This window comes from Loxodonta africana, chromosome 5 (assembly GCF_030014295.1).
Source record: "Loxodonta africana isolate mLoxAfr1 chromosome 5, mLoxAfr1.hap2, whole genome shotgun sequence".
In the NCBI taxonomy this organism is placed as follows: Eukaryota; Metazoa; Chordata; class Mammalia; order Proboscidea; family Elephantidae; genus Loxodonta; species Loxodonta africana.
In genome coordinates this window covers 127,954,742-128,098,920 of record NC_087346.1, presented here as the reverse complement: position 1 = coordinate 128,098,920, position 144,179 = coordinate 127,954,742, and positions in this window count along the sequence as shown.

Sequence of the window (144,179 nt, the reverse complement as noted above, 5' to 3'; positions counted from 1 at the left end):
CCACAGGCATAGAGGCTAGGATTTACAACACATACTTTTGGGGGACATAATTCAATCCATAACAGTCAGGAAAGATGTATATTATCAGTCCATGGATGATTTAAGAAATACAGAGGACATTTCAGAACACTACCATATTGGAAATGTTGCTTCAAGGCTATGAACGTTATTGACAAAAAAGGTTGAGCAATTCAGTCCTTATTCAAAGCAATTCATCCTCCGATGAGTCATCTTTGTTTTTGGTAACACTTGAGCTATGCTCCTTTATGTCATTTACTGGGATGCATAGAGAGATGTTTAGTATCCTGCCTGTTGACTTTTTTCCTTAAATTGCCTGGAATACTCCAGACTCATTTTTAAAAATATTTTTCTCCATCTTTTATTAGATGAAAACAAATAGTATAACAGGTGATTTGATTTTTCTCCCTGCTTAGGGTTTATATGCGCTTCACTGCCAGTATTTTGTTATCCTCAGGTTTAAAGGCTCTAAGTCATCAGAGAAATACTCCCACTTGACTATAAATGTAAGTCAGGTGATTATAATGACAGTCACAGGTGGAAAAATAATCTTCACTATTGTAATCAGCCCCAACTAACACTGACAAATAATCACACATTGCTTTGGTATTTCAACTGAGATGAAGGCATCAATTTATACCTTTAACTCTTCAAGAATGGCAGGAAGATATGTGAACAGAAGAATATATTCTGAAGTAATTTCAATCTGAGTTACAAATATAAGATATTATTCAGGAGAGTGGACTGGAACCAAATTACGTAAAATTATTTTGGAAATAGCATTTGCATTGCTTGTTTTCATCAGGACTCATTAAAAAAAAGGCCTGGTTCCCCCACCGCACCACAGCAAAGAATTCCCACGGTATCACCCTTCCCAAGCAGATTTGAAATAACCAGCATGGAGGCATCGGGTGTAACATACATATTTCAGTCCCGCTGTGGTCAGCTTCTAACTAGGAATGTCTAGATGTCCCCATTAACTCCAAGTTTATTTTTTAGCTGTAATTTTATTCAACGTTAACCACTATGTATGCCTTGCTTATGAATGTGTGAGGCACAGCATAATTTCTAGGCTAAGATTCAAATCAGAAAGCGTATTTCAATAAGCAACATCTTCTCAAGGATGTGATGCCACCTTTCAGTCTTCTCCAACTGTGCAGGAAAACATCTCTCTGTAGAAGTCATCTGTTAAAATGGCCATTGCCATTTTGGCTTTCAAGGTTGTTTTTCTTCATTTTTGAATCCATAAAAATAATTTAATTCAGAACAAAACTTCTGAAAATTATTCACATCCTTACAGGAATAGTGCTCATATAATTTTATTTTTCCCCCAAACTTTTAAGTGTGTGCAGTTATTCCAGGAAATGTTGATGTAATTTATTTATATCAAACACAATGCTGGATATTTGGGCTACAATGGTGAACAAGATATACATGCTCCCTTCTCTCAAAGAGCTACAATCTAAGTGGGCAATAGCCAGAGAAAAACATTGAAACTGATAAGAACCACTCAGCACTCAGTGCTTGGTATGCACAATGATGGGAAAATTAAAGCTGCTAACTAAGAGGTCATCAGCTCAAATCCACCAGGCACTCCTTGGAAACTCTATGGGGCAGTTCTCCTCTGCCCTACAGGGTCGCTATGAGTCAGAGTCGACTCGACGGGAGTGGGTTTGGTTTGGTTTTAGAAGGAGTGGCACCTAGCTTAACTTTTGCAGTAGAAATAGTCACCCAGAGGAAGAGAAGTTCAAGATGAGGAATGAAGGACAGATAAACAGGAATGAGGTATGAAGATTTTTAGGCAAAGACAACTGTGTATAAAGACCAGAGAGTCTGAGAGAGCACAAAGAGTAGAAGAAATGAAAGAAGAATCGAAATTCAGAGCAGGGCAATGTTAGAGATGGAGTGGTGTTTTGAGAGTGGAGGGTGAGGAGGTAGGGTGGAATGTAGTGGGGATAATTTTAAGAAGGGGATGATTCCCCAAAAGTTAAGCCTGCCTTCCTTTCTGGAAAAACAACCTATTTATTTTATAATCATTGTTTATTTAGTGTTTCAGGGAACTGAGACATTCTCAATTTGTCTCAGTGGTGTGAGATATAAGAATGTTCAGGATCTATTGCAGCAACTGACGAGCCATTCCTCAAGGAACTGGGTGGTTATTCATATGCCTGCTGTTGTAGCCAATAGTGTACTTTTTAGACATGTTCTGATTGTGTTGTTAAGAGCTCAGCTGCTAACAAAAATGGTTTGCAGTTCAAACCCACCAGCTGCTTCTTGGGAACCCTATGGGACAGTTCTACTCTATCCTATAGAGTTGCTATGAGTTGGAATTGACTCAACAGCAACATGTGTTTTTCTAACCAATATGATAAACACTAGCCACATGGGACTATTTGTGCAGTAAGGAACAGTAAGAATTTAATCCCCAAAATGTGGAGATTGATCTAGTCTTCCCATTCCTACTACTCCATCCTTGTTGCCAGCTACCCCTGGGGCACTTTCCCTGTTCCTAATCCTAACCAGCTGGAGCTCCATCAGAGATCACAAGTTAAAAGAATACCTTCCTTCAAACTGCCAAATAGGCAGACATAAGCCACAGGGTGAGGAGACCATATGATACCCCAACTTTTTGACCTCCTGGCCACACACACATTAAGGGCCATTTCCCACTTTCCCTATAGGAGGCCAGCAACAAGCTCGGGAGTCTACAAGACATTCTTAACTTTCTGACCTATTGGCTGCTACTACCCCTTTGGGTTTGATAATTAGCTGGAAGAACTCATAAAATTCACAGAGAATATATGGTACTTATGACTACAGAATTATTATAGATAGAAAGGATATAAGCCAAGAAACACATAGGGTGAGGTCTGGGGGGGTTCCCAACACTGAACTTCCATGTCTCAAGGGACTTGCTACCTTTCCAAGAGAGGAGGTTCTTGTCAATTAGAAAGCTTTCTGAGCCTCCTTGTTCAGGGCTTTTATTGACCAGTCTTACAGGATAGGCTAAATCATGCTTCTTGAGTCTTATCTGGTTCTAGTCACCTGCTCACTAGCCCAAATTCTTAGGTGTGGCCTGGAAGTCCCGGAGCAAGGTACCCCAAATATTGCAAGGTTCATTTCTCTGGAGTCAGGGCCAAAGCCACCTTACTTGGGGTGGGTTCTAGGTCATTGACCCCATACTATTTGAATTTAAGTCAATTAATATTCTTTTTTTTTTTTTTGTCACTACTCTGTTTGATAGGCCTGTTATATAGTCTTTCTGAGTTAGGTGAAATGACTGAGCTCATAGGTTGACGGTCACACCACTGGCTGTTTTTAGGACACAATGATACAGTTAATTAAATTTAGGGTGGGATAAAAAAAAATGTAGTGACCTAACAATGGGGAAATCTCTGTATCTATTGTTTTTACCAGAAGTATGCTATAGCCTCCCCATCCCCGTGTCTGTCAATTTGTCGTACTGTGGGGGCTTGTGTGTTGCTGAGATGCTGGAAGCTATGCCACCAGTATTCAGATACCAGCAGGGTCACCCATGGAGGACAGGTTTCAGCTGAGCTTCCAGACTAAGGTGGACTAGGAAGAAGGACCCAGCAGTCTACTTCTGAAAAGCATTAGCCAGTGAAAACCTTATTAATAGCAGCAGAACATTGTCTGATATAGTGCAGGAAGATGAGCCCCCCAGATTGGAAAGCACTCAAAAGATGACTGAGGAAGAGTTGCCTCCTCAAAGTAGAGTCGAACTTAATGACATGGATGGAGTAAAGCTTTTCAGACCTTCATTTGCTGATGTGGCACAACATAAAATGAGAAGAAACAGCTGCAAACATCCATTAATAACTGGAACCTGGAATGTAAAAAGTATGAATCTAGGAAAATTGGAAATTGTCAAAAATGAAATGGAATGCATAAACATCGATATCTTAGGCATTAGTGAGCTGAAATGGACTGGTATTGGGCATTTTGAATCAGACAATCGTACAGTCTACTATGCTGGGAATGACAGCTCGAAGAGGAATGGTGTTGCATTCATCGTCAAAAAGAACGTTTCAAGATCTATCCTGAAGTACAACGCTGTCAGTGATAAGATAATATCCATACGCTACAAGGAAGACCAGTTAATATGACCATTGTTCAAATTTATGCACCAACCACTAGGGCCAAAGATGAAGAAATAGAAGATTTTTATCAGCTGCTGCAGTCTGAAATTGATTGAACATTCAATCAAGATGCATTGATAATTACTGGAGATTGGAATGAGAAAGTTGGAAACAAAGAAGAGGGATCAGTAGTTGGAAAATATGGCCTTGGTGATAGAAACAATGCCGGAGATCGACTGATAGAATTTTGCAAGACCAACGACTTCTTCATTGCAAATACCTTCTTTCACAAACATGAACAGTGACTATACACATGGACCTCTCCAAATGGAGCACACAGAAATCAAATTGACTACATCTGTGGAAAGAGACAATGGAGAAGCTCAATATCATTAGTCAGAACAAGGCCAGGGGCCGACTGTGGAACAGACCATCAATTGCTCATATGCAAGTTCAAGCTGAAACTGAAGAAAATCAGAGCAAGTCCACAAAAGCCAAAATATGGCCTTGAGTATATCCCACCTGAATTTAGAGACCACCTGAAGAACAGATTTAACGCTTTGAATACTAGTGACTGAAGACCAGACGAGTTGTGAAATGACATCAAGGACATCATTCATGAAGAAAGCAAGAGGCCACTGAAAAGACAGAAAAGAAAGAACAGACCAAGATGGATGTCAGGGGAGACTCTGAAACTTGCTCTTGAGCGTAGAGCAGCTAGAGCTAAAGAAAGAATTGATGAAGTAAAAGAACTGAACAGAAGATTTCAAAGGGCATCTCAAGAAGACAAAGTAAAATATTAGAATGACATGTGCAAAGAGCTGGAAATGGAATACCAAAAGGGAAGAACACGCTCGGCATTTCTCAAGCTGAAAGAACTGAAGAAAAAATTCAAGCCATGAGTTGCGATAGTGAAGGATTCCACCGGGAAAATATTAAATGACACAGGAAGTATCAAAAGAAGATGGAAGGAATACACAGAGTCATTATACCAAAAAGAATTAGTTGATATTCAAGCATTTCAAGAATCGATGGTACTGAAGGAAGAAGTCCAAGCTGCTCTGAAGGCAATGGTGAAAAACAAGGCTCCAGGAATTGATGGAATATCAATTGAGATGTTTCAACAAACAGATGCAGTGCTGGAGGTGCCCACTCGTCTATGCCAAGAAATATGGAAGACAGCTTCCTGGCCAACTGACTGGAAGAGATACATATTTATGCCTATTCCCAAGAAAGGTGATCCAACCGAATGTGGAAATTATAGAACAATATCATTAATATCACACGCAAGCAAAATTTTGCTGAAGATCATTCAAAAATGGCTGCACCAGTACATCGACATGGAGCTGCCAGAAATTCAGGCCAGTTTCAGAAGAAGACATGGAACCAGGGATATCATTGCTGATGTCAGATGGATTCTGGCTGAAAGTAAAGAATACTAGTGGATGTTTACCTGTGTTTTATTGACTATGCAAAGGCATTCAACTGTGTGGATCGTAACAAATTATGGATAACACTATAAAGAATGGGAATTCCAGAACACTTAATTGTGCTCATGAGGAACTTTTACATAGATCAAGAGGCAGTTGTTCTGACAGAACAAGGGGATACTGATTGGTTTAAAGTCAGGAAAGGTGTGGGTCAGGGTTGTATTCTTTCACCATACCTATTTAATCTGTATGCTGAACAAATAATACGAGAAGCTGGACTATATGAAGAAGAATGGGGCATCAGGATTGGAGGAAGACTCATTAACAACCTGTGTTATGCAGATGACACAACCTTGCTTGCTGAAAGTGAAGAGGACTTGAAGCACTTACTAATGAATATCAAAGACCACAGTCTTCAGTATTGATTACACCTCAACAGAAAGAAAACCAAAATCCTCACAATTGGATCAAGGAGCAACATCATGGTAAACGGAGAAAAGATTGAAGTTGTCAAGGATTTCATTTCACTTGGATCCACAATCAACAGCCATGGAAGCAGCAGTCAAGAAATCAAAAGACACATTGCATTGGGCAAATCTGCTGCCAAAGGACCTCTTCAAAGTGTTGAAGAACAAAGATGTTACCTTGAAGACTAAGGTGCACCTGACCCAAGCCATGGTATTCTCAATTGCATTATAAGCATGTGAAAGCTGCACAATGAATAAGGAAGACCGAAGAAGAGTTGACGCCTTTGAATTGTGGTGTTGGTGAAGAATATTGACTATACCATGGACTGCTAAAAGAACGAACAAATCTGTCTTGGAAGAAGTGCGGCCAGAATGCTCCTTAGAGGCAAGGATAGGGAGACTGCGTCTTACATACTTTGGACATGTTGTCAGGAGGGATCAGTCCCTGGAGAAGGACACAGTGGCTGCAACAATGAGCTCAAGCACAACAATGATAGTAAGGATGGCGCAGGACCAGGCAGTGTTTTGTTCTGTTGTGCACAGTGTCACTATGAGTCGGAACCGACTCGACGGCACGTAACAACAACAACAACATGCTGTAGGCACAGATGTCACTGAACAGCATTGATCCTGTAAAAGAAAAAAAAATAAAACAACAAAACCCCCAAAAATATGCTGCAGCAAATATTTATGAGCATGCTCAATGCTGAGGATCCAAAGTTGAATATGACATACTCCCTGAATTTAAGAAACTTGTTAGTTGGAACATCAGTAATATGAAATAAAATCATAAATGCTGCAGTAAAGAAATATACATAATAGTTTTTTTAACATGAAAAAAAAATAATGAGTAGCTCTGGCTGGGGCATCTGGGGAGGTTTGCTAAAAAAAACATTATTTAAAAGTTAGTAAGGAAAAACTAAGGAGAATTAAACAGAAAATAAGAGAAGATAAACATCCCGAGCATAGGGAACAGCAATGCTAAAGATAAAACGTGAGAAAGCAGAAGTAGTGAATTCAAGTGTTCAGCATTCCTAGAGCACAGTAAGGACACATGAAAGAGAGGTTCAGGAGTCCTCCTTGTTGATGTGGGCCATCAAGTGAATTCCAACTCATAGTGACCCTATACGAAAGGGTAGAATTGTCCCATAGGGTTTCCTAGGCTGTAATCTTTACAGGAGGATATCTTTTCTCCTGTGGACTGGCTGGTGGGCTTAAACCACCAACCTTTTGGTAGGAACCAAGTGCTTAACCATTGTGCCATCAGGGCTCCTTTCTATCCCATAATACAGCAGTCTCGTGAATAGGTGCCCTGCGTCTTAGCTCCATTTTTTACCTCCACACTGTACGTTATTTAATCTTTAAGCTTTGATATGTGATGGACATCCATTCTTTTCATGAACTTATCATTCCTTCTGCCGCCTTTTGATACAATTACCTCAGTCATCCTTTGATAGCCGGGTGCAGTTAAGGGTCTCCATTTTCCCCCGGGCAAAGGGTAGATAGGTAACTCAAGTTGAGCCAATTTGATCCTCTCTCCAGTTTAGAGAAGGACATAGGAACAGAAAATGGTTGGAACTGATTCAATCACAAACATGAAAATACAGCACAGAAATCAACTGCATCATCTCAGCATCGTTCATATTGTTTTCTTTATCTTCTTACCTTTCCAGTTGTATCTGTCCCAGCCTCCACATGGCCACTCTGTGCTCTACTCAGGTACATTCCCTCACTCCTTGTGAACTTCTCTTGTGTCATTCAGTCTCTGGGTCATTATTTACATTATAGTTCCATTCCAAAACATGTGCTTCCCCAAACCCTCTCCAAACCTTACGTGTATTTTAAGACTTGAATTAAGCCTAGATTCCTTGGGACCCTCTCTGATCAACCCAGCTCAGAATCATCTTTTATTCCTTAAAACTTTGTTTTGTGGGAGAAATATCATTTATTAATTTCTCATCTTCCATAGGAGAGATTTCATAAAACATTCCTGGCTTCTTGCCCCACACCCTACTCTTCCTCGGAACAGAACGAATTACTTTATGAATCAGTCATAGACATTAACTCTCCCCCCCCCGCCACTTCTTTTATTTTAATCGAGAGCATTTTTTTCCCTCTGTGCAAACCAGAGCAATTTTCTCTCTCTGTCTTTTTCTGTCAATCTCTCCTTCACCTTTCTTGGTGGGATATTTGCTTCTTGCACTTACATCCCCATCACATAGATCTTATTAGATGGATAGGTGATGATAGATAGATAGATAGATGATAGATAGATAGATAGATAGATAGATAGATAGATAGATAGATAGATAGATAGATAGATAGATAGATAGATAGATGATTGATAGATGGATAGATAGAGACTGAGATAGAGATGGAAATGGTAAGAGTGGTAGAGAATTTACCAGGCCTTCTTCCACAAATGCTAGTGAGAGACATGAAAAGAGAGAGTAGAGGGAGGGAGCGGGCTGTCTCATTACAGGGAGAGCAATTGGGAGTGTGCAGCAAGGTGTATATAAGTTTTTGTGTGAGAAACTGACTTGATTTGTAAACTTTCATTTAAAGCACAACAAAAATTTAAAAAAAAATGCTATTGAGAGAATATTGCCACCTAAGATTCTGGTTGATAAAATAGTTACCATAATATGTTGTCTTTCCTTTTGAGGCCTCTTTTTAATAAGGAATATTGTGCCCCAATAGTAGAAGATTCCTAGAGTGACATTACCTGCAGCTATGGAATAATACCCATGCAATAAGTGAGCACATTTTCTGCTAAATCATTCAGCATATTCTTACAGGCTCAACATTCAGTAATGCACTAATGTTGAGTGACTGACTGTTAATTAATAGGTGTCTTTATTCATTGTTCATAAAAAGATACTGTGGTTTATAGTAGTACAGAGAACCAAAAAAAAAAATGAGGGGCCATAACATCCTTCTTTGAGACTAACTTCACTCTACAATATCCTTTGACATAACTTTGGGTATGAGTTCAGAATATGTAATTTATGAAAAATAATACCCATTCACAGTGTTGCTTTAATAATAATATAAACTGATACATACAAAAATTGTCTTTGCTTTAAACTTCTTTAGAAATCATTGTTAATTACTAAGGTCTGTGTTTTATATACAGTAAACCCTGCTAAAGCTGGTACCTGTGTTAGGAGGAAACCTGTAAGAGAAGGAAAATTCAAATATTTTCCACTACAATTTTTTTTTGCAAATAATGTGCACTTTATATATTTTTTGCCAACCGTGCAACCTCCCCCATGCATTATTTTCATAAGTGTACTATGCCAATTCATTTTACATATGGCTGACTTCAATTGACACTAAGAAGACATAATTAAACTCTGAAGTAAGCAGGCCTAACATAACCTAATGGTTTCACTTGAGATGATCTGATAAGGTTTTCTAATTCGAGTGTTGAGATAATGTACTATAATTATCAACTTACATTAATAGAAACAAATGTACAGTTTCAATTGCTTATTCTCTGATTACTGGGAAACTACCAAACTTGATCCATGGCTTCTTGTTCATGGCTTATACCTTTATTATACAGCTATGATCAGAGGTAACTATTTTTATAAACATAAGCAGGAAATTAACGAAAATGAACACAATACGATTTACTTGTAATATGGAAGGACAAGCGAATGAGGCTGAAATTCACTCCTGGAAATGTCATGAGACATTCGTGATATATGCATGAGCACACTATGCCAGAACTTAATTTCATCATTTCCACATGTTATATGTGTGATTGTGTTATTTGCAAAACATACAGTAACAGAAAGTGACAACAAAGTGGTCAGACCGCACCTTGTCAAAGGTGGAAAACTTATGAGATCCAGAAAACCAAGGCAGCCCTGTGGACTTCCAGCTTTGACAGGTTTCACTGCATAATAAGCAATTAATACATGTACACACACACACACACCCCCTATACCTTCTCTTTTTACTGTTACACAACATCTCAATTTCTACTCATATATGCAATGGCATTAATATCGTCGTTAATTGTTCAACTGAAGATGAAGAGCCACCTTCATGCTCAGCTATAAAATTTTCTAAACTTGGGATGTGAAGAAAGGGAGGAAGGAAGGAAGGGAGGGAGGGAGGGTGGGAGGGAGGGAGGAAGGAAGGAAGGAACCAAACCAGTTGCCCTTAAGTAGTACTGTGCTCCCTGGGGTTTTCAAGACCACAACCTTTTAGAAGCAGATTGCCAAGCCTTTCTTCCCAGGCACCCCTGGATGGATTTGAATCACCAACACTTTAGGTAGCAGTCAAGAGCTTAATGGTTTGTGCCACCCAGGGGCTGAATAAAGAATAATAATAAATAAGACTGTTCCCTGGTGAAATAAAACCAAAACCAAACCCATTGCCATCAAGTAAATTCTGACTCATAGCAACCCTACAGGATGGAGTAGAACCGCTCCATAAAGTTTCCACTGTAATTGTTCAAAGAACGAGAAAAGAGTAAGAGGATGGCGTGTCTTGTGCTTGTGATGACAATAAGTTTACTTAGAATTCCTTTTCATAAGCTGCAATATAAGTGATGTGACTTTTAGTTAGTTAACTTGTGGGGATGTGAGGGAAACTTTGGCGGCACAGTGGTTAAGTGCTATGGCTGCTAACCAAAAGGCTCACAGTTCAAATCCACCAGGTGCTCCTTGGAAACTCCATGGGGCAGTTCTACTCTCTCCTATAGGGTTGCAATGAGTTGGAATCCACTCAGTGGCAACAGGTTTGGTTTTTTTGGTTTGGGGTATAAGGGTAATCGGTAGAAGGCCAATAATTTCCTTTTTGTAATTAACTTTCTGCTTTCAGAATAATAACAATTGTAACAACAATAATAATAGATGCTACGATTATTTACAAAGCAACCCTGTCCCAGAATCTGAATTTTACATCATCTCATCATTATCTCTAAATAAATGTATAAATGAGCTTTTATTATCTGTTTTTAGAAGTGGAGACTGAGGCTTACCCAAGTCAAATAAATTCTCAGCTATTAACTAAAAGATCTGGGAGTCCCAAACCATATCAGGATGACTTCAAGGTCCATAATCCCACGGGCTTAAACACTTACCCCAACGTCTTCCAATGTAAACTTCCAAATCTAAATCGATGACTGTGCTGGAGGCAGAGCATCCGCTTGAATTAACTGAGCACAGACTGAATGGATAGGACAAGAATTTCTAAAACAAGGTTTCTCAGCAGTGACACTATTAACATTTTGCTGTAGATAGTTCTTTGTTGTCAGGAACTGTCATGGATTGAATTTTGCCCTCCAAAACCAGGTGTTGTAAATTTTAACCCCTGGAGGGGCAAGAATTAAGCACTGGGCTGCTAACTAAAAGACTGAAGGTTCAAACCCAACCAGCAGCTCCGTGGAAGAAAGACCTGGCACTCTGCTCTGTAGAGATTAAAAACCCACCACTCATTGCCATCATAATGACAGTTCTCAAAGTAGAACTGCCCCACAGGTTTCCTAAGATTATAATCTGTACAGAAGCAGAATGCCAAGTCTTTCTCCCTTGGAGCCGCTGGTGGGTTTTAACCTCTGACCTTTTGGTTAGCAGCCAACCAAGTAACTACTGTGCCACCTGAGCTCCTTCTCCTAAAGATTATATCCTAGGAAAACCTATGGGACAGTTCTACTCTGTCACACGAAGTAGCTATGAGTTGCAATCTACTCAAAGGCACCTAACAGCAACAGCATACCTGTGATTGTAATCCCATTTGGGAACAAGGTTTTCTTTGTCATGGTGATAAGGCCATGTCAGTATGGGGTGTGTTTTAAACCAATCATTTTTGAGATATAAAAAGAGCAGATTAAGCACAGAAGCAGGAAGCACAAATGGAAAAAGGTTGATGCCTCTGTGGAGGTCATCAAGGAATTGAAGAGGAGGTGCTGAAAGAGATAAGGATCTTAACTCAGAGCAGACAGGGAGTGCCTTGTCATAGTGCCAGCACCCTGGATTTGGACTTCTAGCCTCCTGAACTGTGAGAAAATTTCTATTTGTTAAACCACCAGCTTGTTACCCAATGGAAACCCCAAGTTCTTACTCAGCATGATTCATATTGGCCAAAGAACAAAGGACCATGGTGGAAGAACAGGAAGGCACCCTTATGTTGTTGTACAAGGAAAAGGATTCAGTCAGAGCTGCTGTTGTCAAGACTGCTCCCCAAGAGCAGGCAGGCAAGTACTTTTAATGGGTTTACAAGTAGGGAGTTCATACAAGTTAGGTAAGCAGCATTCTTAATCATGCTACACAGGAGCAATGGGGTTTACATATAACCTCCAAGCAAAAGCAGGATTCAAATGCAAAGCTGGTGGGGAGGAAGCCCAGCAAAGGAAACAGGATTTTTAATACAACAGCATGGGGGAGGAAGCCAAGCAAAGAAAACATGATTTTTAATGTAGCACTCTGAGGGCTCTGTCTCAAGCTTATGATATTTCTGTTATAACAGCATTAGAAACTAAGACAGGAAACGTCCCATGCATTGTAGGGTGTCTAGTAGCATCCCTAACCTCTACTCACTAGATTCCAGTAACAACTGTTCCCTTGTCCTTACCATCACAGGTATCACAATAGGGAGTCCCAGACAAAGCAGTAGAAAAATGTAGAGCAATATGCAAATTCACACGCGCGCGTGTGCGCGCGCGCGCGCGCACACACACACAAGACCAGACATTCTGATCTAAGAGACTGGAGAAACCCTGAGAATATGGCCCTGGATTCCCTTTTAACTCAGAACTGAAGTCACTCCTGAGAGTCACCCCTCAGCCAAAGATTAGACAGGTGTATAGGACGAATAATAACACATGTGATGAACGTACTTCGTAGTCAATCATGTATACAAGACTAAATGGGCACACCAGCCTAAAAGCAAAGACACGGAGGCATGAAAGGACAGGAAAACTGGACAAATGGAAACAAGGAACAACGGGTGGAGAAGGGGAAAGTGTTGTCAGCAACCAATGTCACAAAACAATTTGTGTATTAATAATTTAATGAGAAACTAATTTGCTCTGTAAACTTTGACCCTAAAGCAGAAAAAAAAAAAAAAAAAAACCTCTATAGATATTGCCATGTTATCCCTTAGAGGGAAAGCTTGCCCTTGATTGAGAACGATAACTCCAGAGGTACACTTCTTCTTTAATCCAGTCACATCCCAGGCCATTAGTGTTAGATGTTGAAAAATAAGTGCCTTACGTTGTCTTGGAAACCCTGGAGGTATAGTGGTTAAGTGCTATGGCTGCTAGCCAAAGGATTGGCAGTTTGAATCTGCCAGGCGCTCCTTGGAAACTCTATGGGGCAGTTCTACTCTGTCCTGTAGGGTTGCTATGTGTCAGAATTGACTCGACAGCACTGGGTTTGGTTTGGTTTTATGATGTCTTACACAGTACACATTAATATGTATCTTTTTCCTAATGCATTATGCCATTCAAGAGCGAAGAGAATTTAGGACATTATTTAAATTCTGAGTTGTTGTTGTTAGGTTCCATGGAGTCAATTCCAACTCATAGTGACACTATGTACAACAGAACAAAACAATGCCCAGTCCTGTACCATCCTCACAGTCCTTGTTATGCTTGAGTCCATTGTTGTAGCTACTGTATCAACCCATCTTGCTAAGGGTCTTCCTCTTTTTCACTGACCCTCTACGTTACCAAGCATGAAGTCCTTCTCCAGGGACTGATACCTCCTGATAACATGTTTGAAGTATGTGAGACATAGTCTCACCATCCTCACTTCCAAGGAACACTCTGCCTGTACATCTTCCAAGACAAATGTGTTAGTTTTTCTGGCAGTCTACGATACATTCAATATTCTTTACCCACACCATAATTCAAAGGCCTCAATTCCTCTTCAGTCTTCATTATTCATTGTCCAGCTTTTGCATGCATGTGAGGTGATTGAAAATAGCATGGTTTGAGACAGGCACACATTAGTCCTCAAAGTGAAATCTTTGTTTTCAACACCTTAAAGAGGTAAACTTGTAGCAGATTTGCCCAATGAAATACACTGTTTGATTTCTTAATGGCTACTTCCATGAGTGTTGATTGTGGATCCATTGAAAATGATATCCTTGATAACTTCAATCATTTCTCCATTTATCATTATGTTGCTTATTGGTCCAGTTGTGAGGGCTTTTGTTTTCTTTATGTTGAGGTGTAATCCATACTGTAAGACTGTAGTCCTCAACCTTCTTCAGGAAGTGTTTCAAGTCCTCTTCACTTTCAGCAAGCAAGGTTGTGTCATCTACATAACACAGGTTGTTAATGAGCCTTCCTCCAATCCCGCTGCCCCATTCTTCTTTATATACTCCGGCTTCTCAGATTATTTGCTTAGCATACAAACTGAATAGGTATGGTGAAATGATACAACCCTGACGCACATCTTGCCTGACTTTAAACCATGTAGTTTCCTCTTGTTCTGTTTGAATGACTCCCTCTTGATCTATGTACAGGCTCCTCATGAGCACAATTAAGTGTTCTGAAATTCCCATTCTTCACAATGTTATCCATAATTTGTTATGATCTACACGGTCAAATGCCTTTGTATAGTCAATAAAATACAAGTAAGCATCTTTCTGGTATTCTCTGCTTTCAGCCAGGATCCATCTGACATCAACAATGATATCCTTGGTTCCATGTCCTCTTATGAATCTGGCTTGAATTTCTGGCAGTTCCATGTGGATATACTGGTACAGCTGCTTTTGAATGATCTTTACCAAATTTTACTTTGCATGTGATATTAATGATATCATTGAATAATTTCCGCATTCGATTGGATCACCTTTCTTGGGAATAATCACAATTATGGATCTCTTCCAGTCAGTTGGCCAGGTAGCTGTCTTCCGAATTTCTTGGCATAGATGAGTGACCACTTTCAGTGCTGCATCCATTTGTTGAAATATCTCAATTGGTACTCTGCCAATTCCTGCAGCCTTGTTTTTTGCCAGTGTCTTCAGTGCGGCTTGGACTTCTTCCTTCAGTACCATTGGTTCCTGACCATGTGCAACCTCCTGAAATTGCTGAACGTTGACTAATTCTTCTTGGTATAATGACTCTGTGTATTCCTTCGAACTGCTTTTGATGCTTCCTGTCATTTAATATTTTTCCCCTAGAACTCTTCAGTATTGCAACTGGAGGCTTGAATTTTTTTCTTCATGTCTTTCAGCTTGAGATATGCCGAGCTTGCGGGATACCTGGGTTCTAGTCCCAGCCAATGTGCCTCATGAGCAGCCACCACTAGTTTATCCGTGGAGGCTTTCTTGCTTCTCTGATACTGAATCAGTTTTAGTGGAGCTTCCAGATTAAGACAGCCTAGGACAGAAATCCTGGTGATCTACCTTGGAAAATCAGTCAATGAAAACACATGGATTATAATGTTGCAATCTGAAACTGATCATGCAGATGGTGGAATGGCACATGAACAGTGGGCATTGTTTGGTTCTGTTGTGCATGAGTCACCATGAGTCAAGGGTTGACTTGATGGCAGCTAACAACAACACCATATATATATATATATATATATATATATATATATATATATATATATATATAGGAAAAAGAAAGGGAAGAAATCATTCTCTTTCTCTCTCTGACATCCTTCCTCTCAGGCCCTTCCATACTCTTCCAAGACCTCATATCTCTAGTTTTTTGTGTTTTTTTTTTTCTTTCCCTGTCTCCCTACTTTCCACCTTCCTTATATTCTACCCTCTCCCCTTCATGTCTTTAATTATTCTTTCCCTTCCTCCCTCCCTCCTTCTCTCACTCCCTTCTTCTCTTCTTTGCTAAAAGAAGGGAGAAACATAGTCACTTTTCCATAATACACATTTTACTTTAATTTTTGAATGTTCCACTCACTTTACTTATTGAGAAAAAAAAGTATTTGAGAGACTATTTACATGAACATTTAGACTCAAGAATGGCTCATAGCCCAAGAGACAGAAAGGGCCACATAAACCAGAGGCTACATCAGCCTGAGACCAGAAGAACTAGATGGTGCCTGGCTACAACCAATGACTGCCCTGACAGGGAACACAACAGAGAACCCCTGAGGGAGCAGGAGAGCAGTGGGATGCAGACCCCAAATTCTTGTAAGAAGACCAGACTTAATGGTCTGATTGAGAGTAAAAGGACCCCTGTGGTCATGGCCCCCAGACCTTCTGTTAGCCCAGGACAGGAACCACTCCCAAAGCCACTTCTTCAGACAGGGATTGGACTGGACAATGGTATAGAAAAAGATGCTGGTGAAGAATGAGCTTCTTGGATCAAGTAGACACGAGACTATGTTGGCATCTCCTATCCAGAGGGGAGATGAGAGGGCAGAGGGGGTTAGAAGCTGGCAGAACGGACACTAAAAGAGAAAGTGGAGGGAAGGAGTGGGCTGTCTCATTAGGGGGAGAGCAATTAGGAGTATATAGCAATGTGTATATAAATTTTTGTATGAGAGACTGACCTGATATTTAACTTTCACTTAAAGCACAATAAAAATTAAAAAAAAGAATGATTCATATTGCATTTTCTACAGTTTTGAAAAAGTCTTTTAACAGTAATTTACATACTGCCATTGAGATTAAAATGAGCCAACTGCTACAAATTATGTTTGAATTTTAAAATCTATGTGTAGTTATCTTAATTTTGCATAGGTAACAGTTTCCCAATACTTTTACCCTTTTCACTAAGATAAAGTGCAATAGACAGTGCTAGGAAAAATAATTTAAATGACACTTATTTAACACAATAAACCAAGGACATCCAGAACTATTTACTACCTGTTTATAAAGGCATTTTCTTCATTTTGTAAACAACTTCTTGAAGTCAATGGGCTCTGCAAGATAATTATAATTAGAGAAACAGCACTTTCTTTCACATTTTTCTATCTTTTCTTATTCATGAAGACATTGAGTTTTTTTGTTTTATTTTTCTACTCCCACCCCTCCCCTCCCTCGTAAACATCAAAAATTATTTCTTTTTTGTGTGTAAACCTTTTCATGCGTTCTCATAGTAGTGGTCTTATACAATATTTGTCCTTTTGTGATCGACTCATTTCACTTAGCATAATGCCCTCCAGATTCATCCATGTTGTGAGATACTTTGTAGATTCATCATTGTTCTTTATTCATCATAGTACTCCATTGTGTGTATGTACCATAGTTTATATATCCGTTCATCTGCTGATGGGCACCTAGGTTATTTCCAGCTTTTTGTTATTGTGAACAATGCTGCAATGAACATTAGTGTGCATGAGCACTAACAGTTTTTAAACTAAAAGAGAGGAATCTAACTGCAGCAAATACAGGTAAATCAAAGGGCAGCAGGAGAAACTACTTCTGCAAAAAACATAACTACATTTAAAGTCAGAAGAGTATTTTGTTCTCTTTTGGTCACTTTCTGATAGCAAAAACTGATAGCAACCCTATGTACCACAGAATGAAACAGTGCCCGGTCCTGTGCCATCCTTAAAATCATTGTTATGCTTGAGCCCATTGTTGCAGCCACTGTGTCAATCCATCTTGTTGAGGGTCTTCTTCTTTTCTGCTGACCTTGTACTTTATTAAGCATGATGTCCTTCTCCAGGGACTGATCCCTCCTGACAATATGTCCAAAGTATGTAAGATGCAGTCTCGCCCTCCTTGCTTCTAAGAAGCATTCTGGTTGTACTTTTTCCAAGACATGTTTGTTCATTCTTTTGGCAGTCCATGGTATATTTAGTATTCTTCACCAACACCACAATTCAAAGGTATTAATTCTTCCTCAGTCTTCCTTACCCATTGTCCAGCTTTCACATGCATATGATGCAATTGAAAATACCATTGCTTGGGTCAGGCACACCTTAGTCTTCAAGGTGACGACTGCTTTTCAACACTTTAAAGAGGTCCTTTGCAGCAGATTTGTCCTATGCAACCTGTCTGTTGATTTCTTGACTGCTGCTTCCATGGCTGTTGATTGTGGATCCAAGTAAAATGAAATCCCTGACAACTTCAATCTTTTTTAGATTTATTGTGCTGTTTCTTCTTGGTCTAATTGTGAGGATATTTGTTTTCTTTATGTTGAGGCATAATCCATACTGAAGGCTGTAGTCTTTGATCTTCATCAGTAAATGCTTCAAGTTCTCTTCACTTTCAGCAAGCTCTTAAAGTTTAGGAAGCTCAGAATCTGAATTCAGGGTGCCAGCTCCAGGGAAAGTCTTTCTTTCAGTGTTGGCTCTGGGGGAAGGAGCTTATTATTAATCTTCCCTGTTTGAAGAGTTTCTCAGCACAGGGGCCCTGGGTCCAATGGGTGCACTATTTCCTGGCTCTTGTTTCTTGGTAGTATGAGTTCCCCCTGTTTCTCTGCTCACTTCTCTCTTTTATATCTCAAAAGAGATGGACTTAAGACACAACCTAATTTTGTAGGTTGAGTCCTGCCTCATTAGGATAACTGCCACTGATTCTATCTCATTAACATCCATAGAGGTAGGATTTGAAACACAGAGGAAAATCACATCAGATGACAAAATGATGGACAAACACAATACTGGGAATTACAGACTAGCCAATTTGACACAAATTTTCTTTTTTTTTTGGGGGGGGACACAATTCAATCCATAACAATGACTAAAGTACACCTAACCCAAGCTATCTATGGTCTTTTCAATCATTTCAGATGCATGTGAAAGCTGGACAGTGAAAAAGGAAGACAGCTGAAGAAGTAATACATTTGAATTGTGGTTTTGGCAAGAAATATTGAATATACTGTGGACTGCCAGAAGAATGAACAAATCCATCTTAGAATAAATACAACCAGAATGTTGCTTAGAAGAAAGAATGCTGAAACTTCATCTTGCTTACTTTCGGCTTGTCCTTAGGAAAGGCCAATCACTAGAAAAGGACCTCATGGTTGGTAAAGTAGGCAATCAGTGAAAATGAAAGAAACTCTTAATGAAAAGGATTGATAAAATAGCCACAACAATAATTCAAAATATACTAACAATCATGAAGATGGCACAGTCCTGGACAACTTTTCATTCTGTTTTACATTAGGTCACCATGATTCATAGCTGATTGAACAGCACCTAACAACAACAACATCTAGTAATGAAATTCATAAATATTTTCTAGTAAATGATACTAAACCAAACCAAAACCAAACCCAGTGCCGTCGAGTTGATTCCGACTCATAGCGACCCTATAGGACAGAGTAGAACTGGCCCATAGAGTTTCGAAGGAGCGTCTGGTGGATTCAAACTGCCGAACCTTTGGTTAGCAGCCATAGCACTTAATCACTACGCCACCAGGGTTTCCTAAATGATACTAAAAAATGATACTACTCCTTGAAAATAACTTGGAACTGTAGTTTGTTATTGAGGGAAGAAAAAAGCCAACATTGCTAACAAACATGCAAAGTGACCATATAGCTGTATTCTTTTTAAATCTTTTCTTCTGCTATATCTTTTACTGAATTTAGGTTTAGAAGTAATTTCACTTACGTGTCTGAGCTGGAAGACTCAAGAGGTGGCTTACTCTTCTGTACATTTCTTCCACTAATGACAAGACAGCTATCTGTGGTCTCTGTACTAAGGATGGATTTCAAGCTATGCTGCAAAGGCTGGTGGGCCTCTCTTGAAATTTGTGTCAGTTTTGCTTAGTTGATCCCTTGCTATAAGAGTGATCAGTAAGGTCATCACATTTATAAAAACTTCCTCCACTTAGAGCTTGGTTAGTTAAGAGATAGAATAATGCCACTGATCTGCATTTGGGAAAAACTGAACTGTACTGAATCAACAGAAGCTGTCAGATTCTCTTGCAGGGAGTAATGCACAGCAAACACTGACTTTTGTTGCCAGTACAGGTAAGTAATCTGCAAATGAGGGTTTTAAATGACTTTTCCACTGCAATTCCCATATGTTACTCTGTGCTATTTGCCCTTACCACTAACTTTCTTCTTCAGCTACGCTTACTTGATGTTCCCATTCATTTAGCAGGTACTTTTGTCTATAACAGAGCCCTAATGGAACAGTGGTTAAGGGCTTAGCTGGTAACCAAAAGATTGGCAGTTCGAATCCACAACTGATCATTGGAAACTGATTGCAGCGCAGTTCTGCTCTGTCCTATAGGATTATTATGAGTCAGAATTGACTCAAAGATGGATGGTTTTGGGTTTTTTTGGCTGTGTTTATAACAAAGGGGAAACCCGGGGGGCACAGTGGTTAAGTGTTACCACTGCTAACCCAAAAGTCAGCAGCTTCAATACACCTGGCGCTCCTTGGAAACTCTATGGGGCAGTTCTACTCTGTTCTATAGAGCCACTATGAGTCAGACTCTATGGCAATGGATTTGGTTGGTATAATGAAGGAGCCCTGGTGGTGTAGTGGTTAAGCGCTGAACTGCTAACTACAAGGTGAAAAGTTTGAACTCACTAGTCGCTCTGTGGGAGAAAAGGGTAGCAGTCAGGTTCCATAAAGATCACAGTTTTGGAAACACTACGGGCAGTTCTACTCTGTCTTATAATGTCACTATGAGTCGGAACCCACTAGATAACAATGGGTTTTGTTTTGGGTTTGGCATTTCTACCATGAGTCTGTCAGTTTGTCGTACTGTGGGGGTGTGCATGTTGCTGTGATGCTGGAAGCTATGCCACCAGTATTCAGATACCAGGAGGGCCACCCATGGAGGACAGGTTTCACCTAAGCTTCCAGACTAAGACAGACTAAGAAAAAGGACCTGGCAGTCTACTTCTGAAAAGCATTAGCCAGTGAAAACCTTATGAATAGCAGCAGAACATTGTCTGATATAGTGCAGGAAGATGAGCCACCCAGGTTGGAAGGCACTCAAAAGATGACTGAGGAAGAGCTGTCTCCTCAAAATAGAGTTGACCTTAATGATGTGGATGGAGTAAAGCTTTTGGGACCTTCATTTGCTGATGTGGCATGACATAAAATGAGAAGAAACAACTGCAAACATCCATTAATAATCAGAGCCTAGAATGTATGAAGTAGGAATCTACAAAAATTGGAAATAGTCAAAAATGAAATGGAACACATAAAAATTGATATGGCATTAGTGAGGTGAAATGGACTGGTACTGGCCATTTTAAATCAAATAAACATATAGTCTACTATGCGGAATGACAACTTGAAGAGGAATGGTGTTGCATTCATCATCAAAAAGAACATTTTGAGATCTATCCAGAAGTACAAGGCTGTCAATGATAGGATAATATCTATGCGCCTACAAGGAAGACCAGTTAATACGACTATTATTCAAATTTACGAACCAACCACTAGGGCCAAAGATGAAGAAATAGAAGATTTTTATCAGCTGCTGCAGTCTGAAATTGATTGAACATGCAATCAAGATGCATTGATAATTACTGGAGATTGGAATGCAAAAGTTGGAAACAAAGAAAAAGGATCAGTAGTTGGAAAATATGGCCTTGGTGATAGAAACAATGCCAGAGATGAAATGATAGAATTTTGCAAGACCAATGACTTCTTCATTGTAAATACCTTCTTTCACCAACATAAACGGCAACTATACACATGGACCTTGCCAGATGGAACACACAGAAATCAAATTGACTACGTCTGTGGAAAGAGACGATGGAAAAGCTCAATATCATCAGTCAGAACAAGGCCAGGGGCCGACTGTGGAACAGACCATCAATTGCTCATATGCAAGTTCAAGCTGAAAGTGAAGAAAATCAGAGCAAGTCCATGAAAGCCAAAATATGACCTTGAGCATATCCCACCTGAATTTAGAGACCATCTGAAGAATAGATTTGATGCATCGAACACTAGTGACTGAAGGCTAGAACAGTTGTAGAATGACATCAAGGACATCATCCATGAAGAAAGCAAGAGGTCATTGAAAACAGAGGAAAGAAAGAAAAGATCAAGATGGAAGTCTGAGGAGACCCTGAAACTTGCTCTCAAACGTTCAGCAGCTAAAGCAAAAGCAAGAACTGATGAAAAGAACTGAACAGAAGATTTCAAAGGGCATGTTGAGAAGACAAAGTAAAGTATTATAATGACATGTGCAAGGAGCTGGAGATGGAAAACCAAAAGGGAAGAACAGGCTTGACATTTCCCAAGCTGAAAGAACTGAAGAAAAATTCAAGGCTCGAGTTGCAATACTGAACGATTCTATGGGGAAAATATTAAACAAGGCAGGAAGCTTTATAAGAAGATGGAAGGAATACACAGAGTCATTATGCCAAAAAGAATTAGTCAATGTTAAACCATTTCAAGAGGTAGCATATGATCAGGAACCGGTGGTGCTGAAGGAAAAACTCCAAGCTGCTCTGAAGGCATTGGCAAAAAACAAGGCTCCAAGAATTGATGGAATATCAATTGAGATGTTTGAACAAACAGATGCAGCGCTGGAGGTGCTCACTCATCTATGCCAAGAAATATGGAAGACAGCTTCCTGGCCAACTGACTGGAAGAGATCCATGTTTATGCCTATTCCCAAGAAAGGTGATCCAACCGAATGTGGAAATTATAGAACAATATCATTAATATCACACGGAAGCAAAATTTTGCTGAAGATCATTCAAAAACAGCTGCAGCAGTATATCTACAGGGAACTGCCAGAAATTCAGGCTGGTTTCAGAAGAGGATGTGGAACCAGGGATATCATTGCTGATGTCAGATGGATCCTGGTTGAAAGAAGAGAATACCGGAAGGATGTTTACCTGTGTTTTATTGACTACGCAAAGGCATTCGGCTGTGCGGATCTTAACAAAGTATGAATAACGTTGCAAAGAATAGGATTTCCAGAACACTTAATTGTGCTCTTGAGGAACCTTTACATAGATCAAGAGGCAGTTGTTCAGAGAGAACAAGGGGATAGTGATTGGTTTAAAGTCCGGAAAGTTGTGGGTCAGGATTGTATTCTTTCACCATACCTATTCAATCTGTATGCTGAGCGAATAATGCCAGAAGCTGGACTATATGAAGAAGAACGGGGCATCAGGATTGAACAAAGACTCATTAAAAACCTGCATTATACAGATGACACAACCTTGTTTGCTGAAAGTAAAAAAGACTTGAAGCACTTACTAATGAAGATCAAAGACCCCAGCCTTCAGTATGGATTGCAGCTCAACATAAAGAAAACAAAAATCCTCACAACTGGACCAATGAGCAGCAACATGATAAACAGAGGAAAGATTGAAGTTGTCAAGGATTTCATTTTACTTAGATCCACAATCAACACCCATGGAAACAGCAGTCAAGAAATCAGGAGACACATTGCATTGGGTAAATCTGTTGCAAAGGACCTCTTTAAAGTGTTGAAGAGCAAAGACACCACCTTGAAGACTAAGGTGCGCCTCACCCAAGCCATGATATTTTCAATTGCATTATATGCATGTGAAAGCTGGACAGTGAATAAGGAAGACCAAAGAAGGATTGATGCCTTCGAATTGTGGTGTTGGCAAAGAATATTGAATATACCATGGACTGCCAAAAGAATGAACAAATCTGTCTTAGAAGAAGTACAACCAAAATGCTCCTTAGAAGCAAGGATGGTGAGACTGTGTCTTACATACTTTGGACATGTTGTCAGGACGGATCAGTCCCTGGAGAAGGACATCATGCTTGGCAGAGTACAGGGTCAGTGGGAACGGGAAAGACCCTCAACGGGGTAGATTGACACAGTGTCTGCAACAATGAGCTCAATAATAACAACGATCGTAAGGATGGTGCAGGACTGGATAGTGTTTCTTTCTGTTGTTCATAGGGTCCCTATGAGTCGGAACTGTCTCGACCGCACCTAACAAGAACTACAACATCATGAGTAGCCCTGGTGGCACAGTGATTAAGCACACGTTTGCTAACTGAAAGGTGGGCTGTTTGAACCCACCAGTCACTCTGCAGGAGAATGATGGTGCACCCAACTTCCATGAACATTTCAAAAAAAGCCAAACCTGTGCCCGTTCTGGTGATTCCAACTCATAGCAACCCTATAGGACAAAGTAGAACTGCCCCATAGGGCTTCCAAGGAGCAGCTGGTGGATTCAAACCGCCGACCTTTTGATTAGCAGCTTAGCGATTAACCACTGTGCCACTAAGACTCCCCATAAAGATTTACAGTCTTGGAAACCCTATGGGTCAGTTCTACTCCATCCTATAGAGTCACTATGAGTCAGACTCAATGACAATGGGTTTGGTTTTTGGTTTTTTGGTACGTCTGTAATAAGAGAAAAGTGAGGTTCAGATGTGTGATTATTCCTGGGTCTCTCTGCAAAATCAAATGAAAACTAGTTTTCATATAGGACAAAGATAGACCCATTGCTGTCGAGTCAGTTCTGACTCATGGTGACTTCATGTGCTACAGAGTAGAAATGCTCCAGCCTTTTTTCTTGGCTATAATCTTCTGGGAAGCAGACCTCCAGTCCTGTCTTCTACAGTAGTGCTGGGTAGTTTGAACTGACAACCTTTAGGTTAGTAGTCGAGTGTAAATCTTTTTGCCCCTTAAGGACCTTTGAATATAGATATAAATAAAACACACTTAGCATACATATAGTATACACTTACACACTTAGTGTATATATAGTATACTTTTATATATATATCACTTACATGCGATATATATTTGTTTATATACACACACACACACGGCACTATTCTAAGCACTTCCAGCATCACAGCAGCATATAAGCCAACGTAGTATGACAAACTTACAGATGTGTGGTGGCTAAGTACTTTACAACTACTAAATGACTTAATCTTCAAAACAACCCTATGAGGAATTTAGTTACCTTCATCACATTTTTCAGGTGAGGAAACTGAGACAAAAAGATTTGGCAAGTTGCTCAAGATCACCCTACAAGGAATCATAAGTTTACCCCCAGGCCATCAGACTCCAGAGTCTGTGCCCTTCACCACTCTGCTCTACCACCTCCTTTACCTCATTTATGAAGAAAGCAAATGTACTTCAGCCCTTCAACACATAGTTGGCTATTTGTATGTACCTTCTTAGAAGTTGAGATAGAATTTCTAAAGCTCTGGATGAATATCTCCTTCAAACATGTTTTCTACAAATCAGATATATCTCACTATCTTGAATAATCTAGTGGAACTTCAGAGGCCAAGGGGAGCTGACTTCAGAGGTTGTCCCAGGTGAATAGGGTACACAGCTGTGTGGAAACACAGCTTTGCAAAGAATCTTAAATAATTCTGGGGATTCTATGAGCATGGCTTTCAGCCTCCTTGAAAATATTGGATTTTTGTGAATTTTAACTTCTATGTCTGTTTGTTTATAATTGATATAGCTCAGGCTTCAAAGCTGAGATTGATAAAAATTCAAAGTATAGGGTTTGCTCAAAAATAAACACAAGTCAGTCAATATGAGCACTCAAGTCTTAGAAATGTGCATCTGATAATGAACTTTGGAATTATAAGGATCTCATTTAATCATAAGCAAACCTGAAATAAGGTAAAGATAATTAAATGGTTGCTACACTCATTCACCAGGTGCTCCTTGGAAACTCTATGGGGCAGTTCTACTCTGTCCTATAGGGTCACTGTGAGTTGGAATCAACTTGACGGCACTGAAATAGTTTCATTTTTTCTAAATCTTAAAGAATTGAATTTGGTGGATGACCCATCTTTGAGATGATGTAGAAACGATTTCATGATTTATAAGTGGAGATGGGGTTGATAGTGGATTATACTAGCTTACTAACTAAAATGTTCACTATCTTGAAGAGGGAAGGTGTGATTTAGTTTTTATAGAATCCAAAATGGATCCAGTCAGTCATCAGGATAAACCAAATAGGTTTCTGAGCTATATTCTAAGTTCCATGGGGACAGGGAGCATGTCTACATTATTCTGCATTGCCTTCCTAGTTCTCCCCAGTTCATACACATAGTCGATGCACAATAATATGTGACAGAGGAAGAAAAGAAGGGAGAAATGAAGGGAGACAAGCCCTTTAACTTTCAGACAGTATCATTGAAATGTTTTTAACAGCATGTACTCTAAAGTCATTTTCTTCCAAAAGAATGTCTTTCGAATTTTCAATGTGATTTGGTTCAGAAATTTTAGCCTGTTTTAGGAAGTACTTGCAAAATTGCTGCTCCATTCCAAGTTTTACCTATTATCATGTAGACAATGTACTTTCCTCACAAACGTTTATACATGTCTATCATTTCCATAATTATTATTTCCCAGCCTATGTACCACATGTGCAGCCACCACCCATCTGTCAAGGCAGGCTTGCATGTTGCTATGGCGCTGAACAGGTTTCAGTGGAACTATCAGCCTAAGGAAGAAAGGCTGGACTAGGAAGAAAAACTTGGTGTTCTACTTCTGAAAATCAGCCAGCGAAAACTCTATGGATCGTAAGGGTCAGATCCACAACCGATCCTGGGGATGGCACAGGACCAGGCAACGTTTCCTTTTGTGGTGTGTGCATGGGGTTGCCATCAGTTGGGGGCCAACTGGATAGTAGCTTACTGCACCAACAACAAATAATTTCCATAACTGTACTAGTCGCAGTCGAGTTCATCCCGACTTATAGTGGCCCATGTGTTACAGAGTAGAGCTCCATAACGTTTTCTTGGCTATAAACTTTACAGAAGCAGATCACCAGGCCTTTCTTCTGAGGTGCCAGTCAGTGGATTTAAACCACCATCCTTTTGTTTAATAATCAAACACAAATGACTTGTGCCACCCAGGGACTATTAATTTTCATCCAACGACCAAACCAACCCATTGGTGTTGAGTCAATTGCAACTCATAGTGACCCTGCAGGACAGAGTAGAACTTCCCCCTAGGGTACCATTAAAAAAAAAAAAAAAAGGGTATCATAGGGGACATAAAATATGTATATATATATATATAAACACAATGCTTTCTCTCTTTTTGGCTGGCCTAAAATTGTAGATCTTAATATTAAAAAAACTGAGAGGATAAAACATGATTCTTATCTAAGGGTTTGTAAAACCAAGAAAAAAAAAAAAAAAAAAACTTTGATTTCTACTTCTAGCAACCCTATAGGATAGAGTAGAATACCTCTATAGGTTTCCAAAGCTGTAATCTTTGCAGGAGAAGACTGACTCACCTTTCTCCTGAAGAATGGCTGGTGGGTTTGAACTGTCGACTTTTTGGTTAGCAGTTAAGCACTGAACCACAGAACCACCAGGACCCCAGGGTTTGTAGGGACAATTAATATTATAGATTGCATCTTAATGGATTTTGATCTAAGCTTTAGGAAAGCTCTTGTCAAGAATTTTAAAGTCAAATTTTTCAGTATTCCTATCAGATTCCATTACCCTCTCTGATTCATTCAATGATTTAGGAAAGTTATGGCATGCCCCTGAGCCCCATCCAGTGTTTGTTTAAAATTTTTACACAAATAGTTTCCGTCTTCTAAAATAGAGGCTCTTTCTATGGTTAAAGACTTTTAAGCAACTAGAGAATAGGCAGGCTCTTTGGGTCCATTTTGCATTCAGGAGACCCGTCCAGTTTTTTTTTTTTTAAAAAAAAAACTCATCTTCTGATCCCAGCACGACTAATACATTCTGGGTTGTGGTCACAGCACTTGGGAAGGGGTGGGGCGGGGGTGGGAGGGAGAATTTCTTTGCTTTAGATGTTTGTTTTTATGCTGTGCCACCATTGGAGATCTTTTTAAAGCCTGATAAGGACAGGACTTGTTTTATACAATGTTTCCCTGTGAAAATGCAGTGGGTGGAGAAACTTGAAGGTTAATACATGAACGCCATTCAGTTGTTCTGCTTTTCCTTGTCTCCAGGCATTTGGTCTGAGTTATTTATAAATAGATGCATTAAATGTCTTGTTATTTTGAAGAATGGCTATTTTAATTAGGCAAGGTACATAAGCATTTTAATTAGATATCTAAATACACCATCTCAGATTTTTTTTCCTAAGAAAATAAAACTGGTTTTATTTCATCCACGTTATATATAGGGCAGTAAAATCTTATGAATAGATTTCGAGCTTAAGACATTGGGATCTTTTTGATGGAATGTAGTATATGCACAGGCTATTTCCTTTTAAATGTCTCTTAACTAATGAAGTGTATGAGAGTAATGAAGTTAAACCACAGCTTCTTAAGTGTAGTGTAGTATTCTAACGTGACAAAGAAAAAGAATTTCTAGGTTAATGTTGATGCTGGAATTAGAACCTACTTTGTTCTCTTGCTTTTTAACTTCAGTATAAGGAACCTGAACACGTGTGTGTGTGTTTCTATATGAGACAAAATGGAGATCAGCATTTCACCTTCTCACTGGGATATATCTGACTTTCTCTTTACTATCAATATGCATATGTTTAATTATAAAATTTGGGAATGAGGGCAAGAAAAAAGACCTTTAATCACTGTAATAGATTGAATTGTGTCCCCCCAAAATATGTGTAGGAGTCCTGACCCCTCCTCTTGTGGATGTAATCTTATTTGGAAATGGTGTTTTCTTTGTTATGGTAATAAGCCCATATTAGTGTAGGGTGTATCCTAAACCTAATCACTTTTGAGTGATATAAAGAACAGCATAGGGTCACTATAAGTTGGAGTTGACTTGACAATAGGTTTGGTTTTGGTTTCTAGATGCAGAGACAAGTGAGCAGAAAAGGAGGAAGCTAGACGGCACTGAAAATTGCCAAGGAACCAAGGACTGCCAGTTAGTAGAAGCTGAAATAGACAAAGAAAGATCTCCCCCTAGAGCCACACTCTGAATTTGTGCTTCTTGCTTCCTGAATTGTAAGAAAATAAATTTCTGCCCTTAAAGCCATTCACTTGTGGTATTTCTGCCACAGCAGCACTAAGAAGCTAAAGCAACAATCAAACACAGACATGGTGAAAAGAAATAAGAGGAGTCCAGACTGTAAAGGAAGAAGTAAAATGATCTCTATTTGTGGTGACATTACCCTATATAAAGAAAATCCCAAAGAGTCCTCAAGAAAACTTCTAAAGGTAATAGCAGAATTTAGCAAGGTTGCATGGTGTAAGATCACAAGACAAAAATCTGTTGGGTTTCTATACAAAAGCAATGAGAAAACTGAGAGGGAAATTAAGGAAAGGATTCCCTTTAAAATAGCATCTAAGAGAATAAAATACCTAGGAATAAATTTAGCCAGAAATGTGAAGGACTTATTCAGTGAAAATTATAAAATACTGCTGAAAAAGATTAAGGAAGACTAAAATAAATGGAAAGATCTTCCATGTTAATGGATTGGAACACTTAATATTGTTAATATGCCAGTACTACTCGAAGCAGTCTATAGATTCATCCCAATCCTGATCAAAATTCCAACAGCCTTCTTTACAGAAATGGAAAAACAAATCCTCAATTTTATATAGACTAGCAAGAGGCCCCAAATAGGTAAAGCAGTGTTGACAAAGAAGAACAAAGTAGGACGTCTCACACTTCCTGATTTTAAAACATAATATACAGCTATAGTAATCAAAACAGCCTGGTGCTGGTATAACAATTGACTCACAGAGCAATGGAATGGAATCGAGACTCCAGGAATAAACCTACACATCTATGGTCAACTGATTTTTGACAAGAGTGCTAAGTTCATTTGGTGGAGAAAAAGAATCTCCTCAAGAAATGCTGCTGGGAAAATTGGATTTCCATGTGTAGAAAAATGAAACAGGATCTATTACCAATCACCAATCTGATATAAAGAGTCCTTGTCTTTTCCCCAGTGAGAATACACTGAAAGACAAACTTTATCTTCAGCAAGATTTATTTTGCTTGAGTCAATGGATTATCTAACATATTATCTAACATAATAATAAAAGCACAAAGAGCAAAAGACAAAATAAATAAATGGGACCTTGTGTCAGTTATCTAGTGCTACCATAATAGAAATACCACAAGTGGATGGCTTTAATAAAGTGAAATTAATTTTCTCACAGTGTATTAGGTTATAGGTCCAAATTCAGGGCATCAGCTTCAGGGGAATGCTTTCTCTCTCTCTCAGATCTGAAGGAAGGTCTTTGTCCTCAGTCTTCCCCTGGTTAAGGAGCTTCTCAGGCACAGGGACCCCATGTCTAAAGCATGCGCTCTGCTCCTGGTGCTGCTTTCTTGGTGGTATGAGGTTCTCAACTCTCCGTTTGCTTCCCTTTCCTTTTACCTTGTGAGAGAGAAAAGGTGGTGCAGGCCATACCCCAGGGAAACTCCCTTTACACAGGATCAGGGAGGTGAACTGAGTAAGGGTAGTGTTAGGATCCCACCCTAATCCTCTTAACATAAAATTACAATCACAAAATGGAGGACAACCACAGAGTGCTGGGAATCATGGCCTAAGCGAGTTAACACATATATTTCTTGGGGTCACAATTCAATCCATGACAGACCTCATAAAAATTAAAAAACAAACTTTTTTCTTGAAAAGGCTTTACCAAAAAAGTGAAAAGAAACTACCAATTGGGAGAGTATCTTTGGAAACCATGTATCTGATAAAAGTCTAATAACCAAAATATATAGAAAACCTTGACAACTTAACAACAAAAAGACAAATAACCCAATAATAAAATGAGCAAAGGGCATATTTCACCACAGGGGACGTTCAGATGGCCACCAAACACTTGAAAAGATGCTCAAGATCACTAGCCATCAGAGAGACACAAATCAAAACCACAATGTGATACCACGTCACTCCCATTAAGATGGCCAAGATCAAAAAAAAAAAAAGAAAGAAAGAAAATAAATGTTGGCAACGGTGTGGGTAGATTAGAACCCTTATTCATTGCTGGTGGGAATGCAACAAGGTATAGCCATTGTGGAAAAGAGTGCAGCAGTTCCTCAAAAAACTAAAAATAGAACTACCATATAACCCAGCAAGTCCACCCTTAATTATATACCCAAAAGGCTTGAACACAGAGTCTCAAACAGGTAGTACACCAATGTTCATTGCGGCACTATTCAAGATAGTCAAAAGTGGAAACAGCCTAATTGCCAATCGACAAATTATTGGATAAACAAAATGTGGTTCATACATACAATGGAACATTACTCACCCAGTAAGAGAAATGAGGTCTTGATACATGTTACTATATGGATGGAGCTGGAATACCTTATGCTGAGTGAAATAATCACAAAAGGACGAATACTGTATGACCTTACTTACCTAAAAAGACAAGAATAGGCAATGTATGGAGACCAAATTTAGGGAGGCAGGAGGGTTATTTCTTATGGAGTACTGAGTTTGGGTTTATGGTGATGGAAATATCACATTGATTAAGGGTAGAGTTAAGTAGATGATTATTGCAATCGCTGTCAATAAGTTGTACAACTGTAAAAAGTTGAATCGGCCTAAGTTGTATGATAGGTATACTTACAACAATGACCAAAAAAAAAAAAAAAAAGAGTAGCTGCTGAGGCTGCTTGTGTATAACAAAACACCTCATGGAATTTGATTCCTTGATTTGGAGGGTTAGTATCTTGGTTTCATGGGATATCCCAGTTAACTGGCCTAATGACTTGTTTAGTGCCTCTGTTCTATCTCCTAGGTCATTGCATATTGCCTAAAGTCTTAAAAGCTAGCAAGTGGCCATCCAAAGCACAACAACTGGTCTCTATTTATCTGGAGCAACAAAGGAAGAAGGAGAGTCAGGAATAGAAGGAGGAAATGGATGGGTGACTAATTGCCTCAGTGAACAGTTGCCTCATCTGCCGTGAGACCAGAAGAACTGGATGCTGACCGGCTACCGTCACTGAACACTTTGATTAAAGATTCTGTAGAAGAATCTTGATCAAAAAGAGAAAATGCACAATAGACTTTCAAATTCTCATGGAATACAGATTTTCTGAAGCTATAAAAATAGAGGTTGTATAAACCCCAAAACTATTACCCTGAGATAATCTTTAAACCATAAACCAAAAATGTCCCCTGAAACCCTCTTAAAACCAAACAATAATTTAGCTTAACTAGTAAAGAAAGCCTGCCTTGAGCATTATGTTCTTTTAATATCTATCTATATGGGATCTAATTGACAAAAGGAACTTGAAAGATTAGATTGGAACCTTAGTGGGCAATGAGCTTATGTTAATGGAGAAGGAACAATTCAGGAAACGAGGATGAGAACAGCTGCGCAACTCGAAGAATGTAATCAATGCCACTGAAGTGTACATGTAGAAACTGTTGAATTGGTGAATGTTTTGCTGGGAATATTCTCAACAACAACAAAACAAAAGAAATTGTATATTAAAAAAAAAGATACTATGTGCCCTGAATTTTCCAGAATGTCTATAACATGTCCAAAAGCACGGTGTTTTCCACATATTGTCCTTTGCAATCAAACAACTAAAATTTTCTATAATACTACTCATAATTTGTTTTCTTAAATAGAAGTGAAGTCTTGAATGATATTGCTGCTATGGTAGATTCTGCCTTCAAGTGGGGGCGCTGGTGAATAGTGAGGAAACATAGTGTCAGCTACAGCTTTTCTACTGACTGGCTGGAAAATGAGACATGTTATTTAACCTATTGGAAACTCACTTTCTTAAATCCACAAGATAGATATTGTATCCACTTTGTAGTGGTTGTGTTACAAGAATGTAAAATGAGGTATCTGATATCAACTGAGCACTCATCAATTAATGGTTACTATCATTTGATCAGAAACCCTGGTGGTATAGTCGTTAAGTGCTATGGTTGCTAACCAAAAGGTTGGCAGTTTGAATCCGCCAGATGCTCCTTGGAAACTCTATGAGGCAGTTCTACTCTGTCCTATGGGTTACTATGAGTCGGAATCAACTCGACAACAGTGGGTTTTCTTTTTTATCGTTTGATTATCTTGGTTCTTCAACCATTTCTTCTCTTTTCCTTATTTCTCTTTTATTCCCATTGACTTGGCTTCCAACATAGACTGTCTCAACTCAAATCTTGCCAATCGTTGTTGTTGTTGTTAGGTGCTGTTGAATTAGCTCCGACTCACAGTGACCCTATGCACAACAAAATAAATACTGCCCCTGTCCTGAGCCATCCTTACAATCATTGTTATGCTTCAGCCCACTGTTGCAGCTACTCTGTCAATCCACCTCGTTGAAGGTCTACCTCTTTTCCGCTGACCCTGTACTCTGCCAAGCATGATGTCCTTCTCCAGGGAATGATCCCTTCTGACAACATGTCCAAAGTAGGTAGGTAAGATGCAGTCTCGCCATCCTAGCTTCTAAGGAGTATTCTGGTTGTACTTCTTCCAAGACAGGTTTATTCGTTCTTCTGGCAGTCCATGGTATATTCAATATTCTTTGCCAACACCACAATTCAAAGGCACCAATTCTTCTTCCATCATCCTTATTCATTGTCCAGCTTTCACATACATATGGTGCAATTGAAAATACCATGGCTTGGGTGAGGCGCACCTTAGTCTTCAAGGTGACATCTTTGCTCTTCAACACTTTAAAGAGGTCCTTTGCAGAAGATTTACCCAATGCAATGTGTCTTTTGATTTCTTGACTGCTGCTTCCATGGCTGTTGACTGTGGATCCAAGTAAAACAAAATCCTTGACAACTTCAATCTTTTCTCTGTTTATCGTGATGTTGCTCATTGGTCCAGTTGTGAGGATTTTGGTTTTCTTTATGTTGAGGTGTAATCCATGCTAAAGGCTGTGGTCTTTGATCTTCATTAATAAGTGCTTCAAGTCCTCTTCACTTTCAGCAAACAAGGTTGTGTCATCTGCATAACGCAGGTTGTTAATGAGTCTTCTTCCAATCCTGATGCCCCGTTCTTCTTCATATAGTCCAGCTTCTCAGATTATTTGTTCAGCATACAGATTGAACAGGTATGGTGAAAGAATACAATCCAGACACACACCTTTCCTAACTTTAAACCAATCAGTATCCCCTTGTTCTGTCAGAACAACTGCCTCTTGATCTATGTAAAGGTTCCTCATGAGCACAATTAAGTGTTCTGGAATTCCCATTCTTTATAGTGTTATCCATAACTTGTTATGATCCACACAGTTGAATGCCTTTGCATAGTCAATAAAACACAGGTAAACATCCTTCTGGTATTCTCTGCTTTCAGCCAGGATCCATCTGACATCAGCAGTGATATCGCTGGTTCCATGTCCTCTTCTGAAACCGGCCCGAATTTCCTGCAGCTCCCTGTCGATGTACTGGTGCAGCCATTTTTGAATGATCTTCAGCAAAATTTTGCTTGCGTGTCATATTAATGATATTGTTCTATAATTTCCACATTCGGTTGGATCACCTTTCTTGGGAATAGGCATAAACATGGATCTCTTCCAGTCAGTTGGCCAGGAAGCTGTCTTCCATATTTCTTGGCACAGATGAGTGAGCACCTCCAGCACTGCATCTGTTTGTTGAAACATCTCAATTGATATTCCATCAATTCCTGGAGCCTTGTTTTTCTCCAATGCCTTCAGAGCAGCTTGGACTTCTTCCTTCAGAACCACCAGTTCCTAATCATATGCTACCTCTTGAAATAATTTCCAAAATTATCTTTTTTACTCTTTTCAACAATAGTCGCTAAGAATCAACTTGAGTCATCTCAAACTGTTTACTTCCTTTCTTAGTAATGTGTTTATAATGTGGTTATTCTGAAATGCTTAACATAGATTGGGAGTTAAAACACCATCTTTAATAATTTTTGACATATATTTTTGGAAAATTTGAACTTCAGATTTATTGGTTAATGCAAACATTTCAGGCCCATGTTTTTGAAGGCACCCAACCAAATCACCTATATTAAGATCCATCATTTCGGATAATTTTATTGGATACATCTGAAAACTAGAATTATTTTTTATGAGTGACTTTGCGTGGTAATGATTTTCTTGTGTTATGTTAATGAGTTCATACCTAGTAGACTGGAGCCTCGACCTAATTCTTTTTTTTTTTTTTCATTAACTTTTATTGAGCTTCAAGTGAACGTTTACAAATCAAGTCAGTCTGTCACTTATAAATTTACATACATCTTACTCCATACTCCCACTTGCTCTCCCCCTAATGAGTCAGCCCTTCCAGTTTCTCCTTTCGTGACAATTTTGCCAGCTTCCCACTCTCTCTATCCTCCCATCCCCCCTCCAGACAGGAGATACCAACACAATCTCAAGTGTCCACCTGATATAATTAGCTCACTCTTCATCAGCATCTCTCTCCCACCCACTGTCCGGTTCCTTTCATGTCTGATGAGTTGTCTTCGGGGATGGTTCCTGTCCTGTGCCAACAGAAGGTCTGGGGACCATGACTGCCGGGATTCCTCTAGTCTCAGTCTGACCATTAAGTATGGTCTTTTTATGAGAATTTGGGGTCTGCATCCCACTGATCTCCTGCTCCCTCAGGGGTTCTCTGTTGTGCTCCCTGTCAGGGCAGTCATCGATTGTGGCCGGGCACCAACTAGTTCTTCTGGTCTCAGGATGATGTAGGTCTCTAGTTCATGTGGCCCTTTCTGTCTCTTGGGCTCTTAGTTGTCATGTGACCTTGGTGTTCTTCATTCTCCTTTGCTCCAGGTGGGTTGAGACCAATTGATGCATCTTAGATGGCCGCTTGTTAGCATTTAAGACCCCAGACGCCACATTTCAAAGTGGAATGCAGAATGTTTTCATAATAGAATTACTTTGCCAATTGACTTAGAAGTCCCCTTAAACCATGGTCCCCAAACACCCGCCCTTGCTCCGCTGACCTTTGAAGCATTCATTTTATCCTGGAAACTTCTTTGCTTTTGGTCCAGTCCAATTGACCTGACCCTCCATGTATTGAGTGTTGTCTTTCCCTTCACCTAAAGCAGTTCTTATCTACTAATTAATCAATAATAAACCCTCTCCCTCCCTCCCTCCCTCCCTCCCTCCCCCCTTTGTAACCACAAAAGTATATGTTCTTCTCAGTTTTTGCTATTTCTCAAGATCTCATAATAGTGGTCTTATACAATATTTGTCCTTTTGCCTCTGACTAATTTCGCTCAGCATACTGCCTTCCAGATTCCTCCATGTTATGAAATGTTTCAGAGATTCGTCACTGTTCTTTATCGATGCATAGTATTCCATTGTGTGAATATACCACAATTTATTTATCCATTCATCCGTTGATGGACATCTTGGTTGCTTCCAGCTTTTTGCTATTGTAAACAGAGCTGCAATAAACATGGGTGTGCATATATCTGTTTGTGTGAAGGCTCTTGTATCTCTAGGGTATATTCTGAGGAGTGGGATTTCTGGGTTGTATGGTAGTTCTATTTCTAACTGTTTAAGATAACGCCAGATAGATTTCCAAAGTGGTTGTACCATTTTACATTCCCACCAGCAGTGTATGAGAGTTCCAATCTCTCCACAGCCTCTCCAACATTTATTATTTTGTGTTTTTTGGATTAATGCCAGCCTTGTTGGAGTGAGATGGAATCTCATCGTAGTTTTAATTTGCATTTCTCTAATGGCTAACGATCGAGAGCATTTTCTCATGTATCTGTTAGCTGCCTGAATATCTTCTTTAGTGAAGTGTGTGTTCATATCCTTTGCCCACTTCTTGATTGGGTTGTTTGTCTTTCTGTGGTTGAGTTTTGACAGAATCATGTAGATTTTAGAGATCAGGCGCTGGTCTGAGATGTCATAGCTGAAAATTCTTTCCCAAACTGTAGGTGGTCTTTTTACTCTTTTGGTGAAGTCTTTAGATGAGCATAGGTGTTTGATTTTTAGGAGCTCCCAGTTATCGGGTTTCTCTTCGTCTTTTTTGATAATGTTTTGTATTCTGTTTATGCCTTGTATTAGGGCTCCTAGAGTTGTCCCTATTTTTTCTTCCATGATCTTTATCGTTTTAGTCTTTATGTTCAGGTCTTTGATCCACTTGGAGTTAGTTTTTGTGCATGGTGTGAGGTATGGGTCCTGTTTCATTTTTTTGCAAATGGATATCCAGTTATGCCAGCACCATTTGTTAAAAAGACTATCTTTTCCCCAATTAACTGACACTGGTCCTTTGTCAAGTATCAGCTGCTCATACATGGATGGATTTATATCTGGGTTCTCAATTCTGTTCCATTGGTCTATGTGCCTGTTGTTGTACCAGTACCAGGCTGTTTTGAGCACTGTGGCTGTATAATAGCTTCTGAAATCAGGTAGAGTGAGGCCTCCCACTTTCTTCTTCTTTTTCAGTAATGCTTTGCTTATCTGAGGCTTCTTTACCTTCCATATGAAATTGGTGATTTGTTTCTCTATCACCTTAAAAAATTACATTGGAATTTGGATCGGAAGTGCATTGTATGTATAGATGGCTTTTGGTAGAATAGACATTTTTACTATGTTAAGTCTTCCTATCCATGAGCAGGGTATGTTTTTCCACTTAAGTATGTCCTTTTGAATTTCTTGTAGTAGAGCTTTGTAGTTTTCTTTGTATAGGTCTTTTACATCCTTGGTAAGATTTATTCCTAAGTATTTTATCTTCTTGGGGGCTACTGTGAATGGTATTGATTTGGTGATTTCCTCTTCGGTGTTCTTTTTGTTGATGTAGAGGAATCCAAGTGATTTTTGTATGTTTATTTTATAACCTGAGACTCTGCCAAACTCTTCTATTAGTTTCAGTAGTTTTCTGGAGGATTCCTTAGGGTTTTCTGTGTATAAGATCATGTCATTTGCAAATAGAGATAATTTTACTTCCTCCTTGCCAATCCGGATGCCTTTTATTTCTTTGTCTAGCCTAATTGCCCTGGCTAGGACTTCTAGCACAATGTTGAATAAGAGCGGTGATAAAGGGCATCCTTGTCTGGTTCGCTTTCTCAAGGGAAATGCTTTCAGGTTCTCTCCATTTAGAGTGATATTGGCTGTTGGCTTTGCATAGATGCCCTTTATTATGTTGAGGAATTTTCCTTCAATTCCTATTTTCGTGAGAGTTTTTATCATAAATGGGTGTTGGACTTTGTCAAATGCCTTTTCTGCATCAATTGATAAGATCATGTGGTTTTTGTCTTTTGTTTTATTTATGTGATGGATTACATTAATGGTTTTTCTGATATTAAACCAGCCTTGCGTACCTGGTATAAATCCCACTTGATCGTGGTGAATTATTTTTTTTGATATGTTGTTGTATTCTATTGGCTAGAATTTTGTTGAGGATTTTTGCATCTATGTTCATGAGGGATATAGGTCTGTAATTTTCTTTTTTTGTAATGTCTTTACCTGGTTTTGGTATCAGGGAGATGGTGGCTTCATAGAATGAGTTGGGTAGTATTCCGTCGTTTTCTATGCTTTGAAATACCTTCAGTAGTAGTGGGGTTAAGTCTTCTCTGAAAGTTTGGTAGAACTCTGCAGTGAAGCCGTCCGGGCCAGGGCTTTTTTTTGTTGGGAGTTTTTTGATTACCGTTTCAATCTCTTTTTTTGTTATAGGTCTATTTAGTTGTTCTACTTCTGAATGTGTTAGTTTAGGTAGGTAGTGTTTTTCCAGGAATTCATCCATTTCTTCTAGGTTTGCAAATTCGTTAGAATACAACTTTTCGTAATAATCTGATATGATTCTTTTAATTTCAGTTGGTTCTGTTGTGATGTGGTCCTTTTCATTTCTTATTTGGGTTATTTGTTTCCTTTCCTGTATTTCTTTAGTCAGTCTAGCCAATGGTTTATCAATTTTGTTAATTTTTTCAAAGAACCAGCTTTTGGCTTTGTTAATTCTTTCAATTGTTTTTCTGTTCTCTAATTCATTTAGTTCAGCTCTAATTTTTATTATTTGTTTTCTTCTGGTGCCTGATGGATTCTTTTGTTGCTCACTTTCTATTTGTTCAAGTTGTCGGGACAGTTCTCTGATTTTGGCTCTTTCTTCTTTTTGTATGTGTGCATTTATCGCTATAAATTGGCCTCTGAGCACTGCTTTTGCTGTGTCCCAGAGGTTTTGATAGGAAGTATTTTCATTCTCGTTGCATTCTATGAATTTCCTTATTCCCTTCTTGATGTCTTCTATAACCCAGTCTTTTTTCAGGAGGGTATTGTTTATTTTCCAAGTATTTGATTTCTTTTCCCTAGTTTTTCTGTTATTGATTTCAAGTTTCATTGCCTTGTGGTCTGAGAAGATGCTTTGTAATATTTCGATGTTTTGGATTCTGCAAAGGTTTGTTTTATGACCTAATATGTGGTCCATTCTAGAGAATGTTCCATGTGCGCTAGAAAAAAAAGTATACTTTGCAGCAGTTGGGTGGAGAGTTCTGTATAAGTCAATGAGGTCAAGTTGGTTGATTGTTGTAATTAGGTCCTCCGTGTCTCTATTGAGCTTCTTACTGGATGTCCTGTCCTTCTCCGAAAGTGGTGTGTTGAAGTCTCCTACTATAATTGTGGAGGTGTGTATTTCACTTTTCAATTCTGTTAAAATTTGATTTATGTATCTTGCAGCCCTGTCATTGGGTGCATATATATTTAATATGGTTATGTCTTCCTGATCAATTGTCCCTTTTATCATTATGTAGTGTCCTTCTTTATCCCTTGTGGTGGATTTAAGTCTAAAGTGTATTTTGTCAGAAACTAATATTGCTACTCCTCTTCTTTTTTGCTTATTGTTTGCTTGATACATTTTTTTCCATCTTTTGACTTTTAGTTTGTTTGTGTCTCTAAGTCTAAGGTGTGTCTCTTTTAGGCAGCATATAGACGGATACTGTTTCTTTATCCAGTCCGAGACTCCCTGTCTCTTAATTGGTGCATTTAGTCCATTTACATTCAGCGTAATTATAGATAAATAAGTGTTTAGTGCTGTCATTTTGATGCCTTTTTATGTGTGTTGTTGACAATTTCATTTTTCCACATACTTTTTTGTGCTGAGATGTTTTTCTTATTAAATTGTGAGATCCTCATTTTTGTAGTGTTTGGCTTTATGTTTCTTGAGTCGTTACGTTTTTCTTGGCTTTTATCTTGAGTTATGGAGTTGTTATACCTCTTTGTGGTTACCTTATTATTTACCCCTATTTTTCTAAGTAAAAACCTAACTTGTATTGTTCTATATCGCCTTGTATCACTCTCCATATGGCAGTTCAATGCCTCCTGTATTTAGTCCCTCTTTTTGATTATTGTGATCTTTTACATATTGACTTCCGTGATTCCCTGTTATGAGTATTTTTTTTTTTTAATTAATCTTAATTTGTTTTTGTGATTTCCCTATTTGAGTTGATATCAGGATGTTCTGTTTTGTGACCTTGTGTTGTGCTGGTATCTGATATTATTGGTTTTCTGACCAAACAATATCCTTTAGTATTTCTTGTAGCTTTGGTTTGGTTTTTGCAAATTCTCTAAACTTGTGTTTATCTGTAAATATCTTAATTTCGCCTTCATATTTCAGAGAGAGTTTTGCTGGATATATGATCCTTGGTTGGCAGTTTTTGTCGTTCAGTGCTCTGTATATGTCGTCCCATTCCCTTCTTGCCTGCATGGTTTCTGCTGAGTAGTCTGAACTTATTCTTATTGATTCTCCCTTGAAGGAAACCTTTCTTTTCTCCCTGGCTGCTTTTAAAATTTTCTGTTTGTCTTTGGTTTTGGCAAGTTTAATGATAATATGTCTTGGTGTTTTTCTTTTTGGATCAATCTTAAATGGGGTTCGATGAGCATCTTGGATAGATATCCTTTCGTCTTTCATGATGTCAGGGAAGTTTTGTGTCAGGAGTTCTTCAACTATTTTCTCTGTGTTTTCTGTCCCCCCTCCCTGTTCTGGGACTCCAATCACACGCAAGTTATCCTTCTTGATAGAGTCCCACATGATTCTTAGGGTTTCTTCATTTTTTTTAATTCTTTTTTCTGATTTTTTTTTTTTTTTAGCTATGTTGGTGTTAATTCCCTGGTCTTCCAGATGTCCCAGTCTGCATTCTAATTGCTCGAGTCTGCTCCTCTGACTTCCTATTGCGTTGTCTAATTCTGTAATTTCATTGTTAATCTTTTGGATTTCTACATGGTGTCTCTCTATGGATTCTTGCAACTTATTAATTTTTCCACTATGTTCTTGAATAATCTTTTTGAGTTCTTCAACAGTTTTATCAGTGTGTTCCTTGGCTTTTTCTGCAGTTTGCCTTATTTCATTTGTGATGTCTTTAAGCATTCTGTAAATTAGTTTTTTATATTCTGTATCTGATAATTCCAGGATTGTATCTTCATTTGGGAAAGATTTTGATTCTTTTGTTTGGGAGGTTGTAGAAGCTGTCATGGTCTGCTTCTTTATGTGGTTTGATATGGACTGCTGTCTCCGTGCCATCACTGGGAGACTAGTTTTTCCAGAAAATCCGCTAAAAAAAAATGCAGTCAGATCCGTATCAGAATTGCCTTTGGGTTATAACCACCACCTTGTTCCCTGTAAAGATGAAAGTCTGAGATTTGGATTATATATGCTTGGCTGTAGCTGGTCTGTGTTTTTAGTCCAATTAAGGGTGGATTCTTGGTCTCTGGGTTTTTTTGTTGTTGTTGTTGTTCCTTCTCTCAGGCCGAAAGAGTGGGTTAGGAAAAGACCAAAAGAAAAAAAAAGGGGGAAAAGCAAAGCCGCCGCGGAGCCGTTTTCCCTCTGGCTCAGGCAATTCCAATGTTAATGAAGCCGCCTGACTGGGACGCTGGCTCCAGGCTCTGAAAACAATCTCTGCTTCCCCGTATTTGTTCGTTTTCCATCTCTAAATCTGTGTTTGTTGTTCAGGGTTCGTAGATTGTTATGTACTTGATCTATTCACTTGTTTTTCCGAGTCTTTGTTGCAAGAGGGATCCGAGGTAGCGTCTCCCTAGTCCGCCATCTTGGCCCCGCCTCCGGTATCAACCTAATTCCTTTTAAGTGGTGTTTTATAAAAGGGAATGTGGACACAGGGACACACACACTGTGGGGAGAGACCATGTGAAGAAATGTCTACAAAGTCAAGAATGCCAAGGAACACCCGGGACTACTGACAAAGAATGGGCCTCCCCTAGAGCCAAGATTTGGACTGCTATCCTTGAAAACGGGCTTACAATAAATTCCTGTTCTTTAATTTTTGTGGTATTTTTGTTACTGCAACTCTAATTGATACTAAGTAAATAAGGATTGATTTCAGACTTTGGAGTTACCTCCTTTTTTGGTGCCTGGCTAAAGTCTTCTTGTTTATCAGAAATGGAGAGGAATGGGATTTGGAGGGGTGAATAATCTCCGGACATCCTCTGGAAATAAACATTATGTGCTTCACAACACTATTTTTAGAAGATAGATTTCTTCTTCGTTTGGCCCAGTTCAAATGCTATCTTCTTTCTGAAACCATCCTTGATGATACAGAATTAATTAATTGCTCCTTCATCCAAGTTCCCATACTATAGAATACATACATGTTCGTCATATTACATTACATTATATATTATGTTATGGTGATTACATATTACATTATGGTGATTGTTCTAATGCATATATCTGCCCAACAAGTTTTAGGTTCACAGAAGTAAGAGAGTGTATTTTTCTTTTCCTGTTCTTGGAAGGCACCCAGCCTATAATAATTCTTTGTAAATATTTACGTAATTGAATTGTTGCCATCAGACAGGGGGATGGCTTGTTACCCTTGAAAACTGATGTACAACTTGCCCTCTAAGGGGAATTCTCTAAGAGCCCATTGTGGAACACTTGCAATAAGTAAGAATTTATCCAGGACTACATAGATTGGCATGAATTAGAAAATTATTTTACTGGGCTGAAATTGTATGCTCTTTGAATTTACATATCTTTATGCTCCTTAATCTCTTTCCCCCTTAAATAGTCCAATATATTATGCACGGTTATAGAGGTATTTAGTTCCATTTCCTGAATTAAATTGTGCTGTTTAGATATCTCCCTTAGTTGCAGAATGTGTATACTTTTGATAACAGTGGGAAAGAGTTCCCAAAATGTCCTTTAGTCACTTCCTTGAGCTATGTGCCCAGGAAAAAAGCACTAGTTGCAACATTTTTCCAGCAGCCCCTTTAGTTGTAAATAAATGAAACATAGCTGATTTGGGAGGACTTTTTTAAATTCTGTGGGATTATACCCAAGAGTAAACATGGCCTCCTTAATACTTGAGGCAATTAGATTTAATTGGAGGGATCTCTGACGACATGGTGTTAGGATAAGAACAAATAAAATAATTTTGCTTTTAAAAAAAAAATTTTTTTTTTTTAATAGAGTGTTTTCTGTATCCTCTTGTGATGGCCATCAAGATTTATTTCCCCAAACCCTATTTTCCAGTAGAAGTAACTAATTAATTCTACAAAGTGAAGTGTCTGACACTTAATTGGTGAAAAAAAGAAAAGCTAAAATATATTACTATACTTAGGCTGATTTAAATATTTGGTGTTGACCAATTTTGTTTGGACCAGGCAATATTTCATTCTGTAGTGCATAGGATCACTATGATTCAGAACTGACTCGATGGCACCTAACAACAACAACAACAATTTTGTTAGAGTTTTTCTAGTGTTTCACTGGTTCAAGGATAAGTCACTTTAAATAGCACTAGCTAAATTTTTATAGGAACCCTTCGCTGGATCCCACTGCTCTGCAGATCCATAACAGAACACTGATGGTCAAAATTGCTTTTTGTTTTTGCTCCATGTAAGGAAAGTCTCCATCTGTGATGCTCCCTCTCCCTTCATTCCTCCAGGTATAGGTACATATGGGTGTGCATGGCTTATGCAAAACATGAGAACATTCTTACCCTCACAGTTCAGTTACTTTTGTAAGAGATAGCAGTATCTATACCATAAGGAGATATTTTTAGATTCAGACACTGAATCAAGCCAAATATTTCATGTACTGCAGTATGTCCACATGGAGCTGAAAAACATAGTTTTTGTGTTTCATGAAGTCTCTTAAACTGAGGTAAATTTAAAGTAGGCTACAAGGTCATAGAGAATATCTCCTTTTTATTTTTTTTTCTGTGTATGGATCTCTCGTTCACGTAAAGGATTATCCTGTGTGCCTTGTAATAGCATTCCTGTATTAAGCATTTTATAGACTGATAGTGTTATAGAGAGAAAGAAGCTGTGTTAAATAGCTGGAGGAAGAGATGAGGAAGCATCTTTGATAGAGAAAATGAAGTCTTTGGAGGTGTAGGGGAGTTCCTTGTCATTTTTCACAAATATTTGAAACTTTCTATTTCTATTTAATGATTTATTTTCTCATTCAGCAATTCATGTAACAAATGTATATTGCATCCTACTATGTCCCTGGCATCATGCTACACTCAGGGGGTATAAAAGTGAACAAAACAAATGTAATTCCTGTTCTCATAGGGTTTGCAGATATTGTGTGTGTGTGTATGTGTGTGTGTATGTGTGTGTGTATGTGTGTGTGTGTTTAACGATGATAAGAGACATAGGGAGGACCGAGAAAGTACAGGTGCCATGAAATAGTTTAAAGAAAACTAGTCTCATACAGAAAACCCTGGTGGTGGTGTGGTTAAGAGCTGCAGCTGCTAACCAAAAGGTTAGCAGGTGCTCCTTGGAAACTGGGACAGTTCTACCCTGTCCCTGGGGAAATGACGTTTAATCTGAGACTAGAAGACTGAGTGAGAGTTGATCTCATGAGGGTGGGTAGGGAATTGGGTAATAGGCTGAGATCCTGAAGCAAGAAGGAAAGTGGCCTATGTAAGAAAAAAAAATTTGGAGTCATTATATCTGGCCCATAGTAACAACAGGTAGTCACTTTTGACATGAGTTGGGAAGAGTTAAATATCAATGCATCACAACATCATCTTAAAATGAGAGAGATATGGTGAACACATGATTTCATCACATACTCTTTGCTCTTTCTGGAGTACACATCAGATATACTATTTATTCCAGTAAAGCCATGATTATCTTTTTATAAAAAATTTCTTGAAACTCTCTGGCATAATTTATCACTTCAAAGCCAGTGTCACCTTGATAATTACACATTTTCCTGAATTCACTCATTTGTTTACCAAACTTTTCCAAATACTAATATATTCTAGAGATTCTACTAATGTCAATATAAGGGGATATAAGTACACATTAGAGTGGCCTTCCCCTCAAGACAGTTATTGGTTATAGGGAGAAATTTTATCTCAACGTTTGTAACATTTTTAATGAACTTTATATTTTAAAATAGTTCTAGGTGTACAGAAAAAAAAAAAATTGCGAGGATAGTACAGAGAGTTCCCATAATCTCCACATTCAGTTTTCCTTCTTATTACAGTAGTTTTGTGACAACTAATGAACCAACATTGATACACTGTTACTAATGAAATTCTATACTTCATTCAGATTTCCTTAGTTTTTACCTAATGTGTATTTCTGTTCTAGGATACAGTCTAGTATCTCCCATCATATTTAGTGGTAACGTCTCCTTAAGCTTCTTTGGTTGTGACAGTTTCTCAGGTTTTCCATGTTTTTGATTATCTTGAAGTTGAAAGGAGGTCTGGTGAGGTATTTCGTAGAATGACCATGAACTGGGATTTCCCTGATGACTAGAAAGGGGTTTTGAATTTGGGGGCAAAAGTCCACAGACGTAAAGTGCCATCTTCCTCACATTATATCAAGGGTACATACTATCAACATGATTTATCACTACTGATGCTAACCTTGATCACCACACTAAGGTAGTGTTTGTCAAGTTTTCTCCACTGTAAATTTACTATCCTTTCCAGCCCCTCAACGATTTTTCATATTATACTCTGTAGAAGGAAGTCAGTTCAGGCAGCACATACTAAACAAGTGGGAAGTTATGCACCACCCCTTTGAGGGAGGAGTACCTACATTTGTCTTTTCTTTCCTATTTATTTATTTAATCATTTATTTATATCAATATGAACTCATATAGGCTTATTTCATACTTTCACTTATAATCCTATATTATTTTGAATATTGTTTTGCTGAAATTGTTCCAATTATGGCTATTTGTGGCTTTTTTAGTTGGCTTCTCTTTTCCCTAACTCAATGTTGTTGTTGCTGTCATTCCCCGCTCCCCCCCCCGCCCCCCGCCTCCAGCATTTCTTACTTTCTGGTGCTACAAGATGCTCCAGGCTCATCTCGTGAATTTTCTGCAACAGTACTAAAATTAGAAGCTTCTTCAAAAATAGTCCTTTTTTTTTTTTTTGCATATATCTTCTTAAAAACTTTGAACTACTTCCACTGAGATTTTTTTTTTTTTTTAATTCATTTTAATCTTTATATCTGTTGGTCTAATCATGTTTAGTCTCTGTCTTAGTTATCTAGTGCTGCTGTAACAGAAATACCACAGGTGGATAGCTTTAAGAAAGAGAAGTTTATTTTCTCACAGTAGTGTAGGCTAAAAGTCCAAATTCAGGGTGTCGCTCTAAGAGAAGGCTTTCTCTCTCCGTCGGCCTTCTCATCAATCTTCCCCCAGACTAGAGCTTCTCTGTGCAGGGACCCTGGGTCCAAAGGACACACTTTGCTCCTGGCACTGCTTTTTTGGTGATATGAGGTCCCCCCTCCCCGTTCACTTCCCTTTCCTTTTTGTCTCTCGAGAGATAAAAGGTGATGCGGGCCGCACCCCAGTGAAATTCCCTTTACACCTGATCCAAGATGTGACCTTAGGGTGTTAAAATCCCACCCTAATCCTCTTTAATATAAAATTACAGTCACAAAATGGAGGACAACCACACAATACTGGGTATCATGGCCCAGCCAAATTGGTACTAGTTTAGTCTCCTGGTGGAGACTTATTAGATATTTGTTCAAGAATTAAATTAATTCTGCAAATTTCCTGATGCAGAAAAACCAAAAAAACGCAAACCCAGTATTGAGTTGATTCTGACTCATACTGACCCTATAGGACAGAGTAGAACTGCGGCATAAGGCTTTCAAGGAGCGCCTGGTGGATTCAAACTGCCAACCTTTGGTTACCAGACGTAGCTCTTAACCGCTGTCCCACCAGAGTTTCCAGAAGTAACTTCATATTTATGTTATTGATTGCAGTTGATTTTATCCTATTACTGATTTCTATTACACATTCCAGGCACAGTCACTAGGAGGCACACATAGTTAAGCACTCAACCACTAACCAAGAGGTTGGCAGTTCAAACCTGCCTAGAGGTGCTTCAAAAGATAGGCTTGTCGACATGGTTCAGAAAGTTCACAACCTTGAAAACCCTATAGACCAGTTCTACTCTGCCCACATGGGATCACCATGAGTTAGAATCAGCTCAGGGGCAGCTAACAGCAACATGCTGAAAGATCTTCTTAAATTATATCACTAAATCCTCCCAAATTCTATTAATTTGGTATTATTTTTATTCATATTTTGCAGGTGAGAAAACTGAGGCACAAAAAATTTAGTAAGTTTGGCCAAAGTGACATAGCTAAAGAGTGTGACCAGCACAAGTCATAATGAATAATTGACTTACTCTAAAGTCTCAACTAAACAGCACATCCATTTTAAGCCTAATATCAGCTTTCCTGAACTACACATGGGCTTTTCTGGTAATCATGGTTGCTTCTTGATTCTAACAAGGTCCATCTCTTTGTCTTTTAACTGCAGGGGTTTGCCGCCTACGTTTGCACCTACACCCTACACCTTCGATAGCTATTTCCATCTATGATAGCCCTTGACTTCTCATCTAACCTCTCTCCATGTGGAATGCAGACCCTTTAGTTCTTCTCTACCTTATTAACAGATTACCCACACCTGAGCACTGCCACCTAGACCTTTTTCCTTTGAAAAGCCCACTGATATTCCTTACATGAGACAAATATAGGTAATAACAAAAGTAACAGAGAAATTTATTGTTTTTGTTATTAGTTGCAGTTGATTCCAACTCAAGGTGACCCCATTTGTGGAGAACAGAGCTGGTCCATAGGGCTTTCAAGGCTGTGACCTCTCAGAAACAGGTCACAGGCCTGTCTTCTGAGGCACCTTGGTGGGTTTGAGCTGCCAACCTTTTGATTAGTAGTTGAGCACTTTATATGTAAAGTTTAAAAGTTCATAAAATACTGATTATTTGCCTAATGTTTCTGACTCCGTCACAGAGGGTAATTCCAAAACCAGATTTGGCCTTTGAAATCCAGTGTCACTCCTCCAGCATCACATTGGTGAAGTCACATTATTCTTTCCTTCCTTTGACTATGCCACTTCTAAGATGAAGGCAATGTCCCTGGGTGGCACAAAGGGCTCGAGCTCAACTACTAATTGAAAAGTTGGTTATATGAACCCATTCAGTGGTGTCACTGAAGAAAGGCCTGACAATTAGCTTCCATAGGATTTACAGGCAAGAAAACCCTAAGGATCACAGTTCTGGTCTGTAACACATATAGTTACCATGAGTCAGAATCAACTTCATGGCAATGGGTTTGGTTTTTTTGGTTTTTTGGAAGATGAAGTCACCTTACTAGCCAGTCAGTTCCCTGTAAAACCAAAGGCTAGAATCTCTGAGGTTTCCAGGCAAAATCTCACTAGGTCTCTGCTCTGATTAATGATAATTTTCTTATGAATTTCCTCACTCCTTAGCCTTTTGAGAGCCACCTGTAAGTTCTTACATTTCTAATCAACTTCAATATTAAAAACTCCTATCCTTTCTTCTGGACTTTTGAAGTGTTCTGCTTTCAAATGCATGGCATTTCCTAGAGGGAATTTATTTTCCCCTCCAGAGTTAGCTACCTAGGCTTAAGCAACCAGACATCATTTTAACTTTCCCTTTTTATCAGGCAACCTTCAAAATAGGTTAAGACTACTGTCGATCTCTCTGATTATTAGAATCCAGATGCGTATGGGGTATGTCAGGAATGCAGTGTTTCTGAGCTCCCCAACTGATAAAATGCCTAATAACAAAGCTTTTTATTGTCTGTAGTTTCCCTTATGAAACCTATTCCACTTTTAATTTTGATCTAAGGTCTTTCTTCTTAGCTCACCCAGGATTGGAATTTAATAAAAGGCATTCTTTCAACCCTGTTCATGGGGCAAGGGATTATTTTGATTTATTGTAATAGACATACCCTGAACGGCCAAAAAGCTCAGGAAATGCATATAAACAGACCAATAATCTTGAGAATTATAAAAATTACCTGGCATATTTCCCACCCCAAGAACCTTCATGGTTATGATGTCTCCAACCTGGGGTTGGTCTGAAAATGTGCTTTGCGCCCCAGGGTTATTTTGGACTGAAATGTGCCTCTTAACGCCAGACATATCTGGATTTGGGTAAAAACTGTTATATGGCAGTCACTAGTTTTTAATCATTTACTTAAGTGTCTTCTCTATTTGAGAAAAAATGACTCATTCACTCATCTAACAAGAACTAAAAAACCATCCAAAAGTAGCTATTTAGATATATTACAACACTTTTGTTACAAATAAACCCAAGAAACCAAACTCACAGCCATCGAGTTGATTCCGACTCAGAGTGAACCTGTAGGACAGAGTAGAACTGCCCCATTGAGTTTCCAAGGAGCACTTGGTGGATTTAAACTGCTGACCTCTTGGTTAGTAGCCATAGCACTTAACCACTACCCCACCAGGGTTTCAAATAGTCAAAACCAATTTAAATAGTTTAAGCTACAAAGGAGAATTTGTTCTAAGGACATAAGTGCGTGTGTGTGTGTGTGTGTGTGTGTGTGTTTGGAACTGAAGGGGAGGTAATACACGTACTGCAACAGGATATTGGAAGATTTCTGGAATTTAGGAAATCTCTCCGTCTCCCTCCTTTCCACTTCCTCTCTCTTTTCCTCTGCTTCTTCCTGGATATCCACTTCCTTCTCCTCCTTCGTGACAGCTTTCCCAGCTACTCATTCTAAATAGAGGGGTTTGGTCTACCATGTGCTTTTACATGTCTCTTATTCGAGAGACTAACCCCAGCTGAGATTGGAATCATTTATTTCCAATTCCTGATTCCAAGGAAAGGAACTCTGATTCAATCAGCTCAAGCCATCTGACTGCCCTAGGGGCCAAGGGCTTAGGGGAGAGACTTGACTACATGGGATCAATTCGGCAAGTTTGGTCATGACATCAGAAGTCATCTAGGAGTTTAGAGCTGGAAGTGAAGGCTTTCATAGCAGTTAGAAGGTGGGGGAAATGACAACCAGAAAATGCCTTTTTTCACAACAGAAGTACTAAAAGCAACTAAAGAGAAAGATCCTGTCATTTATACCTTATTCTTCTCCCACAACATCCCACTGTGAGTGCGTGCTAAGTAGGGTGCGAATGAGTACTTGATTGACTGAAAAGTAGCAGTGTTTCTGAACCTTGACTTAAGTACCATGTATTCTTTATTTCTGTGATATCTCTTATGGTTAAATACAACTGGTGAATGATGCCACCACAATCGTCAAAGTAGTCAGATCCGGAACCTTTGAAAGTCACAGGGCTTTGTTGCTACCATTAAAGCAATCAGCAATCACCAGCGCATCATAGATCTTCAATTCAGGATTTAACTTCTAAAAATATTGCACAAAACAAAAATTTATGGAAGGAAAGAATGGGAGAAAAAAATGAATAAAAATTCCATGAAAAAAATAGTTTAGAAAGGTGAAGTGGATGCCAGATATCTTGATTTTTTAAATATATAATTTGGTATTAATTAATGTAACTGGGAATATAAGCTTCATACAACAGTGATAGATTCATATATCCAAAAGTTCTTTTCAGGTAATATATGTGTGTGCGTGTGGGGTGTGGGTGTGTGCCTTTATTACGCTCTAATGATTTACATATAGAGAAGTTTTAAAAAACTGTTTAATAGTATGCAAAAGTTCAAATTCATACATTTGTATTTATTTTTTAAACAAAAATAGCTATTACAGTGCATTACAAATGTACTTTAACATATACCAGACCAAAAACCACATATGTATAATTTCATTTGATTCTTACCTGCTTTACCTTTATTTTTGAGGTGAGTAAGCAAAATCTAAAATGTTATCTAATTATTCTAAGTCACCCAAATAGAAAGTGGTAGAGCAAGGGTTTTGATTGGGGCTTTCTAACACACAAAGATGAATACTAACAGCTTTATTTTTCTCCATTTAGGAATACTAAGGACAGAAAAATACAGTTCACAAATAAAATAGCCATTTTTCTTTGTAGCAAAGGAATAAATTCTAGTATAATTATGAGGTGTCTCCACAGTTTTGTCTTCAAATACAGTGAAATTCCAGCATACTTTCATTTTACTGATAAAAATTAAGTTTTACCTTAAAAAAAAAAAATTATAACCACACCAAAATAAAAAAAGAGAAAAAAAATCCTTTTAAAAATCATGACAAGAAACTCTTCCTTTAAAAATGAGTAAATATGTTGACCGCTTTGAAGAAGACAGCACACACATGTTTGGATTGATAGTTCTGATACAATTACTTAAATATTTATTATCTTATAGCTACATATCCACTAATTTTAGTAACTGTCTTAGTTTTTTTTACAAAAGACAAAATGTGCAATGACCTTACACCTTCACCTGAATCCTGTTTTTAAGCCATTTAAAATAGAACAAGCAATTACTGTTCTTCTCTTAGTCCTCCTCCGTTTTCTAAGAAAACCCTTCTTTCAGGTAATTGCTGGATGTGATTTTTTTCCCTGAAAGTTTTCAAAAGTCACATGAGAAAATGTTCTCAAATATTACCTTTTTCCTATAAAGAACATCTATTGATCGTGTCTAGACTTTTCTGTGAACTCTGGTGTATAAATCTAGCAGGAGAGGAATTAGGGCATTAGGTGAGTCAGGCACTTATCCAGGCAAAATTTAAGGAGGCTAAAACATTCAGTAAGAAGCACTAGTAGAACAGAAGTTGAAAACTCAGCTGCTAAGCAATAGGCTGGCGGTTAGAACACACTGAGCAGCTCTGCAGGAGAAAGACCTGGCGATCTGCTTACGTAAAGATTAACCATTGCCGTCGAGTCAATTCCGACTCATAGCGACCCTATAGGACAGAACAGAACTGCCCCATAGAGTTTCCAAGGAGCATCTGGCGGATTTGAACTGCCGACACTGTGGTTAGCAGTCGTAGCACTTACCACTAAGCCACCAGGGTTTTTATGTAAAGATTACAGCCTAGAAAACCCTATAGGGCAATTCTACTCTGTCTCGTGGGGTGGCTATGAGTTGAAAATTGACTTAACAGCACACAACAACAAAACATTCAGTAATCCAGATAAATAATACTTTAATGCAGCAATTAAGCAGGTCAAAATTAATCAATGACACAAAATCGGAACATTTTAAATAGGCTATTGTTGTTTGCTTGTTTGTTGCACCCTGTGCTACTGTGCAGTCTGAAGCTCGTGGGGCTGCATAGCTCTTGTTTCCCTTCTGAGTGGGTTGATGAGGGTTGACAATGCTTGGCTTTATATATAGTCACATCTTTTGGCTGTAGTGCAGGTACTAGCTTTTTTCAACTGGTTTGACACACGAGAGGGTATTTTTATAAGTATCCATAAAAGAGCAATTTTTTTTCTCAGGTTCCACTTTTTTTCAGGTGCCTTTTGCTTTTTGCTACTGGGCAGCGGTAAAGTGTCACCTTGCTTGTCCCCTGAAGGTTACATGTGTGGTTCACCATCTCCCCACATTCATTGTATTATCAAATGGAGAATCAGACGGTACTGTTGATAGAAATCAACTTGAATGTTTATTTAGACAAAACTATCATCATTATTTTTCAGAGCGATGCATCCTCTCAGAATAATGTGAAGGCAAATAAAGGGCAGAAATAATGTGGATGCATAAATATCAAGGCATAAACACTATAGCCTACTGTTCTAAATAGAAAATTCTGCCTGTTCTTGGGTATTTTAATAAGTTTGCTGTTTATTCAGCATATGACCTGATTTAAATTATTTACAATTCAAGTATTTGTATCTACTGTAGATCTTGTTTTGGCTGTTGAGTCTAAAATGGTTTTTCTTGTTATTTCTTGTATACTGTATACAACCTAGATTAGCATAATCACTGTGATTAACATTAATTGAGGAGTAGAAATGAAAGTAGTTGCTGAAAAGAGTTCCGCTGTTATGTACAATGCTAAAATTTTGTATTACATGAATAATCAAATTATAACTTTTGACTTTAGTTCTAAAATCGCTAAAGAATTAGTAGGGGATGGAATTTTGGGCATAGATGAATATATAAATGTATGCTAAACAAAAAATTCGGATATGATCTATATAGGAACTTACACTGCTGGACTAACATATTTACTAAGAGACAAAATAATATGGTGGTTAAAAGTACAGGCTTTATAATTATTCTAAGACCTAAGTTAATCCTAGCTCTAATTATTGTTAACTGTGTAACTGTGGGCAAGTTACCAAATGTTTCCAGGGCTCAGTTTTCTCACTTGAAAAATGGAGATAATAATATAACTTAGTTAGCAGGTTAGAAGACTTAAATGAAACTCTATTTGTAAGGTTCTTAACATAATGTTATGCAAATATCAATTAATTATCTATAACCTACTTTTTCTCTATTTTTCTGTTTGATCTTACTATCGTGTTCTTCACTGTTCCATATTTTATTTTATGCACTTTCCACTAACAGCTTTCATGTTCATTATATTACTAACATTCATTAATTTGCTTTCATTTCTATTTCTTTATAGAGAATCAAAAATTCTCTATAAGTTTTTCTTTTACTGTTTTTGTAGCAAGTGTTTTGTACATATTGTCCCATTTCTAATAAAAAATTGCTGGAATAAGTGCCAAGTTTCACTTTTGAAGCATTAAATTGTTGTTAGGTGCTGTCAAGCTGATTCTGACTCATAGTGACAACAGAGCCAAACACTGCCTGGTCCAGCACCATCCTCACAATTGTTGCTATGCTTGAACTCATTATTGCAGCCACTGTGTCAATCCATCTCATTGAGGGTCTTCCTCTTTTTTGCTGACCCTCTACTAAGCATGATGTCCTTCTCCAGGGACTGATCCCTGATAACATGTTATCCCTGATAACATGTCCAAAGTATGTGAGACGTAGTCTCACCATCCTCACTTCTAAGGAGCATTCTGACTGTACTTCTTCCAAGACAGGTTTGTTAGCTCTTTTAGCAGTCCATGGTATATCCAATATTCTTCACCAACACCACAATTCAAAGGCGTCAATTCTTCAGTCTTCCTTATGCATTGTTCAGCTTTTGCATGCGTATGAGGTGATTGAAAGTGCAATGCCTTGGGCAGTCCTTAAGGTGACATCTTCGTTTTCCAAAACATTGAAGAGGTTTTTTGCAGCCAATTTGCCCAATGCAATGTGTCTTTTGATTTCTCGACTGTTACTTCCATGGGTGTTGGTTATGGATTCAAGTAAAATGAAATCCTTGACAATTCCAATCTTTTCTCCATTTATCATGATGTTGCTTATTGGTCCAGTTGTGAGGATTGTTTTCTTTATGTTGAGGTGTAATACGTACTGAAGGCTGTGGTCTTTGATCTTTATCAGTAAGTTCTTCAAGGCCTCTTCACTTTTAGCAAGCAAGGTTGTGTCATTTGCATAACATAGGTTGTTAATGAGTCCTCCTCCAATCCTGATTAAATTGTAACAAATGTTAAATTGAAACCCACATTATAATTCTACTATCATCAGAACCTTGGTTTTTTTGTTCTTAGGCCTGCCACCTCATGGTTACAAGAAGGCAGCTGCAACTCCAGGTATCAAGACTTCGTTCTAAGGCAGGAATGGAATCATCTTTCTACAATAATCTTCAGCAGAATTGTTCTCATATCTCTTTGATGATAAATGGGTCACGACCACTCCCTAGATGAAGGGATTTAAAAAAAAAAAAAAAAATTTTTTCTTTTATCTGAGATCAAGGGATCTCTAACTGACGCCTTAAAAAATTAGGATTCAGTTAACAGAGAAGTGGTGTGTAAACAACTATTATACTGTATCTGCCACATAGGCCTACACACACACACATACACACACACACACACACACACACCTTTTACTCTGCCGGAGGAAGCATGGGGTTCACTAAACCAAAACCAAGAATCCATTGCCATTGAGTCAATTCTAACTCAAAGAGACCCTATTGGGCAGAGTAGAATTTCTGCATAGGGTTTCCAAGGAGTGGCTAGTGGATTCAAACTGCCAACCTTTTGGTTAGCAGCCATAGCTCTTAACCACTGCACCACCAGGGTTCCATGGAGTTCACTAAGAAACAGATATCCCTCTTCATACTAGCTCTCTATTTTATCATTTGGCTCTAAAATATGCTGGAGAGTTTAAAAAAAAAAAAAAAAACCAGGTTATATTTCTTTGATCAGATATTCTTCTGAAAGTAAAGTACTATTGGAGAAAAAAGACTTAGGTATTCAGCGTTAAATACACACCTGATTTTTTGAAGTTGTTGTTATATCCCTTCAAATCCAATAAGTAAATAAATGAAGAGCAAAGAAAAAACACATATAGGAAAATAACATGGAGAATACATAAAATGCAGCTCCAGCTTGTTCATCTAGTCTTAAAGGTTGAGTACAATGTTAGATTTAGGATTCTTGGCAATCAGCAAGAGAAAAAATAAATCAAGCCAAGAGATTCATAGTATCCATAAAGCAGAAATAAATTTCTGGCTCAGGAAAAACACAGCTACTCCTGAAAAGGTGTCCAGAGGTATTTTGCTGCAGGTTCTGATAAAAAGAACAATATGTAACCCAATGAACCATGGTTTTGCTAACATCTTCACAGCAAACGCATTACTGAGTTTTTCAGGAGCAATTTCTTACAGGCTCCCTGAATCTGAACAATAGCATATCACCATAGCATAATTCAGTAAACACAGTTCTTGGTCAGGGGCCATAGACACGGCAAATCCAATGCGGAAAGAGGAAGTATAGCCAAACAACATGTGATAAATCTACCTTCCCCTCTCCCCTCGGCAAATTCACTGTTGCAATGATAGCAACAGACATAGGAAATGTCCCAGCAAACCAGTCTGGCCTCTCCTTTGACAACACATTTGGTCCATACAATGAACCAACACAATTGGTTCAGTAATTCTAAAGTTCTCAAAATCTCAACAAGCTAATATTTTTCTTAGTTTTGTGCTCATGGAATTTTGTCATTTACTAAAAGACATCTTTTTGAAAAAATTGACATAAAAATGAGACCATAAAAATCAAATATTCTCAGAAAACTAGAGTTGCTGTTTAACTTATTATTTTGAATTTGCTTTCTTAGAAGTATTTCCTAAAACAAAAGATTTTATTCAGGAAAGACCCTGCTGAGCAATAGTGTGTCTAACGATTACTTTTGATTCTGACCACTGACTTTTATATCTATAAGTAAGTAAATATTTAGGAAGTTAATTCATTTCCAACCATTAATTTTCATCTCAGGTTAAGTGGTTTGTCTGTCTGTTTGACTTCATTTCAAATTACTAGGACCTGAACTGAGACACCACTTGGCAAAAGATAAAAATCTCAAGGGTCCATGGGCCCCAATTATTAATCTCTGTTATGAAGGTGTCCACTCAGGCTGCATAAAGAACATCTTTTCACTACAACCTTTGTACCTTTCATGAGACATGTGAAGATGAAACTATGTATAATTTTCATAAGATTCAGAAGGTATGTTATTGCTTTTTGAAGTTACCGTATTGTTAAATACATTAAATGTATCTAACACTTTAATGACAGCACTTTGTTTTTGCTTATTTGAAAGACCTGTTCTTTTGAAAAATGTCATAATTTTTCATCTTACGATAAAGCATTCTCAACTTTTTTGATTAAATCATGGTCAACTCATCTGTTACTTGCATGCAACTTCGCCTTGGAAACACTAATAAACTTTTGAACAGTTAAGGTAAAACAACAGCAACAACAAAACTCACTTCCTGCTATTAAGTAAGTTAGGTTATGAAGTTATTAATGTGAATAAAGTATGCATAATAATTTCCAAAGGTCACCAAAATTGCAGTGAAAAAATGCAGGTGCAACAAATTACCCCCTTGAGCAAGCAATTGGTTGATTGGTGCAATTAGTGAAACACCGAAAAAAGAAGGATGTAAGAGTTTTGTTGAACATTTAATCTCTAATTGTATGAGTTTTCAAACCACATTGCAATCACATTAAAAGTATCAACAACTAAACTTGCTAAAATTTGCCTTTCATAGCAGCTGACTATTTTGTAGTGGTAAAGAAAAAAGTACTGTTTGTAAAAACTATAGATTTTTCGTTTACTGTCTCTCAAATAAGTTTTTCATTCCTCAAGAACATTTTTTTTTTCTCTATACCTGATTATAACAAAAGTTGATACAAGAAAATGTTTATCTGGATCAGTGCTTACTATCATTTTAAGAAATTCAAATCCAACAGAAAAAATCCATTTCTTCCCCACCCCCAGTCTTACATAGATAACTACTTTGTTTTTAATTAAAGTAACAATACAGGATTTCCAAAATGAGCATAGCTGTGTAAATCATCACCTTTCCCCTTTTTTTCTCAAAAATTAAAAAAAAAAAAGGCAAAACTTTTTAAGCAAAACTAAAAGAAAGGTATAATCCACATATTTCAAAAGAAGAGTTAGGGCTGATAAAGGCAGTTGAATTACAGCAAAAGATTAAACATTAGGAAGTAAAGAGAAAACATAAAATTAAGAGTGGAAAAAAGGCCAAGTGGTGGCATATCTGAGAAAACACCAGCAAAACACACTTACTAAAGGTGAGGACATGATCATGATCATGAAAATGCTGAATGTCTTGTGGACAAGAATAGTGCTGGAAATTAGGATAATCAGGGCCAACAGGAAAAGCCCTCCTGGCACAAGCTAAGAGGAAGAGAGGAAACAGAGCAAGGCAAAGTATAACAAAGTTGTATTTGTACAATGTTTCCCTCACAAACCAAAGGAAAGAACCCTTGTACTGTGAATTCTGGAAAGTGACCCTGGGGATCCTTCTGAAAAGGACTACAGAAGGAAATGGGAGCTTATTCAATGAATAGTAATAAAAAAGTAGCAAGCACAGCATCAACACAAAGAAACAATAAGAACTTAGGAAAAAAGAAGCCAAATTTAACAAAAGACAAAGAATTCTCAACAAAAATTCATTGTCTTAAGGAAGCAGATGAAAATTGTGAACGTTTTATCAAGAATTAAAAAAAAATGAAAAGAATGAAACAACCTCTTCTTTGAAGGAAAGCCCTGCAGCAGGAAGGTGATTGCTAGATTACAGGATGAGTTCATACAAAAACAAATGGCAGAAACAGAATCAAATATATATATTAAAAAAAAAAAGTATAAAATAAAATGAAGGAGAATTTAGGAGCATAAAGGAAAAAAGAAACAAGAAAAGCAGATGAAATCGAAATGAAAACAATAATTATAAAAGATATACAAAGGGAATACAATGCAAACATGTGTCTAGTACCCAAATCAGAAAACCAGAAAAGAAAAAACAAACAAAAAAGTATCAGAAATACTTAAAGATAAAATTCAAGAAAAATAAAGACTTAAAAAGAATGTTGTTAAGATATGCCATGTGTGAGAAAATATCGACCTAGAATTGGCAAAATCAAGATACACACTAATAAAATAAAGGAATTTAAGACAAAATCTCCCTGAAGGGGAGAGTTCAAGCTAGCCTCATTTCCGTAGAAAGATTCAACCCATGAGAACAGGAAAGAAACAACAGTAAGATACTTAAGGAGAAAAATTCTGAAGTAAAAATTTTGTTTCTAGCCATGCTGTTTTTCCAGAATAAATATTACTGAAAGCAGTTTGACCATGCAAGAATTCAAGGAATATTTTACTTTTGAGTTTTATTTCAGGAAAATTCTAGAGAAATAAATTTTATCCAACCAGAAGAGAACAGGAGAAACTATTGTAAAAGTTCCAGCAGTCAATGTTGGATGTATTTAACAGTACAACTAAGACTAAAACAAATGTGATGATTAAAGTTGTTATGAGTTGTTGAAGATACGTTGAAGTCCTAATTCCTATTAGCCTGACCTTGTTTGAAAATAGGGTCTTCGAAGATGTTATCAGTTTAATGAACAAGAGGTCAAACTGGACTACGGTGGCTTTTAATCCAATCTGAGTAGTGTCTTTATACAAGAGGAGAAGCAACAAACAGAGATGGGCAGAGAAAGGGCAGCCATGTGAAGATAATCTGTAACCAACAAATGTCTTGGGCTACCAGAAACTGGGAGAGATAAGGAAGGATCTTCATCTAGAGATTTCTGATTGAGACTGGCCAATCTGACTCACCGATTTGAATTCCCAGCCCTTAAAACTGTGAGACCATACATTTCTCTTCTTAAAAGCTACCAAGTTTGTGTCATGTTGTTACTGCAGCCATAGGAAACTAACACAGGGCTGATGGAATAAAATCTAAGTGGCATATTCCCTGTTGTCTTAATTATCTAGTGTTGCTATAAATAGAAATACCACAAGTGGATGGTTTTAACAAACAAATTTATTCTCTCACAGTTTAGGGGGTTAGAAGTCTGAATCCACCAGCTACTCCTTGGAAGCAGGTCTCTCTTTTAGCTCTGGGGGAAGGTCCTTGTCATCAATATTCCCCTGGATCTAGGAGTTTCTCAGCACAAGGGCCCCAGGTCCAAAAGATGAGCTCTAATTCCAGCTCTTCTTTCCTGGTGGTAGGACGTCCTTCTCTCTCTGCTGGATTCTTTCTCCTTTTATCTCTCGTAAGATAAAAGATGATATAGGCAATATGCCAGGGAAATTCTCCTTATATCAGATCAGGGCTGTGACCTGAGTAAGTGTGCTGCATCCCACCCTAATCTTATTTAACATAACCTAATCTTGCCTCATTAGCCATAGGCAGAGATTAGGATTTATAACACACAAGATAATGACATCAGATCACAAAACGGAGGAGAACCACACAATACTGAGAATCCTGGCCTAGCCAATTTGACACAGATTTTTGGGAACACAATTCAATCCATGACACTTGACTGTGGAAATGGTACAAACAGCAAATAATGAGAGAGGAAAAGTGAAAAGAATCAAAGTATGGTAAATTTGATGATTATGTCATTTGCATTACCTTGCAGTAAAAGAAAAAGATAAACGTATTATTTAAAATACAAAGTAAACACTAAAATATCATTTAAAAAATAGAATTATGGAGTGGGAAGATGATACACATAATTTCATCATTGTTCATAATGAGGAAAAAAATTTTTTTTTTAAAACAAAGTACCATTAACATTATTATGTAAAGTTATAAGGGTCCCTCTAGAACCAAAATTAACCTTCCAAAATATCAAATGAAACGCACACCAAACAAAATTGGTCACATAGTTACATGGTGAAAGAGTTTTAAAAATATTACAAAAATTGAAACATAAGATAAATATGCCGTATTAAAAACTAAACATATTTAAATTAAATTGGGCTTACTTCATCTATTAAAAGGAAAACTTATCTTTACATTACTTCACAAAAAAGGTAATCACTTTGCATATATGAAATAATATATATAAAAAATAAAATACTATATGTTCAGTAGACAAAAGACCAATAGACCAACAGAAAAGTGGAAAAAAGATAGCAGTTCACAGAAAGGAAATACAAATGCCTCTTAAATAAAAAGATGCCCAAGATCTTCAAAAAAGAGAAATACAAAATACATACATTGAGATATCATTATCTGAGATAGCAAACTGCTAAATTATATTACAGATTATATCTGTGATAGCAGACCTCTAAAACTAAGGTACTTGGCATAATAAAATGGCTGACATGAGGTCTGAATCAAAACTCCATTTTGTTACAAGCTCCTCCTCTTGCATCCCTGAGGATGTAACCTTGATTTCTTCCCATTTGTAGGTAGACGACCTTGGACCTCTGGCTGGGTGGGATCAGGAGACCCTGGCCCCCCATCAAGCATCTTGTTATATTGGGCTGGCTCTTGCCCCAAGCCACTCTTAAGTAAATATGTATGGGGAATCAGGAATGCGGTTTAGCAGCTCTTAGTAACTAAGGGTGGGGGTTAAAAATGTGATTGTAGGAGATGACTTTACTTCAGATGTTCCGGGAAGAAGGTAGTTGCTGATGACTTACCCACCTTGTGACCATGTGACTATCACATACTCCCCTTTCCCATCTTTACTATAGAAGCACATTTCTCCCTCCATGCTTGGGAACACTTGGTAGATTCCTCTCTACCCTGTGTTTCCCCAATTCTCGAACTGTATTACTCTCAATAAATCTTTTTGCATTACTTTAGCAGAGTGAGCATTCTTACTCAGACATATCCTATCCTATATCTAAAATGTATCAACATACTGTATTAAAATGGAGATAACTTTTGTAACAAAGTGTAGGAATATAACTTGCTGCAATCTTTGTGGAGGTCATTTTAGCAAAATTCATCAAAATTGCAAATATGTGTCTACTTTGATCAACTAGTCCACTTTTAGAAATATATTCTACAATATTCCCAATCTGTGGAAATGATACATGAACAAAATTATTCACTGCAGCATTATCTGCCAAATTAAATGTTCAGAAAAAATACAGACATCCATCAATGTAAACACCCCCCCCCAAAAAAAAACATTGCCAATGAGTCAATTCTGACTCTTAGTGACCCCTGTGGAACAGAGTAGAACTGCCCCATAGAGTTTCCAAGGAGCAGCTGGTGGATTCCATCTGCTTACCTTTTGGTTAGCAGTCATAACTCTTAACCACTATGCCACCAGGGTTTCCTATATTCTTAGAAATCAGCTAATAGAATATAAACTCCATGAGGGCAGCAGATTTGCCTGTTCTACTCATTACAGCATTTCCAGAGCCTAATAAGGGTTCAACAAACATTCAATTAATGAAAAAATAAGTGAGGCAATAAATAAACAAGCACTTCCAATGCCCAAGGCAAAACAGACGGGTAGGAACAACTTATTTTTCCTTTCATCCAAGTTTCTATCCTTCCTGTTAATGAACATCTCAACCTAGGGCTAAATTTTCATCCAACAGTTTTGCTTCTTAACTTTCAATGTTTGCTGCTGCTGTATTCACTCGTCTTAGTCATCTAATGCTGCTATAACAGAAATATCACAAGTGAATGGCTTTAACAAAGCGGAATTTATTTCCTTGCAGTAAAGTAGGCTAAAAGTCCAGATTCAAGGTTTCATTTCCAGGGGGAGGCTTTCTCTCTGTGTCAGCTCTGGAGGAAGGTCTTGGTCCTCAATCTTCCCCTGGTTGAGGAGCTTCTCAGACACAGGGACCCAGGTCCAAAGGACACACTTTGCTCCTGGTGCCCCTTTCTTGGTGGTATGGGTTCCCCAATTCTGTGCTTGCTTCTCTTTCCTTTTATCTCTTAAGAGATAAAAGGTGGTACATGCCACACTACAGGGAAACTCCCTTTACATTCGATCAGGGATGTGACCTGGTAAGGGTGTTACAATCCCACCTTAATCTTCTCTAACATAAAACTACAATTACAAAATGGAGGACAACCACAGAATACTGGGAATCATGGCCTAACCAAGTTGGTACTCACATTTTTGAGGGGGACATAGTTCAATCCATGACATTTATCGATGTAAACAAAAGAAAAAAAACATTGCCAAGAAGTCAATTAAGGGTTTTACTTCTAAACTTTCAGTGTTTGCTGCTGCTGTATTCACCAGTATTTCCATTTAATATCATCTTTTCTCTATGTCAACGAGTTGTTTTGATAATCTAGTACATCTGTTACATTATTAGGTTAGGGCTGGAAGGACACACCTAAGTTGTTGTTGTTGTTAGGTGTGCTCAAGTTGGTTACCACTCATAGTGACCCAATGTACAGCAGAACAAAACACTACCCTTCCTGCACCATCCTCACAATTGTTGCTATATTTCAGCCTTTTGTTGAAGCCACTGTGTCATTCCATCTTTTTGAGTGTGCGCCTCTTTTCCTCTGACAGGCCACTTTACCAAGCATGACGTCATTCTCCAAACACTGGTCCCTCCTGATAACATGTCCAAATACATGAGACCAAGTCTCACCATCCTTGCTTAAAACGAGCATTCTGACTAGTTCTTCCCAGACAGATTTGTTTTGTTCTTTTGGCAGTCCATGTTATATTCAGTATTCTTCACCAACACCATAATTCAAAGGCATCAATTCTTCTTCAGTCTTCCTTACACATTGTCCAGCTTTCACATGCATATGAGGTAATTGAAAATACTATTACTTTGGCCTGGCACATCTTAGTCCTCAAAGTGACATCTTTGTTTTTTAACACTTTAAAGAGGACTTTTGCAGCAGATTTGTCCAATGCTATATGTCATTTGATTTCTTGACTGCTGCTTCCATGGGTGTTGATTGTGGATCCAAGTAAATGTAATCCTTGACAACTTCAATCTTTTTCTGTTTATCCTGATGTTGCTTATTGGTACAGTTGTGAGGATTTTTGTTTTCTTTTTATTGAGGTATAATCCATATTGATACCTTTGGTCTTTGATCTTCATCAGGAGGTGCTTCTAGTCGTCATCACGTTCAGCAAGCGAGATTGTGTCATCTGCATATCACAGGTTGTTAGTAAGTCTTCCTCTAATCCTGGTGCTGCGTTCTTCAGAAGTCCAACTTAATGAGGGGCTGTCAGACACAATCCCCTCACATTTTAGTTTTCTTATGAGATTATTAAGAATGGAGATTTCAAGCCAAACTGGAAGAGAATATGGTCAAGAGTAGATGAAGTTTTGGGGTGAATGTCAAATCAAATCTCTGATGTGGCTCCAGTTTTTTTTTTTTTTTTTGTCTTTTGACTTAATGTTGGCCTTGGCCAGCTTCACCCTCAATGAAATGGCAATCATTTGGTCAGTCCCATGACAATTACCCCGATAGGATCCTTGCAACCTTACAAGGCAGCTTATTACCTGAAAAGCCCTCATAATGAGACGTAATCAATTTTCCTAAGACTTTAACCTATTAATCCTAGGTCTACTCTTTAACCCTTCATGATAAAAGCATTTCTTCCACAAAACAGATCTCTAAATATTTGAAGGAAGTTTTGTCTTCTACTGAAGTCTTCTCTTTTCCTAGCTGGTATTCTGTGCCTTTTTGCTTCTTTTTTAAATCCTAGAAAAATTAGTTTCACTAATTTTATAAATGTGTGAATATACATATTTTAAATTTGATTTATGAAATTGATTTTGTTCTATTTTTGCTAAATAGTTTTCAGAGAAATTTTATATGGCCAATTTCATACAGCCTTAAAAATTTTTTTTAAGAAAAAATGTTAATGCAATTATGCATGTCTTTCTAATAAAACCAATTTCTATTTCTATGCCTTAATATGTCAATGACCAGATTAATAGAAATGTTATCACTTTATAGTTACTCTTCACAAAGATGCTTGAAATGTGCAGCTAATTAACAAAATAGAAAACAAAATAATCCTGTAGTTATAAATTGGCTTTAAAATATAAACTCAAGAATAAAAGAAGTATTGATGTCACCAGCTTATATTCACTAGAAACAAACATTAATGAAGAGGTATTTTATTATAACCAGACAGTGGAATTGCTCTTAAAATCAAATTTGTAAAAGACAGGAAGAATATTATTGAATTTAAAAATTTAACAATAAAATCATCTGTTACATATCTTAATGTACCCTTAATGCTCCCACTAGATTTTATGGTATGTGTTTTCAAATATTTCTGTGTTTTGAAATCTCTGTGTACAATAAGGTTGTTAGCAGTTTTAAAACAATAGATACAGTTCTTCTAAAAGCAGATTATTTTTATAGGAGGCAAGGAACGCTATCATGCTGCATGAAATGCCTGGACAATGACAGCTAAACCCTACGAAGGGAAGAATTCCTTGTTTCTAAGGGTGTGGTGCCAGCTAGTCAGCTGGTCTGAAGCCTGGCTGGAGACACGAAGGAAAAGAGTAGGCTCTGGCTCTAGGCCAGAATTTTTCAAAAAGAAAAGGAAAGAAACAAAGAGATAGTACTGAACTTTACAGTCAGGCGAAAAGTACAGTATAACCCACTGTCTTCCAGACTTTTTTGTTTGTTTGTTTCAACTCCTACCCAAACACTAAGAAAGAAAGTGAGTTTCTCTTAAAAGAACTCCCATGGTATATCATTAGTTAATCTTTGAGATATGTTTCTATAAGCTAGGGAGACAGAGGACAGAAAGTTCAAGAAAACAAAAGGAAATGGAAGAAGATGGCTTTGGGAGACTTGAGGAAAACAAACAAACAATCAAACAAAAACCATGAGCTAAACCATCATAAGAGTAATGCAGAAGGACAGAAAAATTACTGTGACGGGCTAATACTAGTGGGTGAAGAAGTAGTTAATGCCTTAGGATTTTTTTTTTTTTTTTCTGATATAGTCTAGTAAGGACATTTCTGTCATTTATTTAAAAGTCTGATTTGAAAAATGCTGGGCAAAACAGACAGAGTCAAACTTTGGATCTTGTGTAGAATGATATATATTCTGATTACCAAATTCAGAAATCCTAATGTAAAGTCACAGAGGACACACACATTGTTTTTAATATTTTAAGAGATGAAAAATATTAGGTAACCATTTTAAAGAGAATTTATAAATTTAATTCAAAAAGCAGTTTTGAATATTTAATCTGTACAAATCACTACAGTTATGACAATCAAAGTTTTTCCTGGGGAAATGTTGATTCACTCATTCAACTATTTGTTTACCCATCCATTTGTTTTAAAAATGTATAATGTAACTATAATATTTCTAATACTAGAAATAGGTCTTGTCCAGTGTAATATTTAAAGATCTTTTGAATACTATTTGCTGGTATAAGCTGATATAGAAATATATGTAGAAATTCCTTTATCTAATGAAACAACTGGGAAAAAAATTGCCTTCAAAAGTCATAATACTATAATTTGATTCACCAAAATTTCAAGACTCATATCAAATATATTTGCTTACCACATTTAAAGTTCTCTCTTTTTTTTTAAATTATACTTTGTAAATACTTGATGAATGAAACATAGCAAAGGGAGAAAATGATTAAAATAAAAAAAAGGTAGTGAAGAGAGGGAGATTTGGAAATATATCATGTTAAACATATAAAGACCTTGATAAAGCTATTTATAATAATGTCTAATTTTAAACACTTTACCTGTATTTATTTTTCTTACTAGTAAGGTGGAGCCCTTGTGGCACAGTGGGTAAGAGCTTGGCTGCTAACCAAAAGGTCAGTGGTCTGAATCCACCAGTTGCTCCTTGGAAACTCTCTGGGCTGTTCTACTCTGTCCTACAGGGTTGCTATGAGTTGAAATCAACTGGACAGCAACATTTTTTATTATTACTATTATTAGTAAGGTGTATACACAGGATTCTTGAATATTGAATATGTCCTCAGGGTAGTGCTAACATTAAAATTTGTACTTTTTCTCTGATAAACTTACGTATAGCATGAATATACCACAAAAGATATATGGTGAGAGATGGGGCCTAGATGGTGGAGTAGTCAGATGCTTCCTGTGGTCTCTCTTACAACAAAACCCAGAAAAAACAAGTGAATCAATTATATATGACAATCTAGGAACCTTGAACATCAAAGGCAAAGTTGAGGGATCGGACTGAGTGACAGGAGGAGTGAAGACAGTTCAGAAACAACGAGAAGTTGCCAGATCTGATCTGGTGAGAATTGGCACACTGCAGGCTGGAACAGCTGGCTTGAGCAGTGAGGCAAGCAGTAGCACTTGGGACGTGTTTTCCACATCAGGAGAGGCTGAGCAGCAATGAGTCTAGACAAGCCTCCAGAACTAATGAAAAGCGGTGTTCAAGCAGCAAAAGATAAGTACATGCATCTAACCTACTGCATGGACCAATAAACACCCCTTTGAGAAAAACCTCTCTGTCATGTACCTGCCCTCTCCCTGCTTTGTACTAGGTGCCAGGCCAGACTTAGAGATTGCCATGTCCCCTGGGCCCAAAGTAGGATCTGTCACATGCCCTGAACCATTCTCCTGGTGTTAGAGGGGGAAAAATTAACAAGCAGGAAAAAAATACTCTGCCAGCTCCCCTAATCTGGGAAATCAGGCCAGACATGGATCCTTTGCTTAGGCACAGGCATAAGAGAGCCACAGAATCTGAATGTCTTTCACCCCTGCATAGACCCGCGTGGGCCCATTTCAACAGCATAGGCCCTCACTAGCATAGTACAACAGGGTATATACCTGGAGATTAACTCCAGCTGTTTCAGCTACATGATGGAGAGGTAAATTTGTGACATTTGACAGCACTCTGCCTATTAAGCAGGGTCCTCACCTACCCACATCAGGGACCTGAGGACTGGTGGCTCTGCCCACACCACCAAGTCACCTGTGACACAGATCCAAGAATAAGTGGCACCTCCCAGTCCTTACAGTCAATAACACTGGGAGCCCTTAGTCCAGCTGCATAACCACCCACCTATGATGTCTAGGGAGCAAGGACATGCTTTGCTCTTAGACATGTAGGGGCAGCTGTCAGACCCCTGGGTGACCCCTACTACAACAATATACCTGTGCCTACACCAATTGCACGTACCCTTCTAGGACTATAGGTGAGAGCCTGCACCACACACTTGGTGGCTGACTACCTGGACACCTGAGCTGAATCCGTATAAGAAAACTAAATGGGCTTCTGAGGTCACATACCTAGTAATAAATTTAACCACATGGTGATAAGACGTTAGAGCTTCAAAGCCACCAATAATCAAACTAGCATACACAAGCAGCCTATTAGGGCATATCAAAACAAAACAGAATAAGAAACTTAGGACACAGTAAGGAACCATAAAATAAAAAATATATAATAACTTAATGATGGTTCAGAGACAACAGTCGATATCAAATCACACAAACAGGCAGACCATGATGGTTTCAGCAAGCTCCCAAAACAAAGAATCAGGATATCTTCCAAGGGAAAAACCGCTGGAAATTACTCGAGGTAGAATACAAAAGATTAGTATACAGAACTCTTCAAGAGATTAGGAAGGAGATCAAGCAAAATGCAGAACAAGCCAAGAAACACACAGACAAAACAACAGAGGAACTTAAGAAAATTGGAGACTAGCATAATGACAAATTTAACAGGCTGCAAGAACCCATAGAGAGACAGCAAACAGAAATCTAGAAGATTAACAATAAAATTTCAGAATTAAACAACTCAACAGAAAGTCATAGGAGAAGAATTCAGACAATGGAAGTCAGAATTAGTGAGGTTTAAGATAAAGGACTTGACACCAACTTATTTGAAGAAAAATCAGATAAAAGAATTAAAAAAAATGAAGAAACCCTAATAATTACGTGGGACTCTATCAAGAGGAACAATCTATGAGTGACTGGATTACCAGACCAAGGGAGGATAACAGAAAATACACAAAGAATTGTTGATTTGTTGGCAAAAAGTTTCCCTGATATCGTGAAAGATGAGAAGATATCTATCCAAGATGCTCATTAAACCACATACAAGGCAGATTCCAAAGGAGAGTCACCAAGAAGTATTATAATCAAACCTGCCAAAACCAAAGATAAAGAGAATTTTAAGAGCAGCTAGGGATAAACAAAAAGTCATCTACAAAGGACAGTCAATAAGACAGCTCAAACTACTCAACAGAAATCATGCAGGCAAGAAGGCAATGAGATAACATATTTAAAGCCCTGAAGGAAAAAAAAATTGCCAGGCAAGAATTATATATCCAGCAAAACTGTCTCTCAAATACAATGGTGAAATTAAGGCATTTCTAGATAAACAGAACTTTAGGGAATTTGCAAAAATTAAACCAAAATTACAAGAAACACTAAAGGGAGTCTTCTGGTTAGAAAATCAATAACATCAGATAACAACCCAAGACAAGAACACAGGACAGAGCAACCAGATATCAACACAGATAGGGAAGTCACAAAAAGAAATCAAAACTAAAACACTGAAAATAGGGAAAGAGAGACTTGAATGTGTAAAAGATGACAACATTAAAACAAAAAAGAGGGAAGAAAATATCAAGCAAACATCAATCAAAAAAGAGCAGAAGTGGCAATAATAGTTTCTGATAAAACAGACTTTTTTAAGTAAAATAAAATCCATCACAAAGAATAAGGAAGGACAGACACTAATGATTAAAGGGTCAGTACACCAGGAAGACATAACCATAATAAATATTTAAGTATCCAATGACAGGGCTCCAAAATACATAAAACAAACTCTAACAGCATTAAAAAGAGAGAGAGACAGCTCCACAATAATAGGAGACTTCAACACACCACTTTTGGTGAAGGACAGAACATCCAGAAAGAAGCTCAATAAAGACACAGACATCTAAATGCCACAATCAACCAATCTGATCCCATAGACATATACAGAACACTCCATCCAACAACAGCCAAGTATACTTTCTTTTCCAATGCACATGGAACATTCTCCAGATTAGACCACATATTAGACCATAAAGCAAGCCTTAACAGAGTCCAAAGCACTGAAATATTACAAAGCATCTTTTTTGACCATAAAGCCATAAAAGTAGAAATCAATAGCAGAAAAAGAAAGGGGGCGGGGGAGGAAACACATGGAAATTGAACAACACCTTGCTCAAAAACTACTGGATTATAGAATAAATTAAGGACAGAATAAACAAATTCACAGAATCGAATGAGAGTGAAAACACAACCTACCAGAATATTTGGAACGCAGCAAAAGCAGTGCTCAGAAGTCAATTTATAGCAATAAATGCTAACATGCAAAGAGAAGAAAGGGCCAAAATCAAAACATTAACTCCACAACTCAAACAAATAGAAAGAGAGAAGCAAAAGAAGCTCTCAGGCACCAGAAGAAAGCAAATAATAAAAAATTAGAGCAGAATTAAATGCAATAGAGAATGGAAGAAAAAGTGAAAGACTTAACAAGACCAAAAGCTGGTTCTTGGAAAAGAGCAACAAAATCAATAAACCGTTGGCCAAACTGACAAAACAAAAACAAGAGAGGAAGCAAATAACCCAAATAAGAAATGAGATGGGCAATATCACAAGAGACCCAACCGAAATGAAAAGAATCATAACACAATACTATGAAAAAATGTACTCTAACAAATGTGAAAACCTAGAGCTAATGGACAAATTTCTAGAAACACACTACCTACCTAACCTAATGCAAACATAGGTATAACAACTAAATAAACCTATAACAAAGGAAGAGATTGATAAAGTAATTAAAAAACTTCTGTCTTGGGCTGCGTTCTCTAGAGAAACAAAACCAGTAAAGCGTATAAATATATTTAGAGAGAGATTTGTATCAAGGAAACAGCTTGCATGATTGTAGAGGCTGGAACTTCCCTAGTCCATGGATCAGGACAGAGGCCTCTCCCAATTCACACAGCCACAGAAGCTAGAGGACCCAAAATCAGCAGATTGGAGAGCAGGGCTTCTGCTTATAGGCTGTGAATGTCAACGAATCCCAAGATTGACAGCTAAGACCACAAGGTTTCTCCTGATTCACGTGGTTGCAGGGGCTGGCCAAGCCAAGATTGGTAGGTCGGGGAGCAGGACTCTTGCTCGCAGGCTGGGAATATCAACCAATTCCCAAGATCAACAGGTAAACTTCTAGCTTAAGTCCCAAGAACCGGAAGTGAGACAAGAGAGTGCTCCTGGATCCAGAATAAGCCAAAAAGCCTTGGCAAGATGAACAGGGAGGAAGTAAGCAAGGAAGGGCTCAGAGATGAAGGCTGAGAGAGTGGTGAGCCCCCACAAGCCCTGCCATCACTGGTGCAACTCGGCAGAGTCCATCATGGGGGTGATGACATATTGAAGTTAAATAAGGAAGTGATCACAACATTATACAACTGCCAAAACACTAAGAATCATGGCCCAGCCAAGTTGAAACACAATCTTAACCATCATAGTCCACTTCTTGTCAACTTGGCACCTGTATGGATCTCCCCAAACCATACATAATCTCTGAATAAAGACAATTACAAAGTCATACTTACACCTAACATTATACAACTAACACAAGAGCAACCGAAAACGCACTAGCCACATTTACATCTTGTATTTGAGAAGTAAAGAAAACAAAAATATTTAATACATGCGTACAAAGCAGAAATGCTCATAACAATTACAGACCTCGTTCCTGCAACTGGTCATGTGGCCTTAACTGATATTTAGAACTACCTTCTTCCACCACTCATTCCTTATTCCATTTGGCCTCAGCAGCACCTCAGCTGGTTCTTTGCCTTGGTGGGGTGACCCCGAAGGGTCTAGGCCATTAGTAGTCATGTTGGAATTGGGTTGCGGTAGTTTTTTTTTTTTTTTTTTTAATCACAGGGCATGGTAATACTAAGAGGCTCCCTAAGGGATTTCCTGCATTCCAGACATACTCTTCTTTACCTTCATTATGTAACATCAATCCAATTTCCTTTTGGTAATCAGGGTCAATCACACCAGCCAGTATGTTAACTCCCTTCTTTGCCTGTTGATCCAGAGGCATAAGGAGCCCAAAAAGCACAGGTGGCATTCTTAGCTTCCAGTTCAATGGAATCAGTGGTGTGTCTCCAGGTGGGAGCATTCTCCTTTTGGAGATAAGAACTCTAGATCTGCAGAGCATAAGGTCGTAGTGAGGGAAAGCAAAAATCTTGCTAGTGGGTCACTAGGGGTAATAGTGAGTGGTACTACTCCCCTTCCCACCCCTTGATTCTTGGACCTGTGAATCTTGGCTGTGGGAGAAATAACTCATGTATTGGACACTGGTTTAGAGGATATACAGCCTCCTGGAGAACATTGCCCCAATTCTGCCGGTGCTGTAATTGTGTCTTTAGGAGGCCATCCCATTGTTCTATCAAGCCGGCTGCTTCAGGATGAAGGGAAACATGGTAAGACCAGTGAATTCTATGAGCATGGGCCCACTGCAGCTCTCCATTTGCTGTGAAGTGAGTTCTTTGATTAGAGGCAATGCTGTGTGGGATACCATGGCAGTGGATAAGGCATTCTGTAGGTCCACAGATGGTAGTTTTGACAAAAGCATGGTGTGCAGGGGAGGCAAATCCATATCCAGAGTTTCTATTCCAGTAAGGACAAAACGCTGCCGTTTCCATGATGGAAGTGTTCCAATGTAAACAACTTGCCACCAGGTGGCTGGCTAATCACCCGGAGGGATGGTGCCGTAGGTGGGACTCAGTGTTGGTGTCTGCTGCTGGCAGATTGGGCAGTCAGCAGTGGCTGTAGCCAACTCAGCCTTGGTAACTGGAAGTCCATGTTGCTGGGCCAATGCATAACCTCTATCCCTGCCACCATGAGTCTGTTAAGCAAATGATGGGAGTAGCTGGGTATAATGGATTAAATTGTGTCCCCCCAAAATATATGTCAACTTGGTTAGGCCATGTGTGGTTGTCCTCCATTTTGTGATTTTCCTATGTGTTATAAATCATAATCTCTGCCTGCAGTTAAAGATGATTATGGTGGGATCTAACACCCTTGTTCAGGTCACACCCCTGATCCTATGTACAAGGAGTTTCCCTGGGATGTGGCCTGTACCACTTTTTATCTTACAAGAGATAAAAGAAAAGAGAAGAAAGCAGAAAGTAGCGAACATCACACCGCCAAGAAAGAAGGACTGGAGCAGATCGTGTCCTCTGGACCTGGGGTTCCTGCGTGGAGAAGCTCCTAGTATAGGGAAAGATAGAGGAGAAAGACCTTCCTCCAGAGCTCACAGAGAGACAAAGCCTTCCCCTGGAGCTGATGCCCTGAATTTGGACTTCTAACCTACTAGACTGTGAGAAAATAAATTTCTCTTTGTTAAAGTCATCCACTTGTATTTCTGTTATAGCAGCACTAGATAACTAAGATAGAATTTGGTACCGAAAGAGTAGGGTGCTGCTCTAACAGATACCAAAAACGTGGAAGTGGTTTTGAAACTGTGAATGGATAGAAGACTCAGAAGGAAGTGAGGAGAACGGTTAACACTGGAGAAAGCAGACATGTTGAGAAACAGCAGGAGAGGACCAGCAGCAGCAGCGAGCCCACAGCAGCAGAACCAGTAGACCAGTGCCAGACAGCACTGGAGCCAACTCACAGAGTGAGAGAGCTAAGTGCCTTGCTCAGGGGGCTTCCTGGTGGACTGGGGTGCCTCCGGGCACTTATTATTGAAGCTACTGAGCTTTGGAACAGTTGCCTCATCAGGGCAGATGTGGGCTTGAGTCCCGAGGGCTGAGAGGCCACAGAAAGTAGAAGCTGAAGAGACAAGGAACACAAGAAGCCAAGCTGCCTCAGTCTCAAAAGGTATGACCAGAACCTCTGTGGTTTCAAAGTGTGGAGCCAAGGCGTCTAGTGTTTCTATGGATGGAGTTCCCACTCAGATGGACTAGGAGAAGGGCACCTAAAGCTAAGGGAGCAGAGTTGCCTTCCCAGTGGGCCTGGAAAGGGGAGCTGAAGCCCAGGGCTGAAGAGCCTCCACTCAGAATCTGGAGAGTGTGGCCAATACCTAGAGTTTAGAGGTCAGGGCCATTGTGTAAATTGTCTCAGAGAACAGAGGATTATTTTCAAAGCCTTGAGGGCTAATGTAATGTGTTCTGCTGACTTGTTTGGTGCCTGTTATCCCCTCTTTTCCTCCAGCTTCTCTCATTTGTAATAAAAATGTCTAGCTTGTACCTGTTCTACCATTGTACACTTGGAAGCAGCTTGTATTACAGATATCACAGTTAAAGAGGAATTTTTGGATTTGCACTTAAGACTTTTGCTATGATTCAATGGGGTGAATATGTTTTGCATGTTGTGAGGATGTGTTTTTTTGGGATCCAAATGGTAGAATGCCATGGATTGAATTATGTCCTCCCACAAATGTGTGTATCAGTTTGGCTGAGCCATGATTCCCAGTATTGTGTGGTTGGCCTCTATTTTGTGATTGTAATTTTATGTTAAAGAGGATTAAGATGGGATTGTAACACCTTTACTAAGGTTACCTCCCTGATCTCATGTAAAGGCAGTTTCCCTGGGGTATCGCCTGTACCACCTTTTATCTTACAAGAGATAAAAGGAAAGGGAAGCAAGCAGAGAGTTGGGGACATCACATTACCATGAAAGCAATGCCAGGAGCAGAGCACGTCTTTAGACCCAGGGTCCCTTCCTTGGAAAAGCTCCTAGTCTGGGAGAAGATTGATGAGAAGGCTGACAGAGAGACAAAGCCTTCACCTGGAGCTGATCCCTGAATTTGGACATTTAACCTTCTTTACTCTGGAAATAAGCTTCTGTCTGTTAAAGCCATCCCACTTGTGGTATTTCTGTTATGGCAGCACTAGATGACTAAGAAAACTCTCAAGAAAAAGAAGCCATGGCCCTTACAGCTTCACTGGAGAATTCTACCAAACTTTCAGAGAAGAGTTAACACCACTACTACTAAAGGTATTTCAGAGCAAAGAAAAGGATGGAATATTCCCAACTCATTCTATGAATCCAGCATAACCCTGATACCAAAACCAGGTAAAGACACTACAAGAAAAGAAAATTACAGACCAATATCGTTCATGAACATAGATGCAAAAATCCTCAACAAAATTGTAGACAACAGGATTCAACAACATATCAAAAAAAGAATTCAACATGACCAAGTGGGATTCATGCAGGGATGGTTTAACATTAGGAAAAAATCAGTGTAATCCATCACATAAATAAAACAAGAGACAGAACCACATGATCCTAGCAATTGATGCAGAAAAGGCACTTGACCAAGTCCAATACCTATTCATGATAAAAAAAAAAAAAACTCTCAGCAAAATAGGAATAGAAGGGAAATTCCTCAACCTAATAAAGGGCATTTATACAAAGCCAACAGCCAACATCATTCTAAATAGAGAAAACCTGAAAGTATTCCCCTTGAGAATGGGAACCAGACAAGGATGCCTTTTATAACCACTCTTATTCAACATTGTGCTGGAAGTCCTAGCTAGAGCAATTAGGCTAGAAAAAGAAATAAAGGGCATCCAAATTGGTAAGGAAGAAGTAAAGATATCTCTATTTGCAGATGATATGATCTTATACTCAGAAAACCCCAAAGAATTCACAAGAAAACCACTGGAACTAACAGAAGATTTCAGCAAAGTATCAGGATACAAGATAAACATACAAAAATCAGTTGGATTCCTCTACACCAACAAAGAGAACTTCGAAGAGGAAATCACCAAATCGATAGCATTTACAATAGCCCCCAAGAAGATAAAATACTTAGGCATAAATCTAACTGAGACATAAAAGAACAATATGAAGAAAACTACAAGACACCACCCCAAGAAACCAAAAGAGACCTACCTAAGTGGAGAAACAGCTTGCTCATGGATAGGAAGACTCAACATTCTGAAAATGTCTATTCTACCCAAAGAGATGTACAAGTACAATGCAATCATGATCCAAATTCCAAAGGCATTTTTTAATGAGTTGGAGAAACAAACCACCAACTTCATATGGAAAGGGAAGAGGCCCTGGATATGTAAAGCATTACTAAAGAAGAACAAAGTGGGAGGCCTCACACTACCTAATTTTAGAACCTATTATACCACCATGATAGTCAAAACACCCTGGTATTTCTACAACAACAAATACATAGAACAATGGAACGGAATTGAGAATTCAGAAGTAAATTCATCCACCTATAAGCAGCTGATATTTGACAAAGGCCCAAAGTCAGTTAAATGGGGAAAAGACAGTCCCTTTATCAAATGGTGCCTGCATAACTGGATATCCATTTACAAAAAAATGAAAGAAGACCCATACCTCACACCATGCACAAAAACTAACTCAAAAAGGATCAAAGACCTAAATACAAAATCTATAATGATAATCATGGAAGAAAAATAGGGACAATGTTAGGAGCCCTAATACATGGAATAAACAGAACATAAAACATTACTAACAATGCACAAACACCAGAAAAGAAACTAGATAACTGGGAGCTCCTAAAAATCAAACACTTTAGCTCATCAAAAGATTTCACCAAAATAGTAAAAAGTCAACCTATAAACTGGGAAAAAAATTTTGGCTACAACAGATCTGACCAGGGTCTAATCTCTAAAATCTACAAGATACTGCAAAACCTTAACAACAAAAAGACAAATAAACCAATTAAAAATTAGTCAAAGGATATGAACAGGCACTTCATCAAAAAAAGACATTCAGGTGGCTAACAGATACATGAGGAAATGCTCACAATCATTAGTCAATACAGAAATGCAAATCAAAATTACAATGAGATACCATCTCACCCCAACAAGGCTAGCATTAATCCAAAAAACACAAAATAATAAATGCTGAAGAGGTTGTAGAGAGACTGGAACCCTTTTACACTGCTGGTGGGAATGTAAAACTGTACAACCACTTTGGCGCTTCCTTAAAAAGCTAGAAATAGAACTACCGTATAATCCAGCAATTTCACTCCTTGAAATATATCCTAGAGAAATAAGAGCCCTCACATGAATCGATATATACACACCCATGTTCATTGCAGCACTGTTCACAATTGCAAAAAGATGGAAACAGCCTAGGTACCCATCAATAGATGAATGGATAAACAAATTATGGTATATTCACACAGTGGAATATTATGGAAGGATGAATCTGTGAAAGATAACATGGAGGAATATGGAAGGTGTTATGCTGAGTGAAATTAGTCAGTCACAAAAGGTCAAATAAGAACTCAAGAAAAGGTTTAAACACAGAAGAAAACATTCTTTGATGGTTTCTAGAGTAGGGAGGGAGAGAGGGGTATTCACTAACTAGATAGTAGACAAGGATCATCTCAGATAACGGGAAGGACAATACACAATGCAGGGGAAGTCAGCACAACTGGACTAAACCAAAAGCTAAGAAGTTTCCTGAATACAACCAAACACTTTGAGGGACAGAGTAGCATGGAAGGGGTTCTGGGGACCATGGTTTAACGGACATCTAGGTCAATTGGCATAACAAAGTTTTTTAAGAAAATGTTCTGCATTTCACTTTGGCAAGTGGCATCTGGGATCTTAAAAGTGAGCAAGCGGCTATCTAAAACCGACTGCCGTCGAGTCAATTTCAACTTACGGCGACCCTATGGGACAGAGTAGAACTGCATCTTAGAGTTTCCAAGGAGTGCCTGGTGGATTTGAACTGTCAGCCTCTTGGTTAGCAGCTGTAGCATCAATTGATCCCAACCTACTTAGAGTAAAGGAGAATGAAGAACAAGGAAAATATGAGCCCAAGAGATAGAAACGGCCACATAAACTAGAGACTCCATCGACTCCATCAGCCTAAGACCAGAAGAACTTGATGGTGCCTGGCTACCACCAATAACTGCACTGAGAGGGAGCACAACAGTTAGTCACTGATGGAGCAGTAGAAAAGTGTGGTGCAGAACTCGAATTCACGTAAAAAGACCGTACTTAATGGTCTGACCGAGACTGGAGGGACCTCTAGGAGACATGGCCCCCCAGACTCCGTTAGCCTAAAACCAAAATGATTCCAGAAACCAACTCTTAAGACAAAGTTTAGACTGGACTAGAAGACATAAAATGGTACTTGTGAAGAGTGTGCTTCTGATCTCAAGTAGATACAAGAGACTAAATGGGCAGCTTCTGTCCAGAGGCTTGATGAAAAGGCAGAAAGCAACAGAAGCTAGTGGAATGAACAGAGGAAATCCAGAGTGAAAAGGAGGAGTGTGCTGTCACATTGCAGGGAGAGCAACTAGGGTCACCTAACGATGTGTGCATAAATTTTTGTATAAGAAACTAACTTGAACTTTAAACTTTCACTTAAAGCACTATAAAAAAAAGACACATGGTAAGACAATCTAAGGTGAGACAAAACAATGGTGTTCTGATAATAAAATTTAATGATATATGGTAATAATAGCTTTTTGGCCATAAAGTAGGTTAGTCAAATTGTAAGGCTGTTGTGCTATAAAGATTCGTTGCTTTGTAATCAAGGCATTGTAATTCTACTATGGAACAGACTGCTACACGTCCAGCAATAACCATTGTTTTCTTTTTCCTCTTAATAGTAGAGACATAGCTCCCAAGTGTAAGCTGGAAATAAGCATACAGACTAGAGAATCTATTCATCAGACTCTTTGGCACAGAACTGTTCCATGCAACTTAATTCTAGCCAACGAAATGGTAGAAGAAATGATCACAATTGGCATGCAAGCTCCTTTACTCCTCTTTCCCATTTTCAGGGAGTTGGTGACAATTGGAGAATCCTATCTTGTACCCACAAATGAACACTACCTGTTAAAGATGGCAGAACCTCCCAGACAACCTGATCCATATCTAATACTATCATACCATAAAACAACAACGACAAAACCAAACACATTGCCATCGAGTTGATTCCAACTCACAGTGACCCTACAAGGCAGATTAGAACTGCACCATAGGATTTTCAAGGAGCAGCTGGTGGATTTGAACTACTGACCGTTTGCTTAGCAGCTGAGCCCTTAACCACTGGACAACCAGGGCTCCCTATTTTATCATAGGCAGTATTTTTAAGTTACTCTATTTTGCCTCTTACCTTAACTAATATAAAAGTTCATACCTTAACTAATATGAAAACCAACTCTGTCATCATCTAGATTATCTCAAATATCTTAAGTGGGTAGAGAAATTTATTTTTTCACAGTTCAGCAGGCTAGAAGTCTGAATTCAGGGCAATGGCTTAAGGGCAGTAATGCTGTCTCTTTGTTGACTCTGTGGGGAGCCTTGTCTCTCTCAGCATATATAGCCCCAGTGTTCCTCGGTTACTTGGAAATCCTCGGATGGCATTTATCTTTCCCCATTTGTACTTGCTCCTGTGTCTAATCCATTCTTTTTTACCTCAGAAGTGATTAGGTTTAGGACACACCCAATGATGATATGGCCTCATTAACATAACAAACATTATTCTCAAAGGGGGTTACATCCACAGGTACAGAGGTTAGGGTTCCAACACTTATTTTGGGAGGACACAGTTCCATCCTTAATAGTCTTTTAGGGTTTCAAGGAACTAGACGTCCAGTTCTAAATGTCTGTGAGCCTTAAATTGAAAAAAGGTTATGATACCACAGAAAACCTCTGGTACTTCCCACCCTCACATTACCTGGGGGATCAAATTCTTTAAGTAGGATAATTGTACTAATTTTACTAATATTCGTTGATTAACAAAAGTTCTACTTCAAAGTCTCCCTCTTTGCTCAACTCTCATTAAAGTGGTTCCTATTGTTTATTGTTTAAGATAGCTTTTTGAAACTGAGTGACATTAACATATTTCACATTATTACCAGTAATTGTCCTTTCACCTGCATAAAACAGGTGGTAAGAATAGGGAGGGAGTCATAGAAATATAAGCGTCATAAAGAAAACTCAACAATAAAAAATATCATTGAAGAAAATGTAGAAAAAAGTAGATGTCAAGACTTTCTCTCACCTGAAATGTGAAAAAACAAAAGAGTAAATTTAATATTTGTCATACAGAATCTTTAAGCTAACACACTTAAGAGGGGACATATGCATGACTGTGGCTAAGTATATTGTTGGATTTCAATAGAACTGTTAGTGACTCTTGAGTTCAACTGATTACAATTTAGTACTAATGAGGCCAAGTTTCAGTCTCCATGTGGGCCAGTCAACAGTGCCCTGTTCGACAACCACACAGCATGTTCCTAACTTTGGCCAGCTGTCTCCAAAATGCATGCTTTTGGTCACAAATAGGACCAGATGTATATGGATCAGTAAAAATCTATCCTCACAACTAGGAATAATTCTTAAGGCAGATGGTAGGTCAGTAATGTCACTTAAGCATATGAAGGATGAAATGGGCACTGATACTGAAAAGTAAAGTGGAGATTTGTCAGTTAACCAATTGTAATTGAATATTTGCGCTAAAAATCCATTCAAGTTTAGTCTAGCCAGTTAATATAGGAGTTCATATGGTTTACTAATGGTATTACTGCTTCAAGCGTCTCACACTTAAATGCCTTTGGTGATCAAAGGAATATTGTGGCTTTGTGCATAACAATACAGACAGGTGGAAATTATGATGACTTGGCCAGTTCATGCTCCACCTAACATTGTAGTAAAATAACATCCAAAACTCACTCACCAGACTCCTGCCCTGCTGTATTTTTACATAAATAACACGTGTTATATGCTTTTTGCCAACCCCACAACCCCCCTCCCTTGCTGTTTTGTAAGTGAGCTACGCCACATATTATATGTGTGTGCATATTATTTATATGGGCCCACTATTTGTGAAAAAAATATGGTATATGGGTTTATTATCCAGAGAAATAAAAAACAAAACACACACATACATAGTGAATGAGTCTTAAGTGACTGATGAAAGAACAAAATACATTGGTTTATGTGAATGCTGTTGTGTGCCGCTGAGTAGATTTTGACTCGTAGCAACTCTAGTTGACAAAGTAGAATGGCCCCACAGGGTTGCTAGCTGTAATCTTTATGAGAGCAGATCTCCAGGTCTTTTCTCCAGCAGAGTAGCTGGTGGGTTTGAACCGCTGACCTTTGGGTTAACAGCACTTAACTGTTGCACCACCAGGGCTCCTTGACTTTGTGAAAAGCCATCATAATGCTTAGCGTTTTTTGTAATTATTTGTTTAAATGTATGTTTTCTCACTGGACTTTGCATTCCACAAAAGAATGTAAAAGATCTTGCCTGTCTTTTCATCACCAGAGTGTAAAACAGAATTCGGTACACAATACACAAAAAACAAAAGTGTTTTCTAATGTGTGGCCGCAGTATAAATGCTTAATTATATAACAGTCCAAATTAACTGTGATATTAATTTCACTTTCACAGGCATATTTAAATTCTGGTGTGTTAGGTAGATGTTTATTAGCCTAAACAGATATAATTAGATATGCAAAGTATGTTGCCACCAGTTGAGAATACAAAATTAGAAGTTTATTTAAACTATATGAACTCCAACAATGGAAAAAATAAATCTTAAGTCTTGCTTTAACTAGACTTCATAGTGGAAATTAAAGGGACTTCACTTGGTGTACATCTCAAAAGAACCATTAAGAAAATAATTTGCTTAGTTGCTGGATTACATGTAAACTAAAGTGGATAAAGGATAAAACAGAAATAAACAGTAATTAAATTACACAAAAATTCCTGGATGAAATAAAAGAACTCTTCACAATTTTCAGGTAATGGCAAAAGTATTTCTGGAAAGAAAAGCATAATTAACAGCAGCATTAAAGCTTTGCTTTACATTCTTTTGGCAATTGAATCTACTAAGTTGAAAGCTGTTAAATAGAGCATTTGAGTTTCATATTAATTTGCATTTCACTTGACTGCTTTTTACTGTTTTGTAAGCTTGAAACAGAGAGGTCTGGGTTCAATGCAACAAATTACAAAATAAAAAAAATGCTACCTATGCAGCTTTGTGTTTATGCTGGGTTTGTCATGCTGTGAGCAAAAAAGAAAAGAAAAAGGAGTGTTGATTCTTTAGAGGCATTTTAGCACCAGATCTGCACTATCAAAAATAGTCCTCAAACATAGTTAGAGTTATCTAGAAATTCAGCAGTTTGCAAACAAGTGCACTAGGGAGTAGTTTTTTCACACTAAAATATTTTTCCTACACATCAGCAAGTCCTTGAGGAGAGCCTGCTGGCTCCAAAGGCCTGCGGTTTGCTGTTGATATAGCAGAGCAATAATATTTAGCTAGTGCTAACAGGGAAGCAGTGATGTGACCATTCTTTACAGTACTGCTACATTTGACCAAAAAGAGTTTAACCACTGGGACTGAAAAGCATAACTTCATTTTAATACTTATTTCTTAACCTTTGATACTTATTATTATTATCTTTTGGAATTGCTAAGTGTACCTGTTGTGTACTCTTTCATGTTGTTGTTGTTGTTAGGTGCCGTCCAGTCGGTTCCGACTCATAGCGACCCTATGCACAACAGAACAAAACACTGTGCAGCCCTGAGCCATCCTTACAACCGTTGTTATGCTTGAGCTCATTGTTGCAGCCACTGTGTCAATCCACCTTGTTGAGGGTCTTCCTCTTTTCCGCTGACCCTGTACTCTACCAAACAGAGGCAACACTTATTTAATACAGAATGAAAGACTTGTTGTTGTTAGTTACCAGTGTCGAGTTGGCTCTGACTCGTGGTGACCCTATGTACAACAGAAAGTAATGTTACCTGGTCCTGAGCCACCCTCATGATCCTTGGTATGTGTGAGTTCATTGTTGTGGCTATGGTGTCAGTCTAGCTCATTGAGGGCCTCCCTTGTTTTTTGCCGATTCTCTACTTTATCAACCATGATGTCCTTTTCTGGTGATTGGTCTTTCCTAATGACACATCCAAAGTAAGAGAGCCAAAGTTTCACCATCCTCACTTCTAAGGAGCGTTCTACTGATACTCAAAAACTGCACACCCATTTGTGTGTGTGTGTGTGTGCATACTCACTTACACGTGTGCATACAAGTGTATGTTTACCATCAATTCTGTTTTGTTATCAGTTAATATTGATGAAATTTAACCAGTTGCTGTCAAGTCAATTCTGAGCCATAGTGACTTTCTAAGACAGAGTAGAACTGCCCCATAGGTTTTCCAAGGAGTGTCTGGTTAGCAGCCATAGCTCTTAACCACTGTGCCACCAGGGTAAGGGGATTGAGTATTGCCTGGGTCTGTTAGGAAATGTGTTACTTAGAGATAATATTCTTAAATTTATTGAGATATTTCAACTTCCTCTTTCCTATGTCACCTTCCTCCTACAGATTATCATGGGTTTTAATAATTATACATTAATGTGATTAATTCATATGCCATGATGGTCTAATTAATTTCATGCTCCCATGATGTAACCTAAAATATTTTAAAGTTTTTTGACCTCTGGCCATCTATTTTAACGTAGCCATCTTTTACAGGGAAAACCTGCAGGAGAGCAAATATGTAAAAAACAAAAGCATAGCTTTCATAAGCAAGGGGATACTATTACTACTACCCACTGCTTTTGAGTTGATTGTTTTTATTGAAGGAGCCTTTCTATTGGCAGCCATCCAGGTGGCAAATAAAGTTGTTTAAATATTTGCTTATTAGTGAAATGAATTGGTATCGGTTTAATTAACTCCCATTTCATGTTTCTTGTATTTCAAAGCAACTTTTTGGTAAACACGGTAGAAGTTATCTCTGATGCTCCTGTATTGTATATATGTTTTCTTTCCCTAACTAGAAATAAACTAATGAAGCCATACTGCACTGAGATGTTGAAAAAAAGAGATGTTGAGATTCCCCTAAAATCTTCCTAGTTATTTGAGATTTTTGCTGGAAATTTTAGTGAGTGCAAAAATCACACAGTATGCACCACTAGTAGGACTCAGGGGCTGAGATATGTTAATGAAAGATGCTGTAGGTGTCAGAGAGCTGATGTATTCCAGGGCTATTTAGGTCATATAAGAGCCTGTCACAGTGGGGAAAGCCTCTGTGTAACACTAGGTTTATCTTAAGGCATTCAGACAGGAAGATAAAGTGCATTTTTTTTAATCCTTAAGGATAAACAGCCTTTGCTGTTATATTGAAATGAGCATCTTTTATATCAGATCTAGCCCAAATGTGGGCAAATGGGGAGAAATCAGGGTGAATTATAGGGGGCAGGGAAGAGTAGGAAGGCTGGAAAATTAGTAAAAGTTGTCCATCCCTACTTTGGTTATACATTTCAGTGTTATTCTCTGGTTCACCTATACTGAAACATCTCTATTGTGGGTGGCCATTAGTGAAGTTGATATTTTCATCCTTTCTGACTCCTCTTTGCCTACTATTTGTCATAGGGAACTGAAAGCACACAAGAAGTAACTGGTTGACACCTCTGTGCTCCAACAGGAGTCAGGACATATTATTGTGTTAAGTTCCTTGAGGTAAAGGACTTTATTATTTCCTACATTTCCTCCATGTTGTTGTTGTTGTTGGTGTTATGTGCTATGGAGTTGGTTCTGATACACAGTGACCCTATGCACAACAGAATGAAACGCGGCCCAGTCCTGCGCCACCTTCACAATTGTTGCTAGGTTCAGCACTTTGTTGCAGCCACTGTATCAATCCATCTCCTTGGGGGTCTTCCTCTTTTTCACTGACCCTCTACTTTACCAAGCATGATGTCCTTCTCCAGGGACTGGTCCCTTCTGATAACATGTACAAAGTTCGAGAGACAAAGTCTCATTATGCTGTTTCTAAGGTGCATTCTGGCATCACTTCTTCCAAGATAAATTTGTTAATTCTTCTGGCAGTCCATGGTATATGCAAAATTTTTTGCCAACACCATAATTCAAAGGCATCAATTCTTCTTTGGCCTTCTTTATTCATTGTCCAGCTTTCACATGAATATGAGGCTATTGAAAATACTCTGGCTTGGGTCAGGTGCACCTTAGTCTGCAAAGTGACATCTTTGCTTTTCAATACTGTAAAGAGGTCTTTTGCAGCATATTTGCCCAATGCAATACATTATTTGATTTCTTGACTGCTGTTTCCGTAGGCATTGATTGTATATCCATGTACAGGCAGTTCCTGGGTTATGAATGTCTCACTTACATACAACCTGTAGCTATGAACCAACCCCAGAAATGCCTATTATATTAAAAATTCAAGGTACTTGCAATGATTAATAATAACAAATAATACTACTTTGCAATGCATATCCAAACATTATTATTATTATTACCGTATTATGTTGAAGATGTTTTTGTGTATCTGGAAGTGTTTCTTTAAGGTTTTTTTTTTTTTTTTTTCTGCATAGACAGGGACACTGTATCCCACATACAAAGCAAGAATTGATGTTATATAAACGATACCGAACTGTTCTGATTTATGTACAACTCAGCTTAAAGATAGATTTAGGAACAGAACTCATTTGTAATCGAGGGACTGTCTGTAAAACGAAATCCCTGACAAAGCCAATATTTTCTCTGTTAATAATGATGTTACTTATTTGTCCAGTTGTGAGGATTGTTGTTTTCTTTATGTTGAGGTGTAATGCATATTGAAGGCTATAGTCTTTGATCTTCATCAGTAAAGACATTATTGTCTTTCACCTTCCTCCTCCATCCAAACCAAAACCAAACCCATTGCTACGAGTCGATTCTGACTCATAGCAACCCTATATGACAGAGCAGAACTGCCCAATAAAGTTCCCAAGGAGAGCCTGGTGCATTCAAACTGCTGACCTTTTGGTTAACAGCCATAGCTCTTAACCACTACACCACAAGGGTTTCCTCCTCCATAGCACCATATTAACTACATTAAGTACTGCAGACATATTTGTTGAATGAGTTTCCCAGGGAATATAAGCCTTGTACTTTCTGACTATTGCCAACAATTGTCCTTTTTTTGTTTTTATTGTTCTGAAAAGGAGCATTGCAAATTCAGATGATAAGCCTTTAGGGTAAGCAGAGCAAAAGAGTTTATTATCCATATTCTGGGCACAAATCTCACATACAGCCAGGTTTTACGTAATATTTCCAAAAAAAAGCTAAATAAATATATTTGCTACAGTATTAGAACAACATTAGCCTGAGAGCATCAACATAGGTCATTGTAACTTCCAGTGAAAGGCAAGATTTGAAACAGAGATCCAAAGAATCATCCCTTCATTTTTAATACTACCCTAAAATTCTGCTTTTACAAAATGTTAGAGGACCTCTTAGTTCTGCTCTCAATTACAATAGCATAATGACAAATTTAGAGCTAGGGGATTTTTGAAATACTGACTAAATTCCCATGCAAGTATACTTTTTTGGAAAATGTGCTGAAATGACGATATAGGAACTGTGCCCACTTTTGCAAAATTAATTCTGTAAGAACACAGTTGATAATTGCTACATCAGAGTCACTTGAAAACTTTATAAAGATGTCACTTTGAGAACTAAGGTGTACCTGAACAAAGCCATGGCATTTTCAATTGTCTCATATGCATGTGAAAGCTGGGCAATGAATAAGAAAGACGGAAAAATAATTGATGTCTTTGAATTATGGCGTTTGTGAAGAGTATTGGATATTAGTTACTGATTATGTCAAAAGAACAAACAAATCCATCTTGGAAGAAGTACAGCCTGAATGCTCCTTAGAAACAAAGATGGAAGGACTTCATTTCACATAATTCGGACATGTTGTCAGGAGGGATCAGTCCCTGGAGAAGGACATCATGCTTGGTAAAGTAGAAGGTCAGAGAAAAAGAGGAAGACCCTCAATGAGATGGACTGACACAGTGTCTACAACAATGGGCTCAAGCATAACAACGGATGTGAGGATTGCACAAGACTGGGCAGTGTTTTGTTCTGTTTTACATAGTGTCATTATGAATTGGAATCATCTCAACAGCACCTAACAAAAATAACAACATATCAGGTCCTAGATATGGAACATATGTTTTTAATGGTTTAAATCTATTTTAGCAAATAGGTTTTACATATCAACAATATTCTATTTTTCATGAATCCATCTGCATACTTATTCTCAGCTTTCTTCTCCAAAGCCATTACAAGGATGATGTTAAACAAGACATTCAAAGTATTTTTTTTTTTTTTTAATAAATGGATTCATATCCTTCCTTGAGCCAATAGATTTTCTCTTTACTACCTGTGAGACTTTTTCCAGAGCTGAGTTTGCTTCTAGCATATTTTCTCAAAAGTTTTATATTGCTGACTGTGGTAGTCATCCCCCATGTAATCACTACAGCGCTTATAAGTGAAGAGATGGAGGAGAGTCAGAGTCAGAGAGATTTGAAGATGCTATGCTGTTGGCGTTTAAGATGGAGGAAGGATCCATGAGCCAAGGAATGCACGTGGCATCTAGAACGTGGAAAATGCAAGGAAATGGATTCTCTCCTAGAGCCTCCAGAAGAAATGCAGCCTTGTTTGACGTCTTGATTGTAGACCAGTGAAACCCATTTGTACTTCTGACCTCCAGAATTGTAAGATAATAAATTAGTGTTGCTTTAATCTATGAAGTTTGTAGTAATTTGCTATAACAAATAGGAAATGGGAAAGTAATTTATTCATGTTTCAAATATAAATGTACTAAACATTAAGAGGCCATAACATTATCATCTTCATTTCATTTTTTCTACCCCAAGTAAACCTTATTTAATTTTAAAAAGTCAAGCTCAGATATATCCTTTCCAAAAAACCTTCTTTGATCCCTCAAATCCAAAGCGTGTTCTTCATTCTCTGCTTGCAAGATGAACACTTTGAATTACAATTGTGCATAGAATGCATTGTCATTACTTACATTATTATTTTTAATTATTATTTGATATGTAATGTGTTCTCTCTCTTCAGCTAAACTATTAGTTGCTTGAAAAGAGATTTGGTAGCTGCCATTGCTAGCATTAATCACGCCCCTATTACCATTGTATTCTGCTGATGTTCTGTCAGTAAATACTTGTTGGTTGAATTGGTTGTAATTTCATTTTTTATTTATTGTTTTTTTTTTTCCATTGGGGTAACATTTACTTAAAACAAATAGGTTTTAAGTGTTCATTTACATTTGTACATATATAAACTTATATGCAACATAACTACCGTGCAGAATATGTTCATCATCTCAAAATGTTCCTTGTGTCTCTTATAGTTAATTTCATATATATTGTTCCTTGGAAATGTATTGAGATTTATTTTTTTGGTCCAATATATGGTTTATTATGGTATATGTTGCATATGTACTTGAAAAAAATGTGAATTCTTTTTTTGGGGGGGAGGGCAGAGAAATCTACAAGGAGTCTTGGTGGTGCAATGGTTAAGTGCTCAGCTGCTAACCACAAGACTGAAAGGTTGGTGGTTAACCCCACCAGCCACTCCACATGAGAAAGATGTGGCAGTCTATTTCCATATATATTACAGCCTAGGAAAACTTACGAGGCATTTTCACTCTGTCCCCATGTCACTATGAATTGGAATTAACATTAAGGCACACAACAGCAACATGGTAATCTATACATGCCAATTAAGTCAAAAAGGTTGATAATTTTTTTACTTCTCTTATCAGTTCCTGTGACAGGTGTTATATTTCCAAAGTGTGATTGTGGATTTATCTTTTAGTTCTGTCAATTGCTTTTCTTTGTGTGTATTAAAATTATTTTTAGATATATTTACCTTTGAATTGTTAGTCTTCTTGGTGGAGTAACTTATTTAACATAAGGAATATCTATTTTCATCATCTCTGGTAATATTTTATCTTAAATCTATTTCATCTGATATTTTATAGTAATATCAGTCAGAATTGACTTGAAGGCAGTGGGTTTTTTTTTGTTTTTTGTTTTTCTTTTTGGTTTTATGGATTAAATTGTGTCCCCCCAAAACATGTGTTCTAAATCCTAACCTGTCGTTATAATTCCATTTGGGAATGGGTTGTCTTTGTCATGTTAACGAGGCAGGATTATTGTTGAGTATGTCTCGAGTTAAACTTTTTTGAGGTATGAAACAGGTTAAACAAGTAAGTGAAACAGAGATGGAGGAAGGTTGATGCCAAGACGACAGGGTGATCTCCAAAGAACCATGAAATAAGATTAAGAGGCAAGGAACTTTCCCTAGAGCTGATGGAGAGAGAAAGCTGGTGTCCTGAATTCAGACTTCTAGCCTCCTAAACTGTGAGAAAATAAACTTCTGTTTGTTAAAGCCATCCACTTGTGCAGTGGTTAAGAGCTCGACTGCTAACCAAAAATGTTGGTAGTTTGAATCCACCAGCTGCTCCTTGGAAACCTTAAAAGGCAGTTCTACTCTGTCACTATGAGTTGGAATTCACTCGATGGCAATAGATTTGGTTTTGTGATATTTCTGTTATAAAAGCACTAGGTAACCAAAACATATATCTTTTTCCATTTACATGTATATGTATATTTATGTTATACACATATTATGTATATTTTCATTCTCTTGCCATTAACATGTCTCTATATTTATAATCTAAATTAAGTTTTTTTTTTTTTTATAAACAGAATATCATGGGTTTTGTTTTTTATTTATTTTGACAGTCTCTGTCTTTTGTCTCTGCTCCTTACTTTTTGTCCTTGGGTGGTGCAAACGGTTAAGTGTTTGACTACAAGCTGATGGTTGGTGATTCAAACCCACCCAGAGGCACATTGGAAGACAGGCCTGGAAATCTGCTTCCAAAATGTCACAGCCTTGAAAACCCTATGCAGCAGTTATATTCTGCACACATGGGGTCACCATGACTCAGAATCAAGTCAATAGCAACTAAAAACAACACTTACTTTTTAGTTCTACAACTTTGTTTTATATTTTAATGAATACTCTAGAGATTACAAAGAGAATGTTTAACTTATCATAGTCTACCTTTAAATAATATTAAATTAATTTACAAAGATCATAAGAATCTTTCTGAGGATGGCCCAAGATGGCAATTAAGTCACTCACACCATGCTATCCCCCATAGCAAAGAACTGAGAAGCCAAGTGAAACAGATACAGATGACAATCTGGGAACCCAGAACAGCAGACAGAAGGACGAAGAGTTAGATTGAACACTGAAGAGAAGGAAAAACTGAATGAAAACAGTGAATGAGGAGATTTACAGACTGTAGGTGCCCTACCAGCTGGCCTGGTACAGGATGGCCATCTTGAGAAGAATGAAGCAGCATTCTTGAGTGAGGAATATAGGAAGGCAACTTCACAGAATCTTTAAGAGGTGACATAGATACCGCATAGACACACTTGAAGCAAAGCATGGTGAGCAGGACATGAGCTGGATCTAAGGAGGGAAAGTGCAGGAAGGTGAGTGAGAGCCGTAGGAATCCAGATGACCACAGAGCAGGGAGGGAGCCAGAAAATTGGGACACTACTCACTGCAGTGGTCCCTGATCATTTGGGTGAGTGGTGCTGGTGGACTGTAAGATCCTTGGAGTGGCGACTAGAGATCTCTCAATCCAATGGACTCTGGACAGCCCTTCCTCCTCACATTTGGTCTGGGCAGGTTCTGATTGCTGGCTACACTCTGCAGGGAGTTCCCCAGTGCCCATGTCAGAGGCTGGGGGAACACAGTCCTCCCTCTCCTCTTCTTTGGTTTCTGGTGACCCTCCCTCCACCCAGCGATCCACAGTATGTGCTATCACACTGTCAGACCTGCAACCAGGAGCTTGTGCCTGCCGATGCCCATCCCCATGCAGCCCTGCCTGCCTGGAGATCCATGATGAATACTTCCTTGCTGTTGGACCTGCAACTGGAGGCTTGTGCAGACTCCAACCACCCCCATACTGCCCCTCCCATCCAGTGATTGGTGGCATATGCTCCTGCCACCAGACCAGTGAACAGAGGTGCAAGATCCTCCCCCTTCCCTGCCCCTTCCACTTTTCATACCTGGCAACTGATGGTGCAAGTTGAGCCACCTACATGGTAACTGGTAATCTGTGCACCCTCTCTCTGACTACCTAGCAACCAGAGGTGCTCACACACAGTACCCAACCCAGTGACCAGCGAGAGTGCTCCCACCACCTATACCCTGGTTACCAGCCAGATAGACATATCACCTCAATAGCAACACCAGTCACATCCTTATATGTCCCATCTGCACTTCTGCCAAATGACAAGCAGGAGATCCTAGTGCCCTCATCCAATGGCCACCACTGCAGCGTCACTCATCCCACACCCTAACAGTTCCTGTAGACTGTGTTCTTTTGCACTGAAACCCCTTGATATGCCAACACTTACAAAGATGCCAAGCAGGCTTACCAAGTCCATTTGGGTAGCACTCCCTCATGGTGGATACAGAGACATCCTGCCCTAACCTGCAGAGAAGCTATAACTGCTAGTACCAACCCAGAAGGACCCCATGGCCAAACAAGGGCTGTGAAGGGACCCTGACCACCCAACACTTGTGACCCAATATCAAGGAAAGAAGTTGCTCTCCCATCTTCACTCAATCCATGAAGAGAAGACCTATGAGCCTAATCACAGATGAATCGCATGTGAGTGTGACCCACCATAAGCACTAGCGACAGGAAATCATGCCCAGTCAACAGACACCACCAAAGTCACCCATAGACCAGAACTACAAAATAATAGAAGGGAAGAAAAACATTCTAAAGAGAAAAAAGAAAAAACAAAGATCTGGATACATCACAACAAAACCAAAAAATCAGCGCAAACCAAAAATACAATCAATAAAGAAATATACTACACGTAAATAAATTAACACTATAAAACCACTAGGGCCAATGATGAAGAAATAGAAGATTTTTATCAGCTGCTGCAGTCTGAAACTGATTGAACATGCAATCAAGATGCATTGATAATTACTGGTGATTGGAATGTGAAAGTTGGAAACGAAGAAGGACCAGTAGTTCGAAAATATGGCCTTGGAGATAGAAACAATGCCTGAGATTGAATGATAGAATTTTGCAAGACCAACGACTTCTTCACGGCCAATACCTTCTTTCACCAACATAAACAGCGACTATACACATGGACCTCGCCAGATGGAATACACAGGAATCAAATTGACTACATCTGTGGAAAGAGACGGTGGAAAAGCTCAATATCATCAGTCAGAACCAGGCCAGAGGCCGACTGTGGAACAGGCCATCAATTGCTCATATGCAAGTTCAAGCTGAAACTGAAGAAAATGAGAGCAAGTCCACGAGAGCCAAAATATGACCTTGAGTATATCCCACCTGAATTTAGAGACCATCTGAAGAATAGATTTGACGCGTTGAACACTAGTGACCGAAGACCAGAAGAGTTGTGGAATGACATCAAGGATATCATCCATGAAGAAAGCAAGAGGTCACTGAAAGACAGGAAAGAAAGAAAAGACCAAGGTGGATGTCAGAGGAGACTCTAAAACTTGCTCTTTAGTATCGAGCAGCTAAAGCAAAAGGAAGAATTGATGAAGTAAAAGCACTGAACAGAAGATTTCGAAGGGCCTCTCGAGAAGAAAAAGTATTATAATGACATGTGCAAAGAGCTGGAGATGCAAAACCAAAAGGGAAGAACACGCTTGGCGTTTCTCAAGCTGAAAGACCTGAAGAAAAAATTCAAGCCTCGAGTTGCAATAGTGAAAGATTCCATGGGGAAAAAATTAAATGACACAGGAAGCATCAAAAGAAGATGGAAGGAATACACAGAGCCATTATACCAAAAAGAATTAGTTGATATTCACACATTCCAAGAGGTGGCATATGATCAGGAACCGATGGTACTGAAGGAAGAAGTCTAAGCTGCTCTGAAAGCATTGGTGAAAAACAAGGCTCCAAGAATTGATGGAATATCAACTGAGGTGCTTCAACAAACAGATGCAGCACTGGAGGTGCTCACTCGTCTGTGCCAAGAAATATGTAAGACAGCTTCCTGGCCAACTGACTGGAAGAGATCCATAGTTATGCCTATTCCCAAGAAAGGTCATCCAACCAAATGTGGAAATTACAGAACAATATCATTAATATCACATGCAAGCAAAATATTGCTGAAGATCATTCAAAAATGGCTGCAGCAGTATATCGACAGGGAACTGCCAGAAATTCAGGCCAGTTTCAGAAGAGGATGTGGAACCAGGGATATCATTGCTGATGTCAGATGGATCCTGGCTGAAAGCAGAGAATACCAGAAGGATGTTCACCTGTGTTTTATTGACTATGCAAAGGCATTCGACTGTGTGGATCATAACAAACTATGGATAACAATGCAAAGAACGGGAATTCCAGAACACTTAATTGTGCTCATGAGGAACCTTTGCATAGATCAAGAGGCAGTTGTTCGGACAGAACAAGGGGATACTGATTGGTTTAACGTCAGGAAAGGTGTGGGTCAGGGTTGTATTCTTTCACCATACTTATTTAATCTGTATGCTGAACAAATAATCCGAGAAGCCAGAGTATATGAAGAAGAATGGGGCATCAGGATTGGAGGAACACTCTATATCAACCTGTATTATGCAGATGACACTACCTTGCTTTCTGAAAGTGAAGAGGACTTGAAGCACTTACGAATGAAGATCAAAGACCACAGCCTTCACTATGGATTGCACCTCAACATAAAAAAAACAAAAATCCTCACAACTGGACCAATGAGCAACATCATGATAAATGGAGAAAAGCTTGAAGTTGTCAAGGATTTCATTTTACTTCGATCCACAATCAACAGCCATGGAAGCAGCAGTCAAGAAATCAAAAGATGCATTACATTGGGCAAATCTGCTGTAAAAGTTCTCTTTAAAGTGTTAAAAAGTAAAGATATCACCCTATAGACTAAGATGGGCCTCACTCAAGCCATGATGTTTTCAATCACCTAATATGCATGTGAAAACTGGACAGTGGATAAGGAAGACTAAAGAAGAATTAACACCTTCGAATTACGGTGTTGGTGAAGAATATTGAATATATCATGGAATGCAAAAAGAATGAACAAACTTGTCTTGGAAGAAGTACAACCAGAATGCTCCTTAGAAACAAGAATGGCGAGACTCTGTCTCATATACTTTCGACTTGTTATCAGGAGGGATCAGTCCCTGGAGAAGGACATCATGGTCAGTGAAAAACAGGGAGACCCTCAATGAGATGGAACGACACAGTCGCTCCAACAGTGGGCTCAAGCATATCAACGGTTGTGAGAATGCTGCAGGACCAGGTCTTATTTTACTCTGTTGTGTACAGGTTGCTATGAGTCGGAATAGACTCAATAGCACCTAACAACAACAGCAACGTGAGCTTCAATTGACTTGACGGCAATGGGTTTGGTTTTTTTGGTTTTAATTACCTACTACTGCTATAACAGCGATACCACCAGTGGGTGATATTTAACAAACAGCAATTTATTTTCTCAAGGTTTAGGAGGCTAGAAGTCTGAATTCAGGGCACCACCTCTAGGGAAGGCCTTGTTTATCAGCTCTGAAGGAAATTCCTTTTCTCTTTTTGACTTTCTGCTCCTGGGTGGCCTTCATTTGTCTTGGCATCTCTCTTCCCCCATTTCTGCTTGCTTCTATCTGATCTCTAATCAGCTTGGTTTATAGATCTTTTATATCTCAAAAGAGATTAACTCAAGATACTTGCTACAATAATCCTGCCTCATGAACATAACAAAGACAATGCATCCTCAAATGGGATTGTAACCACAGGCATACAAGAAACCAAACCAAACCCACTGCCTCCAAGTTGATTCCCACTCATAGCAACCCTACAGGAAATAGAAGAACTGTCCCATAGAGTCTCCAAGTCTGTAATCTCCCAAATCTGTCTTGGAAGAAATACAGTGAGAATGCTTATTAGAAGCAAGGATGACAAAACTTCCTCTCACATACTTTGGACATTTGGAGGGATCAGTCTCTGGAGAAGGAAATCATGCTTGGTAAAGCAGAGTTGCTATTGTTGATGTTAGGTGCTGTCGAGTTGATTTCGATTCACAGTGACCCTATGCAAAACAGAACGAAATGCCATCTGGCCTTGTGCCATCCTCACAATTGTTGTTATGCTTGAGCCCATTGTTGGAGTCACTGTATCAATCCATCTCATTGAGGGTCTTCCTCTTTTTCGCTAACCCCCTACTTTACTAAGCATGATGTCCTTCTCCAGGGACTGATCCCTCCTGATAACATGTCTGAAGTAGGTTAACTGTAGTCTTGCCATCCTTGTTTCCTAGGAGCATTCTGGCTGTACTTCTTCCAAGACAGATTTGTTCATTCTTTTGGCAGTCCGTGGTATATTCAATATTCTTTACCAACACCATAATTCAAAGGCTTCAATTCTTCTTCTGTCTTCCTTATTCATTGTCCAGCTTTCACATGTATATAAGGCAATTGAAATCACCTGGCTTGGGTCAGTTTTCAAGGTGATGTCTTTGCTTTTTAACACTTTAAAGAGGATTTTTTTGCAGCAAATTTGCACAATGCAATGCATCTTTTGATTTATGACTGCTTCTTCCATGGGTGTTGATAGTAGATCCAAGTAAAATGAAATCCTTGACAACTTCAATCTTTTTCTGCACCATGCATCTGTCAGTTTGTTGTACTGAGGGGACTTGCCTGTTGCTGTGAGGCTGGAAGCTATGCCACCGGTATTCAAATACTAGCAGGGTCACCCATGGTGGACAGATTTTAGCTGAGCTTACAGACTAAGACAGACTAGGAAGAAAGACCTGATGGTCTACGTCTGAAAAGAATTAGCCAGTGAAAACCTTATGAATAGCATCAGAACATTATCTGATATAGTGCTGGAAGATGAGCCCCTCGGTTGGAAGGCTCTCAAAAGAAGCCTGGGAAAGGGCTGCCTTCTCAAAGTAGAGTCGTCCTTAATAATGTGGTTGGAGTCAAGCTTTTGGGACCCTCATTTGCTGAGCTGGCATGACTAAAAATGAGAAGAAACAGCTGCAAACATTCATTAACAATAGAAATGTGGAATGTACAAAGTATATTGTTAGGTGCAGTCGAGCAGGTTCCGACTCAGAGCAACTGTATGTGCTACAGAGGGAAACACTGCCTGGTCCCACACCAGCCTCAAAATCTTTGTTATGTTTGAGCCCAGTGTTGCAGCCACAGTGTCAATACATCTCTCTGAGGGTCTTCCTCTTTTTCTCTTTATCAATCTTGGTAAAGTAGACGGTCAGCAAAAAAGAGGAAGATGCTCAATGAGATGGATTGACACAGTGGCTGAAACAATGGGCTCAAGCATAGCAATGACCGTAAGGATAGCACAGGACTGGGCAATGTTTTGTTCTGTTATGCATGATGTCTCTGTGAGTTAGAATTGACTTGATAGCAATTAACAACAACAACAATCTTTATGGAAGAAGAGTGCCACACCTTTCTCCTACTAAGTGCTGGTGGATTCTAACTGCTGACCTTTTGGTTAACTGCAGAGTGCTTTAATCACTATGCCACCAGGACTCCTTTCACCGCTAGTATAGAGGTTGGGGTTTACTACATGTTTTTGTTGTTGTTAGGTACCATTGATTTGGTTTTGACTCATAGTGAGCCTAGGTAGAACAGAACGGAACACTCACAATCATTGTTGTGTTTGAGCCCATTGTTGCAGCCACTGTGTTGATCCATCTCATTGAGGATCTTCCTCTTTTTTGCTGACCCTCTACTTTAAAAGCATGATGTCCTTTTCCAGAGACTGGTTCCTCCTGATAACATGTCCAAATGAAGGCTCGCCATCCTTGCTTCTAAGAAGCATTCTGGCTGTACTTCTTCCAAGACAGATTGTTTGTTCTGGAAGTCCATGGTATATTCTTTTGCAGCAGATTTATCCAATGCAATAAGTCATTTGCATATCACAGGTTGTTAATGAGTCTTCTTCCAATCCTGATGCCCCATTTTTCTTCACGTAGTTCACATATTTTGGGGGGACAAGATACCATCCTCTAATTTTACATATCTTTATTGTCATTTCTTTTATTTCTATGTGTTATAAACCCACAATACAGGGCTGTGTATTTTTTTAAATCTTAAATGGCTATTAATCATTTAAAGAAATTTTGTATGTACATATAGATGTATATATCCACACATACATCTTGATAAATGGAAAAAATATCGAAGTTGTTCAGAATTTCATTTTACTTGGATTCACAATCAACAACCATGGAAGCAGCAGTCGAGAAACCAAATGACACATTGCATTGGGCATATCTGTTGCAAAAGGCCTCTTTAAAGTGTTAAAAAGTAAAGACGTCACTTTAAGGACTAAGGTGTGCCTGAACCAAGCCATGGTGTTTTCCATTTACTCATATGTGTTCGAAAGCTGGGCAATGGGTAAGGAAAACCAAAGAAGAATTGATGCCTTTAAATTATGGTGTAGGCAAAGAAAATTAAGTATACCTTGGACTGCCAAAAGAATGAAAAAAATCTGACTTGGAAGAAGTACAGTCAGGATGCTCCTTAGAAGTGAGAATGGCAAGACTCTGTCTTGCTTACTGTGGACATGTTATCAGAAGGATCAGTCCCTGGAGAAAGACAACATGCTTGGTAACTTGGAAGGTCAGTGAAAAAGAGTAAGACTGTCAGTGAGATTTATTGACACAGTGGCTTTAACAATGGGCTCAAGGATAACAAGGATCATGAGGATGGTGCAGGACTGGACAATTTTGTTCTATTGTACCTAGGGTTGCTATGAATTTGAACCAACTCCATGGCACCTAATAACAACAACACCACACACATATGCACACTTACAGGGACACATACATATATTATACATGCAACACCCATACACAATGATTTATATGTATGCACCCAAACCAAAAAACCAAACCCAGTGCCGTCGAGTCGATTCCGACTCATAGCGACCTTATAGGACAGAGTAGAACTGCCCCATAGAGTTTCCAGGGATCACTTGGTGGATTTGAACTGCCGACCTTTTGGTTAGCAGCCGTAGCACTTAACCACTACGCCACCAGGTTTTCCATTATGTATGCACACAGACACAATTTTATAAAAATAACATAAGAAAGAAGAGATCTGTTTTATTTACTCACATAACTACCCTTACTGGAGTTTTTAATTCCTTTTTGAACTTTCAAACTTTCATTTTGTATCATTCCCCTTCAGCATGAAGAACTAATTTTAGCATTTCTTGCAGTAAAAGTCAGCTAGAAGCATATTCTCTCAGCTTTTGTCTGTCTGAAGATGTCTTTATTTCATTTTGTTTTTTGAAGGATATTTTCACTGGATATAACATTCTTGTTTGACAGTTTTTTTTTTCTTTAAGCACTTTAAAAATGCACTACTACCTTAATTGCTTCTCATGAGAAGTCAGCCTGAATTCTTCATTATTCTTCCCCTGTATGTTATGTGTCTTTCTGTCTTTGTCTGTTCATGACATTTTCTATTTATCTTTGGTTTTTAGCAGTTTAACTATGCTGTGCCCAGGTGTAATTTTATATGTATCTTCCATGGAGCTCACTGAGCATCTCAGATATATCATGAATGAGTTAATTTATCTTGTTTATTTTAGAAAATGCTTAGCCATTTTCTCTTCAAATATTTATATTTATTTTAGCAGCCCATGCAATAGTATAACCACACTGATTATATTCCCTCTTGTTGCAAGCGATTTCCTCAGTAACATGTTTGTCAATTTCCCCAACAACCATAATTCTTTGTAATTTCCTGTACAGAATATCAGGTTCTTTTCATATCATCTACTTCATTGTTTTTTCTTTTTTCATTGTTTGCATATATTTAAAATTACAGAAAAACACAAAGAAGAATATAACAACATTTATATTTGTATCTTCTTCAAAATAATCTCTGCCCACTTTTCCAGATACAGACACTCTCATGAAATCAGGGTACTTACATGCAGTCTGTTTTATACTCTTACATGTATGTATGTTCATGTATAAGAGCCTTATTACTGTGGGAAGGGAAATTTAAAATAATATGAATTACAATGTGGCTTTTTCCCAGCACTTTTTATTTTGTTTTTGAAATCTCTTTTTATATCTCTATCTCTCATTTATTATCACTATATGGTATTTTGATAATTATTGTATTATTATTCCACATTCTATTTATCTATTCCTATAATAAAATAATGGGCATTTAGTTATTTCCAACTTTCAGCTATTATGAACACTGCTGTGATTGATCACCCTTCCTGAGTTGAGCCATCTGCTGTGATTTCTACCAACAGATGATTGTCATCATGGTTTTGGATCTGGCATTCCAATTGCATGGCCGGCCATCCTCCTATTATCTCTTACCTGCATCTCTGGTAAGAGGGTCTGCCTTGCCATCACAGATGCTCTCAGCACTCAGTTTCTGAAAGAACGGACTTTGAGAGATTATTCAGTTCAGGGTCTGAAAACTGACTCTGAGAAAGATAAGGTAATGAGTACAAGATTACAAATTAAATAAAATCATTATCACATACTATGATTTCTGTTTTTTTCTACTCAATTAAAAAAAAAAAACTGGTTGTCAAATAAGATATGATATCCATGTGCCTCTTTTTTAAAATGGCTTGGCTATTAATTGTTGCTTTTATCAGTATCTTCCATGAGTCCAATTTAGAAATTAAGTGCATAATTGCTAGAATATGTAATATTTGTTTTTGATATTGAAAATAAAACCAAGTCAGAAGGAAGATTGCAAACAGGCATTGTCTGAACAACAATAGCTTCTCTAGTCCTGTGATAAAATATTCTGTGCTTTTGTTAATTATTATCTGTGGCTAGTTGCCTCTGACAAAAATCAGTATGGATCAGAATCACCAAGACCTTACTTATGATTGTGTTTGCATTATTACAGTCTTGTTACATGCCTGGAGTTGGACTCTCACCCCAAGGGGGTTTAAGATTGCATATCTGAAAACACATGCCCAGGCCCTGAAACATTTAAATGTGATCAAAATCAATTCTACTTATGTGACTCCCAGCTGAATGCCACTTCTGATGTATATCAGCCTCAAAAGAAATTAAAAGATAAGTAACAAGATTATAATCAGATTAGTGTGTCTAGGCAGACAAATGAGATTGCAGAGTGTCTGAGGGAAGATACTCACTTCCTAGTGAGACCAGTTTATATCACATTAAGCAAAAACGAGTTTCCAATATGCGCACTATATAACAAAGTGGCTAAGTGGAAGACTCCACCCCGTGACTGAATATGAATCAGGGAAACTCTCTGATATTTTGTGACTCTTTGAGAATTACTGCCTGTCAGAACACTTTGTGTGGTATCTTAGAAAAAAATGAATCATTTTTGGATTGCTTTGTTGCTCAAATAAAAAAAGAAAGTATTTGGTTAATAGAGTTCATGAAAGTGAAGGAAGAAACTCAGAGGGGAGAAATGCTTTGCTTCAGACTTACTTTACATTGTGGAATATTATGATGAAAAATATTTAAAGGTCAATTCACCACAAGATTCACAAGATTATCTATCCAGAGAAGAGGAACATACATTAGAAAATGTCTAACAGGTAATGTATAAGAAATGGGGGTAGGCTCAGTTTCAATTAGCATGATATCCAAAGTCAGAGGATTCATCTTACTTACAGAATACTTATTTTTAGCAGGAGGGTAGGGGGTGAGAGGTGGAGTAGAGGGGATGAAAACAACTAGAGTTGTCCAGGTCAAGTAGAAAATAATTGGGCAATGTTTTTTCAAGCAAGTGTGTTAGTCTTACTTTAAGCTAATTTCTTTTTAATCTGTAATTGTTTTAGTTGTTAAAAATAAATCAATAAAAGGAACCCTGGTAGCTCCAGGGTTAAGCATTTGATAGCCAACTGAAAGGTGGGCAGTTTCAACCCACTAAACGCTCTGTGGGAGAAAAGATCTGACTGTCTACTTCCTTAAGGATTAACCAACCAACCAATCAACCCACTGCCATAGAGTCTCGATTCGATTCCAATGCATAGAGACCCTATAGGACAGAGTAGAACTGCCTCATAGAGTGTCCAAGGAGCCCCTAGTGGATCTAAACTGCTGAACTTTTGGTTAGCAGACACAGCACTTAACCACTATGCCACCAGGGTTTCCTCCCTAAGGATTACAGCCTTGGAAACCCTATGGGTCTCTATAAGTCAAAATTGACTTGAGGGCACACAACAACAGAATAACAGCAACAACAACAAGGGAAAATAATTTAGGTGGTTTTTTTTTTTATGATTAGACTATAATGTAGGTGCCTTGATAATTGGACACTTCCAAGGCTAAGAATGTTTTAGAAGCAAGGTTTAAAAATATAAAAGCAAAGCCACCACAGGGCTATTGAAGTTAGAATAAGGGCTACAACAGGAGAGAAAGGAGGAATGTGAATGTGAGCCCTAAACAAGAAAGTTGCTTTTATACTGTAAGGGAGTAGCCAATACTCCAACTGTTTCAATCCTAAATGCTCATTTTCCCAATCACAATTTTTTTTAATATCTTATGATTACTACATTTTTATATTTCAAGATTTCTTCAAATTGCACTGAGACATATCTTTGAATTAATAATATTATTAGAAGCATTTGGATGCCAAAAATTAGCAAACATTTTCAGAACTTCTGATATTATTTATATTTAGCGTTAGCCATAAAAGGAAAAAAAAAAAAAAAAAGAAGGTATGTGAAGCGTATGGCATTGGCTTAAACTGACCTTTTTTTAAAGAGTGTAACTATCTTCACAAAACAAATGTAAAAGAAAAAGAAAAGGCAGGAGAATGATTCTATCAGGGAGGAATCAGGTAAATATTTCAAATAGTCTCTTTTTTCTTCTAAATATGAAACATTATCATATTTATTTCAGAAAAGTCTTGTACATGTAATCTAAATATCGGAATGCAATATGTAGCTATTTGAAATTTTAGATCTCTGCTTTGGATCTTTCTTCCTTTAAATTGAGCTTGACTAGTATCAGGGGCCAGTAAAACAAAAAAAACAACCCATTGCCATCGAGTTGATTCCAACTCATGGAGAACCTATAGGACAAAGTAGCGCTGCCCCATAGGGCTGCCGAAGAGTAGCTGGTGGATTCAAACTGCTGACCTTTTGATTAGCAGCCTTAGCTCTTAACCACTGCAGCACCAGGGGTCCAGGGGGCAAGTAAAATTGGGTGTAAGTGTAAAAAGTTCAGTTAAATGTTCACTGGTAAAAAAATGGTATAGCATTCTGACATAGCACAAGAAAAAAAATTTTTTTTTTGATCCTTATAAATATGCTTAGACAAATATTGATGTCAATCATTGGTCACTAGATATTTAATTTTAGGTAGTTTTCCCCAGAGGTCAATAATTGGCTCACTTTTTAGTAAATGTTTTTAAATGGAGCTAAATTAATTCAATTTCTACATAGAGATGGATTTTATGGGCCATTTGGAAGTGGGACAATCAGCTTTGAATGTATTAGTCTTGAAGGGACAGCAAAAAAAAAAAAAACTTACAGGCCTTTGAATTTAGTTAATATTTTCTCTGGCTCTTTAGGTTTTTCTCTCTTCCTTGCCATCGCTCCCCTTTCTCCTATGCTTCAATGTTCTAATCTGAAAAATGGGATAAATAATACCTCCTTATAAGGTTATGGTGATGATTAATTGAATACATCTGTGCACAATCCATAGAGTACTGCCTAGCACATATTAATGTTCAAACAATGTTTACTGCTATTATTGTTTTTTATTTAGTATAACCAATTGTTGCTATATATAATATAATTATAATATGGAGCCCTGGTGACACAATGATTAAGAGCTCCTCTGCTAACCAAAGTTTGAATCCACCAGCTGTCCCTCAGAAACCCTGTGGGGCAGTTCTAATATGTTAGTTGTACGTGCTGTGGCATTGTCACAGGATTGCCTGAGAAAGCTAACAGTTATTTTATTTTTTTTCCAAACTGTTTCTTTTGTGCATCAAATGATATGTTCATTTAGCATAAAAAATGCATCTGTTGTTGTTGTTGTTGGGTGTCATCCAGTCGGTTCCTACACATAATGACCCTATATACAACAGAATGAAACACTGCCCCATCCTATGTCATCTTCACAGTTGTTGTTAAGCTTGAGCCCATTGTTGTAGACACTGTGTTCATTTATCTCATCCAGGATCTTCCTCTTTCTCGCTGATCCTCTACTTTACCAAACATGATGTCCTCCTCCAGGGACTGGTCCCTCCTGAGAATGTGTCCAAAGCCCTTGAGGTGAAGTCTTGCCATTCTTGCTTCCAAGGAGCATTCTGGTTGTACTTCTTCCAAGACAGACTTGTTCATCCTTCTGGCAGTTCATGGTATATTCAATATTCTTCACCGACACCATAATTCAAAGGTATCAGTCTTCTTTGTTCTTCCTTATTCATTGTCCAGCTTTCCCATGCATTTCAGGCAAATAAAAATACGATGGCTTGGGTCAGGTACACCTTTGTCCTCAAAGTGACATTTTTGCTTTTCAACACTTTAAAGAGGTCTTTTGCAACAGGTTTGCTCAATGAAATACATCATTTGATTTCTTGACTACTGCTTCCGTGGGTGTAGATTGTGGATCCAAGTAAAACGAAATCTTTGACAACTTCAGTATTTTCTCCATTTATCCTGATGTTGCTTATTGGCCCAGTTGTGAGGATTTTTTTTTTCTTTATGTTCAGATGTAATCCACACTGAAAGCCATAGTCTTTGATCTGCATCAGTAAGTGCTTCAAGTCCTCTTCACTTTCAGCAAGCAAGGCTGTATCATCTGCATATTGCAGGTTTTTTATGAGTTTTCCTTCAATCCTGATACCTCATTCTTCTTCATATAGTCCAGCTTCTCAGATTATTCACTCAGCACACAGACTGATTAAGTATGGTGAAAGGATACAATCCAATTTTCCTAGATTCATACTTTGTACATTCCATGTTCCGATTATTAATGGATGTTTGCAGCTATTTCTTCTAATTGTGAGTTGTGTCACATCAGCAAATGAAGGTCCTGAAAGCTTGACTCCATCCATGTCATTAAGGTTGACTCTACTTTAAGGAGGCAGCTCTTCCCTGGTCGTATTTTGAGTATATTCCAAGCTGAAAGGCTCATTTTCTGACACTATCAGATAGTGTCTCTTCTCTCATCAGATAATGTCCCTCTGCTGTTCATAAGGCTTTCACTGGCCAGTTTTTTTCAGAAGTAGACTGGCAGGTCCTTCTTTGCAGTCTGTCTTAATCTGGAAGCTTTGCTGAAACTCGTCAACCAAGCGTGACCCTGCTGGTATTTGAAATACCAGTGGCAAAGCTTCCAGTGTCACAGCAAAAGGCAGCAACCATAGTATGAGAAACTGACAGAGGCGTAGTGGAGACAAATACACCTAAGAGAGCATATTTGAGATTCCACTATGATTTCAAATTTTCTCAAATTTTAGGTTGCCCATCATATTTTGGGAGCAAAAGTGAAACTGTTTAGTCTATAATTTCTCCAGACTTTTAGAAATTTTTTTCTTAAAAAAAAAAAAAAGCTCTTCTTTTTGACCTCGATTTAAAATTTCATTTCATTCTTTATATTTCATTTGGTCTTACTGATTCAAAGATCCTATGTCATTAACTACTATCTTAATTCATATATGAAGCTAGAAACTAGAGATTTGTCACAGAGATTACTTCATTTTGGCCTGTCCAAATCCCATCACCATTCTAACCATCTATGTCATTTTCTAAGGATAAAACTTCTTTCATTTTGGTTTCATCTGTCTTTGAAAATACCAGGCCTGGCGGCTTCTTTGCTTTATCTATTGGTTTTTTTTTCCATGACTGTAGCTGGAGATAATCATGGAGCTAGATTTCTCTTTCTCGACATTCTGATTTGTAAAAAATTATCCCCCCAAAACACATCTCGATACTCTTCCTATCAGTTTTTTGGACAATCTTAAACTTAGTTTTTCTCTTTGGTTATGTGCCTTCAGCACCTGCATTTCAAACCAAAAATACTTTTGTACTTTCTTTTATCTGAATACCTGAGTGTGTAGTCATTTTCCATGTATTGAATACCTTGAGTCAAGAGGGGGATCTTCAGTAAAAAGCCAAATACTGTCTTCTTCGGATTCACTGATTGTCAGAGAGCGTGACTGTAAGATCACTAATTTTATTCCCATTGCTTTGAGTTTATATGTGTTATGAATTATCATCTAACCTTATATAGGCTATCAGGAGTTTTCTTTAGCAAAACACTTAGTTTAGGCTATGCCCCTTATTTCCAATGCCTAATAATAATAAAATAGTTGGCTTAGTGGTTGATTTGTCTTGAGTGTATAAAGAATGTAAACTTCCTGTCCCTTGAAGAATTTTTGAAATAAGCATGAAACTGGTTTCCTTCCATCTGTCTGATTATTAAACCCTTGAGACATAATTAGGGAGACTAAGGGTCCAAATGGTAAAGGAACTGTTAATACTTAGCTCACTAATAAGGGACTCTTTCAGAGAGCTTAAAGGAGGAAAATTCTCTGATTCTTGCTATAAAGAAAGTCCTTGAAAAGTCCTAAATCTCTTCTTTAAGAGAATAACTGAATACATATATTCTGTATTGTGGAATATTGTGCATTTAGAAAGAATAATCTATGTAAGTATGTACCAGCATAGGATTTTTTCAAGAAAATTTGTACAAAAATAAGAATTGCAGAAAAATACATAAAATGTGACATTGTTTATATTAAATGTAACACAAACAAAAGTAGTAAGGACTTATCTATGGAGTTTAATTTATATGCGGATATTCTAAATGCAGAGAATACAGGAAGAATATTCAACTAATAACTGTGGAACAATGGTGGAGGTAAAAGGCTGAGGAGAGAGCTGAGATTGTGAATAGGAGACAAAGGAAAACAGACATCTTTAATATTTAAACTTTAAAAGAATGTCATATTTATGTATTACTCAAGTACTTAATAATTAATTTGAAAAAAAATTGCATAAATTAAAAAAAAAAAAGGACTCATAGTCATCATGTGGATTCTGACACACAGCAACCCTATAAGACAGAGTAGAACTGCCCCATAAGGTTTCCAAGGAGCAGCTGGTGGATTTGAACTGCTGACCTTTCAGTTAGCAGCCTGAGCTCTTAACCACTGAGCAACCAGGGCCCCATTTGTGTAAAAGGTGCTATACTTTAACTTTTTTTTCTTTTCTACATCTTTTCAGAGGAAGATTAGTAAGCATTTGAGTCAAAATAGACACTAAAATAAAATTATAAGGTTCTGGAAGATGAAGTGTATGTGAGAACCATAAGTTTTCTATAATTAGTGATTCTGATTTAAATTATTCTTTTTATCATCAACCTCATCCATTTTTTCTGTTATTATCATACAATTTATCGTGTATATTCAAATGTATATACATGTATATGTGTTTGTGTATAAATCAAAGAGGTTAGAAATCCAAACAGTCAATTTAACATCAACAAATTTTTTTTTGTTTGTTTGGTTTGGTTTTGGGATGTTAGGACAGATACATTTAAACATAGCCAACAATAGAAAAGAATATATTCTAGCTGGAAAATGAGTAATAAACACAAGCATTAAGAGTGTTCCAAACAATATGAGACTCATTCATCTGAAGGAGTCAGGCACTGACGTGCTGAGCAGTATCACGAATGCTCTCTCAAAGGACAGAAAAACTTTCACAGGTGAAGAAAACGGAAATGTACTCTAGCCAGAGGATGTGAGAACAATAAACGATTCCCGGCAGCATGGCATATTGTACATTCAAACCAAAACCCAAACTAGTTTCTGTGGAGCTGATTCTGACTCATGGTGGCCCCAGGTGATTCAGAGTAGGGCTGCACTTCATAGGGTTTTCAAAGACTGTAACCTTTCGGATGTAGATCACCAGACCTTTCTTCGGAAGCGACTCTGGGTGATTCAAACCACCAACCTTTTGGTCGGTAGTTGAGAACCTAACCATTTGTACCACCCAGGGACTTCTCTGTTCAGAGGATGCTAAATTGACATTATGACATGTCCTGGGTATTTGGGATAAAACAATTTTAAAGTCTCATACCAATTAACTATTGAATGATAATTGATAATATTTTTACCTAATGTTATTGAATATGATACTTCTTAGAAGAAATACAGTTTTTAACTTCAAGTGCCTGATAAGCTTCAGAGTATACAGATCTCTTGGCCTTGGTTCCCCGCCTCTACACTGAACATTTCAACAGATGGTCACTACGGTTGCTTCTAAGTACACACATTTAAATAGAAGTTTTCTTCCAGGTTTTGTTCCCAGATTCTCAACTCTTGGGTTGAGTGTATCCTTTAAAAAAGATGTATCTCAGAGAGGAATTAAGATCTAATATAATCTAACTGTGATGCATAATAAGAAATGTTGGGGAGAAAAGTGGGCCAGAAATCAGGATATTTGGTTTCTAGTTCCAGCTTAGCCAGTCAGCAGTTGTGAGAATTGAGTCAAGGACTTTAAAATCTTTGGACTTCAATTGCTTTACCTATTACGCTGGGATAGTCATCCCCTATGATATTGCAAGCATGTAGTCCAAATCAACAAAATAATACATGTAAATGCTTGGTAAGTTTTAAAATGCTCTTGTATCTAAAGCATTATTATTAAATTTGAACATAACCCATCGCTGTCGAGTCAAATGCCAATTCCTAGTTACCCTGTAGGAGAGAGTTGAAGCGCCCCATAGGATTTCCAAGGCTGTACATTTTTATGAAGGCGGACTGCTGCATCTTTCTCCTGCAGAGCAGCTGGTGGGTTTGAACTGCTGACATTTGGGTTAGCAGCAGAGCACTAAATTTGAACGTATGTGTTTATAAAAACAAACAAGAGCAACAACAAAAAAACTGTAGGTCTAAAAAAAAAAGTCTACTGCTGTCTTATTATTCTTTGACTAGGATAAGTAAAATCCTATTTCTTACTTTTTACAACACCGTATCTTCTCTGCCTGTAACACCCTTTGGAGAGGATTATCTACAGAGCTCATTCTCTCACTTCTTTCACATCTCTACTAAAATGTCACCTTGTCAGACAGGCTCCCCACCCCTGACAATCCAAGCAATTAGCACCACTCACTCAGGTATCCCTTACCATGTTTCGTTTTTATCGACACCTGGAACATTATCAAGTCATTTACATATCTAGTTTTTCTATCTAAGCCCCCTCTCCCACCTCATAACACACGAGTATAAAATCCGTTAGGACAAGGACTTTGGTTTGGTTCACTATGTGCCTTCCGCCCCTTGAAGAGTACTTGACATGTGGTACCCCTTGCTGGCATGGCAATTGATTCATGGGAGCCCTTTGTGTTTCAGAGTAGAACTGTACTCTATAGGGTTTTCAAGGCTGTGGTCTTTCGGAAGAAGATACCCAGTTTTGTTTTTTTTTTTTCTTTGTGGAACAGCTGGTTGGGTTTGAGCCTCCAACCTTTTGGTTAGTACTCGAGCACAAACCACTTGCGCCACCTAGGGACCCTTGACATGTGGTAGGCCCTCAATAAACATTCATTGAATGAATGAACAAGGTTACAAATTAAGAGAGATTTGAATTAAAACATGTAAGTAAGATAAAATTTACAGATTATTTATCTTTTAGCAGCCAACTTAATAAGCCTTTACGTTTATCTAGGAAATAGCAAAAACTCCTGCTTCATGTTCAAGTAGCAAAGTTTCTTTGAGTTTTACTCATATAATTTGTATTTAAAAAACCGGCTAAGCCTTTATGTTTAAATGTGCTAGTTTTATTTACAATATCTGGCTGCCATGAGTCAGAACGGACTGGACGGCAGCTGGTGGTTGGTTTCTGCAAATGAATATAATGGTGCTTGTGTGATATCAAAACACTAAGTATACGGAACTCTAGTTATCTATATGAATCAAGAGATTCTTTATTGTTTAAAAAGCTAATTCTCCAAATATAGTGAAGCCCAATTATTTGTACAGCTTAGAACCACACAGAAAACTCTAATAAACAAATAATCTCATTATTTTATGTGTGCACACCACAGATGTGCAAATATATGTACAGTATTAAATGACATGCACCTCATTGGCGTACATACATGCCTGTGCCAAAACTGTATTGCATGATTTGAATTTTATATCTTTTACCTGCAGATTCTTCAAGAGATTGGAGAAATTGTTAAGGTCAAAGAGAGTTTATGTAGAAGAATGTGAAGCAAGCCACAGAGGTAAAATGTAGACAAGATAACAACTCTAATAATTGAAATTTGACTATAAATAATAGTTTCTCTATTCTTTGGTATACTTTTAGAAGACAGCAGCTGGGATCCACACATCTCTGATTAGGTGACATTCTTAAGACCAATGTATTATCTGGAAAGTCACAGAATCTTAAACCTATTATTTGTTGAATAAAAAAACAAAAACAACTTTTGGCAATTTGTAGCAATGCCACAAGAAAGGGGTCATATTTTAATAAAAACAGTTTTGACATTTCCAACTGAGTTTTGTCTCTTTATATTAATAAAGTCTCAACATGTCTGGAAATACTAAATGCAGAATGCAAAAGAGTAAACTAGTATGCAGTACATAGAGTTCTTTTATTTATTCAAAATGTAGCAAATAAAACTCTTCCAATCTATATATGGCAATTTAATAGTAAATGAAGGTATTTGCCTATTGTTGCTATTGTGTCAATTTCAACTCATGGCGACCCCATGCATTACAAATTAGCCTTTATTCTAAAATAAGCCTTTAGAAAATATGAAGACAATAACAGTACCACAATCTAAATAAAGTTATGAACCACATAAAAAATATGACAGTGCTCTTCTGGCAGTTAATGAAGGTTTTAAAGAGGCCGTTAAGCCAACTGATAAAAGTTAAGCCTTGTCTTAGTTATCTAGTTCTCCTATAACAGAAACATTATAAGTGGATCACTTTAACAAACAGAAATTTATTTTCTCACAATGTAAGAGGCTAGAAGTCCAAATTCAGAGGAAATTTGTCATTTGCTCTAAAGGAAGGTCCTTGTTTCTTCAACTTCTGCTTCTTGGTTCCTTGGAAGTCTCCATGTGTCTTGGCATCTGTCTTACCCCATCTCTTTCTCTGTTCAATTGTTTAATCTCAAAAGAGATTGACTCAAAATACACTCTACGCTAATTTTGACACATTAACATAACAAAGACAACTCATTCCCAAATAGGATTATAACTTTAGGCATAGAGATTAGAATTTACAATGTATGTATTTTTAGAGACATAGTTCAATCTACAACAAGCCTCAAATCAAATAAATTTTTAAGAAAGTCAAAAGACTAGGGTAATGACATGAATGTGGTTGCTAGCTGCCATAGCCGACTCTGACTCATGGTAACCTTTTGTATAACAGAACGAAATGTTGCCCTGTCCTCCATCTTCATAATTGTTGGTAATAGGAATAAAAAAATAGTTGACCTTTATTTCTCACAGGAAAACTGGAGAAAGTTTGGATTTCATAGTGTCGTCAGTGAGCTTCCCATAACACCAGCTTTATCTGTTAATTAATTTTTATCGGCAAATACCATCCACAAGGCAAATGTGTGTGTGTGGAGGGGGGGCGGCTATTAGCAGGATGAAGTGGATGAGATATCCATCATATATGTGTATGTCAGTCTCTGAACTGCTCAGAGGGGCAATTTTTAACTCTATTTTTGATATACAGTGATTTCTTTGTGTGGGAAGACGAGTGGGATGCCAAGACACACTTTTAAAATGAAAGAGGTTAGAGAAAGTGGTCTGCTTCCAGAAATGACAAACCTCTTAATGGTATCATGTCCAGTAAGGATACCTTCCCGCAGACTTAAAGGTTAATGTAAACAAAACATGCTGAAAATTCTCAAAGTAGATTGGTAATGGTCTATAGAACACATGAAGCCACAAATATACCCCCAAAACAACATTTGGAGAAAAAAAAAAGAAAAACAGTATAGTCGTATTGGCAAGCACAACTTGAGATGGTATGTCTCAAACTTCTCAATTCTAAGTAGCAGAGGGATAAGCGAAGTCAAGCATTGGGAAGCCTGGGGACATAACACGTATGCGTATTACAAACTGGGAGGTTCAATTTGAAATCCTTCATGCCGAACATGTCGTGTTTGTTTTAATATACAATGTTTTATGTTATCATCAAATGGGGAACACTTCCAGATGAAAAGCTGCTGTTACATTGGCTTTATCAAGTAAAAAAAAAAAAAAAGGCTAGGGTGATAATAGGTGACAGTACATATCAAGTGCACCATTCTACAAGTTCTTTTCACTGTCATATTTTCATAATCTTTTGAAAACTTAGCCTCTAGTTAGTATATAACTACAAGTAGCAATACTTTTGAGCTTTCTTTTTTCTCCATTCAATATGATCAGGTAATTACTAAGGTGCATTGCCTGAGAAACTGTTTAAGAAATGAAACAATGAAGCATTGATGGAACTGTGTTTCTGTAGGTGGTGGTGTATGTGGGGTAATGTCAAATTGCATCCAATTTGTGGACCAAGAGGATCTTTGATCCACTGGTAAGTCTCTTTTGAATGAGTCAAAGTAATGATCACCGAAAAGTTTTTTCAATAAAGAAAAAAATTTGCTGTTGCTGTTCTTTACCCTCCCATTGGAGCTGTAATTTAAACAACATGAATTAAGAGAGACAAACAGATCGCAGTCCCCATAATCATTGCTCCTATGCAGTCCTCAAAGTTGGTTGTTTTGTTGTCATATACTGTTAAAATATTTATAGATTTTCATTGCATTTATTATTTAGGAAGGTTAAACTTTGAAAACATACCCACAATGTCATCCAACTTGGTGAGACTTTGCTCACTAAGGCAAAGACTGAATTCATTCAATTAAGCGAGCTTCAAAGTCTTTTTCAGTCCCGTTGTTTTTTCTTCCCTAAAGACAAAGCAAATACAGAAATAACAACTCAAAAACTGTTCAGCACCTTCTGTGTGGCAATGAACCTTTGCAGATATCCTTTCTACTTTATTACAAATTTGTTTCAAACATGAATATTAGAGCCACTGGGTTTTCTTTGTACAAATCATCTGATTTTATCATCCCATTGATCATCATGAGTTAATTAAGAGACATGTATTTGAGACATCATTGGTGATTAATGTGGCTAATAATCTGTGTATACAATGGATTTGTTTTGGGATATCACTAACATTCATTTGGCTCCTCATAGATTTGGCTTCATTTTGATGTAGTTCGAGTACTGATTTGTTCTTTATAATGTTCAAAATTGTGGTGGCTAACAAATTCACAGACCTCGTTAAAATATTTTCAACATTGCATTGTGGGTTTCTTTTGTAGAGACATCATTATAAACACAAACGAATCTAAAAATAGTTACTATGAGTTAAGGACTCTCTTAATAGTTCAAGTGCATCCTTTGAGGACATTTAAATGTATTATTATCAAATACAGTCATCTTTCTCAGCTTTGTTGCTGCTTTTTTATGTAAAACTGTTTAGTCTATGTGATGATCAATATTATGTGCTAACATGGCTAAGCTCACAGAGTTGTGGGGGCTGGAGAATACAAAATCTGCAGGTTAGGCAGTAGGCTGAAGACTTCTTCAGGCTTATGCCCTGAGATCCATAGGTCAGGTGACAAGAAGAGTGCAGGATCGAGAGGGAGAGAGAGAGAGAGGGCTTTGCCAGAACATCCATTTGTATGCTGATAGCAGGCCACACCCTCAAGAAACTCCGCTTTCAATTGATTGGCTGCTCGTATCAGATCACAAAAGAGAAGGTGATTACATCATGTCCATCAAATCATTAAGAAGCATAGCCTAACCTATCAGACATGTGAAATTACACATCATACACGGATTTCCACAAATCACTCATAGGTACGACAGACTATTAAGAAAGTTTTGGGAGACAGTTTATACTAACAAAATCAAATTACAATAAAAAGTTCTTATTTCATAAAATTAGCCTCAGACCAACTATAAAATATTTATTTTTATCAAAGAAGTATGCCCCCCCCTTTTTTAAATATTTTCACAATGAGGAAATTATAGAGAAAAAAATGCAGTCTAATATAATCACAAGTATGAGTAAACATTCCTAGTAGCTGGAAGGATAGATGCTTCGATTCTGGATTGAACCAGGGAAGCTGGATAGAGCACAACAGAATTCAGCACGGTTTTTCAGGTCCTGAGTCAGAATGGTATGAACAGAATCTAGCCATTTTTAACATTCTCATAGAAATTTTCTTGTACAAGAACATAAAAAAGTTCCCTTGCTTTAACCCTCAGCTAAGTCTAAAAATAAGTAGACCTGGTGGTGCAAATGATTAGACACTCAGCTGCTAACCATGAGGATGGCAATTCAAACCTATCCGGCCTCTCTGTGGAAGAAAAACCAGGCTATCTGCTTCCATAAAGATTACAGCAGAGAAAACCCTATGGGACAGTTTTATTCTGTAACATGGGGTCCCTGTGAGTTGAATACGACTTGACGGCACCTGTCTTAGTCATCTAGTGCTGCTACAACAGGAAAGCACAAGTGGATGGCTTTAACAAAGATAAATTAATTTTCTCACAGTCTAGTAGGCTAGAAGTCCAAATGGAAGTAGAAGGCTTTCTCTCCCTGCCAGCTCTGGAGGAAGGTACTTATCATGAATCTTCCCCTGAACTAGGAGCTTGTTAGTGCAGGGACCCTGGGCCCAAAGGACACTCTCTTCTCCTGGTGCTACTTTCTTGGTGGTATGAGGTCCTCCTGTCTCTCTGCTTGCTTCTTTTTTTAATATCTCAAAAGAGATTGGCTTAAAACACAATCTAATCCTGTAGATTGAGTCATGCTTCATTAACATAACTGCCACTATCCCATCTCCTCACATCATAGAGATAGGATTTACAACACATAGGAAAATCGCATCAAATGACAAAATGGTGGATAATTCACACAATACTGGGATCATGGCCTAGCCAAGTTGACAGAGGTTTTGGGGGGACACGATTCAATCCATGACAGCACCTAACAACAACAAATCTATGTTTGTTGAAGGGCTTATGTTTGTTTTGGTGGCAGAAATCCTGATAGTGAGGTAGAGTAGATAACGTGATACAGATATTTGATTACACTTCAAACAATGATGCTAGCTGAAAGCCACTTTTGTTCTTTATCAGTAGAAGATTGTTTTTGAGGAGAATGGCATTGGGCCAAGACCTAAGATATAAATAATTATTAGTCAAACAATGATGGCAATTCCATTCCACCCAGCTAGTAACTGCCTTATTATCAGTGCGGGTCTGACCAAAAAGGCATTATTATTTTTTTTTCCTTCTAAGCCCCTCCTTCCTATTTTGGTGGTATAATAAGGATCTGATTCTAGAAATTACAATAGCCATCTTTTGATGATATGGTTAAACAATCTTCTGATGACAGTAGAGAAGGGAAGATGAGAAGAAACTGGGTACTTGATGGTTTCACTGAGCACTAGATAAAAACTGGAACTGCTTTCCACTAAACTGAGAACTGATTTCTTATTGGCTGAGAAAATAAATGTCTTTTTGTTAAACTTATTTTTGGTTGATATTCTAATAACTGCTGCCAAAGCATAATATATGCTACAGAATTAAAAACAAAAAACAGTTGCCATCAAGTCAATTCTGACTCATGGTGATCCCATGTGTGTCAGAGGAGAACTGTGCTCCATAGGGTTTTCAGTGGCTGGTTGTTCAGAAGTAGATCACCAAGCCTTTCTTCCAAGGCTCCTCTGAGTGGACTCAAACCTCCAAACTTTTCATTAACAACCCAGTGCATTAACTGTTTTCATCCCTCAAAGACTCCAAAATTCAATTTAAAACAAACAGAAAACATTAAAAAAAAAATTCTAACATGTAGAAAGTTTGAAAATCTGGAAGAAGCTAAATATAATAATCTGTTAAATTATGTATAATGTATTATATATTATATGGTATATTAAGATAATATACGATATATCTTACATAATATATGATATGTAATATGTTATAGGTAACAGACAAGAGATCATATGGAATAAGCTATAGATAGAATGTATAATCTATTATTTATTTTATGAATTAAATAAACCCACTCCTCACTTATTGACATGGTTAGGTTCCAAAGACCGGGTCATTATGCAAAACCCAGTGTTATGCAAAAATGTACGATGACCACATCAAATCACAAAATGGAGGATAATTACATCATTACATAACTGCCAAATTATATCATTACATAACTGCCAAACCACTGAGAATCATGACACAGCCAAGTCAACACATAACCTTAACCATCACAGCCAGCATTACTCTTGCCTTGCACCTTGGCATTAGTTACTGTCAGATATACATTGTTAATGTGTAAAATAGCTGAATAGTAGATTTTTTTTTACTATTGTTATAAATTTGAAATGTCAGATAATGAGTTAGTCGATAGATGAAGAATAAAACCAAACCTGTTGCGGTCAAGTCAATTCTGACTCATACTGACTCTATAGGACAGAGTAGAACTGCCCCATAGAGTTTCCAAGGAGTGGCTGGTTGATTTGAACTGCTGACGTTTTGGTTAGCAGCTGAGCCTTTAACCACTGCACCACCAGGGCTCCAGATAAAAGTAGGTGTATATTATGTATATTAAATAATAACTAATATATAACCATATTTATATTTTACCATCTTTTTAAACTTGGAAGTATGTTGGAAATTTTCCACAAAAAAAAAATTCTTATTTTTAATCATAAAGTTTATGTACTTACTATTAAAAATAATGACAGAATGAAAATTATTATACATACATCATCGTTCGTGTCTCAGAATATTACCTTAGGCTACATTTCTAAGAGTAAAATGATGAAGTTATTTTAATGAATTCTGAAACTGCCAAATTTCTTTCAGAGAGAAAAAAATCAATTTACACAGAAATTTGTCTTGTTGGAGATTACAATTTCCTTCCCTCATGAAAATACTTGGATTTTCATTGTTTCTAAGCTTTTCATTTTGATACCAGGTCAATAGCATTTTATGTTTTTAGTTTGCATTACTTTAGTAACTATACATTGAGTATAATTTCATCAAATTGAGTAGTACTTGTATTTCAATTTATATATATATACATATATATGTAAATATATACATACATGAAACCCTGGTTTTGACTTGAGGGAAACAGGTTTTTTTTTTTTTTTTTTTTTTAATATATGTATGTATACATATAAAATTTGTTATGTGAAATGGCCACAGACTTTCTGAGATACTTAAAGGCTGGGCTGTGGCCATACAGGTGATGGAGAACTTGACTCAGGAAGAAGCAGAATCTGAATTTGTAAACATTCCCTTGAACAAAAGCACATTATATTGTTCGTATAAACTCATCTGGAAAATGGTGTAAACCTGAGACAAAAAGGGCAGTAACATAATAAGAATTGGGCTGTTTTCACTCCTCTGGCAGGGTCAGCAACAGTTCACCCCACCACCCTCCCCGAAAGAGCACCTCGCTGACTGCAAACTGCTAGCCGATTGCCATAAAATTTACAAAGCTACAAGCATTAAGAATCTGAATTATGTCCCTTGGAATTGATCATACACAACTTAAACATACAAAACTAATTAAGAGTATCAGCACTTTGTCAAAATTTGAGTTTCAAAGAATTTTTCAGAGTGTTTTTGATATCTTAATTTGTTTTCATGTATGTGTATGTATAAACCAAAACCAAACCAAACACGTTGTGGTCGAGTTGATTCCGACTCATAGAGACCCTATAGGACAGAGTAGGACTGCCTCATAAAGTTTCCTAGAAGCACCTAGTGGATTCCAACTGCCGAGCACTCTTAACCTTGACGCCACCAGGGTTTCCATGTATATGTACACATGCATATTTTTTCATGGCATTTCCTATCTTTGTGTTATGGAAAGAAAATTTTCCTCAACCTATAAATAAATATATGCCATTTACTTCTAGGTCCTTTATGGTTTCTTCGTGAAAGTAGACTTTATTTTAAAGGAAATAAAGCTAAAAAACCTACCTTTCATTTTTTTTTTTTTTTTTTCTTATTTGAAGTTGCTGTTTGAAAAGAATTATTTATACATGAATATATATTTTTCACAGGAACATGAGAAGCCTAGTTTCTCTTGCTAAGTACATACTTTACGTATGTATATATATGTATGTATATATCTCATTGTTAGGTGCTATCATACTGTCGAGTAGGTTCTAACTCATAGAAAACCTATATACATTAGAACAAAACTCTGCCAGTTCCTGTGCCATCCTCACAATCTTTCCTGTGCTTGAGCCCGTTGTTACATCCACTGTGACATCTCATTGAATGTCTTCCTCTTTTTCACTGACCCTCTAAAAAGCATAATGTTCTTCTCCAAAGACTGGTCCCTCCTGATAACATGTCCAAAGTATGTGAGACAAAGTCGTGCAATCCCAGCTTCTAAGGAACATTCTGGCTGTACTTCCTCTAAGACAGATCTGTTTATTCTTCTGGCAGGCCATATTATATTCAATATTCTTCACCAAAACCATAACCCAAAGGTGTCAATTCTTCTTCAGTCTTCCTTATTCATTGTCCAGCTTTTGCATGCATATGAGGCAACCGAAAACACCATAACTTGGGTCAGGAGCACCTTAATTCTCAAGGTGACATTTTTGCTTTTTAACAATTCAAAGAAATCTTTTGCAGAAGATTTGCCCAATGCAAAGCGTAGTTTGATTTCTCCACTGCTGCTTTCAGGGACATTAATTATGGATCCAAGTAAAATGAAATCCGTGACAACTTCAGCCTTCTTTCCATTTATCATGATGTTGCTCATTGGTCCTATTGTGAGGATTTTTGTTTTCTTTGTGTTGAGGTATAATCCATACCGAAGGCTGTGGTCTTTGATCTTCATCGCTAAGCACTTCAAGTCCTCTCTACTTTTAGCAATGCAAGATTATGTCATCTGCATATCACAGATTGTTAATGAGTCTTTCTCCAATCCTGATTCAGTGTTCTTCTTCATATAGTCTAGCTTCATGAATTATATGCTCAACATACAAATTGGATAAGTATGGTGAATTGGTACTACCCAGATGGACACCTTTCCTGATTTTAAACCATGCTGTATCCCCTTGTTCTAATAGCTGCCTCATGGTATATGTACTGATGCCACATGAGCACAATTAGGTGTTCTGGCATTCCCGTTCATCACAATCTTCAATTTCATTTTTGAGAACTTCTAATTTTCCTTTTTTTCATATTTTACAAATTTGATGTTTCGATTATTAATGGATGTTTGCAGCTGTTTCTTCTAATTTTGAGTCATACCACATCATTAAGTGAAGGTCCGGAAAGCTTTACTCCATCCGTGTCACTAAGGTCAACTCAACTTTGAGGAGGCAGCTCATTCCCAGTTGTATTTTGAACACCTTCCACCTTGAGGAGCTCATCTTCTAGACAATGTTTCATTGCTATTCATAAGGTTTTCACTGGCTAATTCTTTTCAGAAATAGACTGTCAGGTCCTTCTCCCTCGCCTGTCATAGTCTGGAAGCTCAGCTGAAACCTGTCCATCATGGGTGGCTCTGCTGGTATTTGAAATACTGGTTGCATAGGTTCCAGCATCACAGCAACATGCAAGCCACCACAGTACGAAAAACTGACAGAAGAGTGGTGTTATACACTCACGTGCACACAGACACACAAATATTTTCTATCCTCTTATGGGTGACATATACTCCCCTGCCTCGTTGATGTGTCAGGCTTCAATGGTGACTAGTTCTGGCAAAGTGCAAACAAAAGTAAAATTTGTTACCTCTAAGGTAAAGGTAGGAAACCCTGGCAGTGTAGTTGTTAAGTGCTACGGCTGCTAATCAAAGGGTCGGTGTAAGATGCATCACATGACTGACCACTTCTATTCTCCATATGCCACAGGGGCTACTATGTGCAGGTAGAGAATACTCTTACAAAGCTAATTCACAATGGACGTGTAACGCAAGTGAGAAAGAAGTCTTTGGTGTAGAATGCAAAGATTTGGAGATCATTTGATGTGACGACATTTCCTATTGTTAAGGTGATGGGCAGAGTAGGTAACTGGGAAATTCATGCGTGTTGAGATAATTCTATAATTCAGGGTGAATTTATCTATTTAAAAGAATATGTGTTCAAATCCTGAAAGTTTCATATTCCATTCTTTTAAATTATTTTTTATGAACCTTTTTTTAAAGTTACATATATGTATATTTATTCTAATCTAAAAACCTAACCCATTGCCATCAAGTCAATACTGACTCATAGCGACCCTGTAGGACAGAGCAGAACGGCCCCATAGAGTTTCCAAGGAGCACCTGGTGGATTTGAACTGCAGACCTTCTGGCTAGCAACCATAGCACTTAACCACTACACCACCAGGGTTTCCATATTTATTCAGGCAAGCTAAAATCTGATTGATTCTCTTTGTTAGTAGAATTGCTTAGAGTTTGTATTTTTTTTGAAGTAAAATATTGATGAATTCTCTTATTGAATCAAATTGTCTTCTATTAGATAACTTTTGCCTATGTAGACAAATACATTATTAAAAAATTGTAAAAATATTGTTTCTTTGTTGTTAAGATTTTTACTCATTATTTCATGACAATGTAAATAATTGAGAGTAAGAAGTTTTAACCTGTCCCTCATTTTAACAGAAATACTTTTTTATTTTTTGTATTTACTAAGTGTGTCATACTGTGAGTGCAATATTGAAGGAGTCTATGGGCAAAATACTGAATGACTCTTGAAGCATCAAAAGAAGATGGAAGAAATACACAGAGTCACTGTACCGAAAAGAATTGGTGGATATTTAATCATTTCAGGAAGTAGCAAAACTGATGGTATTGAAAGAAGAAGTCGAAGCTACACTGAAGACATTGACAAAAAACAAGGTTCCAGGAATTGATGGAATACCAACAGAGATGTTTCAACAAATGGATGCAATGCTAGAAGTGCTCACTTGTCTATGCCAAGAAATGTGGAAGATAGCTACTTGGCCAACTGACTGGAAGAGTTTATGCCTATTCCAGAGAAAGGTGATCCAACCGAATGCAGAATTTAAAGAACAATATCATTAATATCACACGCAAGTAAAATTTTGCTGAAGATCATTCAAAAAAGCAATTGCCAGGGAACTGCCAGAAGTTCAAGTTGGTTTCAGAAGAGGACATGGAATCAGGGATATCATTGCTGATGCCAGATAGACCCTGGCGGAAAGCAGGGAATACCAGGAAGATGTTTACCTGTGTTTCATTGACTATGCAAAAGCATTCGACTGTGTGGATCATAACAAATTATGGATAACATTGTGAAGAATGGGAATTGCAGAACACTTAATTGTGCTCATAAGGAAACTGTACATAGACCAAGAGGCAGTCATTCAAACAGAACAAGAGGATAGTGCATGGTTTAAAGTCAGTAAAGATGTGTGTCAGCATTATATTCTTTCACAATATTTATTCAATCTGTATGCTGAGCACATAACCTGAGAATCTGGACTATATGAAGAAGAATAGGGCTTCAGAATTGCAGGAAGACTCACTCATTCACAACCTGCATTATACAGATGACACAACCTTGCTTGCTGAAAGTGAAGAGGACTTGAAGCACTTACTGATGAAAATCAAAGTCTATAACTTGCGCTATGAATTACACCTCAATGTAAAGAAAACAATTCTCACAACTCAGAACCAACCCGATGGCAGTGAGTGGGAACAATAAGCAACATAATGATGAACAGAGAAAAGACTGAAGTTGCCAAGGATTTCATTTTATTTCAATCCAGGATCAACACCCATGGAAGCAGCATTCAAGAAATCAAAAGATGCATTGCATTGGACAAACCTGCTCCAAAAGACCTCTTTAAAGTGTTAAAGAGCAAAGATATCACTTTGAGGACAAGGTGTGCCTGACCTAAGCCACAGTGTTTTTAATCACCTCATATGCATGTAAGAAAGACCAAAGAAGAATTCAGCTCTTTGAGTTGTGGTGTTGGCGATTATTGAAGATACCATGGATTGCCAGAAGAACAAACAAATCTGTATTGGAAGAAGTACAGACAGAATGCTCCTAGAAGCAAGGATGGCAAGACTTAGTCTACATATTTTGGTCATGTTATCAGGAGGGACAAGTTCCTGAAGAAAGACATCATGTTGGTAAATTGGAGGGTCATCAAAAAAGAGGAAGACCCACAATAAGATGGATTGACACAATGGCTGCAAAAATGGGCTGAAGTATAACTATGATCATGAAGATGGCACAGGGCGGGGCAATGTTTTGTTCTGCTGTACATAGGGTAACTATGAGTCAGAGCCTACTAAATGGCACCTAACAACAACAGTAAATGTGAAATTGATTCTTTTTTGAGAAATATTATTTAAAATATTAAGGAGGTTTTAGGTGTGTGCATCACTAGAGTCATTTTACTTAGTCATGGTGTAGTATTTCCTTTTAAAATATTATAGTTATCCGTTTTGAGACTTTCTTTAGGATCTATTAGGATTTTCATCAATTGTTTATGAATGGAATTGTTCTGTAGTATTCTTTATTTCAATTTTAAGGTTTTTGTTTTACCTTGTATCTAGATCCCTTACCTTAAATACTGAGTCCCCGTGATATAATTTTTTTTTTCAGATGCCTTAAGCTTTATTTTACTTTACTGTTGCTTGCATTTTTAGCCTGAGCAAAACTCCATCACCCAGTTATGTTTGCTTCCTTGGGATCCCACAGAGCAAGGTCTCCTTTGCCAAAATGTCCTGTTCTTGTTGTTAGGTGCCCTCCAGTGGATTCTGACTCACAGCATGAGATGAAGTCTCACCACCTTTGCTTCTAAGGAGAATTCTTACTGTACTTCTTCCAAGACAGATTTGTTCATTCTTCTGACAGTCCATGGTATAGTCAATATTCTTCACCAACTCTTTAATTCAAAGGTGTCAATTCTTCTTTAGTCTTCCTTACCCATTGCCCAGCTTTTGTATTTTTTTACGCTTGTGAAAGGTCCTGTAGCACCTACAAAAAGTGAGCTACCTCCTCCCCAGACATCAGTTCTGCTTTCTTCGAGAGAGGCAGCCCTTGGTTCTGCAGCTTAAATAAAAATTCCTGCAATGCCTTCATCACACACCTACCTATTACACATCAAAATCTATTGTAGGGTGATCTTCTAAAACACTACAAAGCAGTGAGCTATTTTGTTTGCTGGTTATATTTTTAAATATATTACTTATGTGTCTGTTCATTTTGGCCCTTTCTTAGTTTTCCTAGTTTTTTATGTCATCAAAAAATGTGAAACTTGCTGCCATACATTCACTTTTGTTGTATTTCTTATTTTCCAATTTTTTTTTTTTTTTTACCATTAAAAGGGTCTTAAAAGCTATAATATTCAAAAGGTAGTATGCTGGAGTAGAAGCATGGTTTCATTGTTACTTGCACAGCCTATGAAGCCAGGCTCCTGGGATTCGAATCTTGGCTCTGCTATTCAGTAGTTATGAAATCTTAGGCAAATTACTAAATTTTTCATGGCTTAAATTTCCTCATCTATTCAATAAGGATAATAATGATAACTACTTCATAGGTACTTTCTGTGAATTGAATTCTTTAATGCATGTAAAGTACTTAACACTTGGCTCATAAAAAATGATAAATGAATGTTAGAAAGTAGTGTTTTATCTACACAGCATAATATTTATCAGGAATTAAGCAATTACTTTGGCTTTACCTCAGTTTTATCATTTTAGTCATAATGCTTTTTGGTTAGAGAATGAGCCCTATGCTCTTTGTTGTTAAATGAATTTTATTTGATGGTCTAATTATAATGAGTTTTGAAAAGTTTCCATGAATATTTTAAAGGCAGTTAGCTTGTATGTTAAATTTGAAATATAATTAGTGAATAAAAAAAAAGCAAAACCAAACCCGTTACTGTCGAGTAGATAATAGGCTCTTTTAATTTTATTTTTCCTGATCTCCTATTATTTCATTTATTTTTTCTCTTGATATTTGTTAGAATGGAAAGAAGTACATTTCCAGTTGTAAAGAGACCGGAAGCCCACAAATAACCAAGTGTGGTCCCAGAACACGTAAAGTTGGCGTGGGAATTTCATGACCATGGTTGTTTTCCAGGAGCAGAGGGTTGTAGAAAAGTTCAAAATTTTTATGTCCCTAAGTTTCCAGGATTCTTAATTGGAGATTACTCCTTCATCATTTAAATATGAGTTTCCTACTGAGCCTGATAATCGTTCATCTGATGCAATGTTTATCTAATCTGCTTTCTGCTTTTGTTTGTAACCATTTTGTTTTTCACTACCACATCTTCACTTCGAAAAGTTTTAGTGATTTAAGTTTCTCTCTTTAAGAAATATACAGATTTTTCAATAGAAAAGGTTAACTCCTTTGTACACTGTATAATAAATCATTTATACCCTCATTTCTGACTTTACTCTTTCCAATGTTTCCCATATTTTATGTGGACTTTTTTTTCTTTCAATGAGCTTCTTTTTTTCTAATTGTTTGGAACACATACATTAAATGCTAAATCCTGTTCTTAGAAGGAACATGTTCAAAGCTTTATTTCTCCAATTATTATTCGACTAACTTTTCTTTCCATTTAAGCACCATTTCTAAAAATTTGAAGGGATTTAAATCACCAGAACCGCTGCAGGTGGTGATGAGTTAATTCGAATGTATCTTTTTTTGGCTTGTAATAAACTTCTTCACTTGGTTACATGAGGATCTTCCTTCACTTGCAATTTTTTAAAAATATATTTAAAATTTATTTCTGTTTTACTTCTTGCTCATAGAAAAAAAAAATTTTTTAAACTATAATAATTACCACTGTATTGTATATCTCTTGGTAATTTTTTATTTTTATTTTTTGATTACTTTAAATTCCTACTACTTTGTTTTTGTGGTTGTGTATTATGGAAATGTTACACAGAATTTTACATTATATCTGATTCAGTTTTTTCTTTTGCAGTACAGTTACGATTATAGTTTTTCTGTCTTTTATTTTTTTGAAGTGAGTTTTTGAATCACAGGCTGAATTATTTTCTCTTTATCTTGATCATAATAGAATATAAATACCATGATTCCAAGGCAGAGAAATCAGTGCTTTCGTATGTCCTTTTACTTGCCCTTAAATGCAATGACAAAGCAATAACTTAAAGCAGTTTGTTTTAATCAGTGATATACTGTTGTTAAAATTAATGAAAACTTAACAAAATTTGAACATAAGGTTTATTGTGAGCATTTATTCTATAAAAAATGCATATAAAATATAGAACCAAACCATTCTGGTTTCAGAAAACGCAAATGGCTGGAAGGAGGTAGGTACAATGAGACAGATAAAGAAAAGAGGAAAGAGAGATACGGGAGATCAACCATTGGTTCATCTTGGTTGAACCCTAAACTCCCTCTTTACTGAGATTAAGGGATATCATTTCACAGGATGGTCTCTGGCCCTCCCCCCAGTTATATCTTTTGAAAGTCAAATTCAGCAAGCCTGGTTTCCAACAGAAAAGAAAGGATTTGCAACTTGAAGTGAGAGAAAAACCAATGGCAGAATTAGCTTTGAGCAGGAATTTCTTTAAAGTGAATATTAAGTTTCCTAAGTAAGAAAACCCCAAAATCAAAGCAAGATATCTGCTATTTCTCTCTTTGATAATGTAAATAAGATATTTTACATCATACATGAATATACACAGACATATATGTTTATACAGATATACATTTAAATTAACGAAAATTTTATAAAACAACATACTTAAAATCTGCAAAGCAGTCAGGTATTTTTGTTCTACTCTATGTAATTTTATTTTTAATAAATGCTGGTCATGGCCCACTAAGTTTATGTCAAGAATAAGTTGGTAGTGGTATCCTGCAGTTTAACATGTAATGCATTAGATAATTTGTACTGTCCTGGGGCACAGTGACCGTACAGATTGAGCAGATGAGGAATCTACTCACAGCCTACCTCCTCCTTTAATAAAATTTTCCAGGCAAATTTCCATTAACCATTGCCCTTGGAAATCCTCTTAGAGCTGAAAGGAAGAGGTAGGTCTTCTTCTAAGTAGATTAGAAATGCATAGAAGGATCACCAGGAACTTTAAACAAAAAGAAACTTCAAGCATGGAATCTACAATCATTTTTTTTTTCTGTGCAAACTTATAGATACCATTTAGCATTGTATTTCAAACTGATAGACACGTTAGGTGGTCAGGAAATCTAATTAATGAATTTTAATCAGCATTACACTGAACAAATTAGAGAAAAGAAGAGGAGGGGAGAAGAGAAGAGAGGAGGGAAGAGGAGGGGAGGGGAGGAGAGGGAGGGAATGGGAGGGTAAGGGTAGGGAGGGGAGGAGAGAGGAGCTGAGGAAAGAGGAGAGGAGAACAGAAGAGAATCAGACAGCATTATACATTGGACTGTTCAATAAGAATTTGTATGTGTGTTGTGAGTGTGTCATGTGTGTATGTGTGTCTGTCATGGATTGAATCGTGTCCCCCCAAAATGTGTCAATTTGGCTAGGCCATGATTTCCAGTATTGTGTGATTGTCCACTATTTCATGATCTGATGTGATTATCCTATGTGTTGTAAACCCTAACCTCTGTGATGTCAATGATGAAGCCCTCGTGGTGCAGTGGTTAAAAGCTATGGCTGCCAACCAAAAGGTCAGCAGTTCAAATTCACCTGCTGCTCTTTGGAAACCCTGTGGGGCAGTTCTACTCTGTCCTATAGGTTCGCTCTAAGTCAGAAAGGATTCCACAGCAACGGGTTGTTTGGTTTGGTTATGATGTTAACAAGGCAGCATTAGAGGCACATATGTTAATGAGGTAGAACTCAATCTATAGGATTAGGTTGTATTTTAAGCCAATCTTTCTTGAGATATAAAGGAGAGAAGAGAACAGAGAGACGGGGGACCTCATACCACCAGGCAAAAAGAGCCAGGAGCACGCACGTCCTTTGGGCCTGGGGTCCCTGTTCTGAGAAGATCCTGGACCAGGGGAAGATTGATAACAAGGACCTTCCCCCAGAGCTGACAGAGAGAGAAAGCCTTCCCCTGGAGCTGCCACCCTGAATTCAGACTTCTAGCCTCTAAACTGTGAAAGAATAATCTCCTATTTTTTAAAGCCACCCAGTTATGATATTTCTGTTATAGCAGCACTAGATAACTAAGACAGTGTCCACGAATCATGTCATGATATAAAATAATGTTTTCAATAGGAGAACAAAGTTGGAAAGCCCGTTCCTTATAGGAAAGCATACAAAAATTTAAGCTCAGGTTGCTAAAGGAAAAATATTTATGATATTTTCTCCTACCCTTACAAGGTGTTGTTGCTGTTAGATGCCGGCAAGTCAGTTCCGACTCAGCAACCTGCCTGGTCCTGCATCATTCTCACAATCGTTATGCTTGAGTCCATTGTTGGAGCTACTGTGTCAATCCATTTGATTGAGGGTCTTCTTTTTTGGTGACCCTCTACTTTACCAAACATGATGTCTTTCTCCAGGAACTGGTCCTTCCTGATTAACATGTCCAAAGTGGAACCTTGCTTCTAGCGAGCATTCTGGTTGTACTTCTTAAAAGACATATTTGTTTGTTTTTTTTTTGGCAGTCCATGGGATATTCAAAATTCTTTATCAACACTACAATTCAAAGGCTTCAATTCTTCGGTCTTCCTTATTCATCATCCAGCTTTCACATGCATATGAGGCAATTGAAAACACCCTTCCCCCGCCAAAAAAAAAACAAAAACTCGTTGCTGTCAAGTCTATTCTGACTCATACCAACCCTAAAGGACGGAGTAGAACTGCCCCACAGGGTTTCCAAGGAAAACTCCCTTACAAGTAGGCAAAATAATTACATGGTATTATGGATTGAATGGTGTCCCCAAAAATTAAGTGTTGGAATCCTAAACCCTATACCTGTGGATGTAATCCCATTTGGGAATAGGGTTTTCTTTGTTAATGATGGGATATCAGTGTCGAGTGTGTGCTAAACCTAATCACTTTTAAGATATAAAAAGAGCAGATTAGGCACAGAGAAACAAGGACAAACAGGAAGATCGATGTCACATGAAGATTGTGAAGGAACTGAGGTAGGGAAATTGAAAGGGACAAAGACCTTCCCCTAGAGCTGACAGAGAGAGAGCCTTTCCCTAGAGCCGGTGTCCTGAATTCTGACTTGTAGCCTCTTAAACTGTGAGAAAATAAATTTCTGTTCCATAAAGCCACCCACTTGTGTTATTTCTGTTACATCAACTCTGGCAAACTAAGATGCATGGCTAGAACCAGAAGAATTTATGTCTACATTTTGAGCGTTTTTCCCCAAATTCTGTTTCTTATGCCATTTACATTTTTGTTAAAGCATTGTTTCCTTAACTTTCTTCCCTAAACCTGACAGCCAACTTTTTATCTCAGTCTGTTGTATTGTCAATCAATTTTTTATCTCCAGCTTCAGAAAACACACATTTTCTTTAACTTCATGGACATCTCCAAGGAGGCACTACAGAGAATTACTCTCTAGTGCTATGTTCTTTCCTTTCTATTAATGTTACATTATCTTTTCTATATTGACTTTTCCTTTTTTTTTTTCTTAGTTACCCATCCTTGAATATAATGAAGTATATCCCACCATGGTGTTGGCTAGCAAATACTATAAGTGAATTTCCTTTGATTCCTTTAAATATTTACCTAGGTAGTTTTATATCCTTCATCTCAGGTTAAAAACTGGAAAGCTAGTGGATGTAGGTCAGTATTAGCACTTTACAGATACAGCAGCCCTGAGGGAGAGTAGGAATACATTGTGGAAAGGCCATTTTTTAGGAAGGAAAGGTGTATGTTGATATTACGATGTGTTCGTGAGTCTGTTTTCCACATATACTTCATCAAGCAGAAATCTACAAGTGTTTTGCAAAGTGCATGTTACACTCTTCCTAATAACCTTTTTTTTTGGATGACGGTTACTTGTTTTTTTTTTTTTTTTTATCTTTAGATTGTGATATCTGTTTTCATCATTTCTGGGAGTGAGGGATTATATAATGTGAAATTTTACTATTTTTCTGGAAATACCTATCATCTGATCTTCAGTATTTGTGTGCTTATGCTCAAAGTACACTGTTTATAAGAAAGCTGGTTATCTGTGTTATTGAAAATATTTTTTCATTTCATTTCTTAGAATTTTAAAGCTATTAGACTTTTAGAGAGAGCAGTAGTGGTAGCTAAATTGAAAACAATTTGTGCTGGGCCCTCAGCTAAGCATTTTATGTACATATGGCAAAAATTGCCAACTAACCACTAGCATCCTTTTTCCGTTCTTTGGGCACACAGATTGCAGTTCCTAGAATTTCTTGCAGCTGGGTACAGTCATGTGACTAAGAGCTTTTTACCGGAATATTAGTAGAAGTAGGTAGGATCTGAAAAGGGTCATGGGGATGGTGTAGGGCCAGGCAACATTTCTCTCTGTTGTGCACGGGGTCACTATGAATCTGGGGCCGGCTCAACAGCAGCTAACAACAATATCTACAGCAAAGTAGAAGTAATGTACCGCTGTAGGTCTTGCCCACATAAACCTCCCAGATAAACTTCTCCCTTTTCTTTCTGTTTTTCTTTTATTGACTCAACTGTGGTCAGTCTAACTCCCTGTTGACTACATGATGGAAAGCTACTTGCCTGACCTAACCACCTATTCAAAAATTTTACATTAAAATGAAATAACATTTTAGTTTGTTAAACAGCTGAAATACCAGGCTGGTTATTTAAACAACATGGCATATTCTAATACGTATAAACCAAAAAAACCCAAACCAATTGCCACTGAGTGAATTCTAACTCACAGTGACCCCATGTGTTTCAGAGTAGAACTGTACTCCATAGAGCTTTCAAGGCTGTGACCTTTCGGAAGCAGATCTCCAGGCCTTTCTTCAGAGGTACCCCTGGATGGGTTCCAACCACCAACATTTTGGTTAGTGGTCAAATGCTTACCTGTCTCATCACCCAAGTATTCGTATGAATACATATACTCCATCTCATTTAGTTCTTATGGCAACAACGAGAATCCTCATTTTACCCATAAGAAATCTGAATTACCCAAGGCAAAATTGCAATAAAGTAGAAATGCCAGATTTCAAACACAATTTGCCTGACTAAACTTCTAAATGTCTTCATTTTATAAAGGAGACAGCTGTTTATAACCAGTTTATTGAGGAATACCAACTTAAGAGAGTACAAACTTGAAATGGTTTCATTTTTCCTATAAACACAACTACTTTCGCCCTGTTGAATCTTAATTTCCATATGAAGTAGTGGAAATGCATAACAATATCTTATCCCAATTCTATGTCTTTTCAAAAACTCTTAGTTATTAAAATAGAGACTTCTCATTTGTAAGCATTTATTCTGTTAATTTAAAAACTTTGGTCCCAAATCAACTCAAAATGTTTCTCCTAAGTTTTGCCCACTGTTTTATTCTAGTTATTTGGATGGTTTTAAGTGGACAGAGACATTGTCTTTCCTTTGCAAGATTTGATTGTCTTGGGAAAGGAGACTGCCTGGGTTAGATCTCACCTCTGCCATTAACTAGAAGTGCAACCAAGGGCAAGTTATATCACTTTTACGTTTTTCTCACCTGTAAAATATTGACAATGATTTTAACTGTTTCAATATATTGTATGTATATATACATATATAATGTATATATGTGCATATATATATATGTATATATAGTGTTTGTGTGTGGGGGGGGAGTTAAAGGAATTAACTGAGAACTGAGTCTGGGATTTAATAAAACCTCAATTAATGTTCTTAAAAAAAAAAAGAGAAAACAAAAAACAAACCCATTGTTGTCTAATTGATTCCGACTCATAGTGACCCTATAGGACAGAGTCCAAAGAGTGGCTGGTGGATTCAAACTGCCGACATTTTTGTTAGCAGCTGTACCACGTATCACTTACCTACTCCACCACCAGGGATTCCAATTAATGTTAGGGTTTTAAAAATTCATAATTATTGCCTGGCTGACCCCCTGGACTGGCGGCATCATGCCACATTCCTCTGTATCACCATCTATTGTGCTCATCTAGGTCAAGTTTGCAGTCCCCGTTTCCGGTATATACTCCAGCTTCAACCCCCTGGCCTACGGCCTCAGGTAGTCAACTTCTACATCACTGAGGAACTGGCCATTTATAGTGGATCACTGTGATACCAGTCCTTTCTTCAAAACGTTGTTCCCAACATGCTTTTTAGGACCTTTTCCTTCCCTGCTCAACAGCATCAGATGAGATACAATCAATTCTCCCTCACTGGTAGAGGGGTAGGAGCCCTGGTGGTACAGTGGTTAAGTGCTTGGCTTCTAACTGAAAGTTCAGAGGTTTGAACTCACCAGTAGGTCCAAGTGAGAAAGATGTGGCAGTCTGCTTCCATAAATATTACAGCCTTGGAAACACTGTGAAGCAGTTCTACTCTGTTCTATGGAGTCACTGTGAGTCAGAATAGACTGCAACGGGTTTGGGCTTGGGTTTTCATAGAGGGGTTAATGTCCAGGCAATTCTCCCCTAAACTTTATTGTTTTTTTGCTTCCTTGATCCTTGACCCTGTAGAAAGAAAGAATTTCAGCTCTTCCAATAGGAAGTGGGGGAACAGATGGCCTTTCTGTATGAAACATCCTGCTCTCTCCAAAAATATGATCTAGTGTTTCCAAGTCTTCCTCTTGCTTACTTCAAGAAAAGTGACATAGTTGGGACAATTGCATAAACTCCAATAATAACTGTTCTCTTAGGAGATGGTATGCAGGATACCCCACGTCTTTTATTCTTAACTGTGGGTCTCAATGGTCAATTTCAGGGAAAGAGGACCAAATACAGCACTAATACCACTTTGTTACATTTTTAATTAAATGGCTTGGTCAAGTTGAAGTCACAGAACTAGCCTGTGATATAAAACTAAAAACCAAACCAGTTGTTATCAAGTTGATTATGACTCCTGGTACTCTCATGTGTTTCACAGTAGAGCTGTACTGTATGGAGTTTTCAATGACTGATGTTTTAGAAATAGATCACCAGATCTTCTTTCCAAGGCACATCTGGGTAGACTAGAACTGCCAACCTTTCAGTTAATAAAACCTGACCCGTTGCTTTCCAATTGATTCTGACTCATAGTAATCATATAGGACAGAGTAGAACTGCCCCGCAGGGTTTCCAAGAAGCATCTGATGGATTGAAACTGCCGACCTTTCAATTAACAGTCAACTCTTAACCGTTGCACTAGCAGGGCTCTGATTGTGGTATAGCTAGGTTTAAAAATCAATTCCTAAGCTCACAGTTTACAACATTTTTTTCCTAGAATTTTTTGAATGCATCTTTAATGTTTTTGGACAGAAACACCTACAAAATTAAATATATACCTATATCAATAAAGAAAAACCTGAGGGCGTAGTAGTTAAGAGCTATGGCTGCTAACCAAGAGGTTGGCAGTTCGAATTCACCAGGTGCTCCTTGGGAACTCTATGGGGCAGTTCTACACTGTCCTATAGGATCACCCTGAGTTAGAATCGACTCAGTGGCAAGGGTTTGTTTTTGTTATTTTTGTATCAATAAATAGAGCCCTGATGGTGCAGTGGTTAAGAGCTCAACTGTTAACTAAAATGTTGGCAGTTTGAATCCATCAGGGGCTCCTTAGAAACCCAATGCAGCAGTTTTACTCTGTCCTATTGGGTCAGTATGAATTGGAATTGACTCGATGGCAACTGGTTTGTTTGTTTTTATATCAATAAATAAATACACACACAAACTTTTTTTTTTTTTTTTTTTTAAGAAGCAAGAAACATGTCCACCTTCAGTCCCCTTTCTGGGAGGAAGAAAAGATTGCTCCTTATTGGTAATGGCTGCGAAGAAACAGAGTGTACCAAAAGCAGGAGAGAAGTCAAGAGGAGACAGACGTTGGTGTGGCTGTGATGCTTTTCCTTAACTATAAAGCATATTTTTAACCTGGTAAATTTTACGATTAGGTCATCTTTTGGTAATAGGGTTTAATATGGATCTTAGCTTCACAATATTCACAAGCTTAAACTTTTTTTATGAGGGCATTTTCAGAGTATGGTCTTCTCCAGCTTCTCAGGGGTCTCTGTTAAATGTCAATTTTGGTTTAAAGCTGTCATGATAGGAGCCAAATTCCTTCGCTCTGGACATCGTAATGCTGCAGCTTATGCTGCTACACAAAAATGCGGCTCCCTTATATCTGAAATGTGGATCCACAAGGGGTAACCTAAACTTAACTTTTTTGAAAAATGTTTTCAATTCATATTACTTAACAACACAACTATAGGTTACCCAAAGTGCTGGTAGTTTGGTAGAAGATTTGGATTTATTCCTCTTATACTTGAGAATTGAAGTCAAATATATTATTTTTTCCTGCATTTTGAAATTCTTATAAATATCTCCAAAATGAAAATAAAACATTAGCTTGCCCAGGCAGTTTTGTTATTATATATCCACAAGTCTTTCTCTTTATTCTAATTCCAAACTCAGCATCTCTGAAAGGCTTAGACTAATCTATTTTGAGACAAATGACTAGGTTAGGCTATATAATGGTGCATTTAGTATCTTTACCCCTCTGATTTATGAGTTGGTTGTTTAAAACATTGTTTTGGAAAACATTTGTTCATCTAGACCTTGAGTGTCATTCAGCTTCCAGTCTTTTCTCCTTTGCCTATCCTTTTCCCCAAACTGCCTTACAGAGATAAGCTTACTTGGTAGGTTTTGATCTTACCATCAGATTATTCTGGTTTCTGTGAGTTTCTCAATTAATTCTAATAAACTAGTGTTTGTTCATATTAGTTGTAATGAGATTACATGAGGGTTGAAACATATTACAACGAATTTTGTGGAGAATTTTAGGAAAATCACTTTCAAGAAAACCACGAAAAGTAAATATAAAATGGATGGTTGCCAATAAAATGAAGTTGTTTTCTTTGGTTGTGCACTTGGTATTAGAAATCACCTTGAGTAGGAAAAAACAACAGGAAAACGATAAGGAAGACACGTTCAATATATCATGTAGTGATAATAATCAGCTAGCCAATGAGTATAAAGAAACAAAACAAACAGTATTCTCAGTTGAGCACCATTTACTTTATTGCAAATTCTGTTATTATTAATGGAAGGCATAAAATAAGCTCTTTTAGTATCTTCATAAATTTTACATATGCATGAAATCGCATGTATTTTCAACCAAAAGAACTTGTAAATATGACTGGCTATAGTTATGAAGTCAATATATTAAAATTCTAAGCAAAACAATTTGTGTAATGAGTTACTGTAAGCAAAATATATTAGATACATCTGATATGTTGTAACTGTTTCCACAAATTTGCAAGCTTAAAGCCCCTCAATGACTTCTTATTGAGCGTAGAATAAAAATGCCAAATCTTGAATATGAGCAAAAGGCCCTACATATTTTTTATCATAGCCCTTGTCTTTCTATATCCCAGTCATAACTTATGTTGTTATTCTCCTTAATCTCTTTTTTGCTCCCACTTTGGGTGGTTTTTTAGGCCCCCAATTCACCATTTTTCACCCTAGGGCTGTTACGTATATTTCACAGATACCCCTTCCTCTACTAATGACACTTCCCCCTTCATCACTCTCTCCATTCTCCCCCCACCCAGCCCTGCAAACTGTGCCCCAATTGTCCAGCTAAACTTGTTCCATTGCACCCATCAATTTCAGGCAAAGATCACTGCTTCATCAAGATCCTTGAATTCCACCCCAAATTTAAATTTTTATATTTAAAGATTTTCTTGAAAATATTTTTCCTTAGGAATCTGTATTTTCATTTCATAGCACATAATTATACCTTTATGTATAATTTAAGTTTAATGCCTTTATAGGTTACAGGGTGAAGTATAAACATCTGAGTTTGTTCATCATTGTTTATTTAATGGTTAAGTTAGTGCCTACTACAGAAAAAGGAGTCCATGTTTCAATTCACTAAACTATAATTGAACCATGTGTTAACTACATAAGTGATAATTTAAAAACAACCTGAAACCTTAAACTTTCTAGCAGTTCATATAACAATGGGAGTGGTGAGGTCTCTAAAAATGGTAACACTAAACTTGCCTGGCCAGAAACAATTACCAGCTTGGAGGGGGAAGGCCCTGAAGGTATGTTCGAGACACTTGCCTTTTGAAATTTCATCTGTCCAGTCACATTGCTGGCCAAGACAACTTTGGGCAAATGTTGTCCTTAGTGGAATGCATGATAAAATGTGTGAGAACATTTTCAAGGAAGCAAAATGTAGGTGGTTTATTTTTCCAAAGGCCAGGGCACGATAGACATCCATAGTCACAAGAATAAGTGTATTATGTTAAAAAACAAAAACAAAATCTAAACCTGCTGCCATCAAGTCAAACCTGTAGGACAGAGTAGAACAGCTCCATAAGTTTCCAAGGAGCAGCTTTTGGATTAGAACAGCTGACCTTTTGGATTCGAATGGCCGACCTTTTAGTTAGCAGCTGAGCTCTTTACTGTGCCACCATGGCTCTGTTAAGTTAAAAAAAAAAAAAAAAAAGCCACAGACTATATTTAGTGGCAAGTTTCTTTCTATTTTTGTTAATAAAACAAAACAAAGCAAAAAAAAAAAAAAAAAACCAGGACCAGGCGCTATTCTCTCACAGAGTTTGAGCTACACTTCTATGCCCTCTCCTCTTTGTACAAGTTTCCATCCCTTTGTTTATCACTTGCTATTGTTTTATTGTAATTTACCTGTTTACATGCCTTTTTTCTCTTCTAGGCTTTGAGCAATTTGAAGCTAGGAATCATCTATTTTTTATCAGTGAACTTATTAATTTAGACAAGTGCTTTAAAAACTTTTTAAAGTTCGTAATATTTAGGAAAAGATATATTTTATTGTTCAATCCAGTGTTTTAACTGAAACAATATTATAAGGAGTAATACCATTTTTACCTTGTGTGAGGCACTCTAGTAATTTTGACACTATTTTACTATATTTACTTTCTAAAATGTATTGATCATGATCAAGCCAATTAATTTCATGGCCCAGCAATAGACTCCACCCACGGTTTGAAAAACACCGTATTAGACTGCAAGCTACATGAAAGCAAGTGCCATGTCTTTATATCCCCAGTGACTAAATACTGATGGGCACACAGCAAGTCTGATGAATAAATGAATGACTGCATCCTTAGCACTTAGAAACACTGTATGGCATTTAATACCTGAATGTTGAATGAATCTGTAGGCAAGGCCTAGCCAAAGCTGAACAAGGTTTGGGAAACTTTTATATTTTGAGTTTTCTGGAATCATGTAAATAAGTACAAGTTGAAATAAGCCACGAAATATTAGTTCATTTAAATGTTTACATTTTATAAGTTAATTCTTTTAGTATTAAAAAGTGAATTAAAGTGATGCAGTTGACAGAGAATTTCAAGTTTATTGGTTCAACTATAGGCAACACGATCTCGTGTTGAGACACAACATGCATTTAAACTTGTTTGATGAGCATCTTCTCTGAAAATTCTGACGGTGTGTCTGTGAGACTATACAATATTTTTGGCAGCGCTACGCAAGTTTCAAATGTAAGATTGTTTAAGAGCACAAGGCACTCTTCACATGGTTTCTTATTCTCTGGCATAATTTGATGGTTTTTATCTTTTAATTTGAGGAAGAAGCTTTCAGATTGAGAAATCATTCTGAAAACATCTCTGCTAATACGTAAACATGTAAACTGAAAGTCGTTTTTGTTGTGTGCTGTTGAGTCAATTCAGACTCAAAGTGATCCTGTGGGACAGACTAGAACTGCCCCATAGGGTTTCCCAGTGGTGTGACTAAGATTGGTGTCAGCCAGTGCAGTAACTCATGGTATCACCACCCGCCACAATGGACCCTCTCCTGCACCAGACCATACAAAATCAGTATAAAAATTTCTTTTTTGGACTGATGTTTCTTGTAAATCATAATTCCCATTTATCATGGCTTCTTTTCCTTTAATTACTATTTCATTCTCAAAAAAGTTATTTGTATAGCTTCACAAATACTAATTACCACAAAATTGTAGCTAAAACACCAGAAAATCTGACAAAATCATTGACTATAAGAACACCAGGAGCCGTGGAAACAGTGCATTCTCATAGCGCGTGTAGACAAAACCACATGATTCGAAGCATCATTGTAGTTGGGTAATAATGGCAGCTCTGACCAGAGCACATTTGAAGGTTCAAGAAGTAACTTAGTATATAGTTTTAGTCTTGTAGGTATATTGAAACACGTAAATTGAGCTTAGGAAAAATATTTTTGTTGCTATAACTACATGCATATTTTTATAGACAGTCATTTTGGTGTCACCCCCCTCTGACAGTATCACCCTGTGAGGTCTGTACTTCCTGTACCCCCTAGTGATATCACTGGGGTTTCCTAGTCTGTAATCTTTATGGGAGCAGATCTCCAGGTCTTTTCTCCACAGAACAGCTGGTAGTTTGAACCACAGATCTTTAGGTTAGCAGGCAAGCTCTTAACCATTGCACCCCCAGGGCTCTTTAAACTGAAAGCAGTAGTGTATTAAGTTGTGCAAAGTGACACAAGCAAGTTGAGGTAATAAAGACAAACATTTTGAAAAGGAAAAAAAAAAATGATCTTTTGTTCAGAAAGCTGGGACACAATGGCCATTCCTCTTGGGTACCTCTAGGAAGCCAGAAATGATGAGGGGCTTGGGAATGGCACTGACTTCTGGGAAAGTTAAGAAATCTTTGTACTCAAACATTTCTGTGACCTCACTCTTCCCATCAATTTTTCTTGCCAGTGTCTTCATTTAATAAATTGTTTTAAGCACTTTCTTTGTCTGTTGTTAGTTGCCACCGAATTGACTCCAACTCATACCAACTATATACAACAGTACTCAACATTGGCTGGTCATTCATCATCCTCATGGTCACCATCATGTTCAAGCCCATCATCATGGCTACTGTGCCATTTCATCTCAGCAAGGGTCTCCAGTGCCCTCACTGGCCCTCTACTTTACTAAACCTGATGTCCTCTTCTTTTTTTTGATGACGTCAAAAGCAAGTGAGTCAGACAATGTTTTGTTGTGATCCATAGAGTTTTCATCATTAATTTTCAGAAGTAGATCATCAGGTTTTTCTTTCTAGTCTGTCTTAGTCTGGAAGTGCCAATGAAACCTGTCTACCCTGTGTATACCCTGGTATTTGAAATACTAGTGGTGTAGCTTCCAGCATCATAGCAACATGCAATTGCCACAGTACAACAAACTACCAGACAGGTAGTCTAGCCCTTTCTTCACCACTGCCAGAGTAAGCTCTTATATATTAAAGTCCTACAAATTCTAGCCATTCTCCAACTCTAAAAGCTTTAATAACTGTATAGTTTTGAAGGGGAAAAAAAAAAGAACCCTCGATAGAGTGACACATAAACCTTTCTACATCTGGCCTGCTTACTTCGCCTACCTCTTCTCCCCACACTTCTTTGTAAGGATCACTAGCATCAGCAACAGAAAAGAGCTTTCTGTGCCCCGAATATACTCCCTCTTTCTGGCCTCTTTGCACTTCATATCTTCTGTCCCTGTCAAACCTCCCTGCCTTTGGCTGCATTTTCATTTCTTATTCACCATTTAAACTAATTCCTCACCTATTCCCCACCTTCTTGGTGAAGACAGGCCACTGGCCCTGTCTCCTGCAGCTGTAAGACTCTCTCAAATAGATACAGACTGGTGGAATGGTCATAACTGCACAGATATTAAGGGGAAGCAACCATCTATTTGAATCCCAATTCTGACATTTCCTAGCTGTGGAAACATGAGAAAGTTACTTGGATTCTCTAAACTTCAAATTTCTGTGTAATATGGTGATTTAGTGGTACAGAATTGTGAAGATTGTGGGGTTGACAGGTATATAAGGCTAACGTGGGTTCTTTGTTATTTTCAGAATTTATATTTTCAGCTGGGGGAAGGTATTCAGCTTCAGATATTATTTTCCTTTGAAGAGATAGTTTGTCATTTTCTGTATCCCTGTCCTGTGCATTCCTTCATAATAATGGTGATGATTCAATATAGCAGGAAACCCTTATATAACCCCAAACCAAATCCCTTGCTACCTAATTGATTCTGACTCATAGCAACCCTATAGGACAGAGTAGAAATACCCCACAGGGTTTCCAAGGAGACTTCCAATTTTCCTAGCTTCATACTTCTTACATTCCATGTTCTGATTATTAATGGATGTTTGCAGCTGTTTCTCCTCATTTTGAGTCATGCCATATCAGCAAACGAAGGTCCCAAAAGCTTTACTCCATCCGTGCCATTAAGTTAGACTCTACCCTGAAGAAACAACTCGTCCCCAGTTGTATTTTGAATGTGTTTCAACCTGAGGGGCTCATCTTCTGGCACTACACCAGACAATGTTTGCTGCTATTCATAAGGTTTTTACTGGCAAATCTTTTCAGAGGTAGACTGCCAGGTCCTTCTTCCTGAATCTAGGAAAACCGGAAGTTATCAAAAATGGAATGCACAAAGGTTGGTATTTTAGGCACACACACACGAAAAAAAGAACCCATAGCCTTTGAGTTGATTCTGACTCACAGGTACCCTATAGGACAGAGTAGAACTGCCCCATAGAGTTTCCATGAAACGACCAGTGGATTCAAACTGCTGGCCTTTTGGTTAGCAGCAGAGCCACTGTGCCACCAGGGCTCTTTCCTAGGCATAGGTGAACTGAAATAGGGTAGTATTAGCCATTTTGAACCAGATAAGCCTATGGTCTACTATGCTGGGAATGACAGCTTGAAGAGAAATGACATCACATTTCATCGTCAAAAAGAACATTTCAAGATCTATCCTGAAGTACTACTATGTCAGTGATAAGATAATATCCATACATCTACAAAGAAGACCAGGTAATACAACTATAATTCAAATTTGTGCATCAAACACTAATGCCAAACAAAGATGAGGAAATTGAAGATTTTTACCAAATTCTGCAGTCTGAAGCTGATTAAACATTCAATCAAGATGCATTAATAATTACTGGTGATTTTAATATGAAAGTTGGGAACAAAGAAAAAGGATCAGCAGTTGGAAAATATGACCTTGGTGATAGAAACTATATTGGAGATAGCATGACAGAATCTTGCAAGACCAACAAATTCTTCATTCCAAATACCTTTTTCAGCAACATAAATGGTGACTATACACATGGATCTCACTGGATAGAAAACACAGAAATCAAATTGACTACTTCTGCAGAAAGAGACAATGGAGAAGCTCAATATCATCTGTTAGAACAAGACAAGGGGCTGACTGTGGAACAGAAAATCAATTGCCCACGTGCAAGTTCAAGTTGAAGCTGAAGAAAACTCAAACAAGCCCACGAGAGCCAAAATATGAATTTGAGCATATTCCATCTTAATCTGGAGACCGTCTCAGGAATAGATGTGTTGCACTGAATACTAATGACTGGAAACCAGATAAGTTGTGGAATGACATTGAGGACATCATACATGAAGAAAGCAAAAAGGTCATCAAAAAGACGGGAAAGAAAGAAAAAAACAAAATGGGCATTATAGGGAGATTCTGAAACCGCCTCTTAAACACAGAAATGCTAAAGTATATGCAAGAAATGCTGAAGTCAAAGAGCTGAACAGAATTTTTCAAAGGGCAGCTCGAGAAGACAGAGTAAAATATTACAATGAAATGTGCAAAGTCTTGGATTCAGAAAACCAAAAGAAAAGAACATGTTTGGCATTTCTCAGGCTGAAAGAACTGAAGAAAAAAACTCAAGCTTTGAGCTGCAATTTTGGAGTCTATGGACAAACTCTTGAACAACACAGGAAGCATCAAAAGAAGATGAAAAGAATATACAGAGTCACTGCACCAGAAGGAATTTGTTGACGTTCAACCATTTCAGGAGGCAGCTGATGATCAGGAACTGATGGTATTGAAGGTAGAAGTCCAAGCTGTACAGAAGGCATTGGCAAAAAACAAGGTTCCAGGAATTGACAGAACATCAGGTGAGGTGTTTCAACAAATGGATGCTGCACTGGAGGTGCTCACTCCTCTTTGCCAAGAAATTTGGAAGACAGCTACCTGGCCAACCGACCGGAAGAGATCCATAACAGTACCCATTCCAAAGAAAGGTGATTCAATTAAATGCGGAGATTATCAAACAATAAATACCATTAATATCACATGTAAGTAAAATTTTGCTGAAGATCATTGAAAAGCTATTGCAGCTGTACATTGACAAGGAACTGCCAGGTATTCAAGCCAGATTAAGAAGAGGACGTGAAACAAAGGATATCATTGCTGATGTCAGACGGACTTAGGCTGAAAGCAGAGAATACCAAAATGATATTTTAAAAAAAAGAGATATTTAGCTATGTTTTATTGACTACACAAAGGCATTCAACTGTGAGGATCATAGGAAATTATGGATAATATCACATAGAATGGTAATTCCAGAACACTTAACTGTGCCCATGCAGAACCTATACATAGAGCAAGAGGCAGCTCTTCAAACAGAGCAAGGGTGTACTGCATGCTTTAAAATCAAGAAAGGTGTGCAACAGGGGTGTATCCTTTCACCATACTTATTCAATCTGTATGCTAAGCAAATAATCTAAGAAGCTTGACTATGAGAAGAAGAATGTGGCATCAGAATTGGTGGGAAACTCATTAACAACCTGTTATATGCAGATGACACAACCTTGCTTGCTGAAAGCTAGGACTTGAAGCCCTTACTGATGATGAACAAAGAATACAGCCTTCAGTATGGATTATACCTTGACATAAAAAAAATAAAAAATCCTCACAACTGAACCAATAAGCAGCATCATGATAAATGGTGAAAAGATTGAAGTTGTCAAGGATTTCATTTTACTTGGATCCACAGACAATGCCCATGGAAGCAAGAGTCAGGAAATTAAACGGTGTATTGCATTGGGCAAACCTGCTGCAAAAGACCTCTTTAAAGTGTTGAAAAGATGTCACTTTGAGGACTAAGTTGCCCCTGACCCAAGCCATGGTGTTTTCAATTGCCTCATATGCATGTGAAACCTGGACAAAGAATAATGAAGACAGAAGAAAAATTGATTCCTTTGAATTATGGTGTTGGCAAAGCATATTGAATATACTATGGACTGCCAAAAGAATGAATAAATCTGTCTTGGAAGAAATACACCCCGAGTGCTCTTTGGAAGCAAGGATGTCAAGATTCAACTTACCTACTTTGGGCATGTTATCTGAAGAGGACAGTTCCTGGGAAAGGACAGCATGTTTGGTAAAATAGAGGGTCAGCAAAAAAGAGGAAGACTGTTGACGAAATGGATTGACACAGTGGCTGCAACAAAGGCCTCAAACCTAGCAACCATTGTGAGGATCGGGCAATGTTTCTTTCTGTTGTACGTAGGCTTACTATGAGTTCAAACTGCCTGGATGGCACCTAACAACAACAAAAACAAGTGCCAGACATTATTCTAAGCGTTTTGCATATATTTTCTCATAAGAATCATATGAAATAAGTTCTATTACTATACCTACTTATAAAAGATGAAACTGAGTCATAGAGGTGTTAAGTACTTGCTCAAGGTCACGGAGCTTATATGTGTGGATGCTAGGTTTTGGTCCAAGGCAGCCTGGCTCCAGAGTTTGTGCTCCTAATTTCTAGTCTACTCTGCCTTTGCTGTCAATCTCATATGGAACTCGGATGTTCTGGGATTGCAATTTCACTTCTCTAAGACAGTTTTCTCATCTGTGAAAAGGTGAATATAACACTTTCTGAGTGGGGCAGATCAAAATAGATAATAAATTATGAGCACATTCGTACTTAGAGCATGGTAGGAAATAGGTGCTGGACTTAACGTCGGTTTTCTAATATTTAAAGGTGTCTTTCTGATAAGCTATAGGTAAGGTGAGGTATATGTGTATATTGTTTCAACTAAATTGATATCTAAGTCAAATTTCTCAAAATACTTATTAATAGCTTAAGGTAAGGGTATATTTTACATTTCCAGATTATTTAAAAAAAAATTATGCCACCTCCTCACCCTTCAGTATACTGTAACCACTTCTTATAATGGATGACTCACAATTTTCCAGAATATACTGTGCAAACTCATTCCTCTGTGCCTTCACTGTGATATTATCTCTGTTTTGAATTTCCCCTGCTCTCTTCAATTCGCTTACAAATTCCTCACCCTCTAATGCCTGGAATTCCCTCAAGCTTTCTGAGCAAATTGATTGCTCTGTCTTCTGCTCCTAAGCTACTTGCTTCGCTCTCCCAGAACACACGTTACCTTTTCTTAAGGTTTATTATTTGCATTTCTGTTTTTCTTATTAGAAAATTAGTTTCTTTCAGGAGTTCCCATGTCTTATCCATCTATGTATCCCACCTAATAAAGTGTCTGCCACATGACAATTATTTAATAAATGACCATTTGATATCTGAATCTGTTCTGACCAAGGTTACTGTGGGTATGTCATTGTTAATTTCCATCTGGGTGATTCTGACTCTCGGAGGCTCCATGTGTGCAGAGTAGAACCACTTCTTCAGGTTTTCAAGGCAGTGATTTTTGAAAGCAGATTGCCAGGCCTGTCTTCCAGGTGCCTCTGTGTGGATTCAAACCGCCAACCTTCTGGCTACTTGGCAAATGTTTAACTGTTCTGGTGACCCCATGTGTTACAGAACAGAACTACTGCATAGGGTTTTCTTGGCTGTAATCCTTATGGGAGCAGTTCTCTAGGTCTTTCTTCTACAGTGCTGCTGGGTGGCTTTGAATCACCAACCTTTCAATTAATATCCACAACCCAGTGCCATCGAGTCGACTGAGTACAAATCCTTTGTGCCACCCAGGGAGCTACAAATGGACTAGGCACCTTTACAGTTTTTTTTTTTTTTTTTTAACTACAAAGCTTAGAGTTATTAGTATTATTTCAGTTAAAAAATGTGTAACAGTCATATGCAAGAATTGACTACATGTGAACGAACTGAGCCATTAAGGGGTATTACTTTATGAGTTCACCATCTGTATTACTTTTGCAGCACTCTAACATTAAGACACATTTCTAGGTCATGACTAATCCCAGAGCATAATTAATAGCAAGAATGGCAAATGCTGGTTTTGGCAATTTTTTTCCTCGTAATTAGAACTCACGTTCAAACTTGTGTTGCATTTAGAATCTTATAATTTTCCTAAGGCACCATATTTTTCTTGGAATCATCAGATCTTATATTAAATACAAACTTAAACTTCAAAGATACTTTCATCTCAATCAGCACTCAGGAGCCTTGCACATGTGGCAAAAAGAAAAAAAAGGATTATTTGTTAAGATGGGGTGATTTCTAAGTATGCTATTATATTGCATAACAATAAATGATTTAGAAAAAGTAAAAGTTGCTTGAGAGAAGAGACAGTATCTGATTTGGTTTTTGTAAAGTGATAAAAGGGAATTCACATTAAAAAGTGACATTTAAAAACCATCTCTCAAAAATTTTTTTAAAGCAATTTTATTTGAGAATGAGGAAACCTGACATTAAGAGAATGTATTAAAGTACTGTTTATCATGGTGCAGTAACCCTGTATCCTTCTTAAATCTAGGTTTCAGCTTTTTTTGAAATGAGGTCCAGTCACTGCACTGTAATAATGGTTTATCTTTATTTATGCACCTCCTCATTGTCTTTGAAGTCTGGTAATAGCTGCAAATCAAATAGCGTATTCTCATTCCCTGTCACATATCCTACTCCTTAAGCATTAGGATAAACAGATGCGGCTTCACCAAAACTATTGTTAGCATTACGCTACTTTCAGAGACAATAAATCTTCCCATTAATGATATTAGGTAAAAGAATTGGTCTTTTGCACTTTCTTCTCCCACTGTGCTATTTTAAGGCAATGCCTCTGTAAACAAATACATAGCACAAGGTATTACATGGTGTGAAATAAGCTTGATCCATTAAAAAAAAAAAAAAGATCCATTAGTATGGAATAATGTTGGGGCATAGAAAAATAAAAAGATATAATGTCATCAGCACAAGAAGAGAAAAGAACACTCTGTATGGCATAAGCAAACTGACAAAAAGGCAGAATGGCTTAGGTTTATTTATAAAAGCCTTTACATGTTCCTATATTTATGAAAAAGTGACCCTCTTGAACTCAGTCTGAATGGTATTAAAAGGCTGACAGAAAGACAAGAAGGAAGAATCTGCCAAAACATTTTTCCATCAATGGTGAGGTTTTCCATTTATTTTACCCTAGGTGAAATAGGATAAGGGAATTAGAAAACTTGCTGCTTGCCATTTCAATAGCAAACAAATACCTAATAATACCTCTGAACGCTCATTCTGAAGGTTGCTGGAAATCTATTTTTTTGTAAGTTCTCATAGCATAAGAAGGAAAAAAGTGACTTAACTCTCTTCATATAGGTTCTATGTAATGAAACAAGAATAAAATGGAGGCTCAGTTAATGACCCGCTGAAGACTTGACCACATAGTCTACCTGTGAGCACCCACAGCACTCTGTACTCAATAGGATCACAGGACCTAACAAATAGGGTTTACTGTTTTCCTATTGGTTTCTTCCTCTCAATAACAATGGACTTGTCTTGCTCATTAACATATTTCTAAGACCTGCTATAATGTCTGATAGGAGTAAGCACATATTACATGATCTAATTCGAATTGAATCTTATTGAGCAGAAGTGTTATTTAGGTTGAACTCATACAACTATGACCAACTGAATTTCAACAAGAGTGCTAAGTCCATCCAATGGGGTAAAGAAGAATCTCTTCAATAAATGCTACAGGGACAACTGGGTCTCCATATGCAAAGAATAAACTTGGATCCTTACCTCAAACTATATATGAAAGTTAACACAAAATGGTTAAAAGGCCTAAATATAACAATTAAAATTACAAAACTCTTAGAAGAAAACACAGATGTAATGCTTCCAGACCTACTTTTTGAAGGTGGATTTTAAAATACGACATGAAAAGTATAAGCAACAAAAGACAAAATAGATAAATTGGATTTAATCAAAATTAAAAATTTTGTGCATCAAAGGAGTTTATGAAC